The 144,179-nt window shown below is 47.7% G+C and overlaps 2 protein-coding genes across 2 annotated transcripts; one reads left to right on the forward strand and one right to left on the reverse strand.

Annotated features, from left to right (window-relative positions):
* Nucleotides 1–23,902: 23,902 nt before the first annotated feature.
* Nucleotides 23,903–96,231, reverse strand: IFT43 (intraflagellar transport 43; the record flags this gene model as incomplete). Its single annotated transcript, XM_084239633.1, has 8 exons — nucleotides 23,903–24,022; nucleotides 24,099–24,161; nucleotides 24,592–24,667; nucleotides 24,928–25,000; nucleotides 45,624–45,670; nucleotides 71,663–71,727; nucleotides 93,551–93,643; nucleotides 96,178–96,231. 8 exons carry the CDS (start codon nucleotides 96,229–96,231, stop codon nucleotides 23,903–23,905), a joined length of 591 nt encoding a protein of 196 aa, XP_084095759.1.
* Nucleotides 96,232–100,595: 4,364 nt separating this feature from the next.
* On the forward strand, nucleotides 100,596–119,179 carry TGFB3 (transforming growth factor beta 3; the record flags this gene model as incomplete). Its single annotated transcript, XM_084239956.1, has 7 exons — nucleotides 100,596–101,083; nucleotides 108,508–108,671; nucleotides 108,947–109,076; nucleotides 113,966–114,073; nucleotides 115,744–115,915; nucleotides 117,951–118,104; nucleotides 119,021–119,179. Exons 1-7 carry the CDS (start codon nucleotides 100,732–100,734, stop codon nucleotides 119,177–119,179), a joined length of 1,239 nt encoding a protein of 412 aa, XP_084096082.1. The 5' UTR covers nucleotides 100,596–100,731.
* Nucleotides 119,180–144,179: the final 25,000 nt, after the last annotated feature.

The following is a 144,179-nucleotide window of genomic DNA, read 5'->3' on the forward strand; positions in this document are numbered from 1 at the left end:
TGCAAAAGAATGAAGCTTGACCACTACCTCACACCATACACGAAAATCAACTCAAAATGGATTAAAGAACTAGACATAAGACCTGAAACCATAAAATACATAGAAGGAAATATAGGCAAAACACTACATGATATGCACATCAAAGACATCTTTACAGACACATCACCCAAAGCAGTGATAGTGAAGGCAAAGACAAACAGCTGGGACTACATCAAATTAAAGAGCTTCTGCACAGCAAAAGAGACAATAACAAAAACAAAGAGATACCCCACCGACTGGGAGAACATTTTTGCACCCAACACTAATGATAAAGGACTGATCACAAAAATCTACAAAGAGCTGATGAGACTCAACAAAAACAAAGAAAATAATCCAGTAAAAAAATGGGAGGAAGAGCTAAAAAGAAATTTCTCTGAAGAGGAAATGCAAATGGACAACAGGCATATGAAAAAATGTTCAACATCACTTGTAATCAGGGAAATGCAAATCAAAACTACCATGAGATACCATCTTACACCAGTGAGAATGGCACATATTAAAAAAACTAGCAACAACAAATGTTGGCGAGGTTGTGGAAAAAAAGGAACTCTCCTGCGTTGTTGATGGGAGTGCAAACTGGTCCAAACACTATGGAGAGCTGTGTGGAGATTTCTTGACCTACTAAACATAGAGCTTCCATAGGATCCAGCAATTCCACTCCTAGGTATTTACCCAAAGGACACAGAAACATCAATTCCAAAGAGCACCTGCACCCCTATGTTTATAGCAGCACTGTTTACAATAGCTAAGCTTTGGAAACAACCCAAATGCCCAAAATAGATGACTGGATCAAGAAGATGTGGTACATATATACCATGGAATATTACTCAGCATTCAAAAAAGATAAACACATGCAATTTGCAGCAACATGGATGGTGCTGGAAGGGATCATGCTCAGCAAAATAAGCCAGAAAGAAAAAGAAAAATACCGGATGGTCTTACTCATAGCAGGAATCTAGAAAACTTAAATAAGGGACCAGGAAAATGAATAACTATAAGTAAGTGAAAATCAAAATCAACAAACAACTATGAACCAGAGACACTCTATGGGGGTGGGGGCGGGGAGGGGAGGGATTGGGGTCAAAATAAGGGGGTTGTAATTGTATGGGGAATATAAAAATAAAATTTAAATAAATAAATTTTATTTTTTTTAAATAAATAAATTTTTAAAAAATTATTTAAAAAAAAAAGAAATTCTATTTCCTTCCTATTTTGGTATCTGTATCCCAATTCCCATTTGGAAAACCAGACCTCCCCAACTCTTGGGGTATGTGCTGCAGGGCCCCAACCCCAACCCAAGAGACAGTAATCTAGTTTCCAGCTTCCATCACTCTGAACCCAACAATTGGTTCTTAAATGGGCATGGAGGCCTGTCAGAGTCAAAGGGACAGAGAAGTCTATGTCAAGGAATCTGAAAATAGGCTCTTCCCCAGGGGATTTAAGGACCAATGGCTGGAGCTGTTGTAGCTATTTTGTGACAATAGAGGGAGCAGGAACTATAATACAGTAGTTACTTTAACAGTGAACATGCCAACATCCATTTCCGAGGCTCTCACTGGCCTGCCTCTGTGTTTTGGCGTGTGGCAGGAGGGATGGCTATGCATCCTATTCGGCCCACCCTCTGCCACAGCCTCCTGCCTGGATCACTGGGCCACTTCCTTCTACATTCACATTCTCTGAAGCCATTTCCCTCCCACGGCAGACAGGAACCCCAGATCTTCACTGCCTGTGACCAGAGCTTCTAGACAAAATCTAAGGCCTGCCTCAGAGTTGTTTGGATGCCCTAAAGTCTCAGATACTAGGATCAGGGATTTGCAGTCCTTGTTTTCTGGGAAAGCTCTGGACACACAAAAGTCCTGAGCCAGACCCTGGCTCCCTGGAGCAGCAGCATCCTGCAGTTTAAGGGCCAGCAGCACAGGCCCAAACGCAGGCCTCCTGACCCACCCTCCATGGTGCTTTCATTGTCCTTCACCCCGGATGCAAGAGAAACAGGCTGAGAAAAGATAGGGCAAAATTGGAGGTGAAATGCAGTGGGCCCTGGAAGAAATAGTTTATGGGAATTCCCACATCCCCTATCTTAGAATGTGAGAGTGCAGGGGCATTCTAACCCAGGAGGTGACCCGGACACCCCGCTATTCTCTGCAATTCCAGCCCCTCCACTCTGACTCCACTACCTTCACTATCCCCATAGGTTGGCCTTGATCTCTGCCTCTCCCTTACCTGGTTTGTAGGGTCTTCTAGAGTGGAGACCAAATCTCTCGTTGCTTCTGGTCTCTCTGAGGGTGCTCACAGCTGCACATGGGGATCAGCTGTCTCACCCCACCAAGAGATGGAGGAGATTTTCCCCAGCTGGGCCAGGACACAGGCATGTGGTTGTTGTGATCATGTTTTGGGAAAGAACATAGAAGTTATGAGACTTCTAGTATTTCTGAGGTTTGATGACACAAGTGAAAGTGTACCTGGTGATTTCCCAGTTGGACACACCTTCCTCCACAGCTGCCAATCACCAGGAAGTCACTGTGGGAACAGGGGAGCCTGTTCCCTGCTGAAAGCTTCCATTGCTTTATTCATGCCACAAATTTATATCTGACACCCATGTGCCCCTTTAAGCAACTGGTGGCACAGACTTAGCAAAATAGACAAAATTCCTGTTCTTTTTGTTTTTTTTAAAGATTTATTTACTTATTTATACAAGCACTGGGTACAGTCAGAAGTGCGGGAGGGTGAGAGAATCCACCAGAGTCAGAGCGGGGAGCAGAACAGGCAGACTGACAAAGTACACTGCCGAGGGGAGCAGCGGGCGGCAGGACAGGTCTGCGCACCTCGCCGGTGGCCAGGGATCGAACTGGTGCTGCAGAGGCTGTGGGCAGCTTCACAACCCAGCGCTCAACCTCTGTGCTCCCGGGGAGGCCCCAAAATTCCTGTTCTTATAAGGATTTTTCTAGTGGGGATTCAATTAATAAAAAATGAGCAATATCCAATAACAATAGATATCATCTTGGAATTTTTGATGGGGAATTTTTAATGGAATTTTTGATGCAGGGCCCACTGCATGACTAAGGTGATAGCAACTGACCTAGGTGGTCCATGAATATGAATTGAAAGGAGTCAGTCATGGGGGAAGCAAGGAAAGTATATTTTGGATAGAGGGATGGACTAGTGCAAAGGCCCTGGGGTGGGAATATGCTTGACATATTGGAGGAACAGAGGTCAAGCAATATCTAGCATTTATTGAACACTTATTATGTGCCAGACAATTTCTAAGCCATATACTCTTCACTTAATTTTTACAATCAACCTATGGAGTAAGGGCCTTTAACACCCCTGCTTCACCAATAGCAACAACGGCACGTGGACAACTTGCCTAAAGTCATATAACCATAAAGGCCAAGTCGATTCCCAAGTCCAGCCCGTGTGACTGCAGGGTCTGTGTTCCTGACCACCGTGCAGGGGAGTCTGGCCAGGGCAATGCTGCAGAAATTGATTTGGGAATCTTAACCATTGCTGGTATTTGAAGCGCCAGGACTAGATAAGGTGGCTCAAGCTGATGCACTAAGGAGGGAAAGAGGAGGGCTGGGGGCTAAGCCCTAGGAGCAACTTTCAGAGGTGAAGCAACCAAGGGGGTAGGAGGTACATGGGAGCCCATGTTGTCATAGCAACCAAGGAGGACGCTGTTCAGGAAGAAAGGCAAAGTGAGAAGTCCCCAGGGTCAAATGCTGCAGGGAGATCAAGTAAAGCAAACAAGAAGTCACCACTGGATTTGGTTTTAAGGTGGGAGGGGCTCCTGCTGGTGACCTGGAGAATAGACTCAAGGGGATGGGGAATCAGAAACCCCACTAGAGTGGGTTCAGAGAAGAATGTGAACACACAAGTGGGGACAGCAAGTTGAGTTGATTCGAAGGCAAAGTGAAAAGAGCACTAGACTAGGAGTCCAAAGACTCCCCCTTGCAATAGCCTGGGGTCTTGAACAACAGGTCTAAATTTTCTGAGCCTCAGTTTCCTCATCTGTACATGGAGATGATATTGAGGCCCACTTTGCAGGATGACAATGAGGAATCAAACGCGAGAGATGAGAATGCCTTGAAAACCGCAAAGCCCTGTGACTAGAGACGGTATTTTAGGGCTCTCGAATGACTTCCTTCGTGTAGGAGTTGGGATTTGCTCCCTCCCTCTTTTTCTGCTTTAACCATCTGTCTCTCCAATTCGAAATCTGTTCCTCCTGACCCCTAGCTGACCGGAGCCTTCCCTCTCCCTCTGTCCTGCCATAGCCTCCTCCTCACAATCCTGGCTTGGCTCTGGGGGCTCAGTTGCATATGCAAATGTCTCCCAAACCAGCTGGTGTCTGCCTCCCTGAAACACATGTTCCAAAGCCACTCTGTCTCACCAGGGAGGGGGGACAGAGCCTCTGCCCGCTCCACGGTCCGGAGGGGACACATGGCCGGGCAAAGGCAGACACAGCCAGCAGATGGAGAAGGGCTGCTAGGCAGGGCCAGAGAGGGCAGGAGAGGGACTAGGAGAGGGCCCAGGGATATGTGTGGGCGAGGCGAGCAGTGGGCATGGATGCAGCAAGCAGTGTCAGGTGCTCGCCCGCACTCCGCAAGGTCACCGGGATGCACGCATCCCTTCTGCCCCGGTCGATGGGGCTACCTGGTAATATTTTGATGGGGCTACCTGGTAATATTTTGATGGCGCTACCTGGTAATATTTTGAAGCCTTCAACACTGTCCTAGGTTTTGCAAAACAAACCTTGTCTCCATTAAAAAAATCACATAAATAAAATACCTCAGACCTACTAAAGGACATCAAGAAGAGATGGAGGGACATTCATCTGTTCATCCTCCTGTTGAGGAAATCTTACAGGTTGTTTTTAAATTTGCATAAGCAAAGGCCCTCAGACAGCTCTCTCCAGGCACACGCCCCTCCTCTAGGGAACCTCTATCTCTAGATTCATCCCTGTAGGCTTCTTTAGACTTTTACCCCCAATGAATGCGCCCCTAACCTAAATGCAATAGTGCTTTGTGTGTCTTAAATTGCTATCTAAATGGCACATGGCCCATCTTCTTTTGCCACTTGCTGTTTTTGGTTCCCTGTTATATTTATAGAATCCGAGCATGTTGACAATTCTCGCTCTTGCAGTGCCATCTTGCCATATGCTTCATAGCCTGATCCCCAGGTAGAGGACACTCAGTCTGTGGCCTTGACTCTCTGCTTACCTCCAGCCCCTCCACCCAGACACAGACTCCAGGGGACACTGACTGAAAATCTTAAGCTAAGACCTGGGGTGGTTTTTACTTTCCAGCTAATGGTCCTGAAAGGACCTGGGGCTGGGTGGAGAGGGGAGGCGTGGTGTGAGCACTGTAGAAATCTGGGCTTCTAGAAGGGGTCAGCGAGCAGCCTCACCCTCGTCACAATCCCTCGCAGGGCACACACCTTTCTAGAGCCCCTGCAAGCTCTGACTCCTTCAACCTCGCACAACACCACGGTGTGAATGGGGTTGAAGGGACTCCCCCAAGGTCACCAGGTACACATGTGGACCTGGGCCTGTGAACCTCAACATCACTGCCCTGGGGTGTCCCCTGTGTGCCTGTATGCCCCACTCACTGGCCGGGTGAAGACAGTCCCTTCCTGGCTGGTGCCTCTCGCCTGCTGCAAGCTCACAAGCCTGAGGCCCTGCAAGAGGAACATTTGAGAGCATTAGGTACAGACAAGGAAGCAAGGATGTGGGGTCCCTCCATCTGGATCTGCTTTCCAGCCCCCTTGTAGCTGCCTAGAGTAACGTTTCCTGAGACTAGGGGGCCGGGGGCTCCACGCCCCAGCATTGGCTGCCCTGTTGCTGTCTCACTCTCCACAGAGAAAAAGCCCAGGATCAGAGTGCACTCCACCAGCAGTTGAGCACTGCCCTGCCCTCAGAGGGTGCACGCCTCACCCCACCCCATGCCAGGGTCCTCGGGCAGGGGAGGGATTCACACTGCTCACACCAGACATTCAGATCTTGAAAAGCTCTTTCTCTCTGCCTCCTTTTTTATAGCTCTTTGTGCAGACACGTCATTGATGGGGTAGCTCAGATGCCAGCGTTTGGGTTTCTGTAAGAGTTCCCTTGTTTCAGCCACACGGGGCAATTTTCCTGAGCAATGCTTAAGAGCGGAAGGAGGACACTGATGGTGGGCATCACAGAGTAGTCAGCACCGCATTCCGAGGACCCAGGGACAGGGGTGGCACTGAGCCTTGCAGAAAGAACCGCATGCAAATTCCCTTTCCCTGCTCCACGGGAAAGCGAAGCAGCTAGGGAACCTCTTGGGTACTTTCAACACATTATGCAAGTCTGGGCAAGGCAGGGAGGGGACCCGGGACCAGGAACGCCACAGGCAAGTGTCCCCTGCAACTCGCCATCTGTGTCAGCTGGTTAGAGCTGCTGGAACAAAATCCCACAGACTGAGTGACTTAAACAACAGAAATTAATTTTCTCACATTTCTGGAGGCTGGAAGCCCACGATCAAGGTCCCCACAGGTTTGGTGTCTCCTGCGTCCCCTCCTTGGTTTGCAGATGGCACCCTCTCCCTGTGCCCTCACCTGGTGATTCCTCTGTGTAGCTGCATCCCTGGGGTCTACTCCTATGGGATTGGGGTCCACCAATATGACCTCCTTCTACTAGTCACCTCTTTAAAGCCTCCAATGCAGACTTTCTGAGTTATTGGGTTTAAGACTCCAAAATATGAATTTGGGGGATACAGCACCTTATATCAAGGTCTCTTCACCTCCAAGCCTGAGCTGCTGCACCTCCCCCTGCAGTGACCTTTAGGGCTAACCGTCCCTAGGTCCGGCTGGGCAACCAGCGCGCAGGGGGAGAACAGCAAAACCCCCTGAAGACATACCTGCTGCACCTCCCCCTGCAGTGACCTTTAGGAATGGCTTTCGCCACGGTCCCTAGGTCCGGCTGGGCGACCAGCGCGCAGGGGAGAACAGCAAAACACCCTGAAGCAGGGGAAGTACAGCGAAGTTCCCTGAAAAGACAGAAGCTTATCAAAAGATAACGACCACCAGGAACCACTACAAGAATGCTAAATAACCTTATCCCGTCTTTCTGGAACTACAAACTTTAATCCCTTATTGTCTTTCTAAACTTCCTTCTTTCTTCTATAAAGGTCATTGCTTGTTAATTAAAAAATCATATGAAATCCTTAACACAAGGCTGACTCAAATGAAACATTACTAAACCCTGTAATAATTAAAATGTATATAGGTAAAAAAAAAGTAGTTAATAAAAAATATGATTGTATAGTTTAAAAACAAAACTAATGGTCTATCTACTTAGGAATGAGGCTGAGTCCAGATGTAGATCACCGCCCTGTTGGTGATAGGCTGAGCCCATGAGCAAGCTGATTTCATTGATATTCATTGTTCCTGTGCTTTCGGAAAACATATATATACTGGTCACAAACTCAAAGAAAATTACACTCAGATTTTCACTCTTGAAGTGTGTCTGTTTGTCATTTCTTTCACCGACGCCCTGGCCACCCTGCACGCTTCTCTCAACCCTGAGGTGGCCTCATCGTCTACTGCTGTGCTGGTCCGCAGCACTGAGCTCCTCACAGCCTCCCCCTCCCCACCACGATGATGTGTGCCCTGGGCCCTGGGGGGGAGCTCTTGAGACCCCCAGTCCAGCATGTCTGCATATGGAAAGGCCAACCTCACAGAGAAAGGGGAGATGTTTTGGAAGTTGAGGGGTATGGCTCTCTGTTTGAGAGAGAGGTGTGTGGGGTTGGCAGGAGTAAAATTAGCACATTCTCCTTAAGGACCCAAATGGAATATCTGTGACTCTAGGAAACAGCAGGTGGGGAGGGGAGTCCACAGACTCATGGCTGGAGGTGGCTTCTGGCCTCTGATGGGCACTGCCTTCTTCCCCAACTCTGTGTTGTCCCAGGCTCGCTCCCCAAAGAGAGTCCTGTAGCCTTGGCCTCCCCAGCTGCTGCTCTCTCACTCCACAGTCACGCAGCCACTCAGGAGGGCCCAGTGAAGGGGAGTGGAAGCTTGGTGCACTTGCAGAGGACAGGAGGTGACCCAGCCTTCACCTCACCTCCTCACCCCCTCCCCCAGCCATGTTACCCCTCCTGATCCTGCCCGAGCAGAGAACTTCCTCCAACCATGTGCTCCCCCAGCGCCCTCCCTCCTCTGCCCACAACCCCCCAGCACACCCAGGGAGGGCGCTGGAGCTGGCTCCTGAGCTGCCTCCCTCTCTGTGCTCACCTCCTGGTATGATTATTAAACACAAATTACAAAAGACCTGACCCAAGCGATCTTTAGTTCTTCTTTCAACAAGTGCTGCCTGCAGGGCCCTGATTCCAAATTCCGTTTCAATTATCTCAGCCATTTTAGACACAAAGCGGCCTGTGTCTGTAATTGCCAGCACGAAGGAAGCAGGGAGAAGAAGGTCCAGTGGCTCAAACTTGGGAAGTCGGCCTCCCGGTCTGAACTTTCATTTGCAGCGATTAACCGGCACCCAGAGCAAAGGGCAGGCTGCCTGGGCCATGCACCAGCCCTTTACCCTACCCTGAGCCTGCAGGGAGCAAGCCCTGGGTTCCACTCTCTCCGAAATACAAGCCCCAGAGGCTCCCCTGCAAAAGAATGTACTAGCTAACCCCTGACCCTGCTTCTGCATGGTGGTGGCAACCTTGCTGGACCCCCCCCATTTCTCATCACTCCTTCTGGGGAGAAGGAGCAGCCAACCCCCTACCCCCCACTGCCCCTTCCTTGCAGGAACTTCATGACGTAGAGGGGGAAGCCAGCTGTGAACTTGTCTGTGATCCTTCTCCAGCACCTCCCAGGCCCCACATTCTTCATAACTCTGGAGAATGGAGATTGTACCTTGCTCCCCCACATGTACCCCATGAGGTGCTGAAAGTGAGGGGAGGGGTCTGCCCTCTTTCAGGCTCAACATTTACTAGCCAGATGTTCTTGGGTGAGTTACGGGACCTTGTGACCTCCAGCGGGGTCTTCATTTGTGAAACAGTCCTGGGTCCTGTCCTCCTAGGGTGGCTGTGGGGATTCAACAGAACGTCGTGTGAACCCTGTGCCTGGCATGGGTGAGTGTGACATCAGTGCTCGCTGTTGCAGTTACAGGCCAATAAATTAGGGCGTCCCAGCCACTCTGGCCAAAACCACAGGTATAAAACCTCCAGCGCTCCCCTCCCAGCTGCCACCCCTCTCCCTCCCGGAAGTCCACGATCCCAGGAAAGGCCATGGGGCCGGCCAGATGCTGAGCCGCTGCTGACTGAGGCCGCCGCTGACCGCCCGGCCCCACCCGGGGAACTGTGGGCAGCGGCTGGCCCCGGGCAGCGGGAGGGGCGATTTACAGCCGCGCTTAGCCAGGGCTGGCGAGTCATTTGTCACGCAGGGCCCGGGCACCTTGTTCTACCTGTGTTGAGTGTGTTTTATTGGTGTTGAGCAGAGTGAGGCCAGAGCAGAGTCGGGGATGGGAAACCCACTCAAGTGAAAAATGAGGAAAGCCAGATGGGATTGAGAAGAGCGGAAGGGGGAGAGGCAGCGGGGAAGGAGGTGAAGGGGTGGATTGTAAAACACAAGACAAATGTGCATGGCCGCCCTGGAGGTCCTGGGGAGGGTCTCAAGCTCTGTGCCTCCCTCACCCCTGGCAGGACCCCACTAGAGCCCTGGAGGTCCCAGCAGCTGTGATGGCAGAGAGGTCAAAAACATGGAGGGAGGGCTTCATGGGGGCCGGGAGCCCCGGAAAAGAAAGGGGGTTTTAAAAAGAAGAGCAAGCTCACCCCTGGGCCCTCTGCACCCAGTCTTGCACCTCAGCCGCTCCTTCCCATCACTTCTGAAAACCTCTGAAAAGAGGCCCAGCTCTGACCTGCTGAGAATTCCATGCTCTGCCCTCAGTGTCCCTCAGCACAGAAGCTTCAAGTCCAAAACCAGGAAAAGAGAGTGGCCAGGCAGATTTAGAGATCGCTCTGTCAGGAACAAGGAGGAAGAGGGAGGGAGAGAGAGAGAGAGAGAGAAGAGGGAGGCAGAGAGAGGGGGAGAGAAGGAGAGAGGGAAGTAGAGAGATAGACACTCGGCTTTGTGCCTGCAACAAGCCACTAAAGGTGCATTTTTAATTAAATTTATACAAAATGTGTCAGTTTTATCTCTAGGTTTCAAACCTGACTCTTTTCTATCAAAGAGAAGTATTGATCTCCATTGCCCCGGAGCTACCTGACTGAATTAAACAGAATAAATAGAAGAAGGAGGACTAAAAGGCACAGAAACAACTGCAGAGAGGCAAAATCTAATGGCTCCACAGTCATTTGCTGCAATTAAAAAACAAAACCATTTAGAGGGGCCGTTTAACACCTTGAAGTCAGAAAACTCTTGCTTCAAAAAAAAAAAAAAAAAGCTCCAAACAGCTCCCAGGCAAAACATTTTAATTGCTCTAAATCCTTCCATCTTTGACTGCGTTGGGGTCTGTACATTTTCCTGCAACACCCAGGCACACGGAGGCTTCATCCTGGCGCCCTCACCATCAACTCCCAGCTCTCTGCTCCTTTGCACTGAGAGCTGCCTCTCCTAGGCCTAGAGGCACACTGAGGCCTAATGGGCCAGCCTCTCACCACTAGGCAAGTCACCAGGTGCTCTGCCTCAGTTTCCTCATCTGTAATAGGGAGACAGTAGGTCATAGTGTTGTCTAAGGGACGACAAAGGGCTTTGTGCAACGCCTGTGACAAGGCACGTGCACAATAAATGGTGCTTGAGAAAGTCAAGGTTCGCATGCAGACAATGCTGGATTCTCGCCAAGGTAGGGGCCTTTGTGGCGCTCCTTCCCTGAGCATGACCAGCAACTTCTTTGAGGACTTTATCCTTTGTGCTTTTTTCTGTGGGGCTCTTCTGCCATGAGACTCTGAATTGTGAAGTTGGGTCCCACAACCTCCCATTTTGCTACGTGTGGCATCAGAGGTGGACCTGCCAGTCAATTAAGGGGTTGCGCAGTGACGGACAGTCCACCCCAGTGATGTCTGGCCTGTGTGCCCATCTTTCTGTCACCCGCCTCTCAGGCCCAGTGGCTTCAGGACACGTGAACTTCATGGACACCTGGAATTCTGCTCTCTGGAGAGATCTCACGCTGGGCCTCACACGCTGCTGTCCCTGTCCTGAAATTCTTAATCATCTTTTAACAGTTTTCCCATTTCACTTGCCCCCGCAAGTTGTGAGGCCTACAGACCTCTGCATATTCCTGCCCACCCACGTGTTCCCTCTGTACTTATTTTTGTCACTCCAAACCACCGGGGTACTTTGCTCATTCCTTCTCTCTCTCTCCCTGCCTCAACTGGACCAAGACCAGATGTGGAAGCTATTTCCACCCCTTCCTGGTTCTGGCGCCCCTTAGCACCTCACATCTAGGGGGTGTGATCATTTCTCCTTCTCAGGTCTCCTCTCCCAGCAAGGCTCACGTGGGCCTGGTCACTGTCCACCACTAAGCTAGGGCCAGCCCCTTGTCACACAGAGCTACACAGAATAGATCTTACACCCACAGCATCAGTACCACAGGGGACCTTATTAGGACTTCAGATTCTTGGCCACCTCCTGACAGAATCACTGCTTCTGCACTGGACCCAGTGGTCTGGGTTTGAACAGGCCTCTTGGTGGTTCTGAGGGTCTCTGAGGTCTGTGCTTCTCACAGAGTACTCGTCACCAACCACCTCTGTGTCCCCAGGCCTCCAGACCAAGCATGGCCCCTCCAGAGACTCACACCCCTGCCCTCGAGTCCCTCCAGGGAGGCGGAATGTCCAGGCCACAGAGCCGTCACTCCTCAGCCTATCAGGAGAACTGATCATTCCCGTCTCCACGTGGGCAGTGGTGGGCTGGCCAGCACTGCTTAATTAAATGGGGGAAAGATCAGGTTAATGCCAGATAAGCAGGCGGGATTAAAACAGACAGAAAGAATGGACAAGGGGGAGCTGTCAGCACCCTGGCCTGTCTAGAGTGATTATTAATAATGATAAGCAGGAGAATGGGAATAATAAAGGAATAATGAACTGGTTCTGAAAGTGACAGGAGATGGACTCTGATAGAGGGCAGAGCCCTGGGGGCTTGCCGCCCTGGCAGAGGGGGAGGCCGGAGGAGAAGGGTTTGTTTGTGGTGAGGCTGAGGCCTGGGGAAAGGACTCTCTCTTTCAGGGAGGTCAACAATCCAAGAGGCCTGTCTGACCTGGGGTCCAATTAAACCTACACCCACTCCCCTTCCTCTAGGTGACTATGGGTCCTAATGCCCAAAGGTGCATCCAAATCATCTGGGGCTCTGTTTAACATGCACACCCCAGCCCACACTGGAGAGCTTCCCCAGGTCTAGGGGTGTAGGTCAGGCATCTGCAACTTGCAAGTCTCCCAGGAGAATCTGCCACAAGGTGAAGTAGCTTTGATGAACCCTGATCTTACACCAGGGAGGGTCATCAGCCTGGAGCAGAGGGTACTCTGCTTCTTTGGGTCATTGCAAAAGTCCATCTGGCAGTAGCTGACATTTTGGGGTAGAGTGAGGGGAAGCTATGCCTTCTGTAAAAGCTCTATGAAGCAGGGCAAATGTGCATTTGCAATGAGCACAAGGCGTGACCCCAAATTGGCCTTGTTGAGCCTGGGTCTCCTGACATGGGTGCTGAGCGACTCAAGACTTGCTGTCTCCTCCCATCAGTGCTCACATGTCCACAGGAGCCAGAGGGCAGTGGCAGTGACTACAGGGCGGGGGGGTGGAATTGATTGGCCAGGTCCTGTTCCTCCACTTCAGGGAAAGTGGGTTCAGTATGGCCAGATCTTTCCAAAGAAGCAGAGGGCTGCTTGTGTTTCCTATGACACCCCTGATTTTCAAATATCGGCCACTAATGCATAGATGTCAAAGACACTGTTTCAGCCAATAGTGAGTGCAGACCAGACTGTGAGTGAGCAGTTTGCAAGGTTCTTAAATGGGGCAGGGGCGTCCCTGGTGGTGCAAGTGGCTAAGAGGCAACCTACAAAGCTACCTGCAGCCTCTGCAGCACGAGTTCAATCCCCACTCCCAGCCAGGGAGCAACCCACATGGCGCAGCAGACCTCTCCTGACTCACCCGCTGCTCCCTTCAGCAGTGTATTTCATCAGTCTGCCTGTTCTGTTCCCCACTCTGGCTCTGGTGAATCCTCTCACCCTCCACACCTCTGGCCTGTACCTCAGTTCTTATATGCATAAATAAATAAATCTTTTTAAAAAGTTAAATGGGGCAGGGGTTTCAAGAGCGGCCTGTTCAAAATGCCAGTTCTGGACTAGCCAACCTAGAGGACAGGTGTTTCTGCAGCCATTTCCTTCCCAGCGTGTGGCTGGAGTGAGTAGAGCTGCCTGCCCTTTCTAGGACTTGATGGAGCCTGGTAGAAAGGATTCTGAGGTGAGTGGTGCTGGGGTGAGAGGGTAGCTCAGTGGCAGTTGTGGAGGAGGAGGGGCCCAAAGGGAGTGGCTAGAGAGGGGTTAGGGTTACGAGGTAGCACATCTGTGGGAAAACGTCCACCATTAAAAGGAATGAGGAAGAAAGGTACCAGGAGGGAAGCACTGCCAGTGTGTTACATGGAAAAAGCAAGATGTAGGTCAGATTCGTAGAATGGGTCCCGGTGCATAAATAAAACTGAGCTCTGGGTCTCTATTAATCTGTCCACACGTGTGTAGGTGCACTGCAACATTTAGAAGACACCATGGTCACCTCTGGAAAGGGCTGTGGAATGCAGAGTGGGTGGGGGTGGGGAGCAGGGCAGAAAGAAAAGGGATATTCACAGTGCAGCTGACCCTTGGACACTTACGAGCAGATATTTTTCTAAAAAAAAGTCCTTGGGTTCTGTATTCATGGATTCCACTCACCCCCCATGTTGACTGGTTGAATTTTTGGATGCAGACCCCGAGGATACAGGGGACAGACTATAAAGGACCTGAGTATCTGCAGATTTCGGTAGGGGTGAGGCGGGGAATAGTGAGGGGTGGGACCAGGTCCTGAAATCAGTCCCCTGTGCATAAAGGAAAGACTATAGTTAGGTTTTATGGGAGTCAAAATTATATATGAATTTTTGAGTGCACAGGAGTCTGTGTGCCCCTAACCCTCAAGGTGTTCAAACATCAACTGTATTTAGTTATGTAGCTAATATGTATTGATTGTGTCGTAAGACAACATCTTAAAATAAGATGGCATCGTCTTTTAAAGAGAAAAACTTTTCTTTTTTAAAGCTCTAGCATCAAAAGTTCTTACATCCCTGCTTATCCCCAGGTCAAAGGAACGATTGCAATACAAAAAGAGAGGGCGTCACAGCTGTTAAAAATGGTCTTGGGTGCATACGTTTCCTGTGTCCTTATTCTGGGTTCCACAGAGCTGTGCTTTCATTCTAATGTCAAAAATGATCGTCAAATGCCTGAGTTTTTCTCCAGATTGGACCATCGTCTGTCCCCGTTAGTTAAACTTGCAGAATTTTCCTTCCCAACCATAACTGTGGAAAATGAAACTGAAGATAAAACTTAAAAGGTAGCTCTGGGGTCTGAGCAGCCCCCCTGTTCTGGGATCAGGGGCTGAGGTGCTTCCTGACCTAGTTCTCAGGGGTGGCCAGGTTGCCCCTGCACCATGGAGGGGGTAGGGCTTGGAGGAGGGGAAGAGGGTATTGTGCAAAAACTCCCAAAATGCCATGGGGAAAACAGAAACCCCCCCAACCCCTCTACTTGAGATAGTGAGGGGGATTGGGAGAATCTTTTGTAAGTTATGTTTAGGGAGGCATAATTTATAAACAATAATAATTCACATACAACACACACATGCAAACAGCTTACATACCTAAAAAAAGATCATCCCTTTAAAGTGGGTAGTTTGATGAGATTTACAAAAATAAATGTGTAGCCACTTCCATAGTCAAGTTACGGAACTTTCCCATCAATCCCAAAGGTTCCCTCCTGCCCCTTTATAGTCTATTCCCACCCTACACTGGTTTGGAAATTTTGTTTTCTTCTGCTCCCTAATTAAAGAATTAAATGACATCCCTCCTCATCCCCCTACCTCCCCACCCCCCTCACTTAGCTTCTACCACGAAGTTCTGTCTCGTCCATCTGCAGCCCAGGAAGCAGCTTCCTTATCCAGTCTTTGTTCTATTAAGCTCCACTCAAGGAAATGCCTTTGTCCTTAAAAATGCAAGAGCACCCCAGAGGGTTTCTGCCTTGGGTACAGTGTAGTGCTGCCCAGTGGGTTCCAGCAGAATAAGCCTGGCCCTTTGCAAAGCTGGCAGCAGCCTCCCCTCTGCTGCCACGGAATAGGCCCCCTGTAACCCAGCCACAACCCTGTGACACTGTCTAGCACAGAGAGCTTGGCTGCCTGGCCTGGACCCTGAGGCCTGGGGTGTGATTACCTATTCTTCTGTTCTCGGTGCTGAAGCCCCCAGATCCGGAGAGGCAACATGTGGCCCTCTAGAGGGCACATCCTTGTCTCCAGGCAGGCCTGGGTTGCCATGCCATTCCTTGGTTCTGCTCATACAGCTACCAACAGAGGCGCCTCATGCCCACCCAGAAAAAAAGTTGCTGTTGGCTCCTCCTGCTGAGAAGACCGCAAATTCTGCTGCCAAATGCTGTTGTGGGGACTTCAGTTGGATTAGCTTCCAAGTTGGCACTTACATGAGTGAGAGTGGGGTCTACCTCCGCCCAGCCTCCTTCTGTGCCCTCCAGGAATACCACTCCAAATCAAATCCTCACCTCAGCCAAGCTATTGGGGTCTGAGAGGCCTGTGGCTTTGGAGAAGAGGCTGCTGTCCACACCCGCTGTGGACTGCCTCTCTCAGACTCCCTTCCCAGGAGTCTTTGCCCACACGCTCCAGTGGGACCACCTCAGGCCCACTGTTTGGGTCCTCTGGGAGGCAGCCGCCAAGACAGAGCAGGGAGTGCAAGGGACTGAGGAGGGAAGAGCCTGTGAAAGGTAAAGAGGAGGCAAGCAGTAGTGAGGGTGGGGGGAGATTCCAGGTGGTGGTCAAGTCTGAGATCTGTGAAGAGAGAGGTTTAAGGATGGCACAAAAGGTAGCAAGAGGCTCAGACTTGGCACAGCCCTGAGGAAGTCCTGGCCAGCCAGGGGAGCTCTGGCACAGAGACTGCCCTGGAGGAGCCTGTGTTGCCCAAGCTGGAATCTGTGCTGCAACAGGTTCAGCCGCTGGCTGAGTGCTGCCTGGGAAGCAAGCGCCTCATTCTGCACGCTGAGGCAGATCCTGGAGGCACCTGAATGCACTTTTCACTGAGCTTCTCTCTTGAAAGGTCTCGAAAGATGGAGCTGAGTGGTGAGGCCCTGAGTCTGCCCCTCCTCCTAAGCTCAGCTCGGAGACCTGCTGGCTGTGGGGTGGAGTGTGCTCTCCTGTCCCAGAGGCCTGAGGGCCAGACGTGTTTCCAGCAGCCTCAGCCACCCGTCTTCCTCACGCCTCCGCAGCATGGCAGAGGCACCAGGGGCTGCTATAGGAATGAGAAGGAAACCTTCCTATCTTCCTTTTGACTGCTAAGCTGGACACTCCTCCTGAGCAGACACCATCAGCTCTAGGGCAGAGGTTAAACAGTTCAGTGGAGGGTCTAGAGCTAAGGGTCCAGTTATTGGCCCTGGAAATATTCCAGGACTCTGCTCAAACTCTTTTGGATCCATGCTGGACACAGGGTTGGGCTTCCTGGTCAGAGCAGGATAACCCCTCTCTGCTGGGCACATGGCCTCTGCCCGGAGCTCATGTGCTCTTAGGTGGTATAGTGGCAGGGGGTCTGGGTCCAGAAGAAGGGGGCTTGCGAGTCAGACTCAAGTTTCAGTCTCAGAAACACGAACCTGGGTAAGTGCCCCTGGTGAGCAGGCAAATTGAGGAGGCTGGGCAGGGGTCTGGAAGTCAATGCCTGCCAGGCCAGAACAGATAGTAAATGAGGACACAGAGTGGGGGCTTGCTGAACTGCCCAAAAGGAAGAGGTTGTTTCCAAGCTCAGGTTGATCACTGCTGACCCCAGAGTGGACACATCTTCCAATTCTCTAAGAGGAGCTGGAATTCTGAGTTTAGTGTGAGGCCTTTCCATTCTCAATGCTGATAATTAACTAAAGAGTGGAAGAATCTGTGTAGGTGACCTCAAACATGACCTGCTAGCCGGAGTACCCCACTGCCAGCCCAGGGCGCTGGGCAGATGCCCACTTAGGTCCTGTCAGCGCCTAATGCCCCTGACTTATGTGATCATCACCAATCAGTTTCACGTGATCAGAACTGATCTTCCCCAAGCACTTCTTTGTGTGAGACTTAGCGGGTAGCCGTTCCTTCATCACCATAATAGCCCTGTGAGAGAGGCATTTTCCCAACCTTTCTCTGTCAGCAGAAAATCTGACACAACAAGGACCCACCCGAGGTCATGCAGTTGTGACGTGGAAGAGCAGATGCAGAGTGGCTTGGTCTACACCGGACCCTCATCACTGACTCCTGAGGGACACTTGGCACCCAACTGCCCAAAAGGCACTGAGCGGGATTCTGGACCTGGATGTCGGAGGGTGTCTAAGCTCCCTGTGCACTCTTTTCAGCAGGGCTATGGCTGCCCCTGCACCTGCGCCCACCCAGTGCTGCCCCTGGCATCATACCTCCAGTCTGCAGGCAGGATGTGTGGCTGGCGGGGCCGTCTACAGCAGCCTGAGAACTGGAACACAGATTTGCAGGCCTCTCCTCCGGTCTTCTCCCAGCCCCTTCACAGCCAGGTGTTTCCTTGTGGTGAGCAGGCAGAGGAGACGCCCGCCCTCCTCCCAAGGCAGGGCTGTTTGCTGCAGCTGCAGCAGATGTCCCAGGCACGCTGGCCGGCCAGCCTACTGTGAGAGCCAAGAGCCCCTGCAGCCCGGGAATTCTGGGCTAATGCTCAGCCCTGGCATGGTCCCTCTCTCGCTGACCCCTCTGGTCCAGGTCACCACGACAGATGCTGGGAACATATGCCGGGAATTAATTCACTCGGTCACAGCCACAGAGGGGCAGCGGCTTCCTCTGCGGCTCCCACCACCCTTGCTTTCTAATTTCTACTTCGCCAAAAGAAAAACCCAATGTTTCCCCTGCCCTTGCTCCTAACACTGCCTCCACTGGGCTTTCTCGTCATCATTCTGAGCCCATTGCCAAAGGCATTTTACTCTTAGAGGACCCCCACTGCCCCCGGCCACCAGCCCAAATAGAGGGGTCCTGGGGACACGCCTTCCAGGCTTTTGGTCTCCAGGTGGGTTACATCCGGGAGCTGATGAGTACTTGCCCCCTTATCTTTTTTTTAAAGATTTATTTATTTATTTATTTATTTATACAAGCACTGGGTACATTCAGAAGCGCGGGTGAAAGAATTCACCAGAGCCAGAGCGCGATGCAGAACAGGCAGAATGACGAAATACACTGCTGAGTGGAGCAGCAGGCACGGCAGGAGAGGTCTGAGCGCCACGTGGGACCCTCGCCTGCGGCCGGGGATCGAACCGGCGCTGCAGAGGCTGTGGGCAGCTTCGCAGCCCAGTGCTCAACCACTGCCACCGGGGAGGCCCCACTTGCCCCCTTTTCTTAAGGGAAGTTTGTCTCTCTCTTTTGGGAACCTGAATGTTCCCACCCTTCAGGTGGACAGACCCCTTACATCTAACTTAAATCACTCCTGCTACAAAGATTTTTTTCTGGATAATAGTAATAGCAGCTGCCTTTTAAGAGCACTTGGGTATTATTTCTCTTCTTTGCTCTTTCCTCCGAGGAGGGGCTGGGGAACTTTGTCCGTAATGGGCCAGATTGTAAATATTTTAGGTTTTGCCAGCCATATGGCGTCTGTCACAACTAGGCTCTGCTGTCAGAGCACAAAGCCAGCCACAGACAATGTGTAAACAAAGAAGGGAGGCTGTCTTCTGCAACACTTTACAAAAACAAGTGGGGGGCTGGCTTGACCACCAGCTGCAGCTTGCTGACCCCTGCTCTAAGAGAACCGGTCCAGAGCTGCATTTCTCAGTGGACACTGAAGTTCCCTCCTCTCTGCCTTCATCTGCTCTTGGCGGTGAGTCATTTGGGTTCCTCCACACACTTGGAGAGGCGCTGCGGTTTTCATAATAAATGCTTTGAAAATATCTCTGAAACTTGCCTGTTTCTTTGGAGTCAGGATCATGCCTTGTTTGACTTTACTCCTGGAATATGCATGGGACTTAAGAGAAACAACACCCTGTCTTAGGCTGAAGAAGCTCAGGGGCTGGCAGGGAGGCCACCATGGAGCTCTGTGTTCTCCAAACAGAGATAAGCTCTATCTTAGGAGTTTAGGAGGAAGGGAGGAGGCAGGAATCTGGAGAATGTGCTTCCTGCAAACTCAACAGCCACCTCTGGAAAACTTAAGGAAAGGAGACAAAAAGTTAGCTATTGAATTCATCCTGATACCCCAAAGCACTGAAAAACAAACACACAAATAAAAGGGATGCCTTGAGAAAGCTCAACATAAACATACCCTATGACCCAGAAATTTCTTTTTTTTTTTGAAGATTTATTTATGTATACAATGGGGTACAGGCCAGAGGTGTGGGGGGGTGGGGGGGTGGTGGGTGAGAGGATTCACCAGAGACAGACTGGGGAAAAATTAATAAAAAACCAACCAAACAACAACAGCAAACAAATGCCATCATCCGATGAGTTAAACAAAATGTGGGTTGTATCCATCCATCCATATGATGGAATACCACCCAGCAATCAAAGGAACTAATGACTACTACACACTAAAATATGAATGAACTTGGAAACAAGCTAAGAGAAAGCAGCCAGAGTCAAAAAGCTCCAACATATAAGAGTCTCTTTATGTGAAATTTCTAGAAATGACACATTTACAGAGGAAGAAAGCAGATCAGTGGTTGCTTTTGGCTGGAGTAGCAGTGGGATTAACTACAAATGGACACTAGGGGAACTTTCTGGGGTCATAAAAATGTCCTAAAACAGGATTATGGTGATGGCTGCATGACTCCATAAATTTACTAAAATCACCAAATATGTGTCTGCTGCAATGGGGATTTTAAGGCATGCAAATTATATCTCAACAGAGTTGGTGTAAAACAAAACAAAAAAACTGGTACTGACCCAATCTTCTGTCCATGGCCGAGCACTCATGGAGATGGTATTTTCTAGCAAAACACAGGCATTGTTGCCATAAATTATCCCATGTGACTTTCATATGTTCACTTTTCCATCCCATCCAGTTCTCAACTCTAGTAACAGCTGTCAGCATTTATGGGGCACTGCAATTAAGAGGACAGTACTAATATTATCTTCATTTTTCAGGTGAGAAAACAGGAAGAGAAAAGGAAACAACTTGCTCAAAGATGCACAGCTACTAAGTGACCGGCTGGTACTAGAGTGCAGTTGGGACTCTGATCCTGGAATCTGTGTTCTTCCCCACTGAATTTCTGTCCCCCAGGAGAAAAGCACAGTGCTTTGGGGGCATGGAGAATGATAAGCTTCCTTATCACCCTGTAGCAAATACTTACCTTTCACACAGGTGTCTGGCATCAGCGCTCCCAGGAACCAGGTAACCACCCAGCAAGGGGGGGCCTTGATTCAGGTAAGCAGCCTGTGCCACATAACACGTGGTAGCATCAGTTTCCATCTGGAACACATTGTTACAAAACCCCATTCCGAGTGTCCTGGGGCTTAGCCAAGATGAACCAACAATTAGGGATAGAGCTGACCTCAGCTGCAGCCACAGGCCTGCCCGTGTGAATTTCTTGCTTGAGTTTTCATCAGAGATGCAAGTTTCCAGGGAGTGTTCCATGCAGGGGCCTTCCAATGCCACCCTGTCTGCCTGGCACACCCGCATGCCCTGCTTGGCAGGGAGCTGATAGCTGCTTCCTGAACGCTTGTCCTGGGCAGACAGAGCTCATTGTTCACCTCCCTTCCGTGTAGCATGAACTTGTGGCTTCCTCTAGGCTCGGGCATGTAGCGGTCGTGAGGTGTTGGAGGAAGCGTAAGGCTACCTTGCAGGCCTGAGGGAGTCTGAGTAGCTCTGTCACTGGAGGGAGCCCACCCCACACACCAGGGTCTGTCACAGCACGACAAAGTTTCCTTCCCCTGTTGCCTTCAGCCCGGAACATGGCTCCTGCTTCTCACACAAGCCAGGAACCTGCCTTCCTCTTGGCTGCTGCCCTGCCGCTCTCTTCCTGGAACTCTTCCCCAGGGACCAGCCTTACTTCTCCTTCACCTTCTTTGGGTCTTTACTCAGATGCCACCTCTCAGTGAGTCCTCCCTTAAGCACCCCTTCCATATCACCGCACCCCCCCACCCCGTTCCTGCTCTAGTTCTCCCCATGGCGCCTACCACTAGTTGACACACTTTCTATTTTGCTTATTTGCGCATCTCCCTGCCAGAATGGAAGCGCTCGAAGGAAGGGGGATCTACTGGGCTGGGTCTATGTCTGCAGCGCCTAGAATGGGGCCTGGGTACTCGGTGGTGCCTAATGACTCACGAAGGAAGGAACTCCTCTCCCCAGGCCTGGCCCATGAAGAGTAGCTCTGCAGCAGGTGTCAAAGCCACCAGATTTTGTCAGAGACCAGCTGGGCCATCTCAAGCCTGCTCAGGGTGTTGAGTGCCAGTCCAGGAGAAATTCTGAGGTACCAGTTAATGTGCCACACGGAGGAAGCGGCAGCACCAAGACCGTTCCAAGTCTCCCCAGGTAGCTGCAGAAAACCACACTGTGGGCACCTGTGGATGCTTGCTCCTTCTCTCCTGCCCCGTGGGCCATCTCCTTGGGAGGCCCTTTGAAGTCTGGAGTGGGTGACGCCGCTGGTTGGAACAATAGGGAGGTATTTCAGAAGTTGAGTAAGAACTGGGCAGATGGTTCTGGAACCATCTGCCATTCTCTAGGAACTCAGAAGAGGTGTAAAGGATGAAGTCCAGACAGGGCCTGGCTGGTGCACAGGCAGGTGAGAGGAGACTTGGCCACATGAGGCCTGAGCTGGCCTCTTGTCCAGCTTTGCTTCTGGAACTTAGTACTGCTCTTCACTAGGTCCTCAGGCCTCATCCCTACCTTCTGGGGACCAGGGCTCTCAGCCAGGTTGAGAGGCTTTATACCCAGGCCCGACAGAAGCCCTCAGCTCTCTGGTCACATTGTAGAAAGAACTGAGGCTTGGTCTGGGAGCTGGGGCAGGCAGCTCCTCTCAGGCAACTGCTGGGAGAAGTTGCCTTCTGTAAATTTTTCTAAGCTGAATGCAGGGCAGGGGTGCAGGGGTAACAGAAATAGGCATTGAAAGCACAGTAGGGTCAGACACCTTGGTTTTGAGTTCTAGTCCTGCCCCTAGGTCACTGGACCATCTTGAGCTACCTCTTAACCTCTCTCAGCCTCAGTTTCCTCATCTGTAAGACAGAGTAACGGCGGTATTAACCTCACTGGGCAGTCGGGAGGCTTAAGGTACGCCTCACACGCACAGAGCCCAGCAGCTGGCATGAGGTGGGGTGAGCACTCATACACCTGGGACTGGTTGCTGCTGTCATAAAATGAAGTGGTCAATCCTGAGCCACTTGCCAGGGCTGGCCAAAGACCACCAAGGTTATCAGCATCTCAAAGCAGTTGAACTTGCCAGTAATTAAGGCACTGGAAACCCATTATTCTTTGGGTTTCAGAATAATGCAGAATCCAGAAAATTCAGCCTGGACAGAAGCTTCTCAGTGACCATGGGGATGATTCCAAAGAGGGGCTTTCTGGGCTGAGAGTGTGACTCTGGAAAGCAGGAAAGGGAACCCCACAGTCACTCAATCCCCAAGTTTATAATTAACAGACAAGCTTTCTCTGCCTGCTCGGAGCTGGCCTGGCTCACGGGGAAGGGCACAGTAGTGACTGGAAAATAACCCCCCAGTGGGTTTTTGATGTGGAGCTCTTTGTTTTTCTGAATTTTAATGAAGGGCTTTCCAGGCAGGAGAAGAGCAGCACTCAGCACTCCTGGTGGCTGAGAGGGGCTTCAGTCAGCGGCTGGCAGCCTCAGGGGCCGGATCCAAAGTGGCATCCAGGAGAGGTGGGCAGGGAGAGGGCCCTGTCCTCGGACAAGATCCCTGTCCTCGGACAAGATGTGTTCGGGAGAACGAGAGAAAAACAAAAAGCCCAAGACGTCTGTTTAAAGGGTTGGGCTCACCTCCAGATTTTGGCCTGTTTTGGACGCAGGCAGTGATGACACTTGGGGGAGCAGTGGAGACAAGCAGCGTGGCACCCGAAAAGTCAGAGGGAATCCCAGGGAAAGGCTGGCTTTGGGGGCCCAATGCATGGGTCACAGGAAAAGGGGAGAAAGAGGGTGTTGTCCAAATAGCCAGCAAACCCTGATGTGAAGACCAGAACGCACAGCTTGCGATCTCCTCAGCTGTGGCCACCCCAAAGCACAAAGGAGACAGAGCAGGTTCGCTGCCGTCACTGCACGTCCATAGCAAGAAAGGCATCACGTCAGGCCCCCCAGGCAGCCCTTTGCAACCTCCCCAGAAACCGCGTGGGGGTGGGCTCTTACGGGTAGAGGCTCCGGGCATGTGCTGTGTGCGCCTGTGAACTGAACGACTCTCAGGAGCTGCACCATCCCTTCACCCCCAGATCTAACTGGCCCTCCTCCTCAACAGCAGGGAGACTTCCCAGCAGACTGTTGCAAAGCTGCCCTCCTGACCCATTTTCCCCAGAGGGTGTTGACAGAAATGGAAGCAACGACCAGAGAATAAAGCGATTTATTACAAGTGAGTGATCCAATGTGGTCTACTGAAAATAAATATTTTTATCACAAAATATTCCATATAAAAGTTTTAAGCTGCTTGCCAGCTTCTTTAGTTTTGGGCTTACTGCATTTTGTCTAGTCCACAGAGAGATGATTCAGGCCCAGAAAAGGGGTCTGCTGGACCCCGGGGCTCAGGTGTGCGAGGGCTGCCCCACCGGGTCCTCCTTCTCGGACTGCAGCAGGTCCCACTCGGTGAGGAGCTCCGAGGACACCTCAGTGTATAGTCGGTCCCAGTCCCAGCTGATGTCGTCCTGCAAGAGGGGTGTCACTGAGGAAGCAAAGGCAGGCCCGTCCCCTCCATCAGCGACAGCTCCCACGGCCACCTACCTCCCGGACTTCGTGCTCCGGTGCCAGGACTTTAGTGAGGAGCTTCAGGTCGATCTCTCCATCCTGTGAGTGCAAAAAAGAAGCCAGGCTGTGCATGCTGGGGTCCTCAGAAACTGCCTCTCGCAAAGTGAGGAGGACCAGGTTGCATGTGGTAGACCCCACCCAGACACGCAGAAATGCCTTACAAGAGTAAAAATGTGAGTGGGCCACGTGCCACTGAGAAACGAGGGAACCCCCTCCTTTGTATGTGCAAGACCAACCCTGGGTGGACTGGCCCAGTCAGACGTTTCTACTGAAGCCAACGGGGCGGCCGGGGAGCAGGTGGGAGCCTGGCCCTGAGCAGCACTGGAATATGTTGGGCCCAGAGGTGCTGGGATACCCCAGAAGGCTGCCCCCCTCAAAGTACAGCTGCCAGGCAGCCCCTGGACGCATGAAGATGCTGTACAGAAGGTGCCTGGAGCTGGACCCTTTCTGGGGATCCTGTTCTGCTCACCAAGGTTTGAAAGGCCGAGTACTTCATGAGGTCATTGTCCAGATCACGGTAAGTCATCACCCGGTTGACCTGGATGCTGCAGGAAAGACAGACTGTGAGGAGGAGCCACTCCAGGCCCAGTCCAGAAGTGCTGCGGGCCATGTCCCCAGAGCCTCCCTGGCAGCTGGGAAGGACCGGAGGGGGAAGGAAATGTCTAAGAAAGTGGGACGCCTTGGACAGAGCCTACCGCCAGCAGCATCTGACAGACACTAGGGGGTGGCACCACAGTAGGGTATGTGGAGTGTGTTCGTACAAAGTGGCCAGTCTCCCACTAGCTTCACCCCTACTTGACTGTACCTAGGAGGGGCTGCCACTTGCAAAACAAAGTCTTCTTCCTGTACTTCTTCCAGATCTGGAATAACAGGTATATCTACAATGACAGGAAGAGGCAAAGGTGTCAGCAGCATGAATCAGGATCTTGTCCGCTTCCCCGGTTATTACCTGTCACCTTCCACCCACAATCCATGGTGCAGAGGCTGCAGAATGGACACCCGAAGTCTCTGGTCTTGGGGGCTCACAGATTAGGCCCGAGCACCACACTAGAGATGTAAGAGTAAAAAACTTAACAATTTCTGGACCCCAGGCCTCACCCGAGACACCTGTATTTTTTCAAAGACGTCCTCAGTGATCCTGATACATGCTCCAGGTCGGGAGCCACTGGAGTGGTTCTCCAGGGCAAGATGGAAAGAAACAAAGTCCCAGACAGCACTGGGCAATGTGCTCACAGCAGGAGGGAGAGGAAAGCAGCAGCAGCGAGCAATGAGCAAGTCCGCCATGGGCAGAGACAGAGGACTGAGAACAGCAGCGCCTCCAGGGGGATGGCATCACGAGCCCCGCCCTCATGACCAAGGTCCACGCATGCATTAGCGTGTCCTTATCTCTGCTAGCATCACAGTCCCGGTCACGGCCTGCAGCCTGGACCTGATGGACACGCTACAGCTAATGCACGACCAGGCTCCCCAGCGGTCTCCCGGGGGTCACGGTCTCTACTTTCCGGGTCTGATTTAAGAAACAACACTGATTGTAAGGATGGGTGTCCTCTTGCCGCCTCACAGAGATTTTCCTCTTCTGAACTTTGCACATGAGACAGACATACAGACAGAGGAGGGGGCACGAGGCCATTTCTTTTATCAGCCTAACAAGTCAGGCAGAGAGAGAGAGAGAGAGAGAGAGAGAGAGAGAGAGAGAGAGCACCTTAATTGTAGCAACTGCTGGAGGTACTAAAAATAGTCCATTTTCTCCCGGGGAGAACCTGACACCCTAAAGAATATGTCCTTCTGCAAACGAGTATCACTGACTGGCTGAGGGGGTTCGTATGTTTTAACCAGACAAGAGTAAAAATAGAGAAAAAAGGGAGAGAGACGGGGCAGGAAAAAAAGGCTAGGTGCAATCCCCAAAGCAGCCGCAAATGTTACAAGGAGAAACATTCCAGGGAGAAAAGAATGATGATGAGACCCTTTGTTTTTGCTTCCATGGACTGGATTCCACTGTATTTTGAAGCGGCTCTGTCCAAAAACAGCTGGGAAGACCTTTGCCTCTTTTAAGCTATTTGTTAACTAGACTTTGTGGTTGCTCAGATCAAGCGAGGCCCAAGTATACCAATGTCACCCCCCGCCTGGAGTCTTGATTACTGCCTCCACTGCGGGGTTACTGACGCTGTACCTGGGAAGAGACAGAGAACATGCAAGGGAGAGGCAGAGGCTCAGAACACTAGACACACAGAGAAAGAGTAATAAAAGGGGTGGGGAGAGGGAAGGGGATATACATAAAAAGGAACAGCTGATGGGGAAAAATAGTCTATACCGTCCCCAAGATAATGATCCAGGGCCTCCCCTGGTGGCGCAGGCGGTTGAGCACAGCGCTGTGAAGCTGTCCGCAGCCTCTGCAGCCCCAGTTCGATCCCAGCCGGCCGGCCAGGGTTGCACAAGGCTCAACAGAGACCTCTCCTGTTGCGCCTGCTGCTCCCCTCAGCAGTGTGTTTCCTCAGTCTGCCTGTTCTGTTCCCCGCTCTGTCTCTGGTGAATCCTCTCACCCTCCCGCGCATCTGACCTGTACCCGGTTCTTGTTTAAATAAATAAATAAAATCTTAAAAAAAAAAAGATAATGATCCATATTTATTAAGTCCCATTTAGAAAGGAGCTGTTGGCAGCTTAGATTCTCAGTGTCTTACTAGAGAATTACAAATGGAATGGTCTAGATTGTTTCTCATGCTAACAGAAAATAAGCTTGCTTTTTATTCCGGCTCTGCGTGATTAACACAGGCGGTGGTGAGGGCTGCTGACAGCACCACCCCCGGGGCCGGGTGCGCGGAGCCCCTGGGCTGGTGAGATCACACAGGCCCCGCGCGGGCAGGACGGAAGCTGGCTGTGCCACGAGCCATCAGCAGCCTGACGGTTTTGGAGTGAGCCCGTGAGCTGCTCCTGGCTGTCCTCGGTGTGGAGTCCAGCCTGAGATGAATATTCAGAAGTTGGTAAGACACTGCCCCATGCTGGGTGGAGGGCTCGGAACCGGGTCTTCCCAAAGTCCCTTTCCCTCCACAAAGTTGGCATTTGGGTCCTGTCAACTCTGCCCAGCTTCTCCAAGCTCTGAGGAGCCGCACTTCTGTCCAATGTCCACTCCGGCTCCCCGCGGGTTCCCCTCCTCCTCGCCACCCCCCTCCTCCAGACGTGCACAAAGGAGTGCGGGCTGGCCCATCTGTGACAGATCAGAGGTCAGCGCGGGCTTGGCAAAGGGGCGGCGCAGAGTGGCACTGGCGGGGCTGGCCACACAGTGGGATTTCTGTCTAATTGGAAGTCTGGTGCCCAACAGAAGCCGGTGAGGCGCCGGAGCGGGCCAGAGCCAGCCATGACAGCCAGGCGACGGCAAGCTGGAACGTTCTGGGGCAGCGACAGCTTGCGCCATAGTAGAGGTGTCAGGCCGTCCAACTCCCGGCCCCAGTGGAACAGGTGGCCGTGGGGCAGGTTCTGGGCAAACTTCAAAGAACTTCATGATTTTACCATTTCTGATCTATTTAGTGAAACTGTGATGCTTTTTATGAGACAATGTTGGTTTACAACACACAGTTTCTGATTTACAATCACGACCAGCTGCTTGCTTGTATGTGCATAGTATGTTCTTGGAACTTTTTGTTCTCTCTCTCCTTTCCCTCCCTCCTCCCTCCCTCCCTTTACTCTCTCTCTCTCTCTCTCTCTCTCTCTCTCTCTCTCCACGAAGAAACCTGGAAAAAGAAAATGAACTTGAGAAATCGGCTCCCTCACAGAATTACCTACATGGAATGGCCAAGCCTTGCCTGCCAACAGCAACAGCTGACTTGACCTGCAAGGACAGACGGATGACTCAGTCTGATTCACGTTGTAAAGTTTAACACGCAGAGGCACAGGGACCTAATAGGGACCACAAGAGGGACGCAGCAGTCCGCTCAGTCCTGCTGAAAAGCTACCGCTGTTTTAACAATTCAATAATCGTGTTAACTTTATTCTCATGTTCTTCTATGCCTCCAACAGGAATGACATGAACAGAAACCATGAGTGAGCTTAGCAAACCACAGGACTTGTGTCCAGTGTTAAGGGCGCAGGCGCTGGAGGCAAGAGGGTTTCATGTGATGTGACTCTAGCTTCTCTGTGCCTCAGTTTCTTCATCTGCAAAGCAAGGACCATAACTACAGCCAACTCTGACGGTTGCTGCAAGTATTAAATGCAGTAATCTTTACAGAATTCTAAGCACCATGCTCAGTACATTTGACAATACGGTAGTGAGCATGCAGAGAAACGCTAAGGCTCTACTTTTGCTTTCTCATTTACTCCTGCCCAGTGGCTGCCATTTTGCAGATAAGATCTTTGAGTGAGGCTCAGCAAGTAGAGCAGCTTGCATGAGGTGAGACCTTGAGCAGCGGATAGCCGGGCTTCCAACTCCAGTCCAGATGCCACTTCAAGCTGGTCTACACCCCACCAGCCTTTCATTGCTGCTTAGCTGAGGTGCCTTCAAGGACAACCCCAATAGTAGAGGGAGATAACTGGGACTTCCTGGACTTTGTGGGAGACTCAGTGGCCTCTGTTCTTGAGTATTTCTCTAGATTCCAATAACCATAAATAAGCTAAGTCTCTCCCTTACCACATGCCCCGACTGGCTACTTCCCTACAACAAGGCCAAAAGAGCCAGGATGAAAAGATGCACTGACACCAGAGAGCCGCAGAGACTCAGTCCCGGCACCCATGTCTTATTGGCCAGCCCCACAGAGAAGGAGGTGGCACCTCAAAGAGCCCCCAGAGGTGAGACGTGTCAGTGCCCGGGGAGCGGGCGTCCTGGCCCTTCTCAGTCCCATACATGTCTCCCTCCTCCCTTATCAGCTCTCCCCTTCCTAGCTCAGCTCCTTCAACAGGCCAGCCAGGCTCTCTGCACTGCTCCGACTCTCACGTCAGTTGTCTTGTAGGCTAGTAAACCTGCCTCCCTGCCCCATGTGCTGCCTGGTTAGCCACACGGTGGAAGCAGCATTCGTCTGCTTGTGTGTTTGTTGGTTCATTTTTTTCATTCCTTCATTCATGCATGCACCCGTTTATTCATTCAAGGAACACTGGCTTGAGCACCCACCATGTGGTGCTGGTAATAATAGCTCCATGTCTGCAAGGGGCACCGGTATAGTGGGGGCGGTGGGGGGCAGGGACCACAAATAAATGTTTTCGATTATAACTGTGAAGGAAACTAGATTCTGTGGCTGAAAATAACAGGGCAACCCAATTGTCTTATTTTTAAAAAAGTATGCAATATTGGATGTGGCAATAAATTCAAATGCTACAGACAAGTGGAAAAAAAAAGTATTTCCTTTCCTTACCTAAGATCTATTTTTTTCTCCCCATCACACTGTATTCAAGGGTAGCTCTCATTACCTTGTAGCAGGCAGAGCCCAGTAAAATTTGGTCTCCCCTAGACAGTAAACTAGCAGAGGGGGAAGACCACACCCCAATCACTTCTGTGTGCCCAAGGATTGGCAAACTAATGGACAACTGAGCAGAAATAAATCAATAGATACCCCCTCAAATCGGAAAGTTACACACACATTAGAGGCATGTCAACCTTCTCCATATCGTCCCCATTACAGCTTAATGAGTCCAAAAGTTGCCTAAGTAGGAGTCACGTCACAAGCACCACCAAGAGCCATCCTCATGCTTCCTGGACATTGTAGCATCACAGCACAGGCTTTGCCTCACTAGACAGCTGCAAGGCCTGCTGGGAAGGACCGTGCTCACAGAACAATGATAGAGGAAGAGGCAGACATGCACATCCATTCCAGGAAGACCACTGGGCTCCCATCCTGAGACAGAGACGCGCTGCTCTTCAACAGTCTCTGTGAGTTCCCTCTGGCCGTTGGAGTGTCCCGCTTTATCATTTCACTTTCTGGGGAGCCCCCAGTAAAGGCCTGTTAATACACAGCAACAGCAGAAAGGACTGGCTTCAAAGAGAGAGACTGCCCAATGGGAAACCCCTCAAGAGACCCAAACACAAGTCTGCCAGCAGATCTACCGAGCAATCAATCTACCAGGTGCAACCACAGAAGAAATGAGTGTTGCGCAAATAAATAGTATAAATAAGAGAAACACATGGGAAGACTAGTAGGCTCATTCCAACTGGTTTCTAAGACAAGCGCTGAAAGACACTCATGATGGGTAATATAACATCACACACGTGCCAAACTCCCCGGCACAGTCCCAGAGGGTCCTATCCCACTCCTGTGGCCCACACGCCTCATTCAATGAAGCTGGCCCCAGGTCCCCTTCAGTGCGTGTTCTGAGAGGCTGCAGACAAATCTAGCTGTTGCTCACTTATTTTAGTACAACTAGAAAAGAAAGTGATTCCTTAGACTACACTTGGCTTTCTCAGAGTATACACTGGTCAGGCGCTTGTGAATCTAAGTACTGAAGGAAGGAGAATAAAGGAGGCCTTGCAGTATGCGTCCCACCGAGGCAAAGATATTTCAGGCAGGGAGGCCTCCACCTCTAGACTATCTTCTTTGCAGATTTTCTTGGTTAGGGACTTCTAACCAATTTTTGGTTGTGTCCAGAAGGGTTTCTAGAGAGCAACACAAAGTCTCTTCTGTACTCCAGCATTTTCTCACTTGACACCTTAGTAAATAATACAAGAGGTTGGCTACCTACCCTGCCAGGTTCTTCCAGGTGCTTCGTGTCAACATCCATCTCTCTCCATCTACTAAGTGAGTCCTGATGGGAAGGGGGCCAGGTGGGGACAGACAACCTCTTCCCCGAGATGCCATCCCCCACAGGGCAGAGCATCCAGGGGCTGTTCAGGGCTCACAGCCAACCATTCAGAGCCAAGTTCAATAACCAACCCATGTGAAAGGGATCTGGACACACTGCTTAAAGACACCCCAATAAGAGCAGTTCAGACCTAGCTCTAACACTATACCCAAAGTCACCAGACCTCAGGAGAGCTCGTAAAGAAACAACGTCCATGTTTTTAAGAGATGGCAACTTTAGACCAGAGATCATTATAATTTTTCTCTGCAGCTACAAAACTTTGTTTTACTGAATGCTGTTACCTTCTGCATCACGTATGGGGAATTTTAAACAGGCAAATGGAAGAAGGTCTGATTGAAGATGAAGTTAAGTGAAAGAAATTGGTCTCATTTAGCACATGACAGGATTCATCTGTGTTCCCAAGTCCACTGAGGTGGCATCATGGGCGTTTCATATTCATGAGCTGCTGCGACACTGTGTCCCCTCATTTACAAAGAGCCGTGTTCAGCAAATTCTGTCCCTGTGGACACTCCGCGCATTTCATGGTCTTGTCAGAGAGACATCAAACGCTCCAGTAACCAAATACCAGAAAATGGCTTTAATTAGTGGATCTCAATCGTATAAATAATTTTTTTCTAAGTGAAAAAAATGGAGAGTTTTTTAAAAGGGAGAAGAAAAGGGGAGAGCGGTAGGCAACAGGCTTCAAACACCCGAAGGAACAAGGGGAAGTGACGGTCTCAGAAGAGCTCTCGAGCGAGCCTGGGCCCAGCCCCCTCGGTCCCCTGCACAGCCCCCTCCCCTGAATCAGGGCTCGAGGGGCAAAAACACATTTGCAGTTCCCTGGCAGGTCCGCTTTGTGAAGTGTCCCTGTGACTTCGCCTGTTCGAGCTGGGTCTAGCCCCTACTCGCTCCTGGCAGTGGCAGCGACAGACAACGTACATGGAAGGAAAGGATCTGAAATCTGTGGTTCCAGCTGGAGAACTGGGTTGCCAAGGCTGCAACCCTAGCAAAATGCATGGTCGAGATGCGTGGAGAGTGTCTGCCTGGAATGCATACAAGCAGGAGTCCAAGAAGAATGAGATGGAAGAACAGGAGGATGCCCGTTCACCCGGTCCCAGATGTTGAAATGCCTCCCGCTCCTGCCAAACCAAACCTTTCCTCTAGTGCTGGGGAGAGGTCATGGGCATTCAGAAGATGGAAACAGACCCCTCTCTCAATGGACAGTGGGTTGGAGAGGATAGTTAGGACTGATTTTGGATCTTGAGATCAGCCAGGCCCCAGAAGCATGTGGTGCTGGCCATCGGTTGTGTCCAGGGAAGGGGCTTTGCTAGGTGTGACCACTCAGCTCATGGTCTACCCGGGGGTGGGAAGGCCGACCTCCTGTGGGTAATACTCTGAAGGAGCCAGGACTACAACCACCCCAGAATGACATTTTCTCCATCACCCCACTCAGGTCCACTGAGTGCTGCATGACAGTCGGTCTCAGCAGTGCACACGGCTGCCAACCAGGGCTGAGCCTTACAGGCAAGTCCAAAGCTATTCATGAGAGCCAAGCATGGCCTAGGCAGGTTTCTCTGTAGGGAAAGGTCCCATTCAGCCCTGGCAGGACCCTAGTTGTCACCTGGTGGAGTGACCTCTAAGAACGATCCTACTGCTGGGTGCCGACAGCAGCAGGAAAGGCGTACCAGAATATAGATGCTCACTGCCCCCACCAACAGCTCTCTCTGAGCTTCCAGGTGCTTCCAGCTTTTATCTGCAGAGATGTGTTAAGGACAAGAAGGGGTAAAGGACTTTAAAAGTGACGAGGCATGAAGTGGCTGGAAGGAACACCAGCTGAGAGCTCTCCACTCTCTTCAATAAGGCCCAAGATGAGCGACGCAGTGTTAACGTGACAGCGAGCGCCTTCCCAGAGCCGCCCCAAGTACGTTAGAAAGCAGGCATATCTGATTCTATTTCATCCTCCTCGTGTTGCACTCAAAAAAACAAGACAAACTACACCGCTTTTATTCTAAATCCTTCAGTTTTGTATTTTTCCTTATATATATTTATTAAAAAAATGCTACTTTGATCGGTACCACCCGTGACACCCCCACATACGGAACGCTTCTGAGCTGTTCCCTCCGCGCGAGGCCACTGCCGGTGACAGCCAGCTGGTTTTGATCACAGCCATCCCGAATCGGATTTTCATAAGATAGATGAGGAGTCTTACTGCTGCTCTCTCTCTTATCAGATGAGAAATGGGGGGAGGGGGGCGCGGGTCCTGGGGGAACAGCGCAACAATCAAGGGCTGCGTGGTTCTTTCTCTGTCCCTCCGCTGCTGCAATTTTCAAAGGCGCTTGCCTCGGGCACTTTTAAATGATGGTGTCTCAATTCTGTAATCATCTTTCAAGAGCTTTCTCTTAAAGGGTCTTTTAGGTAAACCTAGTTCGTCAACCACACTTATGGACTCGGGAATCACATTCCCAATGTGTGTCCTCCTGTGTGTGTATACAGAGAGGAGTACACACACACACACACACACACACACACACACACACACGAAAAATTCTGAGAATTTTTAGAAAGTTTGGAGAACCAGAAGCTGCAAAGGAAGGTTCATTTGGCCATATGGCGTTCATCTCCTGCTAGGCTAAAAGGGTGCCCCCGTTGCCTCTCCCCCAGATTTCTGTTATACCGAGGTTGTACTGTCTCAGATCCTTTAGAAATGAATCTCCATGTGTGATGTGTCAGAAGGAAAAGATTTCTCTAGCTGAGGGCTAAGTGATGTGCTAAATCTAGTCTCAGGTGCATCAACATACCTGTCCCTTCCCACCTCACCTAAGCGAACACTGGCTGTCAGGTCCAATCTGAGTAATGCACCATGGCCATCTCTCCGGGAGAACACAGTCCCCAGCCACCCTGGGCCGTGCCTTGCTATGGTCTGGGATACCAAGACTAGCTGGGGCAACTCTACCTGTCTTTTCACATTGCAGCAAGTATTATGCCTCTTCCTGACATACTTCCCATGCTTTGAAAAGACACCCTAGAAAACTGAGTATTTATTGCTTTCTAGTCAGGTAAACTATGCAGTGTAGGGCCTCCTGGGTGGCGCAGGGGGTTAAGTCTCAGCACTATGAAGCTGCCCGCAGCTAAGTTTGATCCCCGGCCAGGAAGGTGACCCACATGGCATAGCAGACCTCTTCAGACTTGCCTGCTGCTCCCCTCAGCAGTGTATTTCAGTCAATCTGCCTGTTCTGTTCCCCACTCTGTCCCTGGTGAATCCTCTCACCCCCCACACCTCTGGCCTGTTCCCCAGTTCTTGTATGCATAAATAAATAAATCTTAAAAGAAAACAACAACTATGCAGTCAAAGATGTCTGCAGACAGTGGTTTCCATTAACATGGGGCTGTCTGCACTGGCCCCCCTCAACTCCCCTCAATCCTCACTCAGCTGCTCTTGTCTGTGTTGAGAGGGGAGGGGCCCAGCTGCACCCTGAAAGCTTGTGGTCATATCTGGGTCTCCCAAAAATAAACAGATTAGCTTTGTCCTGTCCTGATCTTGCCTCTTGTATCCAACCGGGACAGAACTCAAGGAGTCACAGAATAAATACCCTGATTGCTAGTGATTTCAGGGAGCTTTAACTCTTATTTTTGGCAGTGCCTAATATGGAGTGATTTATTATTAATCACATTCCTCCAAACAGACTAGAGTAGGCACGAGTCTGACAGCGTGTTCTCGGCGTTGCTGGAGGAAGGTGAACACAACCTGCATGATTTACAACACGTGTGCACACAGGCGCAGACATAAGGCTCCATTTCCATGCTTCCCATTCCACCCCTTAACTGGGGACTTGCAAACAAGCTGCTCACATGAACAAAGAAGATGGAGCCCCAGAGAGGACCCTTCAACAGAACTTCAGGCAGAGATGTCAGTGATGGAAAGTCTAGTGTGACCCAGAGATCTCAGGGCACCATGAGGAGCATCAGGCACTCTGTCCCAGCTCTGCCAACACAGCAGAAGGTCTGGCCAAGACGCTGAGCTGTGATTTGCAGCTGGACAGGGGTAAAGAAGAATATGACTGAGTTGAAAAAGCCTAACAAGTAAATTCTGCTGCAAGTTAAAAACCCTGTTCTCAAAAGCTTCTCTGAGATTCTGCCTTTGGAAGGCCAAACCAGCCACCACTGTGCCTGCTGAGTACAGTAATTCCAAACATCTCTCCACCCCATCAGCTCCTAGACATCTACTTTACTGTGGCATGGGCTATTCCTCAGGGAGGGTCACAGGCCCTTAAGTCACCTCCAAATAACAAAACCAAGTAAAAACTTCTCGTTGCGTTAAAGAAACTTCTGGAAAGTTCCTTGTAATTTTTCTGGTCTTGCTCAGAATGGGGTCCAGCTCTGGTGAAACCCACACTGAGGAGAAAAGAAGTTGGACTCTGTGGCCTCGACTGCACATCAAGGAAGCACTGAATCTACATTCCTGGGGCACAGAGTTATACCAGTGGGTGCACCTGAGGCCCAGATTTGCCTCCAATTTGCTGACCAACAGTTATATGTCAACGGGGGTGCTAAGTTCCCTTATGACTGAAATGAAGTCTGTTCTATCTATTCTTATTCTGGGGGTGTCCACTAGTATAGTTCTCATGATACACATTAAAAAACAAAAGTAATAACAACATCCTGCTGATATGCCTACTGCAGTCTTTCTGGATGTTCTGGCCACATCCATGGCCTACGTATCAAGCACCTGAAGTCTTTTGTTTGGAATTGCTGTAATTATTCATTTTCTAAAATCAAATGATTATTTGATAATGAATTAATCTACATGAATTCCTCCTGTGGTCCCACTATGACCTCAATTCTGTATTTACATGGTGCCCCTGTCTCCTGCCTTCGTGTATCCATTTGTTTCCTCTACTGCACAGATATCCCTCAACTCAAGCTGGGCTTAAGTCGACAATGCATGCCATACACCTACACTACTGATCATCATAGTCTAGCCTGGCTTCTCTTAAACATGTGCAGATCACTCATGTTATACTTCCATTAGTCAACAGTTGGGCAAGACCATCAAATGCACAGCGAATTTACAATAAAGGGTTGAATGGTTCATGTAACTGATTGAATGTTGTACTGAAAATGGTGGTCTGGGCCTCCTCTTTTATAGTCAGGGCTGGGCCTTTTGTAGATGCGATGGCATTTGGACACAGAATGTGGGCAACACAGCAGACTGTACAGGGTTGGTTGCTGGTCCCTGATCACGCGGCTGACCAGGAGCTCAGCTTGCAGCCCTGCCCAGCCTCAGGAGAGATGCAGAGTCTACGTATTGCTCACCTGGGTGAAAAATCAAAATCTGAAATTTGAAGCATAGTGTCTACTGACTGTTATCACTTTTGTACCATTGTAAAGTCAAAAAATTTTAAGTCAGACTGTCATAAATGGTGTTGCAAAGAGGGGCCATGGGGGACCATGGTGTTGCAAAGAGGCAGGCTGACAGGAGAGGTACAGTGACTGCATGGCCCTGTGGGATCGGGCACTTACAGACCTCCCAAACTCCCAACGACACTCCCACTGCAAACCACACAAGCTCGGTGAAACTCTTCCTGTTCACTATGAAAAAGGTTCCCCTCTCCAGAGTTCACGACATAGGGCCAAGAAGTCACCACGTAACATCCACTCAGTGGAGTTGCCAGAAAAGACGGTGTAATGGGGAAGAGAACAGTTAAACCTGAAGACCTCACTTCACATCACTGAGTGTTAAAGACTTGGCCTAGGGCTTTTCTCCACTCAGTCCAGACATTCTTGTAGACAAGACTTCAGAGTGAGAACATCAGTAGAGCGAGCGATATGTTTTCTATAAACTTAACACAGCATCAGGGACTTCTTAGCACCACCTGCTTAGGTAGTCCCCAAGCCTCCTTCCTTTGCCTCCCTAATTCTTTAAGTTTTTCTAGAAAAATATTGATTTTTGATTAAATCACATTCCTTAAAATCATTTTGTCTTTTCAAGTTCGAGGTTTCTAGAACTAAAAGCCTAAGGTCTTTCTCACTCCATGCTTCCAGGCAAAGGAGCTCCTATAAGCCAAACATATAGGAACAGGGTAAGGGTGTGGTGGGAGCCTTTGTTGCAAAGATTAGGGGTGTTTCTGTGCTTTCATTAAATTTTGTTCTGTTTACAGGATATTGAGTTAGACACTTGAGAAACTAGTCACTCCTGTGAGAAGCGGTATTGATAATTAATGTTTGTAAGTATTTGCAACGAGCCAGATATGATGCTGCTTAGCTGGCAATACTTGAGTTAACCCTCACAGCAGTTCTAAGAGGAGTCACTGTGGCCATCACCTGTCCACAGAGGAGGAAACTGATGCCTACTAAAGTTAGGTAGCTCACAGTCACTAGCTAACTAGCGGTGGTGTGCTGGTAAATATTTAACAACCAGCTCTCCAGGGAAAACAAGTCCTTGTCGGTGGTATCTGCCAATTCTTGTGGTGCTAAGAAGTCCCAGATGCTGTATGAAGTTTACAGAAAGCATATCAGGATAACAGAACAGTTTTACTAAAAAAGAAAAAGGAATCGAGACAACAGTGTTCCAATTTATCTGTACTTAAAGATTCTTTCTGCTTTCTCTTGCTCCATGCTACAGATGTTTAGGCTCAGAGCGACTCTGCTGTTTGCAGGAGAAAGGATGAAGGATATGGTTGAAGGATCAAGGGAGGAATCAGGAGTCCTAAAGAGACTTGGAAAGCGCAGACAGAGATGAACGGGGAGAGAGGAAGACAGAGGGTCGACAGGGTGATAGCCCGCCCTAGATAGCATTTTTCTAATTCCTCTGACAGTCTAGCACCTCACATCTCATCCAGCCTCACTGCCAGGCTGTGTTCAGCCACTTTTACCTATTTTCCCTGTTGACATGGATAGAAAATTGAGCAATTACCCTTAAACTCGGAGCTCTCAGATCATCCAGATTGCTACACTTACAGAATTAAGTCCCCAATTGCCCCTGGCTAGAAGTGGCTCAACTCAGCTTGTCCTTTAGGAATTAAACACTTTTTGGTTGGCCATAAGGATTTATTATTCCTAAGGTTTTGAGCTATTTGATTCTGTCAAAACCGGCCCTCAAGACGCAGAGAGCACAGTCCTCTGGGGGATTGGGGGGTGGGAATGAGGCATGCCCCAGAGACACAGGATGAGGGAGGTCTGACTCCACCCATGGTCCTGGGTCATGCCAACATGCAATGGTTATGCACAAGTTAGATCTCATCCCTTTTTACATTTCAGACACTTTCCACTTTTTAAAGATGCATTTTGGGAATCTCAAGTTCTTTCCCATCTTGAGCATGACTCTGTGATAAGCTGAATCCTTATCACAGGATTCAACATATCTAATTGTGTTTCCAGATTACTTCAATCTGAATATTGTTCATTTTAAGGACAATGAATTTCTCTCGTCCCATTTGTGTGCCTCTCAACATTCATCTTTAACGTTTCACGTTCTACCACAGTTGTTTCTAAGAGCTGGATTTTAAAGCTGAAAGAGGTTAAAACCGGCCTGGAAAAATGTGGGGTTAGAGGGTGACAGACTTCTGCTGTTCTCCCCCACCCCACAACTTCCCCTCCTCCTTTGCTGGTAACTTTATTCTTCCTTCAAGTTAAAGTTTAAAAGTCACTTCTTCAGTGTGGCCTTCCCTAATATCCATCCAGACCAGGTCTAACTGTTCTCTCATAGCACCTCTCTCTTCCTTTAGTGGACTCGATCCTGTTGTGTGACTGTCTGCATTTCCCCAACTAGTCTGTAAGCTCTATGAGGATAAGGATTAAGAATCTCTGTACATACTCATACCCCCAGTTTCAGCCCCAAGCAGCACACATAGTAGGTATTTAACAAATGGTAGTTAAATAATAGACTTGCCCAGTCATTTACAGAGACTGGATTCAATCCTCTTCCAGACCCTTCCATGACAGACGCCCGACAGCCTCAGGGCAAATCAGAAACTAGACTCAAAGAATTGGAAAGATCAATTCTGGGACCTAAAAGTTTGGGACTCAGGTCATTTGGGGCTCTGCCTGCCTATCTTTCTCAGTTGTCTCCATAATCATGAATCCCAACATCCCTGAAACAATGTCAGCTCTAGCTCTGTCAGTAAATCAGAGAGTTGGCAATCTTTAAACTTCATTAAAGGCAGTTTATGTGGGGACACTGGGTATCCATGGCCAAAAATGGACAAGCATCAGGGTTTAGTTCTGCAGAGCCAGACTCTTTCGTGGTTACCGCCAAACCCGTATTTAGTGTCCACATGGATTCTCTCCTCAGGTCTCCTTAGGCTAACTTTGGGGTGATTTTCACATTCTTTTTTGCTGAAACCAAGCCTATCCATCCTTCAGGACCCACCACAAATTCTTCCTTCTTCCTGAAGGGCACTCAGCCCCCCAGGATGGCTTCCTTCTCTCAACCCACAGTCTTCCCAATGTAAACCACCAGTCCAGCAACGACCATTTGCTGCCTCTGCCATGCATTATAATGTTGTCCGAGCAATCGAACTCTTTAGTGATTTTCATCTTTCAAGATTTGTTTCCCCAACAAAACCCTGTATTCCTTTGGAATAGAGCTCCATAAGGTCTTGTGAAGGATTTGCAAATCACTTCCCCAAAATCAACTTGCTGATGCATTTTGTTCTGTTCATAAAGTGATTTTTTTAAATTCTATCATTTTCTGAAACATGAATTTGAAAACTTTGAGGTCATGACATCTGTTCTGTGGGTTCACCCCATGGTCCGGCCATTCAATATTGTCTCATGCTTCTGCTCTTTCACTTTCAGATTATCTGCCTGGACCCCAATAGCATTTGCACTTGCAGCCCACTGGGGCCTTGCAAACAGTCTCCACATGGTGCATTCTGGTCAACCAAAGGATCCCCAAACCACCTCTACAAGTCACTCTCTGTTACCCATTCTATACTCTAACCTGCTTTCTATCAAAAGCTCCTTTTTTCCTCTATTCTGCCTTCTTCCACCAGGAGTTTGAGGCATCAAAGTGGAGAAGGAAATACTTTCCCTAGGTATCTTCCCCAGGGAAGGAGAGACATGTACTAAGAGAAGCTAGGGAGGATGGATGCTCAGAAGCAGATCAACAGAGTCATGACACCTGAGAATTTTCTATAAAAGATCGAGGAAAAGTACAGCACCTCCTCACTAGATCAGAAGCTGCTGGAGGGAGGTCAACAATACCTTCTCATCACCTGGGGTTCTCAATACAATCTAACCTCCAAGGCTGGTGGTACCTGCTCTGGATGGCCGCTCCTCATTCTGTTCCCCAAGATTCATTGCCATTGGGATTACTCACCAATCATCATCCCCAACCCAGTACAAGGAAACTCAGTCCCCTCGAGGTGACAACGCTCCTTGCAATCACCAGCTCAGGGAACCTGGGTGTGATTTTATCATACTTCCTCGGGGATACACGAAGCTCTGCTTAATGTCATTGTCAAATAAGTACCCAAGGATGAATCAGGGCAATCATTCATGCAGCTTCCCCTCCCTCTGGTTATTCTAAGTTCAAAGAAGCAACCTTCACTAGCCAACCAAGTAATTCTCTGAGCAAAGATAATTCTAGAAACTAGTTAAATGTAACACATGATTCCTACTGTGTAATGGATTCTAAACATTCACATACAGTGAAATGGACTAAGTCGAGTGTGAAGTGTAACATATGAACTGATTTTCCATTAAAGGACTTGAACATAACTGCATGGAAAACAGATTGACAGTGGGAAGAGGCATCTCTCCTAGAAGGTAAAATCAAGTGCAGTCTCTGACAAGGGTTTCATGCTTCTGAACCTCAAGAGCCAAAATAAAGGCCAAATCACAAATTTCACATTCAAAGTTTATGAAGGGGAAAAAAATCAAGAGGCATTCTGTGAAAATAGGTATCGTTCTTCTCTCCTCCTTTTATGAGATTATAGTAAGCATCCTATTCGTCATGCTAGGCACTCTGTATTACAAACCTGGGAACTCACATTAATACAACCTACCTGTGGAAGGAAATGCCGACACAGGTGAGGGTCACACATTTGTTGCTGCCTCCTGGCCAAGAGCAAGGGCTCTGGGGTCAGTACTCAAATACTGGTTGGGCTATGCAGGGTTGTTGGTATGGAGGTAAGAGGTAACTACATCTGCCTTCTAAATGCTGGTGCCACCATTTACTAGTTGTATGACTTTGGGCAAGGTTACCTTTCAGTGCCTTAGTCTGCTCATCTTTGAAATGGGGATAATGAACCATCCAAATGCCTATTAGTATATGATAACCAAAATGTGGTATGCCATACAATGGAATACTATACATCTATAAGAGTGAAGAGGCTGATGAGATATATAACAACCTGCATGGACCTCAAAATCATTATGATGAGTGAAACCAGCCAGACTCAAAAGCATACATACACATATGATTCGATTTATGGAAAATTCTAGAAAATACAGCCCACTGTGTAGTGAGAAAAAAACAGCTCAGTAGTTGCTTGAGGACAAGAGCAGAGGAAGGATGGATGAAAAAGGGGCATGGGAAACTTTTGGGGTGATGAAAATGTTCTGCATATTGATTACAGTGGTAGTTTCAGAGGGTATGTACCTCCGTCAAATCAGACACAATTAGGTTGACTTTAAGAAATTTTCCATAGTTTGTTTTGAGAATTAAATGAGAAAACAATGCACAGCACCAGGCTTAGTAGCTGGAACATGGCAAATGTTTGCCAGTGAGCAGTGATGCAGGTGTACACTGTGGCTTGAAATTGGAATCTTCTTGGGAATCAGAAGACTAGATTTCCTCCCAGAGTCCTGGGACTTTGTATGATAATCTCAAAGCCACAATTTCTTGATGTGTCAAGTGACAGGTTTGGACAAGAACTGCCTGCAGAGCTCCTCAGAGTTGCAACAATTTGACTCTGACATGATGACATCACAGAGGCTGCCGGCACAACCTTCTAACAATATGCATTTATGATGTGTGTAAACTTGGGTATTCAGAAGATTGTGTTGTTAACATTTAACGGCTACTCCTTGTAACGTTATTTTCACACACTGAGGAAGGATTTCAGAAGTCCTGAGAAAGAGTTGGAAAGAGGTCCACAATAGGATGGAGAGAGGCCTGGAGAAGAACAGCTGCCAAGTAAACCCTCTACAGGCCACGAATTAAACAAGCACCTCAGAGTTACAGCACCAATATATACAGGCTTACTGCTCCTCACACACCCTATAGTATAGTTAGGGTCTGCATGGTTCCTGCCTCCTGAGTCCTTGGGCCTATCTTAGCGGAGAGTCACCCTCTGTCCCATTTAACCAATGGCTGAAGCAGCAGACAATTTATGAGGATAGGCAGATCAAAAGTGTGGCTAGCCACCGGGCACTGAGCCACCAGAGTTGCCAGTTTAGCAATGGGAAGACAGCCTGGTTGCATGTCTGGGAAAGCAGACTCTGGGAAAAGAAATGCAGGATCCCTCATTTAACAGGGTCACTGGGAATTATTAGTGGGTGGAGAAGTTTGGCAGCTAAAGTGAGTATAGTGAGTAGTGCTAAGGAAGACTATCTAAGAAAAATAAATGAGCCTGCCAATAAGAGATATTGGGAAAAGCCAAGAAAAATGCTGAAGAATGATGAGAGTATGCTCTTAAGTGCTTATTAACTTCATAACGCAGGCTGGACTTCTCACCGCCAATCACTACCTTAGTACCTTTTTTTTTCAAAGATTTATTTACTTATGCATACAAGAGCTGGGGTACAGGCCAGAGATGCAGGGGAGTGAGCAGACTCACCAGAGACAGAGTGGGGAACAGAACAGAGAGACTGACTGAAATACACTGCTGAGGGGAGCAGTGGGCGAGACAGGAGAGGTCTGCTGCACCATGTGGGTTTTCCCTGGCCAGCTAGGGATTGAACTTGTGCTGCAGAGGCTGCAGATTGCTTCATAGTGCAGTGCTTAACCCCTTGCGCCACCGGGGAAGCCCTACCTTAGTACCTTAAAGACTCTTTGGACTAGGGGCCTCCCCAGTGGCGCGGCGGTTGAGCGCTGGGTTGCGAAGCTGCCCGCGGCCGGTTCGATCCCCGGCTGCTCCCCGGCCACTGGAGGAGGGTCCCGCATGGCGCGCAGACCTCTCCTGCCGCCCGCTGCTCCCCTCAGCAGTGTACTTCGGTCCTTCTGCCTGCATGCCTCTATAAAAAAAAAAAAAAAAAAAAAAAAAGACTCTTTGGACTAAAGTGAGGCAGAGGTACTTTTTCACAGTTGCTGTACTCTCCAGCCCTCAATTCTGCCTTTTGGAGGGGCTACAGCAGGTTGTTAAATTTAAGTTTGCAAAATATTCATCCAGGCCATGTATTTAAACTAATGCATCAGATCCTGGGGCTTCAACCCCAGCTTGATCTGTGAGTGGCCTGGGTGCCTGCATTTTTACCATCATCCCCCAGATTATAAAACAAATGTCCTATGTGACCCTCATCCCAATCTTGTGAAATAGCTAAAATACAGGGAATCATCCAACTTTTAGAGATCTAGTTCTCTCCTTCACTTTGTTTCTGATGATCCTGATAGCCACATGCAGAGGTCAGTTAGCAGAAAGCTTTGGGACTCCACTTCTAGCCTTGAGAGAGTAAGTGGAGCTGGGCTTGCCTTCCCACTGTAAAAAGGAAACTGGAGACCACACATACAGCTGTTTTTACACAGGGGACAACTAACTGGTAGCATAGAACTGTGACTCCTAGGGGAAGGGGAAAAAGAAGGAAGCAAGCCCTGTGGGCACCCTGGCTTCCGCCTGGAGTTACCTCCTGGGCGCTGGCACACAGAGCAGGAATTTCAAATAAAGCACAGAGGTTTTGCTGAGATGAGAAGACTGTGATCAAATTTTAGAGGGCTGGGCCTCCCTGGTGGCGCAGGCAGTTGAGAGCAGCGCTATAAAGCTTCCGCAGCCTCTGCAGTGCAGGTTTGATCCCGGCAGGCCACGGAGATGCCCACATGGTGTGGCAGACCTCTTCTGTCTCGCTCGCTGCTCCCCTCAGCAGTGTATTTCAGTCAGTCTGCCTGTTCTGTTCCCCACTCTGTCTCTGGTGAATCCTCTCACCCTCCCACACATCTGGCCTGTGCCCTGGTTCTTGCATGCATGAATACATATATCTTTAAAAAAAAAAAATTTTAGAGGGCTAAGGTTGTGAGAAGCAGAGTATGAGAGAGGCAAGTGATGTCACAGAAGAGCTCCAGAAATCTTGATTGAGTGACTACTGAGCTGTACATGAAGAGGGTTAAATTCCACAAGGCTGGGCAAAGAAGCTACCAGGAAGATGTGAGCTGAACAACTACCAGACCATATACAGAATGGAAGAGGCACAACTCCACCCAAGAAGAGTGAGGTGACCTCACTGAACAGCCGACTCAGCAGAGACACCTGAGGGCTTTGGTGTTTAGGGTTAACTCTAGACTTGTCCTAACAAAAACTTTAAAAAAGCCTCAAAATGATCAAGTTGACCAACAAATACATGAACTACCTAGCAAAACAAATAGATCAGTCTTTAAAAAAAGGCATTCAACAGAGTAACATTCACAATGGACAAGCATTTAGTTAGAAAACTACTAATTATGTGAAAAAACACAAAAATATGACTTGCAACCAGAAGAAAAATGACTCAGAAAATGTAGAGGTGCTAGAATTAGTGGAAAAGCACTTTAAAACAGCTATTACAAAGACTACTACCAAGGATAAAGAAAAACATGAACAGGATAAGGAGACTAAATGGCAGTTTCTTCACTTGAAAAATACAATATCTGTACCCCAGTTCTTGTAAAAACAAAATAAATAAATCTTTAAAAAAAGAAAGAAAAACAATATCTGAAATAACAAATTCACGGGGTAGGCTTGCCTGTAGACTGGACATTGTATTAGAAAAGACAACGCAATAGACACTGTATTAAAAGCAGATGGGAGGAAAACAAAAGGAAACAGCCTCAAGGGACATGGGTGGAAATTTCCACCAATATAGCCCATATACCTTTAATTGGAGTCCCAGAAGGAGCAAGAGGAGGAAATAACATTTAAAGAAAGATGACTAAAATGCTCCACATTTGATGAAAACTAAAAATCAACAGACTCAAGAACTTCAAATAGGATAAATAAAGATGAACCACACCAAGGAATATAGTAACCAAACTGCTAAAAATTCTGATAAAAGAAAATGAATCTTAAAAGCAGCCAGACAAGGATGACTACCGACTTCCCATCATAAACAACATAAGCCAGAGGACAATGGAATAACTAAAGTGCCAAAAGGGAAAAAAATATCTGGTGAAAAGTCAAGACATTTTCTGACAAATGAGGCTGAATTTGCTGCCAGAACATACTGCTCTGTAGAACATATTAAACAAAGTTCTTCAGGCAGATGGAAACAGGCTGACACAAAAGAATAACATGGAGGAATGGTAAGTAGGTGGGTCAAAAGAAAATGGCTTTGGTGATTTAACATACATAAGCTGGTTGAATAGTGCCTGGTAAATACTGAACACCAAAGGAATATTCGAAAGGAGGTTTTCCCAAGAGGTTGTAGGAGCCCAGAGAAGGAACACCTGAGTCAGAAGAGGAGCAGAAAGGGAAGATATTTCAGAGGAAGTGATATTTCTGCTGAGATTTAAAGGATAAACAGAGTGAGTGGATAAAGAAGGGGCTGGGTGTTCCAGGCAGAGGCTATTATGCAAGGCCTCTCTGGAAGTCTATGACTTTCTTGAGGACATCTTACCTCCTCCATCATCTGATCCATCCAGGCTCTGCTGTCTGAGGCGGTGACTGCCCCCACAAAGGAAGGAAAGAAAAGCAGAGTTAGTTCCAAACAGAGAGGGAAACAATCCTAATTTTAATTGCACAGACGGTCCTAGATACAAGTGTCTCTGGAACCACTTCCCTCCATCAACTGGGTTAAATGTAATTAGGCAACTGGGCTGCCAGGTATGGTTGCACAGGGCACATATTGCACCACTCCACAGGCTCCCCCTACCCCTGAGGTGTGAAATTCCACCTCTACCTGGAAACCTTTCCTTCTTTTTGATAGAAGTCTAAGGAGAAAGCTAGGCTTAGAAAGCTGGTACTGCTTCTGCCCATGTGTATCAAAGCAGAGCCCTGGCCCAGTGCCCCGATACTAAACGTTCTAAAAACCACAGGGTGGGAGATGTGACGTGGGTATCCTTGCCAGGGTCCAGACCTTCCACCAAGAAAGCAGCAATAGCCAGGCCCTTGATTCCCATGCATGGACTCCAGCCCCAGACCACAGCAGATTCATCTGGTTTTGACCGCTGTGTAACACAGGTTGAGTGGATAATGACCACTAAGACTGCACTGCGGACAAAGGTCACCCTAGAAGGCCATGAAAATACTGGAAACATACACCTCCATTTCTTCAGAAGCTCTTCTTCCTGACCTGAAAAAAAGGAAGACAAAGCTGATGAGAACCCACTAGTCTCTTGCATTGGCATGGTACGTTGGAGTGAGAGGGGCTTCAAAAGCAGGTGTGCTTATTGGTATATTCCAGGTTCTTGATTAAATTGTCTTAAGTGTTTTGTCTGGATTCCTCTGTATAGAGACCAAGGTCCATAACCCGCATGAGAAAAAGAGACACAGTAATGCCGTCCTAAGAGTTTTATTTCAGCATAACTCCAAATTAAATTGTTGTATTTCAGTGCACAATGGAGTGAGAAGTTCAAAACTCAAATGGATCTAGGTGAAATAGTGTCTCCTTCTAACAATGAAGAGACTAGACACTCCTGTCAGGTGAATAGGGCCCTGAAGGCATCTCCATGACAGGGCAGGAAGCCTGTGTGGACACATGCAGTGAAGGCAGGGGTTCCCCAACTTAATTGTGTAGGAGAACCTTCTGGAAGCTTGTCAGATGTGCTGACTGCCAGGTCTGGCAGTGAGTTATTTCTGGATCAGCTGGCCTAGAGGAGGGAGAGCCCAGAAATGCTACCTGCAAACAAATTTCCAGGTAATTCTAATCTAAGTCACTGTGGGCACAGTGAGAGATGCCCTCACTATATATAATGACTTCTAAACAAGACTGGCAAAATGCTGACGAACATTAAAGTTAGGCGTCAGGTACACAGTGCTTACTTTTCTGTATGTCGCAAAAATTTCATAATATCTGTGTGTGTGTGTGTGTGTGAGAGAGAGAGAGAGAGCGAGCGAGAGAGAGAGAGAGAGCGAGAGCGAGAGAGAGAGAGAGAGAGAGAGAGAGAGAGAGAGAGAGAGAGAAAATACTTTTAAGTTAGAAATCATTGCCAGGATGCACAGGGCAGAGGGTGGTGGCACCATCACAATGACCAGGGGGCCAAAAGCAACCACAAAGCAATTCCTGCAAATGCACCGAATCCCCTTCTGGATGTGATCAGAAATGAAGCCTAAGTTTACAGACAACTTTCCATGAAATTTAGATTGTGTTAATTCCATTGTTGAAAGAAAGCAGGAAAGGAAGGAAGTGGGGCAGAGAGAGGCAGGAAGAAAGATTGATGGACTGATTTTTGGCAGAGGTCAGAGAGGGAAAGACAATGGCAGGTAAAGTTGGAAGAACAGGGAAGAGCAACTCTTTGGGGGCCTCCCAGGCTGCATTTTTTGACTCTCAAAGGGCCAGGCAGAGAGACTGAGCAACAAGGGGTAGAACAGAGGGGGTCCGGGCATCACCACTGCGGTGTTGCCGGGTGATGCTGGTTTCCACACTGTTCTAAGTCAAAGGAATCCGACACATTGAGCACCCGGCAGCCAGGCAAGCCACCATCTGCCTGTGGGGCATGGAGGCTCCACCCCAGACCCAGTGCTCCCCAGAAACACTGCCTCTAACTGTCCTGGTGATGCAGAACCCGATCAGCCTACCATCCAAATGACCCAGCAGCACATCACCTGCAGCAGCAGGGCTTGCACGGAAACAGGAATCAGAGAAGGAGAGTAAAGAGCTACATAGAACAGGCAACGCTTTCATTTCGCACATAAGAGACATATTTGTCTCTGATTACCCTGAAGAGTTATGACTGAATCGTTCCTTTCTTAGGCAATGTGTCCCGGCAAAAGTTGCAGTGCTCTTGTCTGAAGGAAACAGTAATGACGACGCTCATCTTTGGAGGAAGGCTCATTAATTGCCACTTACCCACCCAATACCCATAACGGGGATGAGGTTCATTCAGTGTGGGTCCCGGTGAGCCCACACGCTGCTCGCTCTCTAGGGGGAGCCCGAGGATTCTCCCAAATCTCATGGCACTCCAGGGGAAGGAGCAAGATCAAAATGGAGCCCCGAAGGAGAGAAGCAGGGCACCCTCGGGTGGTGCTCTTGCTCTCTCCTCTCTCTGCCAGGCACAGGTTCTGGGTAACCTTCCCACTACACATGGAAAGCCTCGTGGGGACCCACGCAAGGCCCGGGACGGAACACCCAGCCTTTGAGGAAGTTGGCCTCCTCCCGGTATCATCTCACTTACAGATGACTTTGGTCTGGACCACATAGCTGTTTATTTTGGTTTGGTTTTGCTGTGAATTTGTTGCCCAAATTGGGAGATTTTGTACCAAAACCCTGATTGCACTTCTTCATGGGAAGCTAGGGGAGCTGTGTCATGGATACCTCCCCCCACCCCAGCCACACACACACACACACACACACACACACACACACGATCCCCAAGCCTGGATTCCTGTCCTCCCCACATTGGGGGGTCCAGTACCAGCTCATCACTGAACCTGCACTGCTGATTTTCTTATAAGTAGAAATGAAGAGGCAAGTGAACTGTGTCCCACAGCTATTTGGCTATGAAGATCAGAGGGCAAAAAGGAGACTAAGTGTGAAGCCTATTTTAGGGGAATTAACAGGTAGTCTACTTCTCTATAGAAAATGCAAATAATCTGCACATGTATCTCAGCAATGTTTTAGGAAGCTATTCTGGGGCCTCCTTGGTGGTGCAAGGGGTTAAGATGCAACCTATGAAGCTGTCCACAGCCTCTGCAGCAAGAGTTCCATCCCCACAGGCCAGGGAGCAACCCACATGGCGCAGCAGACCTCTCCTGACTCTCCCGCTGCTCCCCTCAGCAGTGTACTTTGGTCAATCTGCCTGTCCTGTTGCCCACTCTGTTTCTGGTGAGTCCTCTCACCCCCACACCTCTGGCCTATACCCCAGCTCTTGTATGCATAAATAAATCTTAAAAAAAATAAGTTATTCTAAGTAAAACACTACATCAAACTGCCTTTACCTGCCTGAGACTCAGAATCAGCACCAAGATCCCATGTGCAGGTTGTGCCCGTGAGTGTCATGAAGTCAATTCAGAGAATCACCACTTGCCTTTCTTGTCCTTGTTTTGGGGGGTAGCGTGGGGGGAATAACGGCATAAAATAGAAAATAGTAAGGACAAGTGTTACACAAACTTGCCTTTCGGTTTTATATACAGCTACAGCCCCACACGCAGAAGGTATATTTTAACTGTGGGTGACAAGATTTTAAAAAGAAAAAGCAGCGGCCTACCACAGCCCCCTAGGGCAGATTAGCTAGAGGACTGGGGCTAAAGCTCCGCCTGTATGGGGTGCAGGCTGATGTAGAGAAATGGGGGGGGGGTCTAGGTCATCTTCTTCCTTTACTGACACATTTCCGGGGAAACCGAGGTTGCCAAGGAGTCTGTGTGACCTGGCCCAGCGCCCCGCGGGCATCTGCAGAGCTGTGCTCAGCTGTGTGCAGGCTTCTCGCCTCTTCACGCACCTCTCCTCAGAAGTGCTGCTGAGGGTCTGGGAAGATGAGGATTATAACAACGCTGGCAAGACCACTTCACATGAAGGCGCACGTTGGCACTCATCACTCACACCTTCTATCAGCGCGGGTGAGCCCCGAGGGTTTTGTGGCCCATTTCACAGACGGGATGCTGGGCACGGTGTGTGTGCTTCGCCAACTCACAGAGCCACTTAGAGACCCTGAGAGGAGTCCTCTCTGGCCTCCACCCTAGATTCTAAACACACCATCCCCAGCCCTCTCAACAGTAGACATTCTGTCCCCAGGGCACCATGACATCTGATTAGATTTACTGTGCTGGATTTACCTTCTGGATCATCCAGATTTACGGAAGGCAATGGGTGGGACAGACAGAGAATCTTTTAGACCAGTTCTTACCAGTGGGCACAACAGACTCACCCCTGGGGAGTCTGCTCAGTGTCCATGTGTGGGTCGTACCTGGGGCCTCCAGCGGTAGTAACTTCTAGAACTGGGGTCCAGTCACACAAATGAGAACCACTGCCCACCTCCACCGCCTCTCAAGAAGTAGGCTGCACTCTCCTACTGCCAAGCAGCAGACGGAAGCCACCCCAAGTTCCTCTCTGAGTTGTCTACTTTGTGCAAACAAAATAGGACCTGCAGGAGAAGCTACACACACAGAGCCTCCATTTCTAGGGCATCTGAGTTGGCTGTCCTGAAATTCAGACAGGACTCCAGGATGTTCATAAATACCAAACAGGTGCTCGCACCCTCGCAGGCCCAGAAGCGATTCAGGTCTGATTAGAGATGCCTGTTCAATATGCAAAATGTACAACATGGAGGTTGCTGAACCAGCATTTTGAAAAGTTAATTAAATGCCGGGTTTCTCCCAATGAGCTCCTCCATCACCTGCTGGCTGTGCTGGCCATTTTGCAGGATGAAGCTCTGACTCGGGACAATGAGAGTCCATGTTCTCCCTTGCCACCCACCATGGGCCATGGGGCGACAGCAGGAAGGGCTCACTGGCTTCCTGCTCGCTGGCGAGATGCACTGGGCCTGCTGGGTGATTTGGCGGGCAGGAAGCAAAGCTGCCCCTGTCCAGCCCTTTCTAAATCCCTGAAAATGCTTGCCATGAAGTTGCTTGTCAAGCTTGTGGGCGTGGCCTTCATTCAAATGCCAGTCCCTCCTCTGGCGGTTCCCTCCTGGTTTCCAGCTCCCCTTCCTGAAGACCCAGGCTGGGTTTCTCCTCCTTGGCCCAGAAAGCCCATCCCCAGGCGCCCATCCTGCCTGAGGAAGGCCGATGACTGGTAACAACAGTAAACATTCACTGAGCTTGTTGGGGGTAGGCACTGTTAATTATCGTAGTTGTATGTTACTATTACTTAAATCTAATGTAGACAGCATTGTATGTTATCTTATTTCATTGGCTGCACTTTACAGGTGATTCTGTAACCACCCAGCTCATACTGCAGCACGCTCTGGGCTGATGCCAGAGCCCAGTTCCTAGCGCTGACCCGAGCCGGGCACAAGGGCAGCTCCATAAGGCAGGGTCCGTGCACCCCAGACTCTGTTCCAAATCCAACATGCACTACTCGTGACAAGCCCGTTTCAACTTACAGTAGTGCTGTGGCTTTGTTGGGCCTGACGACTTGGTAGCTGGTATTGGCTTAATTGTCCTGTGCAACTTCTAAGCATATTTTATGCACAACAGGAAAGTTTGAGTCACAGCAGAAAAGAGGCCCCATCTAGCTAAGTCACCTTTCCTTCAGGAAAGGTGCAGAGGCAAATCCTTTTGTTGGGCATTTTGAGACGATTCAAGGGGCAGGATCTGGTCAGCTGAGGACAAATGAATCCCACTGGTGCATCCCAGGACTGCAGCCATCAGGACAACCACCCGGTCTGGTCTTCAGTGGTAAAGAAGGGTTGTGCTGTCAACCCTTCAGCACCTGCAGAGCAGGCCTGCTCTGTCCTCTGCAGCTTCAGGCAGAGGCCCAGATAGCGGCTACACAGGTTACGTGCTGAAGGGTGAAAGGCAGCCCTAATGTAGACATCACCTCGGTTAAAATGTTTCTCTCGAGTTTAATGGAATACTGCAGAGATCTAAATGGAGATAAAGCACCACGGCTCAGAGAACAGCCAGGATGCTGTCTTTATGTCGCATGACAATGTTCAGTGGTTAATTAGACACCGTTAACCTATTTTAGCAGGGGACATAACTGGGATGAATGGGGGGAAGTGTCCTTGAAGTCTCTTCATATCCTCAGCACAGATTGGACCCTAGACTCACCTCCCCACTGCAAGACACAAGAGGCTTAAAATAGACCAAAGTGCCCAGCGTCTGGAGCCCTGGCTGTCCCGGGAAGGCCCTCTGCTGGTCCAGCCCTCTCTGACCTGGTCATGGAAGTGGAGGGTCTGGACCAATGGCTCCTATTACGACTTTTTGTTCAGGAGAGAAAGGCTAAAGTCACATTAAGGGCTCACATGAGGAAAAGAAGAAACTGCAGGCAGGAGCCAAATTAATGGGCAAGCGAATGACAAGGGGAAGAACAGGGACGAGACGCCAACTAAACTGGCGCCAAAGCTACGTTACAATTTCAAACGCACCATTCCTCTCAAGGAAAAGTAGTCAAAATGCCATTTTCTTACAAGCTTTCCTAGCCTCATAATTGTTACATGGCCAATAAATCCTCACAAGTGCATCTAGACTTCACCCAGGTGGGTTTTACCCAGCCAGCGAGGGGAGGAACTGTCCTACATCACACATTGCCTTGCTAGGCACCCCCAAACCAAGGCTCTGCTTAGTTATAAGCCATAGGACCCGCCAAATGAGCCTCCACACCGGAATCCAAATTTGGCACGAGCTCAGCCACCGGGTCCATTCAGTACCAGGTGGCAGACTTGGAACTGGGATGCTTCTGCTCGAAGATGTCCCCACCCCTCTAACGCTGATTAAAAGCCAGACACTTCTCATGAACTGTGGTTTCCTTGTCCGATCAACTTCTCCTCATTTCACTCTCTCCTGAAACTGGAGTCCCTTCCATTCCTGCTTCTTACTGTCCCTCTGCACTGTGTCCTGTATGTATTTGGAGGGATGTATTTTCTCCCTTCTTTTAAAGGCAAGCAAGAACTCCCCCGCACCCAGATTTTGACACCTTGGGGTTTTAGATGATATTAGGTATATTTATCCCCTGCCAGTATAATCAACACAGCATCTAGTAGAAAGATGAAAACGGCCGGCAGGCCCTATCAAGTTATAAGTATAGAGCATCACAAGGCAATTTCTGGATGAAGTGTGCCCCCTGCTGGTCACATTCAAAATAACACCTCTGTTCCGATTCTCACTCATAAGCATTTATCAGGAGGGAAAAAAGTGTTGAAATATATTGATTATGAAGTTTCAGTAGCTAAAAGTAGTTATGGGGATACCTACCGCGTGTGTATACAATGGAACACCACTCAGCAATAAAAAAAATAAACTTTTGCCACTCGCAGCAACATGGATGGAGGTGGAAGGGATTACGCTCAGTTGACATAAGCCAGAAGGAAAAAGAAAAATATTGGATGGTTTCACTTATAGAAGGGACATAGGGAAACCATACAAGGGATCAGGAAAAAAAAGACAAAACTAGCAGGCAAACTAGAAATTGGAGACATTCAGCAGGGAGGTGTGGGCAAGGGATCAAAACAGGAAGGAATTGCCCAAAAGACTATGGTGATGGTTCAGGGGTGTCTTGGTGGTGGCAAGTGTGGGGACAACACTGGAGAGGAGAAATCAAACATCGTACAAAAGTGAATGATGATGCAAAAATAAGTAATTTTTTAAAAAGTGTTTAAAAAAATTAAAAATAAGGTGTGTCTATATGTACATTCTATCAAAAAAAATTTTAAAGGCTCAAAACTCTAGATCTTAGGTCTCTCACGTGGACATTATTTTATCCAGAAAACTTATTGAATAACTATTTATTAGGCCTATTGGTAGGTCCTGGGCTTTTGGATCTCTTGCTCAGGATTTTGCGATCTGGTAGGAGAAAAGTCAGTTACTTCCAGAAGACTCAAGAGCAGCGCTGAGACTCCCACCACCAGTCACCTGGGGTCTTCTGATGAGGCAATGGAGACCGGTGTTGTTAAAGGGACCTAACAAAAGCCTCCAAGCTAGCTGGGTACAGAGTTGGAACTAGAAATCAAGGCTCGAAATCTCCCATCTGCAGCCGGTTCTGCTGTACCCCACACAGGACAAGTCAGGTGGAAGTAAGCAAAGTATTACGGGGCCACTAAAGAGGGAGCTAGTCCTTGAGGTAGGGGGGGCAGCTGGGGAGACTTCCTAGACAGTGCCATCTGAAAGAGGAGTAGGCCTGCACCAGGCAGGAAAGCTGCAGGACTTTTCCAGCTGCAGGAATAACCCGTGTGGAGGCATGGCGCATGAAAGGGCTGGTGGACAGAAAACGCAGGGGACCTGGTGGAATTGAAATGCAGACAAGGTGGCGGCTGACAGTGAGCACGGCACCCGAGCTGGCTGGGAAAGCCACCAGACTTGAACATGATGCCCTCACACGCTGGTACCCACTCTATAAATACATACACTGATATGGCTGGGGACAGAGGGGGAATAAGAAGCAGGCAATGAATTTTCTCTGGGTTCCTTTTCCCCCCTTCAAGTTACTTAAGTTCACAATTTAAAGAGAGGTTTCAATGAAGAAGATGCAACCCACCTCCTAACACAACAGAAAAGCAGCACAGAATGGGTCCGTGGAAGGTCTATTATTCCTCTTGCTGGGTGAAGGCTGGGAGGAAAGGCCGCTGGGAAGACATGTTTCCCAAAGATGTGCCATTTTCAAGAGCCCCTGCCTGAATTTTCCAGAGCTGTGTGTTTTCTGCGTCTACTTAACACCTTTTAAGTTGATTCTTTACTTTTACTAATTTATTTTTACAGAACACTTTAAATCCTCAGTGGAAAGTGAGCATTATCAGTCATATAAAAGGTAGAAATAAAAAACAATGCAGTCCTACAATACCACAAAGTTTATTTTGTTATGGCTAGACAGTGCTGCTTGCCAAAAGTCTGAGCCTATGGCTTATTCTTTCTTTTTAAAAAGGTAGATGAGGGCCTTCCCTGGTGGCGCAGTGGTTGAGCACTGGGCTGCGAAACTGCCTGCAGCCTCTGCAGCACCGGTTCGATCCCCGGCCACCAGCGAGGGTCCCACACGGCGCGCAGACCTCTCCTGCCACCCGCTGCTCCCCTCAACAGTGTATTTCATCAGTCTGCCTATTCTGTTCCCCGCTCTGGCTCTGGTGAATTCTCTCGCCCTCCCACACTTCTGACTGTACCCAGTGCTTGTATAAATAAATAAATAAATCTTAAAAAAAAGAAAAAAAAAAGGTAGATGAGTGAGGTCAGGAAGGTGTTACAGAAACACCAGCTGCAAATGCAGACGTCCCCACTAATGTGGTCAGAGGGGCTGGAAGCTAAAGGAGAAGAGAAGATTGTTCTCAGGCTCCGGGAAATGTGGCCATAAAGACAGTGAGAAGAGAGTACATGGTGACTGAAAACAAGTGGAAATCATGTGTCTACAAGTCCGGAGCAAAACTCTTATCAGAGTTTCTGGAACCCTTTATTTTAGACTTTTTTTTTAAAGATTTATTTATTTATGCATACAAGAACTGGGGTACAGGCCAGAGGTGTGGGGGTGAGAGGACTCACCAGAGACAGAGTGGGGAATAGAACAGGCAGATCTACTGAAATACACTGCTGAGGGGAGCAGTGGGCGAGACAGGAGAGGTCTGCTGCACCATGTGGGTAGCTCCCTGGTCGGGGATCGAACTGCTGCTGCAGTGGCTGTGGGTAGCTCCATAGGTTGTGTCTTAAACCCTTGCACCACCAGGGAGGCCCCTATTTTAGACCATTTTTAATCACTGAATGAGCTGTGTTTCACTTCTCTTGGAGAGAATTTTCTTCTCTGTCATGGAGAAGCCTGTCAAGACTCCCTTCCAGTTACTTTCTCATTGTCTTCTCTGCCCCACTGGTACATCCGGTGAGGGCATGCCACCCCCCAACCCTGTGAATACACTGAGATTCACCCAAGGGGTGGGGGGCTCAAAGAGAAGATGCCATGCCATTAGAGGTGACTGGGGTGCAGGTATCAGGGGGGCACAGGGCAAATGTGACAGCCCTCTGGAGGTCTTGGGCCCGCAGCCTGAAGATTGCTGGTGGAGATAAACCAAGGATACCCTGACACCTCAAAACACAGCCTCTTGTATAAACACCCACATTCCCACCAGTGAGCAAATAGGGTGAGGGTCACATGGGTGAAGGAGGTCAAAATCACTGGCAGACCCAGCAGACTAGAACAAAACCAAGGTGAAGAGAGGGGCTCTATTTCGTGTGCATATTTATAACTACAGCTGCCCAAGCTGCTGCTTTCATACTAAAACTGCACTGGGTTACTTCTCAATAGAGAACTAAAAAGAAAAGGGAAGAAGTAAGTGTGATGTTCACATATGCATTTTATTTTTGAGAGGCTGAATCCATCAAAGGGAGAACAAGGAGATTATTTATGTCGGGGGAATTTTAACCCATGGCTGGCATCTCCAGCTGTCCCCTCCTGGCGTGGAGCTGCTCGCACTGCAAAGCAGCAAGGCCCCCTTTGCAGAGACCGTCTGGCTCAGGGGACACAACTTTCTTCCTTGAAAGTTTTTTGGTTCAATAAGATTGCCTCATATGATCAACATCTCATTTCTGCGAGGGTCCCGGAGGATAGCAGGAAAGACAATTTTATTCTAACAGCTTCGCTCCTACACAAATAGTGCAGTGCATGGCCTTTTCATGAACTTGAGATAAATGCGTGCGGCTCTCAGGCCTTGAGGATGGGCATGGTTGTAGAATGAGAGGCACGTTCTATTACACTAATTAGCTGGCTGACCTTGAGCGGTGGGGCAAGGTGACATTATGGGTTTTTCTAACTCTGAGATTCTAGAACTGAGTCAACAGCCCCAGGCCTCATTTTCTCCATCTCCACACTGAGGGGACCACACTCCGTGACTTCTCAGGGCCCTCCCGGTTCTGGGAATGACCGCTAGCCTGGCCTCTCCCAAGCCTGGCCCTCACCCCATCTGTTTTCTGTTATTACCATTCCCTGTCCTGACGACCCCCAAGCAAGTCCTTCCAGCCCTAAATTTCAATCGCTGCACAATGCTGGTGTGGAGAGCTCAAAAACATGGGGGGGAAGGGGCAAGTAAAAACAATGACATTTTCTCCCTATTCAATCACTTTTAGGGACAACAAAGTCAGCACAAATTCTTTTCTGACTTAAGATCAAGACTTTGCGTCTTGATCCTCCCTTCTCTTCTCTTAGCTGCTGTCAAATCCTGCCACTGTGGTCCCAGTCTCCTGGGGAAGTGTGACTTGGTTTATACGCCTCTCCTGAACAGCTACCCTGCTCCACCTTCCCACTTGTCTGCTGTGACTTTCTTCCTTTCCAAGCAATTGCACCTGCTGAACTCTCCAAGGCTCCAAACAGGGGTGACAGAGAAACCAGCCCTGTGTGCCCAGGGCTGGGAGGACTCAGCGCCCCAGCTCAATCCCCTGGGGCCCAGACAGCCTCGGTGTGGGTGCTGAGCTCTGCCCAGCTGTCAACCAGTGGCTCCAGCTCCGGGTCCGGGCTCTGGAATCAGTGTTCAAGTCAGAGCGTCGCCGCCACCAGCAACCTCCCTTACGTGACCTGGGCAGGTCACGTGAACTCTGCACCATCCGTGGTAAAGCCACACCCCACTTCAATGGGAAGTTGCAAGAATCAAGTTATTTCCCGTAAAGCAGAGAGCACAGTACTTTGCACAGTGCACAAAGGCTCCTGCTGCCATTGCGAGGAGCTTCACTACTTCTCTGATTCCTACCACCAGTGGCGGCGCTGCTGCTGCTGTTCTCTTTCCCTCTGTCTCCGCTCCCGAGCTGCCAATGTTGGCTTCAGATGCTCTTTCTCCGCCTCACCTCCATAACTGGACCCCAGAGACGGCTTGTGGGGCGTGCCCAGCAGAGCTGCTTCACACTTTCTCTTCTATTTTATTTTATTTTATTTTTTTTATAGAGGCATGCTTTATTTATTTGTTTGCTGGTTTGTTTGTTTGTTTTGTTTATACATGCACTGGGTACAGTCAGAAGCGCGGGAGGGTGAGAGAATTCACCAGAGCCAGAGCGGGGAGCAGAGCAGGCAGAAGGACCGAAGTACACTGCTGAGGGGAGCAGCGGGCGGCAGGAGAGGTCTGTGCGCCATGTGGGACCCTCCTCTGGTGGCCGGGGAGCAGCCGGGGATCGAACCGGCGCCGCAGAGGCCGCGCGCAGTTTCGCAACCCAGCGCTCAACCGCTGCGCCACCGGGGAGGCCCAACACACTTTCTCTTCTAGACCCATCGTCCTCCCCCCAAGTCCCTGCTGCCCTGAGCTGAACTCACCTGGCCCCCGCAGCTGACATGCCGGCAGCCTGCCCGTGAGGTGTGCCCCCAACACCCAGCCCTCTTACACCTCTTACACCACTGCTTCCCGCCACAAAACCCGCTTCACCTCCAGCTTCTCACTGCCCCATCGCAGTTTCCATCTCCTGCTTTATTTCTCTGCTTCTTGGTTCCCATCCTTCATTTCAGGCCTTCCGTTTTTTTTTTTCTGTTAGAAAAGCACCCTTTCCTGGCTTTTGAATCCCTTCTGAAGAAGCCCCTACTTCTGGGAAGCTTACAGAACTAGGTGAAACAATTTCTGTGCTACTCAGTATACCGGACACCCCTCCCCCACCTCCAGAGCACGACAGTCTCTAGAGGACAGTCCTTCATGGACCTCTGGCCTCAGCCCGATGGGGCAGTCCACAGAAAACATGATCCTCCCCAAAAGCTATCCCCACCGCTTCTTCTTGATTCAAACCCCAATTATATTTGGGGTTGGCAATGGGCCCAACTAAATATCCACTTCCCCAGCCTCGTGCCTTGAGGGTGGGCATAGGCTTCATTTCTCTCAGATGAGGAAGATGGGGTCATCCTGGAAGCACCTCCCACTCCCTCACCTCCAGAAGACAAATTCTTCACCTTCACCTCCATGCCACTCTCCCTTCTCCCAGTCTGAAAGCAGAGTAAGGGCTGGTGGTCTAGCAGTCGTCACACAACCACAGGCACAAGCACGACAAAGACCCACGTGCTAAATGGAGATGGTGGGCGAGAGTTCTGGCCCTCACGAAGCCTCCGGGAAAGGTTCTCTGCTGCGTGCAGCCGAATGCAATCTCAATAATACAGCACATTTAGTGGTGACAGAAATCATTCCCCTCAAGGGGGAACACGACTTGCAGAAAACCCAACCTCACATAATCTTAGTTAACCTTAACATACAGCAGGATTTGAAGAGGATACAAGAGGAGTGCAGGTCTCAGGACACAAAAGAGAGAGATCCACCGAGATCTGCTGCAAACTCGGGGGGAACACTGGCAGCCGCCTCTAGAGCAGGACCATCTAAAAGGGGAGTGCTGCTGGAAGAGGACATTCCACGGGGAGAGACGGATGTCGCTTCACATCTGCCCCCAGTGCAGACCACATCCACAGGCACTCAGGGGAGGCATGAGGTGTCCCTCCATCACTGGCCACACGGTCAGCCCTTTGGCAGCTCTCTATGGTGAAACAATACTGCACAGGCCTGGAGTTCAAGGCCCTGGACAGGCCTCTCTACTTCATCTGCTTGCTTCCTTCTACTTCTCAAGGCAAGCCCTGGCTCCCATCACCTTGGCCTGCTTGTTTCCAACATGCCGGCACCTCCCTGCCTCCACACTCCCGGTTCCTGTGATTGGAAGGCCTGTCCCCCCTTGATGTCTGTCAGCTGTTTCACTGACTAAAATGGACTGACCTGTTTCATTTACTAAAATGACGAGTTTGAAGCAGCCATGTAGAAAGCATTTTCCAGAAGGTCAACCATACTTTTTCAGTTAGAGAGGGCCTTTGAGACCACTTCGTTCTGACACGGAAGAGAAAGAGCCCAAGGGTGCTGAGCGAGAGGCACAAGGTTACACCTACCCTCTCCTTGAGGACCTATCTCTCAGCTCAGCGCTCGGGGGGAAGGAATCTTGGACACACCCAGGCTTATACACCTGGGATTTCCTGAGAATCAAAATGTTTGACAGCAAAGAAAAGACCTTTGAGGCCATCTAGTCCAAACCCCTCAGTGAACCCAAGGAGTCCAGAAAACTTGCCCCAAGGCCACAGAGCGAGTGACAGGCAGGAGGGGACTAGGACGCAGCCAGACCCCTGACTGTACTTAATGCACCTGGACCACCTTGATCTGGACTGAGCACCCTCTGGACCACTCCGCCCCCGGTCTTGCAAAGGAGCCTGAAACCAGAGGCGGGGCTGCTAGGGCTCCCCAGCAGTACCTGGAACTGGCTCCCGAGCTGCCTGTCTGGGAATGGATCCAGTTCTTGGAGGGCACTGCAGGGTTAGAAGGAAGATCATTTCCAATGCCTAATTGAACTTAATGACGAGCCTAATTAGGCCTTTTAATGGCAGGACTGGCATGGCCTTGGCTTGTGCCCCTAAGTACAGGCTGCAGCCTTCACACTCGCCTTTGTCTCAGGGTCAGGCAGCTGGCTGGGGTACAGCTCTGCACATAGGCCAAAAAGCAGGTTCAGAGGGTATGGGTCACACACTTGTTCGTGCGTTTCTTCCCACGGGCTGAGCATGCTGGAGATATGTCAACATAGTCCTCGGGGACATCTGCTGAGGCTCTGCCACGTGCAAAGGCCCGGGGGCCATGGGCTCTGAAGCAGCAAGGGCAAAGGACAGAGAACAGGAGGGTCAACTTCTGACTGGCTACTCACGAGCTGTGTGACCCTGTGCAAGTTATCTGACCTCTCTGAATTTCTGCCTCCTCATCTGTAAATGACGTAATAGCACCTACCTCATGGGGGTGTTTTGAGGATGAAGGAAGACACTGTGATCAGCATAGTGTCCGGCAAAAAAGTCACAATAATTGGTGTGTGTGTGTGTTTTCTCATCCACACAAGTGGGCTGCACAAGATGTGGGGTGTCCACACAGTTGTAGTGTGTCCCCAGAGGGCAAAATCTAGGTCAGAGGATGAAGCTGCAAACTTCCTAAAGACTTAAGCTGCTTGAAAAAAAATCAGAGGGGTGGCTAAAAGCAAAAAATCTAGAAATAGCATATATGCCCACCAACAGGAAAAAGTGCACCATTACCAGGGAATTATGAAATCAGCAGTTAGAAAAATAAGGTAAAAAATGCAAAGTGTGGCACACATTATAATTCCATTTATGCAAAATATGTATTTCGTAGTAGTGTAAATATAAAATTATGTTTATATGCTATATGTATACAAATTGTACAAAAATATACACTGTGTGTTGCTGGTAAAAGATGCTAACGAACTATTTCTTGAAGTTACTTCTAGAGAGCTAAAGTTACTTCTAGGCTTAGAAGAGAGAGTTTTAGGCAAATTTAGCTTTATCTGATTTGTTTGAATTTTTACATCATTAACGTGCTCTTGGTTTGCTTACACAACTAAAGACGACTTTCTAAAACATACACTTCCATTGAGTTCCCAGCAATGAGGGGGTCAAGCAGGCCCTGGGCAGCACTTGCAGAGATGCCAGAGTTTAGAGGCGGCTGAACAAAACTGGTTGGAAACCTTCCAGCTTGAAGACCTCTCTCGGCACAAGGTGGTGGTCCCCAGGGAAGGAGCCTGCCCGAGGATGTTGCTTTCTGGCTGCTGTCATTGAAAGGGGCACTTCCGTCGGCCTGCCCCTTCTTTGCTGGTGCTCAGAGGCCTTCTGACTCTACAGTCCTAGCCCTGGCTCCCAGAAACGACCAGCCCTAATCATAGGAGAAGCTGTACTTCCCTGGAACAAGAAACTATAAAGGGCCAAAAGTCTGAGCCTTTATGGGACATGCTAAGAGTCCACTCAAAAACCACTCATGGTTTTCAGTTACGCAAGATAAATTCAACGGTCACTTAACTTGTCAAAAAAAAGCTGATGGCCTGAAAGGAAGCTCTGGGGACAGTGGAGGCCAGGGTTTCAACTCACCAGCTTTGAGGAGAGCCTCCCCTAGGCCGCCTGGAAGCAGTACACCGACCTGGGCCCTTAGCCACACAGCCGGTGGACCCTGTGTGGGCCGGCTGTGTGGCCTCGCTGTCCTGTCCCTGGTGCACATGTATGGAATACGTTCCTCCCAGCCCCTGTATGCACACCTCCCCTCCTCCCTGGGCAGCAGGTACTCACCGCTGCTCCAGGGAGGGAACCGACCAGGGCTGCTTGTCAGGAAGACTGCTCCACTTTCAGAGTGGGAAGTGAAGGGTCCAAATGCTCCTCCACATGGGGCTTCCGCGAACAGACTGCTATCACCTTCAACTGGGAGGCACTTGACAGAATTGCAAGATTCCAATTATTTCATATTTAGTCATTTGCATAAGTAAATTGGTTTTGTGACACTAGACAAGACATCCAGGCCCCTAAACTGCGATGACTGTACACAGAACATTCTTGCTTGTTGGGAACCAAACATCACTGTGAATCCACATGCAAAGACATGAAGTTACTCCCAGCCCTCCAAAAACCTCAGTGAGAGAAAGGTTGGTGCACACTACATAACGCTTCCCTAGCCTCAGGGTCTAATGTACCACATGCAAAGCCTTAACGGTATTTTCCAAAGGGTCACGTTATGGTAAAATTACACGTTACTGGCAGTCTGCCTCAACCTGAGAAAATCCCATCTATGGTCTGTCCAGGGTGACTTTTACGGATGGGCAGTTTTGGAGCACTACACAGCCCGTAAAAGTCAGGCAGTTTCATTCTCTGCTGAGATTCAGAAAGGGCCTCAGGAAATATGGCAAAGGAAAATTGCAGAATAGATACTTCCATCTGTGTGAGGCAGTAAAAGAAGATGTTAACTTGTATTTTTGGGAATCAGGATGGAATACAATGCTGGAATATCTCTGTATGGAACGCAAACAACTAGTAAATGGGGGCAGCCTCCAAGAAGAAATCTGGGGGCCCAAGGGGGCAGCAGAGGGAGAGGCTCACTTGCACTTCACAACCTGTCTCTTTTACCTTTTGAATTCTGCCCTAGACATACTTCTTATTTACAATTCACTAAGAGTTCTGATATCTCAAAACAAAACAAGGTTAAACAATGACTAAAACCTAAGAATTTACCATCTCTGCTTCCTCTCTTCTCTGGCTCTCGCTCTGGCTCCCAGCCCCGCCCTTGAGAGAAATGATTCTTTTTTTTTTCAACTTAGTTACATTTGAGCTTTAAGGGCAAAGCAACCCGACTCCATGAAGACAGAATACTGTCCTTACTGCAGTGGTTCTAACAAAGTTAGGGCCTGTGCTGGGGGTTCTCCCTGCGGGACGGTGCTCCCTTGGTACAGCTGGGAAGAGCAGAGGAGTTCCTTCTCCCTGCCCAGAGGAATGACCACAGGCAGTACAGTAGCTCCCTGCTGTGCACAGTATCTCCTGTCCTGAGTAGGACGGGACAATCCTGCCATTACCATCCATTGTTCTGATTCCTCCCTGTCTATCCACTGCCAGAACAAATGAAATCTGCCAAAACAATATGAGTGTTTAAAGATAGAAAAGGATGGAGGAAACGAAGACAGAAGGATAGAACCAGCTTGACACACCCCACACATTTCTCTACTGGGGTGAGGGTACTTACTCTTCACCTGTCGCTGCAATGTACACAGTCCTGGTGCTCTTTCATACTCAAAATAGACTGAACACAGATGATTTCCAGCAATAAACAATGCAATTAAGAATTCTCTAAGCCATTAAAATAAAAACGATCTAGTTCTTCCCCTACCGTCTTTCTGTCCAGGCTCTGAACATAAGTTGAGAGCAAAGTAAAAATTACTCTTTGGGGAGCCTATGCAGAACAAACAGGTGTCGGGTGAAAATTCAAAAACATGGTGTTGTTTGGCCCTAAATCCATGTCCCCTGAAGATGCCGTGTCTCAGAGGCCACCGGAGGAAAAACATGTGCGGGTGGCAGCACTGATGACAGAAGTCGAGACAGGGTCTAAGCAGGGAGCTGTCGTGAGTCCGCCCAAGTGTCACAGAAGCACCCTGGACACAGTAATAGAAATGGGTGCAAAATTCGCCCCTGGGACCTTCCCTACTCACCATCTCACCATCTGCTATGGATCAGTCTCCTCTGATTTCATCCAATCTTGGACACTTAGCTGATGACTGACTGACAGTTCAGCCATGGTGCCCAGGGCCCCTGTCACACCACAGCCACTGTAGGTTTTTGGTGGCTAAGGGCTGCAGGTAGAATGTGAATTCCCAACGCTCCTAAACAAAACTGTGCTTATTGATGAAATCTGAAGGTCAAGATTAAGTGCTATGACTCAGGGAAACCTGAGCCCTTTTTAATTACTGGAGCTCTGTAAAGAATGTCCAAAGCTCTCTCACTGATCAAACAGATACTGGGCACCTACATGTGCAGGCACCACAGGAGCAGATGCAAAAAAGACAAATAAATATCTCTCGCCAAGTCCACTACGCGTTCATTATGAATAATGAAAACTCAGAGTCAGCTGCAGCTCTCCAACAGTTCGGGAAACAATAAAAACCAAAAAAGCCAAGAATGAAGAAAGGGCCACATGGTAAAGCATTCACAACAGGGGTGCTTGTGGCCTTGCAACTTTTCTACAAATTTGAAATTTTTCTAAATAAAGAGTGGAGCGGGGAAGGAGGCAGGATTGCAAGTATCCCTACAGTCTAGTCAGCCAACCAGTTGATGAGAGAGTTCTTCACTGAAGAATTTCTGTTAAGAAGTGAAAATTGGAAAAATCACCATTTGGTCAGTCTTGACAAAATCATGGCTCCAGGTGGCGATGGCCAGTGGACGCTGAGACCCCCGGGCGGGAGCCGGGTGGGGGAAGTGGAAGTCACCTCCTGGGCCCGCCAATCAATCACAGCCTCACTTGAGGTAGGAACCCTCTGAGACCAGGGCTCGAGATGCAACGCAGGGGGACAGACCAGCACCGGCTAACAAGGATCCCGCCAGAACAGTGAGCCTGGATCCGACTGCCACAAGGAAATGGAGGAACAAGTGACATATCGTGACTGGGGAGGAAGGAGGAGAAGGAGCCGGGTCCAGAACATGAGACACAACACAGGACAAGTTTCTTTAAAAAAAATTTAAAATTTTTAAAAGTCGGGGACAGGGAGGGGCACGTAATCGTGTAAAGCGTGGACCTGGGTTCGTCCTTTTTACAATCCAACTGTAAAAGACATCGAGACGGCGGGAGGACCTGGCTAGGAGCTGGCTACCAGATGACACTAAAGAATCATGATTAATTTTGCTAGGCATGTTCACGGGATAGGGTTAGTAAACAAAAACAGTCCTTTTCAGGTAACCAAAATTGCCTTCAGCAAGAAAGGAAGGAGAGAGGAGGGCAATGACATTCTCCATATATTGTCAGGCTCGTCTGCTCATCCTTGGCCTCATAAAAGATAAAGTGCTTTTCATATCCATGCATAATGACCTTGTCTATACCCAGGCCAGTACTGCCCCCTCTCTTTCCACACACGAACACTTCAACATTTGAATGGAAATCTGGGATGGACAGGTGCGTGTGTTCAAGGGGACAGGTAACAGCCCAGGGGCCTTGGCAGCGCTCTCTCAGCATCCACGGCACCCACATCATGGCACCTGCACCCCCAGGGCCGCGTCTGGCTCACCAGTGGGGAAGCGCTGACTAACCGGCCCTCTGTGAAGGAACTGGCTGCTGAGGGGATGGACAGCCTGTAAGAGCTGGCCTGGAAGGACAAAACATGTGTTTGCACCTGTGCCTGCAGAGCGGGGAGCCACCAAGCCCCGGGAGCTTTTGCCTTTCACACTTTTGTTGCCTAATAAGAATTAACTACTTGCTGCTAACAAGAAGGTAGAGACTCTGGGATGGCAATGACACAGAGGGAGAGGACAGAAGCCCTTTAGTATTCTTGAAACATCTATGCCATTAAAAAAAAAAAAATTAAGAAGAGGGAGAGAAAGAGGGGAGGAGGAGGGAAGGGGCAAGCGCGGGACCGGCACACGGCCGTCCCACCGCCATCTTGATGTCCTTGACGCGTGCAGATGGTGCGGAAGTGGCTGGCACCAGAACAGCCCATGAGGAGGAACGGGCGGCCAATGGAGATTTATGTGAGGAGAGTGAGATGGACAAGGTAAAATTGTCAGGAGGAGTTGTTAGAAAGTAAAATATATTGTGACAATTCCACTCCTGCCGTTCATCAATAAACTGACAGATCATTTAGTGTCAATTAGGAGTGATAGATGGACAAGTCCCCATGATCCTGGGCCAAAATTAATGGCTGGGAGGGAGAGGGTGATTGAAAATGACGGCTGACATTGAGAGCAAAGTCCTGAAAGTCCCTGAGGGGCCATTACTTGCCTCATTCCCTTGCAGATCGATGCAGGGACGAACCCAAAAACAGACACTCTGAGACAAAACTTAATCAGACTACCTTTCCTTCCTCTCTTTACCAAGTCTACTTGCCTCTTGTTCAGCTCTATTCCCCATAGCCACGTCAGTGTCCCACCTCAGGCAACTTCAGCGCCAAGGACAGCCTGTTTCCAAGACGGACTCTTCGGAAGAGCTATGTCTTTGGTGGCAGGAGAAGGCACAGGTAGCGAACCCAGGTCCCAGGCAATTCCTCAAGGCAGCCTTTTCCTGTGGCTCACTGGTGAGCATTCGGGTGGTGGCACTTGACAGCCCCAGCCAGCAAGGTGGCTGACCCCTGCTGTGTTGTCTCTATTATGGGCAGTGTTACTCAAACAAAGCAAAGGTATTCCCTGGAAACTCCTGAATCAGATATGTAAACAGCCTGCCCCCCACTGGCAACAAAGAGCCAGACCTCACAAGCCTCACTTTCCCCCTAACTCCCGTGCAGAAGGGTGCCTACCTCATCCATGGCTTACCTGACATGGCAGGTTGGGATGATGCACCAGTAAGAGGTAGCTATGGACTGAATGTATAGCCCCCTATTTATATGTTGAAGCCTTAACCCCCAATGCAATGGTGGGGGGGTCTTTGGGAGGCAAAGACCCATGACAGGATTAGTGCCCTTATAAAGAGAGAAAGAGGCACCAGATCTCTTTCCCTGCACATGTGCACATGCACACACAAAGGAAGGCCACATGAGGACACAATCATGAAGAGGCCCTCACCAAGAACCTGATCACACTGGCACCTGACCTTGGACTTCCAGTCTCCAGAATAGTGAGGGATGAATATTCGTTGTTTAAGCCACCCATCCTGAGCTGACTGAGACAGGTGTCTAGCACAATGCCATTATTATCATCCCCAAAGAATTTATGGAGAGTCAAGTACTTCCCAGTGTGAATTCTCTGCTCTAAAGAGACTGGTAAAGGTTACTGTGCCCCTGACACGAGGCCTCCACCAATCCTTGCACCTAACTGCTCTCCTTGTGATACTCTGTCTAGCAGAATTCACCAAGCTTGACCTCCATCTCTGTCCTCCATGAGGGACCCGACCTTACGGTGACTCTCCTTGGACATCACGTCGCCATTCCATCCATTTCTCACTTAACAGCAACAGCTCGAGTTTGCAGCCTCAGTGGACAAGGTCCTAGGTGCAGCCCAAGAATTAGCTCTCTTCTCCCCCAGTTGGCCCCGTTTACTGTTTCTATTTGAAATCTGTTCTACCTGCTTCCAGATACGTGCTCGCCTTTACTTGGAAAAAAGGTGCGGAGCTGGAATGGGAGCATGGAGTAGCCATCCTAAATGAAATGCTCCCAATTCCCTGCTCTTACCCAGCCTTTCCCAGCTCAATCTGTCCTCAAGGGAAATGTCCCTGCCTCTTCCTGTCCTCGGTGAAGGAGTCTCTCCTGGAAGGTCTTAACCTACCCCTTCAGGATCCGACTCCTTCGCATCTCCCAATTTCACCTGCATCACACTCACAATTTTCAACACAGACTCCCCCTTCCAAATATTGCCCCATCTCTTTTCGTTCTTTCTCAGCGTAGGAGGATGTTTCACTGTCCCCATATCCTCACTTCCCTTTTCAACCCACTGTAATCTGGCTTTAGCCCCAATGTTAATCACCACGACCATGTTCTCAAAGTCCTTTGGAACCCCCAAACAGCCAAATCCAAGGTTCTGTCCATGTTTTCTTCTATTTGTGTAGATGACTCGTGCTTTTTTTGACCACTCTTCTAGACTCCCACACTGTGGAAATTATCTACCAGCATCTCCCAAATCAGGTCTCTCCTCCTGCATTCCCTGTCTTACGGTCTCACTACCCGGCCAGTGTTGAAAGGTAGGCACCTAACAGTGACCGTCAACTTTATCAACTCTACCCTGCATCCTACGAATGGCATGTCTATTAACCTACCTCAAAAATGCCTCCAAAATGTCTCTCCATGCTCACACACTGTCCAAGTGCAGGCTCCTATCAGCCCTCATACAGAGCACTACCTTCCCAACTGATCTTCCAGTCTTCTGCTCTCCACTTCCCACACTGAGAGCAAAAGGATCAAAGAAAAGCAATTATCTGACTACACATTAGTTCAACAGTCCCTGAGTGCTTATTACATACTGGCACTGCAGCAGGTACCCAGGGGTATGTAAATAACAGTCTGTCTCTGCTCATGGAACTCATACTAAAGAGAAAACGACAATGTATATACATACACGGACATATGCATATAGGTCAGCGGTGATAAATAAAGCAGAAAATGGGAACACGGAGTGTGAGGTGCTACTCTACATGTATGACGTCAGAGAGTGGAGACCACGGTGAGGGTTCTTCATGCATTACTTCCAGCCTATGCAATAGTGAGTGATGAGTATTTGTTGTTGTTGTTGTTGTTGTTTTAAAAATTCTTTTCTATTTATTTATTTATTTATCTATTAAGATTTCTTTATTTATTTGTACAAGCACTAGGTACAGTCAAGCGCGGGAGGGTGAGAGAATTCACCAGAGCCAGAGCGGGGAACAGAACAGGCAGACTGATGAAATACACTGCTGAGGGGAGCAGCGGGTGGCAGGAGAGGTCTGCGCGCCATGTGGGACCCTCGCTGGCGGCCGGGGATCGAACCAGTGCTGCAGAGGCTGCGGGCAGCTTCGCAGCCCAGCGCTCAACCGCTGCGCCACCAGAGAGGCCCAGTATTTGTTGTTTAAGCCACTCAGCTGGGCTTTACTTTGACTGCAAGGAACATCACTGGAGGGTTCTGAGCAGACAAGCAAAATGACCTCATCTATGTCTGAAGAGGGTTATTCTGCTATGTAGAGATTAGGCTGAGGGAGACAAGGGTGGACGGGGAGGGCCGATCAGGAGGTTCTCACTTGTGCCAATGCTGTTAATGATGGGGGCTACGGCCGGGCACTGGCAGAGCAGACAACAGATGTGCTTCAGCCACAGACTTAACATGGCTTGCTGCTAGGCTGGACATGAGCTGAGATCCAGAGAGGAGTCCGGGGTGAGTCCCAAGTGGACGGTCTGAGCAGTGGGGAAGATGGAGACCTGAGGGAATCACTGGGAGGCGAAGGCTGGAGATAGGCAGAAGGGGTGAAAAGTAAAAGGATTGATCTGGACATGTCAGGGCTGAGTCACATGTTCAAATGGGAAGGTCACAGGACAACAGGTCAAAGTCAGGGGAAGAACTAGACTAGAGGTAGAAATTTTGGTGCCACCAGAGTGCAGGGGAAAGTTAAACTACCAAGACCGTTCAAGATCACTGGAGACTTAGTGTCGACAGAGGAGTGAGAAGGTTGGAAGATGAGGCGTGGGCACTCCCGGGGGTCAGAACAGGCCACAGGCTGAGGGGCGAGCAAGTTAACACATGAAACAGAGAAGTATCCCTCTCTGAGAGAAAACTGACTGGACCTGGAGAAATCATCGATATACTCACTGAGGGGTAAACAGTTGAGACATAAGAGGATTTGTCCCATTGCTATATTTGAAAATAAATTCCCGATACTACATGCCTAAAATAGCCCTAACAATTTAAAATTGGGATTCCTTTATAAGATTTTCATTTGCATCTGAGACCCAGATTTCAAAGCCCCCTTCTTGGTTAACACAAAAATGAGTGTTATGTTCTACAAAGAAAACAGTGTGGTATGTAGTGGCATATGAACAGAAAAACAGACCACTGGTGCAGAAGAGCAAGTCCCAAAGTCGGTGCACATGCAATGATGCAGAAATGGAAGGGCAAAGAGGGCATTTTATTTTTTTATTTTTTTTTTTAAAGATTTATTCATTTATTTATTTATACAAGCACTGGGTACAGTCAGAAGCGCGGGAGGGTGAGAGAATTCACCAGAGTCAGAGCAGGGAGCAGAGCAGGCAGAAGGACTGAAGTACACTGCTGAGGGGAGCAGCGGGCGGTAGGAGAGGTCTGCGCGCCATGTGGGACCCTCCTGGGGCGGCCAGGGAGCAGCCGGGGAACGAACCGGCGCCGCAGAGGCTGCGGGCAGCCTCGCAACCCAGCGCTCAACCGCTGTGCCACGGGGGAGGCCCAAAGAGGGCATTTTAAATAAGTGGCTGGGACAAGAACAATTTCAAAAAAAGAAAACTGGATCCATACCTCATACCATCATCGGAATTAATTCCACATGCATCAGAGAACTAAATTTTTAAAAAGAGAGGGTGTGGCTGTGTCCCAATAAAACTCAATCTATAAAAACAGGCAGCTGGCCTGTGGGCCACAGTTTGCTGAATCCTAATATAGAGGAAACAAAGAAGGATGACTTGAAATACTCACGTATGTATGGTTATTTCTTTTTGTAAAAAGTAGTAGAGGAAGGATAAATCAGAAACTAAGACAGGTTACCCACAGGGGATGGCTGGGAATGAGGGGTAATGAGCACGGGAGTGAGAGGTCTGAGTACAGCCTCTACACCATTTTGAGATAAGAAGTATGTGCTATCATTTGTACTTGCTTGAACCTAATTATGAGGAGACAGTCAGAGAAATCCAGAACAGGAGACATCCTATAAGCCAATTGGCCTGGATTCTTCAAAAATATCAAGGTTTTAGGGAGGTTAGGAGGGGAAAGAGTATTTAGACTAAGACAGACAAAAGAGACAGAACTACTGGACACAATGTGTGGACTCTGGTTGGATGCTGGAGCTATAAAAGAAACTCTGGGACAGCTGGGAAAATTTAAACTACATATTACATAGTATCAAATCATTATGAATCTTCATAGCTGTGATGACAATACTGTGATTATTTGGAGAATGTCCTTAATCTTGGCAGAATCATGGTGAAGTGTGTAGAGGTAAAATGTCACGACTTCTGACTTCTGCAACTTGTTTTCAAATGATTCAGAGAGGAACAAAAGCGTGCATGCGTGTGTGCAGACAGATAGAGAAAAAGAGGGGTGGGGAGAGGAAAAAAGCAAGAAAGGATAAGAACTGGAGACAATATGTAATTCTGCTAGTGCTGGATGGATATAACCACCACTGAAGGAAACTAGAGCAAAGTCTAGCCTTTGAGAGAAATTCCCTCCTGAGTAAATCTGAAGTAGTTAATTCAGCTGGAGAAAGTCACCCACTCCTGTAGGTTTTATTTGTTGGGGGGTTACCTTTCATCTGAGACAGGGCTAGGGATTAAGGACCAAAATGATCTGTCATCCAGCAGACAATTCTGTTCTGTTTGGAAAATTTCACTGAGAAGAACACAAAATGCTAAGCTATAGGTGAGCTGTGAGAACACTATATAGGGGGAGGCTGGCCCCACAGGACGCCTGACTCCATTCAGATGATGGCAACGGGCCGCTCACAGCACAGAAAGCAATCTGGGGGGCGCCGAAGGCTGCGGAGATCGAAAATACAGGCAGCGACCGTCAATGCAAACAGGGTTTCTTTGGGGGATAATAAAAATGTCCTCAAATTGATAGCAACGATGACACAACTCTGAAAATACTGAGAATGTCCAAAATGTACATTTTCAATGAGTGAGCTGTACAGAGCATGAATCACATCTCAATAAAACTGTTATAAAATATAAAAGAACACCCCAGAAAACAAAGAACCCACACCTCCACCCTCAGGAGCTGCCCGCACTCACTTGTAGGCCTTGGTGGAGTCATCTGCCCAGCCTCCTTGTCGGCGGGGTGGCTTGGGAGGGGGCACCTGCCACGAAAAAGAAGACAAAATAAATAGGGTCACTCACCACTGTCATTTCAACATGCACCTCCACCAACATTCACCTATCCGGATCTTTCGAATAAACATACAGTAACCTTTCTGATTTGCTAGGAAAGGCTGGACGTTTTCATGCCCTTCTGGTGAGTATATAAATTGGCAAGATCTGGAGGGCAATTTGGCAATGTCTACTGAAAGCTTTAGAAATGCTCATACTTTTTTAAGCCAGCAATTCTAATCCCAGGAATTTATCCCAAGGAAATAATCAGAGAGAAACGTAATGCCATTTTTGAATAATGAATAGTTGGAAACCAAAATGGACATCAACGAGGAACCAAGTAAATCACAGGCTGCGCATGTGAAAATTCTACATAGTAATGAAAAAAAGCTATGTTAAAAAATGCTTAGTGACGGGAGAAAGTTCAATCTATGTCAACTTGTAAAAAGTTCATTTTACACACTTCTGATTCTGGGAAGCTCATGAATACCTATTATCTGGTGTTAATTAGCTGTAAGTATGCTAGGAAGAGGAGACCCCAGTGACTGAAGGAATTCTGGGCAATTCTGAGTCTCCCTCTTTGGGCTGTTGTATATTTTCCAAATATTTTTTACAGTCAACTTATATTACTTGTACAAACAGAGGTGTAATAAAGATATACCAGAGAACCTTGCTTAAAAGACAATAAATATTGTCTACTATGTTAAAAATCTACTCAAGAGCCTCCCTGGTGGCGCAAGGGCTTAAGACGCAGCCTATGAAGCTGTCTGCAGTCACTGCAGCACCAGTTCGATCCCTGGCCAGGGAGCTACCCACATGGCACAGCAGACCTCTCCTGTCTCGCCCACTGCTCCCCTCAGCAGTGTATTTCAGTCGATCTGCCTGTTCTGTTCCCCACTTTGTCTCTGGTGAATCCTCTCACCCCCCACACCTCTGGCCTGCACCCCTGTTCTTGTGTGCATAAATAAATAAATATTTTTTTAAAATCTACTCAAGTTATTGGGGCAGTACGTATTCACCTGCTATGGAGACCCTCAGAAACCCAAGCTGCAGGCATTCTTGCCAGCACAGCTCAACTGAAAATTCCAAAGGAACATCAAGTAATCCACTGAACCACTCCAGTAGGGTAAAACAGCAAAGAATCTTTCCTATACTGACCCACCCAACATTCACCTAGGACTATTTCTTGAAATATCAACTTTTTCCTGAGAGCCTCATATAACTGTCATTCTCAGTCTAAGGATATACTTGGTATATCCTTACTAAGGATATAAGGTACTAAAATACTAAGGATATAATGTACTAAAACAGGGGCTGGCAAACTTTTTCTTTACTGTAAAGGGCAGGCGGTGAGTATTTTTGATTTTGCAGACCATACAGCCTCTGCTGCAGCTACTCCACTCTGCTGCTTCAGGGTAATAAACAGTCACAGGCAATAAGGAAGCAAATGGATGTAGTTGTATTCCAATAAAACTTTACAAAAACAAGCAGCAGGCCAAATTGAGCGAGGAGGATGTGGTCTGCTGACTCCTAGATGAAAATGTGTCATTGCAGCTTCCTTTACGTCCATGGCTTCAAGCTCAACATGTGATGTTTTAAGAAAACACCTTCTTGATATGCCACAATACCTTTCTATTTTTTGATATTTCTATTTTACATCAAAATACGTTTTCCTTCCTGCCTCTCTGGTAGCACCCTAGCCTGCCAGGAGGGGAAGAGGGTCAAAGAGATTTTCTGTGCAAAACGAGGCAGAGGCTATGGCTGTCCTGCTCTGCACGGGGTCTTCGTCGACCTCAGCAGCAGGCAGACAGGCGATGCGGAGGGGAGGGGGCAGGCAAGCTCTCTGTGAGGTCATACATGGGCAGTGGCTGGGAGATGTCTCGGTCCTAATAGGGAAGCTTCTCATTTAGTACTCTGAGACCAAGGATAAGACCTCGTCTTTGTAAATACTCCCACTATGAGTCCTGTTAGGGTCACACGCAATACCGTGTCTGTATGAGACAGACTCAATTAAACACTTTAACCAAGTTATAAAAGGTCTCCCCCAGAGGTCAACTTTGTTCCTTCTGTGGGGAGGTGACACTATCCTAAGCACGCTACATGAGTTAAAAAAACAAAAAAAGATGTTACTCGAGATTAATGAGATTGAGAAGAGGCCGAATTCAGAGTGCATCTGGTCTGTGGGAAATCTAGAAACTGGAGGTCAGGCTTAATCTGAAGAGAGCACACCGGTAGATGCTGAGGGCGAGGTACCCAGAGTCCTTCCAGGGACAAGCTGCATCCAGCATCCAGAGGTGAAGCTGAGGAGGGATCCCTCAGTCATGGGGATCCCCAAGTTTTACAGTTTTCTGGTTACCTATGATGGTTTTTATTGGGGCCACTTTATCCTGGGGCATCCTGAGGATAGCATGCAAAAACTTGCAATACATGTAGGCAAGTTAGACACTTATACCAACTCAGGAAGTTCTGAGGACAAGGAGAGATCAAGGAAGCTTAGTAGAAAGAGTGAGGCTTATCCTGAATTGGGAAGATAGCAGAAATGAAAAAGAAAAGCATTCCAGAAGCAACCAGACCCAAAGGGCACAGGGAAACTAGGACAGTGCACAGCACCCCAGGGCAGCAAGTGCTGTTAACTGATCATTGGGCTGGTAAGGGCCACTGGGGAAAATTGGGGGGCGGGGGGGGGGGTGGTCTGTGTTCCTTAACATCAATGCAGGCCTTCAGTGGAAGCTGATACTACCAGATCATAATGCAGTAGCTTGAAATTAGGTGCAAATGATCTGTTTGAGATATAAGTGGATGACTGGTCTTAGCAATATAACTTAAAACTCTGGCTGGCTCTTGGCAAGAAGCAGCCTCAGAATGCCTATGCCTACCTATTCTCCCTGCAGACTCTGAAGACATCTAGCCCCGTTTCAAAAAGCATCCAGTTCCCCCCCCCCCCCCCCCCCGCCCAGAGCAATCTGAAACACTGAACACCCAAGGCCATGCAGTGCTGTGGCTGCTCTGCTGCTAGAACTCTGTGCTTCACCCTCCTGAGGTGACAGGTTAGATGCAGGGGACTTGGGGGCCTGAATGCCCTCCCTAGTTCAACAGTCAGAGCTCCTGCCCCTGCCTTCAGGGTTGGGAAGTTGTAATCCTTTAGTATGGATCCTTCCATTTGGGCCAGGCTTCTCCCTCTTCAGCCCAGCCCATCAGGTATGGACATACAAGAGGAAGCAGGAATGTGCAATTTACTTTTTCTCAAAACTTTCTGAGTTCTCTGTGTAACAGCCTTGTCAGTTAAAGGAAAAAGAAAGAAATTTACTTTTGCACCATCCTTGAAAGTAGAAACAATCTATAGGCAGGCTAAAACAGTGGTGGTAATATATTTTTCATTCTCAAGCATACCAACTCCAGAATTCTCCTGGACCAAAAACTTGGAGAAGCCTTACCCATCTGAGTTAAGCACTTTGGAAGAAATCTACTTGCTCTGAGTTAAAGAGGAGGGAGGAGAAACTGGATGGGAGCAAGCGAAAAAAGCTGGAAAGCAGACCTGATCCTAGAATCCCCAAGTCCCAGTTTATTCTTTAAATTGCTCTGCTTCTGAAAGTCAGGGGCACAGCCCCAAGACAACGGCTGTGAAAACGATTTCCAATTTTGGCAGATTTACTGCCAGGTAACATTACCCAATCTTGTTTTAAAAAAAGAAAGAGTCTTAAAATGTGCACCACCAGGAGGGACAGAAATAGGAACGGGTGACGGTGGCCCTTAGGCGGTGCATCCCTGGTGTTCTCTCTTGAAAGCTGGAGTCACGTCTCTGAGTGTGGGAAATAAGCACAGCCTGCCGGGGCCGCCGCCTGATGGACAGAGGGGGCAGGACCCCGCATAGCTCCTGAAGAGAAGCAAAAATGTGTTCTGTCCAAAAATAAAACAGGGGCAGGAATAACAGCGAGTAAAGAGTTGGAAGCACGTGACTGGTGGTTGCGGTCCTCAAATACCAGCTCTCCACAGAAAGGAGCCTGTGAGAGGCAGAGAGCGGGAAATTCAGGAAACAGCCTCTTTATATGGTCTCATCCGACTGGGCCAGCATTCAATTCGCTGGAATTACCAAGTCAGAGGGAGCCTTTAGGGTCAGACTTGTTTCTGATCTTTATATGGCTCCCCCAGATTCTTGAGATGCCGAAATAGGAAAGATGCTACAGTGCCAAAAAAGGAGCCTTTTGGGCTCAGAAACTTCTCACACACTCTCAAAAGTCCTAGAGAAGCCCACAATATGAATCAGTCCCCAATCCAAATGGCAGCCTGTTTCAAGAAGCCAGTTCGAGCACATGAGTAAATTTCACATAGAATTCTGCAAAAACAAATTTAGTTAAGAAAGATCCACTGCGACCTCCACACCTACCCATCTTCCAGTTTCTAGGGGCAATACAGCTACCAAGTTCTACCTTGATTTCTGCTAAAAACACCTGCCCTTCCTTTCTCCTGCAACCTGGAAGAAGACACAAGAAAGGTGTTCCTACAGGCTTGAAGCGGCGATTAACACTTAGCATATGTGCACCCACTGCAGGGCCGGCCCGTGTCCCGCCGATCTGTCCATGCACAGTTCCTTCTCTGCCCATTCCTTCCTCCTGCTTCAACCCTGCATCTGACAACTAATTCAATACAGACCCAAGTTTTCCCCATGTGGGTTTAAGGTCATGGGAGATAATAGATCTTCCAAGTTTATAACTGAGTCCTTGTTTGTAAACATAGTTCTTTTAAGTTGAGACCAATCAAAATGAAAAACTGAATCATTAATAGATGCTAAAGCCACTAGGTGGAAGACAGAATGGTGGGGAGCTGGACATTATCTTGGTGCCAAAGAATGGCGCCATATGTTATGCACCAGTAGCAAGAGGGAGAGGTCCCTTCCAGGTGGAGATGTCCATCACCACCTAACTCTGTGATCAAGCTTAGCAACGCTGACAGTGGGACATGACACACTGCCACCCAAATACCCAGGGAACCCCCAGGGAAAATCCCTCCCCCACATTCAATCAGAACCAAGGCTTCCAATTTGACTTCCAGATTACTGGGAAATCAGCCGAGAGAATAAGTTTGATAACGCTAGTGAGAAAGGATCAGACAAATCTAGCATGTGGAAACTATAGAACAGGCTGAAAAAAAGGGTGACTCACCTACAGTCACCCTATTGGCAAGTAACAGAGCAAGACCCAAAACCATATCTGTCCGACACCAAAGCTTTGCACTGACCACATGGACATGGCCCTAGAGGCATGCCAGCTAGAATGGGCTGGAAGCACAGAGCAGCTACAGAAAAGCATCTGTCTGGGCCGAGACAAAATGCCCAAAGGCCAGAAACCAGGTCAATGACATCTAGACTGAAATGAAGGAAAAGACCAGGGAGGACGAAACCGAAAGGACCATCTTCACTTACACTCCAGGCACAGAGTAAGAGGCATCCACTGATGATCTAAACATGTTCAGTAGACGGAAGAACCAAAAGATAGGTTGGTTTGAACCTTACCTCCTTGGGGACGCAAGCTGAGGGGAGGTAGAGTCAAATCAGGATTAAATAGGGTTGCCAAAAGTAAACTCCGACAGTTGGAGCGCTGAGCCAACCGTATTAGGCCCAAATCAGTATAATCTTTCTACTTGGGAAGTAGCTGTGTCTTCACTGTGTGTCCCAAAGTTTCATCTTTATTCCAGCAGTGCTGCAGCTTTGAAGAATGAGTGACTGAATGAGGAGAAGAAGTGGGTTTGCCAGAAGGGGGAAAGTGAAGGGGGAAAGCTATAGTGTTAAAGGTGAGGGAAGGGAAGTAGGGAGAGGGAATACTGAGGAAGGGGCAGACTTGGGTCAAACTTCTAGATTTATCAGCTTCTAGCTGTGTAGCCCCAAGTTAGCCACATCTTCACTAAGCCTCCTCCTTTTCCAAGTGTGGGCAGTGAGTGAGGATCAACAGTAAAAACCGGATAAAAATCTCTGGCACAAAGCAGACACTTAAATAAACGGTGGTGATGGTGGCAATTATATTACCCATCAGAAATAATCACAGTAATAAAATGCAGACTATGAGGGAAGAAATACTTAATGCCCACACTCAAGTATGGAAAGTTCTGGGTAGGCAAACATTGTAGAGCCTTTTGTTTAGGGCTGCCTTGACAAGTTTAATCCCTGGGACCCAATTCTTCCCTACTGCAGCTTCCCTGAGGAGAGAGAAATGTGTTAAAGTAGGGTGAACCAAGAAGCCACAGCTCCAGCACTCACTGAGAAATAAATGTGATGTTCAGGAGGCCACAGTGTCTGGTGATTACAAGGGAGGTGTCACACTTCCCCAAATATTCACACACACCCTATGGGAAAAAAAAAAAATCCCATGCCCCATAGCTCAGCACAGAGTCATCCAGCTGTCCACTTCAAATGACTCATGGGATGGGGCTGCCAGCAGTTTGTCGAAGAGGTCCAAGGAGAACAGATTTTAGTTCTGAAAATCATTCTTAGAATTCATCCTGGATTTTCCTGCCTTGGATAGCATCCCCTCCATGTCAGTCACATCCTGGTGGGTCGTCCTCCATCAGCTCTTCGCTGTCCTTGTCTCTATACCTTCCAGACACTTAGAAAGCTGTGCCATTTGCCCATACTTTCTGCAGCTCAGCCAAAGTAAACATTCCCTTCAACTTTCATCATAAATCAAAACCTATGTTTTTGTCATTCTCCTAACTCCTTTCAGTTTGTAAAAATCCATCAGGCATGTGTGCAGCCAATGATGTGCACAACAGGGAGGGTGTGGGCTCCCCACGCTCCAAGGAGCAGTCCCTCCCAGCACCTGTGACTTTGTGCAAGCACGGTCTAGACTTGCTCCCTCAACCAAATCCAGAGCAGAATAACTTGGAGCAAGTTGAGAGCAGAGGAACAAGCCGTAACCTTGATGCTTTCAGAAACCTGATCCTCAAGGGTGATGATGGAAAGTGAGTGGCAGGAGTTTGAAAGAAGTACTAACCCCCTGGCTGGTGGCCCCATCATGTGAAGCCCAGAGGGGGCACAACAGCTTGTTCCCCACCCTGTTCACTGTGGTGAGACGTTGGCTCACACTTGTGGAAGCAAGAGGGAAGGTGTGGATGGTACTGACTGTTGGGAGAACAGCTGACAGTTTTTAAGTTTGTTAAACATTTGTTTTCAAAAACTACCACTTCCTCTCACCATCACGTCTTTATTAAAGGAATCTTTTCTACCTCACCAAATTTGGAAGGACACAAAACAAGATAAAGAATGGTTGCCTAAATTGGATACATTTGGGGCCTCCCCCAGGTGGCGCAGCAGTTGAGTGCTGGGTTGTGAAGCTGCCTGCAGCCTCTGCAGCACCAGTTCGATCCCTGGCCGCCGGGCGAGGGTCCCACATGGCGCGCAGACCTCTCCTGCCACCCCGCTGCTCCCCTCAGCAGTGTACTTCGTCTGTCTGCTTGCTCTGCTCCCCGCTCTGGCTCTGGTGAATTCTCTCACCCTCCCATGCTTCTGACTATACCCAGTGCTTATATAAATAAATAAATAAATGGGATACATTTGGTTTATGGCAAAGGCACTGCATTATTCTTGGTTTTCTCATTTTGGTCAAAACCTCCTCTTTTCTTCCTCTTTGAGCAGTGTTACAATATGCTACCCTCTGTCTCTTTTTCAGCCTATCAGTACAAGCCCAAGGTTGATTTCTCAGGCTCTTTCCCCACTCTTCATTAAATAAGACATGCTGAAGGCCAGCCACACTACTGCTCCCAGGTGACAAGGGCCTGGTACAAGGGCCTGATGACCTGGGTACAGCCCCTTAATCCATAAATGTTGCTACGCAGTTTAAGGCTCTTGTATAGCTGCCTGCCCATGAAATAGAACACTGCCAACCTCTCCAACTCTAGAGGCCTTTCTAGATTAGCTGGAATGCTCGGCACAGCATCTGCATGGATGGGCTTGCCCATCCTGGCAACTGAATCTCAAGTCTCTGGGCCTATTTTCATATCCAAGCTTCTGATCACTACTTCCAAGTGAACCTTTGATGTCAGAATATTTTCTGTCTCAACAGCATGCCCCGCCTGAATGGCCCTGCCAGTTATTCCAAGAGAAAATCAACACAATCTGTTTCTGCAACAACTACTCTCATTCTTTTCTTGCCAACAGTACCACTTGAAAAAAAACCACAGTGGATTCTGAAACAATCCAAAAGCAACTGGCAGGTTCTGGATCTAGTAATGGGAAAGCAGTTTTTATTCAACTAATTTTCACACAGATAACCATTATAATCTCTGGACAAAATATAAAAAAACAACTATTTGAAGGCACTGGAGGGCAAACAAAGGCAGGCATAAACTGGAGGGGATTTTACCCTTGAAAGAAAAAAAATGCACTGGGTAAAAACAAAAATCTATGTTTAAGTGAATTTTCCCTTTGAGTGCACTCTCAAGTTTGGGCAGCACTGAGTAGCTAGCATTCAAGCAGAAAAATGCAGTTTTATTAGCTTGTGGATAACTTTTGGGGCAGTCAGAGTCACTAAAAATAGAGAGGGTTAAGTTCTGGGAAGGCAGGAACTCCAAATCTGTGTATAAGCTCCCCTAAAAATCTTTTGGTCAGTCTGTGAACTGCACCCCTCCCAGAAACCCAGTGAAAAGCAGTTGTTGATGGGCTAAAAAAATCAAAAGCTGAGGAGAGAAGAGATTTCAGCACTGCTCATTATAATGGACAGGGAGATTGATGTTTGAGTTTCACTAAGTTAGAGGCACTTGGTACACACTTTATGTTTTCCAGTGAGACCATAGAAGGGTCACACCTAGGAATAAAGACCATCTCCCGGAACTAGGGGGTTTGTTCTGGGACTAAAATAGATGTGACCTAACAAAGCCTAAAACCAAGTCTTTATAGATTCAAGGCAATCTGTATATAATTAAACTGCCTACTAGTAGTAGGCTAACAAAACTAACACAAATCAGCACTTTCAGAGGAAAGTAATCCAGGGTCTCTATAATATTTGATCCACAATGTCCTTTGTATAAACAAAAACCACCAGACATGAAGAAGCATAAAAACATAACCCATACTCAAAAGAACAAACAATAAAATTGACCCTAACATGACCCAGCTATTGGAACTCACGGACAAGGGTTTTAAAGAAGGTATTATAAACATGTTCAAGAACTTAAAAGACAGTCATAGTGAGTAAACAAATAGAGGACAGAAAAATAAAAGTTAGAAGACAGACAAATATATTTAAAAGTTCAATATCTGAAATGAAATGCTCAGTCTGAAGATAGCAAATGAAAAAATATCAGTGAACGTGAACACACATAATTGAAAATATCAAATTTGAACAACACAGGACAAACCTGTGAGATAGTATCAACTATGTAACAAATTTGTAATCAGTGTCCAGGAACAAGGGGAAAAAAATTGAGCAGAAAAAATATCTGAAGAAAAATTACTTAAAATTTCCCCAAACTGATTAAAAAAAAAATAATGATGACTTACTGATTGAAGAACCTCAGCAAATCCCAAGAATCAATACATGGAAAATCACTTCTGGGAACATCATAAACTGCTAAAACTAAAGATATAAAGGAAATCTTTAAAGCAGTTGAGGGAAGAGAAGAAGTTTTATATACCAGAGGACAATTGTCAGAAACAGCAAGTGTCAGAGGACAAGGAGCTGGCAATGTTTAAAGGGCTGAAAGAAAAAATCCAGAATTCTGTACCGACAGAATATATTCTTCAAAAATGAAGGCAAAACAAAAATATTTTCAGATAAAGCAAGAAGAGAAGTTATTCCTGGCGTATCTATACTACAAGAAGGTTCTTCAGGCTAAAGAGAAATGACATTGAATGGAGACCTGGATCTACATGAAGAAATTAAGAACAAAATATAAAAAACCAGAAATGCTGGACATGTGGGTGATTGTAAAACACTAACTTTTTTTCTCTTCATCTCTCTCAATGGCAGCTGTTTAAAGTGAAATGACAAAGTGTATCACTGAGTTCATGAAATATGGAGATTTAAAGTCTATGACTTCGGGCCTCCCCGCGGGCCTCCCCGTTGGCACAGCGGTTAAGCACTGGGTTGCGAAGCTGCCCGCAGCCTCTGCAGCACCGGTTCAATCCCTGGTACCCGGGTGAGGGTCCCACATGGCGCGCAGACCTCTCCTGCCGCCCGCTGCTCCCCTCAGCAGTGTATTTCATCACTCTGCCTGTTCTGCTCTCCGCTCTGGCTCTGGTGAATCCTCTCACCCTCCCACGCTTCTGACTGTTCCCAGTGCTTGTATAAATAAATAAATAAATCTTTTTTAAAAATTTAAAAATTAAAAAAAAAATAAAGTCTATGACTTCACTAGCACCAGGCAGGCCAGGGGACACACAGAATTTTGCTGCAAGGGTCACATGTATTATATGAAGCGGTATGATGTGAGTTCTTCGTAGCCAGTGCTCAGTTAAAAGATGCATGTTTTAAGCTCTGGATCAACTGCTGAAAAAACAGTATAAAAAGTTACATCTGAAAAGTCAAAGGAGGGGATAAAATGAACTATAAGAGCAACTGACTGAACACGATGACATAATTCTCCATTACACTGAGTAAAGGCAGGGCACCAGGAGTGTTTCAGTCTATCCCCAATGACATTCAACATCAGCCAGTACTCTTTTCCTGCAAAGTATCATTATTAAAAGAATATTTTACTATCATCCTATGTCTTCTCAGTAATTACACACATGCTACATGAAAAAAAAATCTAGCCCCACTAATGATTTCAACAGGGCTCCAATGATCACCACCTTATGGTTCCTAGCAGATGAGGTTCACAGCACACGCTTTCCACCTCTTCACCTCTTGCCCTTCTCCTATGGACTTCATTTTTCTTGCAGCTGTTTCAAGCAGAACCTGCTCAATTCTTGGAAATCCCCCAAACTGAGGTGCCAGGTAATGCTGCTGCCTTACTACTCAAAGTTTCTCTAGAGCATTATTCTTCCACGTTATTATGGAATACTTCTTTTGAAACTCACACTGTTCAGCTACGTCGCCACTCTGACCCTAACAATTGCCTGAACATGCATGGATCAAAAATTGGGCACTCCTGTTCCACGACTGGTGCCATCACTCTAACCAAAGTCATCATCTACATGGGCATTCATCTGAAGTTTAGCCTCCTAAGGCCCCATCCTGTAAACACCAAAGTCCTTGCCACTTTTTCAAAAGGTTACACCTGGAACTGCTCCATCCCTGAACTAACTAGTTCCCCCTTCCCTTCCAATCTCAAAACTGCCTTCTTGGTTTCATTCCTTCCCGATCAACCCAGCTCATTTTCCAGGTCCATCACATCAAGCCTCACTCCCTTGTCTTTTAACCCCATTCCCCAAAAACTCCCCCAAACCTGGATCAAGTCAACCACCTGCCTTCACTGTGTCGATATTCAGCAGGCTGAGGTGTTAGACAAAAGAGCACAATAAGACAAATTAAGACTTTGCCAACTTATGTCTGCCTTCTCTCATGTGGGTCCTACCTGATCTCCCTGCTCCAAGTCTCAGGCCCTGAGAGTTGCTGAGGGCTCTAGAAAGGGAGGGAAGGTTAAATCCCTGCAGGCACTCCTGTGGAAGCATTTGTGGTAGCTGCCTAATGGGATCGATAATGAAAAGCGTCCAAATAGCCAAGCCTCCCGTAACTTAGCCATATTTTTTTTCTTGTAAGAATTTACTTTCCTATCTCATTCTAAATTCACAGTTTTGAATTATCTTTCTTAAAGAAGACTTCTAAGTTTTACAAGCATTGGGACCCACAAAACCAGGATCCATCCCTTACTGATGACTGACAAAGTGCTGTTTCCAAAATGCAAATCTGATCACGTCTCCCCACAGCTTAAAATCTGCAGACATGAAGGGTCTACATGCCACCCAACAGAATGAGAAGCTCTTCCCACATGCTCTTCTTAGAGACCTCAGAATACATGCTGACGCCTCCCACATCTGCTTTCATTAGTGTTCAACCCTCTTTCTTAACTTCCAGACCAAATTTTCAATTGTTCTTGGACAAGACAAGACCTCTTTGAAAACCATAATGGTAACTCAGGTCTAAGATGGCCAAGGTTGAAATAATTATCACTTCTAATTCCCTGCTGCTGAGAGTAAATTCTCAAAAATGCCATTATCTACTCAGTCTTTCTAGCTACCCGTGGGGTCAACTCCACCTCCCTGCCCTCTACCTCTAAGAGCAATCTGTCACTACATCCATCCATCTTTCCTTCAAAATGTCTTAGGGCACCAATCTATCTGCTTTGCCAGCTCTGCCAGGCTTCATTGTTTCACCAAGCAAGGCACATACGCCACTGGTGTAAGCAAGGTGACTGCAGGTGGCACATAGAGGTGCTTTTTAAAAAATAGTCAGGAACGTGGTTTAGTGTGTAATAGGGAAAACGTAACTATTACAAGCCAAAATTTCATCAGTAAACTTTCTTTTTAAAAACAAATGTGGGCACACGGGGTTGAGACACAACCTATGAAGTTGTCCACAATCTCTGCAGCATAAGTTCGATCCCCGGCCAGCCAAGGAGCTACCCACATGGCACAGCAAACCTCTCCTGACTCGCCTGCTGCTCCCCTCAGCAGTGTACTTGGGTCAATCTGCCTGTTCTGTTCCCCACCCTGTCTCTGGTGAATCCTCTCACCCCCCACACCTCTGGCCTCTACCCCAGCTCTTGTATGCATACATCAATAAATCTTTAAAAAAATAATAAAAATAAATAAAAACAAATATGCCTAAGTATAAAAGGGGAGTTGATTTAAAGAAAAACATTAATAACAATGCTACTGGTATGTGAACACCCAAAACTGTGAAAACAGCCATGTGAACACCCAAAACTGTGAAAACAGCCTAGGGGTGCCCAGAGGTTGGGAACGCTGTCTGAGTTCATGCTTCATCTTCTGGGAGGAGGGGAGGGCGGGCTTGGCTCCACCACCTCCTCAGGGATCCCGGCAGCAATCGCTCCCACTCCGGACCATTCCACCAAACTGCCAGATTCACCTTCTTAGAAAACAAAGTGAATAATGTCATTCCCTGCATTAAAATCTTTGCGGGTTCCCTATGACACACAAAATCAACCTGAATTTCTCTGTTAAAGGGCTTTGAGCTTGAAATGACACAGACCAGTGTGAGCAGCTGCCACAGTCCAGGTGAGCTAACGGTGGCTTCAGCCATTTTCCAACTCTCAACTTCTCTTTTTCTCCCCTAACAAAATCTTATTTACAGCCATAGATTCTGAGAAGTCCTTTCTCTGGGAACCTTGCCTAAACATATGTCAATTCTCATTACAACAAAAGTGCCATTACCATGAAAATTTTCACATAGCAAAAAAAGATTTCTGAACACAAGCCAGTAATCTATTTGAGTTGAACCAAATTCCAATATTATAATAAAATCTGCAAGTCCCTTCGGAATGAGCTCTGAGCAGATATGACCTGTGGCTGTTAATCACCTGTCCTTTTAATGCATAAGAAGGGGTGCTGCAATGTCTAAGCTAGGGGTTCTCATCTTTCTGGAGGGAATGCAATAGTCATAGATCACAGGCTTTAACTGAGTTTGTATCATTGATTCATTTACACATTTTTATTAAGCAGCTAGCATATAAGTAGACTCTAGGTGACTCTTGACTCTTACAGTATGAAATCAAAGACATTTTCTAAATCCTATCAGATCATAACCAAGTCAGTGCTACTTATATAACAGGCAGATTTCTCTCCTAGTATTATCAAGACCTATCATGTACATATAAATATGAGAACAATCTATCCTCGGAGGATTTTACCCTCCAAGGAAGCTAGGAATGTTTAGGACATAAATTATAAACACTGCAAAGTCCTGGACTCCTAACAGCTCCTTATAAAGAAGGGGCCAGAAGAGTCAAAAGCCGTCAATACTACACTTGAGCACATCCCACAGGTTTCGTGACCAGCAGACACACAAAGTGGGAGGGCTGCAGCTCAGATGCCTCAATGAGGACAAGGCTAGAAAAATACTGTAAGGCCACAACTCATCATCTTACCAATTATTTCAGTGTCATACAAGAGATGTTGGGCTCACACTGTTCATTTGTCAAAGGCAAGGGAGCTAGTTTTCATATATATGAAAACATCTCATGCTCGCAAAGTTGCAGGTGGCTACTAATCCATAACCTGCATGGTCAACTGCCCCCTCACCTGTATGGTCATCTGTTCCACTGACACATGCACCACACCACACTCTCTCACCTCCAAGGCTCGGCACACGTTCCACCCCCGAGTCCTTCCCTCAGCTAACTACTACTCATCCTTCAAGGCTCAGCTCAAAAATGGTATTTTTCCTAGACATTTCCAATGTCCCCAAGAGTAAAAGGGCGGGTATTCCCACAGCCTTCTGTCGTCACTCCCATCTAGCACTAGGAGGACAGACAACATATCTGGTTTATCACTGTATTGCAACTCCAAGTACAACGCCTGATACACAGAAAGTTCTCAATCAAGTTTCACAAGTGAATGAAAGGATGGCTGTTACCGTCAACTCCAAGGTCACTAAGGTCACTCTGATCACACCTGTCCTCATCATGCCCTACCCCATTACCCCCAGAACCACAGAGTGATATGTCAGCAATGAATCTCTGGAAAGATTTCCAATTTCTAGACAGAGGGTTGGGTTTTGAAAACATGGGAGCTACTGACAAATAACTGGTCAATGGCATAGGCAGAAGGGCTACTACTAGTGGAGACAAATAAATTGGGTCTTCGGTGACACAAAGAATTCTCACCAAAAGAACTCTTCATCTAAATGTTTCTTTGCCCTAAGGAACAGTTAGTTGTATGAAATACAAGTCTCTCTCTCTCGAACAAAACTGCAACTGAACACAAGTTGATAATACTTCCAAATTCTCCTGTGACACAGACAGTGACAGTAACAGTGTGCAAATGTCGGGCACTGTCCTGAGTTTTACCCTGTGCAGTAACTGCTCTGAGCAGCCCCAGGCAACAGATGAGGAAACAGGCTTAGCGTAACACAGCGGGATCGGCGGAGCATTAAAGACAAAATGGCCACCTGTTCTATTCCTCGGGTTGTGTGATTCACGGCAACACTAGCTAGCCTCACGGAGCATGGGGCTATGCTCTTTATGAGTCTTCTCATTTACCCTCCCCACAGGTAGAAGAGGGGAGCTTAAAGTCCTTTGACAGCACCCCCTTCCACCCCAGGATGTGCAGGCGGCCAACAAGAGTGATTCTCTACTTTACAGAGAGTAAGATGACGCCTGAGCTGTCAGAGGGCGTTGTCCTGGGACACTGAAAGAGCTGGAGCCAGCGCTGAAGGAGACTCTCAAGATGCTATTTCCACTTGTAACCGCACTTTATCCTGAGATGACATTCCCTCCCACACCATGGCCAGCCCCAGGGATGGGTCAGGGACACAAATCTGCCCACCCCAAGGGCAAGTTCAAAACCAAAGTATGCAAAGCATGACATAAATAGGAATGTGGAAAGTGCATTCCTCATCAACAGTTCCACATCAAATTCCCCGCATCCCTCTTGGACGACGTTATCAGAAGCATCATTCGATCCAGCCCATCGGAGGGGGCCTACGAAAAAGGCTGAAAAATGTGACCAATCAGGAAAGTTATTTTTGTGAGAAAGAAGAAAAATGTCACCAAAAAGGGTTAGCAGATAACCCTATTGGGCCGAAAATAACTGCCGGGCTGGCAGACCAGTCAGGGAACAGGCAGAGGGCGAGGGATGTAAGGCAGAGCGCCCAGGGAGCTCCAGCTGAGCGAAGCTGCTGGGCGATGAGGAAATTGGCCTAATTTGGGAACATGAGCCCAGCAGCATTTCTCAGATTCCTGCGCGAGAATCTGGCTCACTTTCAGTTCTGAGTCCTAGGAGGAACACCAAAGGGATGGGGGCGGAGGGTGGAGGAAGAGAACAGCTGTGACTCAAACACTTCTGGAGACAAGTGGACAAATACGGATGAGCAAGTGAGAGAGAACACACTTCCAGCTCCAGAAGAGTCCTAAGAGGAGAACACAAAAATCTCTTCACTCTCTCCAAAAGTCTTTACTGGAGACCTTCACACTGACCCACCTGGCAGGTAGGAGAGGCAAGGTAATGGTTAAGCACCTGGCAGGAAGTCAGAGAAACTAGAGACAGATTAGCTGCATGAGTCCAGACAAGTGACCCAACCTCTCTGCAAGTCTCAGTGTCTTCGTGTTATGGAGTGTTATCGCCGGATCTTTTCTGGAACAAGTTGTGTAAAAACAAAATCATTTGACTCAACAAAAGGTAAAAATCCAGCCAGAGAAATCCAGTTTAATTCTCAGAGCTGTTCCCCCAGAGACAGCTATACACTGCATACACGTAGGTGCTCATCACCTGAATGGTAACTGAACTGTGCATCTACTGACCCAAGTCTGACTTGTGACAGGTGGCAAAGAGTCACCCCAAACTGGAAGAGTGTGGTCATCCACTTTCTTAGTATGCAACCACTCTCAAGAGGTGCCTGTGAGCTAGATGTGGACTCGACACCTCACACGTATTACCTAAGTTCATCTTTCATCTTCCCAACGACCTAGAGAAGCAAGCACGACTCTAACCAAATCTGAGCTAGCAAAACTACATGAAGAATTCACCTTCTTTGGTCAATCAATACAGTTAGCTAAGTTCTCTAAAATTGGGCCTCCCCTGGTGGCGCAGGCGGTTGAGAGCCACGCTGTGTAGCTGTCTGCGGCTTCTGCAGCACTGGTTCGATCCCGGCTGGCCGGTGAGGGTCAAGGCGCAGCAGACCTCTCCTGTCACACCCGCTGCTCCCCTCAGCAGTGTATTACATCAGTCTGCCTGTTCTGCTCCCCACTCTGTCTCCGGTGAGTCATCTCACCCTCCCATGCATCTGGCCTGTACCCCGGTTCTTGTATAAATAAATAAATATATCTTTTAAAAAAAATAAAAGTTCTCTGAAATGTATAGAATAACCAAACAAATCCAGACACCTTTCCTGTCCTACTAGAGAGGGGGGAAGAGTTAATGACTTGGACAGCGCCACAGGTACCCTATGGGCAGAAAAACCCCAGAAAATGGCAGGAAAAGCATAAGGAAAGAGCTCACGAAGGGCTCTCTGCCAGGTATCCTGTGACCTCAGCACATACAATTTTCCACCAAACTCTATACAAATTTAAATTAGAAAACTAGAGAGGAATGTGGGTATTTTTTTTTCATTACTAAAAATAATCCTTCCCTTTCATACCCAAGCCCATTAAAAAAAAAAAACCTTTCTATAAATTCTTTTTTTTTTTTTTTAAAGTTGACCTGTCAGTGCAAACCACCTACTCAATAGCCATCCTCCTTTTCGCCCCACCAACCCCCCCATAGTAAGGGTATGGCAGTGTGCCCAGCTGAAAACTCCCTTCACACTGAAGGTCATTGTGAAACCCAGTTCCAACCTAAGAAATGTAAGGAGAAATCTACTCTGTGAGGTCTCTGGCTATTGCCTTCCTGAAACACACTTCCCAGGCATGTACCTTGAACTCTTCAACTATTCCCTCTCTTCCTGCTTCGAATGAAGATCTGCTCCCTGGGGAACAGACAGTAATCCTGGAACCAAGAGAACAAGTCATGAGCCCCAGACGGCAGAGCAGGAAAACAGGAGGGGCCAGGGAAAGCAGCTGTTGGCCAGTGACTACACCCACCCTGCCCTGTCCTCCCCAGGACTTTCTGCCGTGAGAAAAATCACTCTTGTCTAATTCGAGTACTAGGTTGAGTGTTCATTGCATGGAGGCAAGTTCAAGACAAACAGGTATGCATGGAAATCAATCCATCCTAAGAGGGCAGGAGCTTGAAAGTCAAATGGAAACAGGAGCTAAGCAGATCGGATGTGAGTAAATCTGACCTGTGTAGTAACGTAACTGAAGCAGCAGAGAGGGCGGTCCAGGCAAGCGAGCAGCAGTATCAGCTCCAGCCAGCCCAGCATTCCCACTGTGCCAGAACTTGTGATTTTAAAGAGAAGTCCCAAGTCTGGATTTTTATGTGAAGTATCCTAATTTCTAACTAACAACCAAGTTAAAAAAATTTTAACTCTCTATGAATCACACAAGACATGGCTGTAAGTTAAATTCAGCCTGAAGGTCACCAGTTTTCAAGCTCCATCAAGAAGAAAAGGCAGAATTAAAAAGAACACTTAAGTTCTAGAAAAATAAGACGGGTTAGCAATATACTTGAAGCTTATGTGTCAGACTGTGTTAGGACTTTGCATCTGTTATCTCAGTTTTTTTTCCTTTCCAGTCACCCTACAAAGTATATATATTATTGTCTTGGTGTTACCATTGAGGAAACGGAGGCTTAAAGACGTGAATCACTACATTAGTCACAGAACTAATAAGAGGCAGCGCCGGGGTGTCAGGTTCCTCCAACTCCAAGATCTGTGCTCTTATCCACTCTTGAAAAGGAATCCCCAGTGCACCCCAAAAGCAAAAATACTGCGTCAAATCACTACTAATCAGCGTTTGGATAAATGAGCAGTAGTCCTGGAAGAGACTTCCAAATCAGTTCCAAAAGAAAAGGCTTAATCCTCCTCCTTCGCTGCTCTTCAATAAAGTGTGCAAAGCACTGTCCAAATACATATGCACCGGTTTTTTGAATGAATGTTTGTGCAGTGCTTTTCAGTTTATTAATAAAGTGCTTTCAAATGCATAGTTCACTTAATCCCCACCAACCTGATGGCATCGTGACTGCCAGCTGACAAATCACAAAATGGAGGATCAGAGCAGTTAGTGGACGTGCTCAAGGTTCAGGCAATTAGCAGAGGTGAGTTTCAAGTGCTGGCTCTCTGTTGCCAAGCCGTCTGTTCTGTCTATGCCAGCAGGCTGCTTCTCTGCTCCCTTTACCAGCACTCCTAACTCCCCCAAATCTCTTTAAATTGCTCATTTCTACTTGACACTAACGTAACTCCAGCACTCCTGAGAGTCCCCAAGTACCATATTTACGTTTTCATGGAGCTTCACCCCAGAACACAATTAACAAGAGGTCAGAAATAAATATATCAAGTTATACACTCAGAATTGGAATGTAAATGGGCACATACACAAGTCTTGGGATCTAATTTTAGAAGAAACAGTCAAAAGTCCCACACAGCACAGTGAGCATCTGGCCCCGGGGGAGGCTGCCCACACTGCTTTAAACCTCAGTTGACCCAAGAAAGGAAGAATTCTGGAATTCTGACTGGACTTCACTTTCAGGGGCACCCATTGGGTGATGAACAGAATGACTTTTCATCATGTTCTCCCAAGAGTGCTAAGGCCCCGATAAAGAGAGGGAATTGTCTCTGGGGAACTCTGCTGGCATCCAGAAAGACTGACAGAGTCATCACAGTCTGTGACTCTGGAGTTACACGCTCACAGTTCTGACTCTGGGCGGGGAGGCCGGGGGGAGGGGATGATTGGGTATGGGGGCCACACAGGGCTTCCAAGCCATCAGATCATGCTGGGACCTGCTGGTTCATCACAGGCTCACTTACCTAACCATTATCACTTGCTGGAATCTCCTCGGTGATTAAGCAGATCTGTAACCAGTCATGTTGGCTGCCAATGATCACTAGAATACAAGTTCTACTACAGCAGGTATTTTGTCTCCTTAGTTCACTGAAACATGCCAAATCCCTAAAATAGTGCCTGGCATACAATAAACTTTACTAAAAACTTGTCCAAAAAATGAATAAATAATCTGGTGCTGAGACAGATCCTCTTAGACACACTGTTTAAAGTGACCAGAAGGCCCAGAGTAGATTTTCATTAACCCAGTCTTTTGTCCATTTCTCTTTTAAAGGCACCCACTAAGGTTCAAGCTCCTTGAGGTCCAGGGTTGGGCCCAATAAGTGTCCTTTCACCATCTTCCTACCTTATACTACAACCCCCGGTCCCCGTCCCTCTAATGCTCCATTCTCTGCCCACCTGGTAAGATCACTCAGATTCTGAAAACAATCCTCACACAGCCTGGGCCTCACCCCCTCAACTCATACTTGTTCTGTGGGGGCACTGAGGAAAAAGGGTACAGTAATAAGACACAGTCCTGCCTTTCAGAAGCTCACCTCTTAAGAGCAAGCCAGTCATGTCAACAACTACAATACGATGTAATAAGTGCCATCATGGAAGTGGTACAGCCAAAGTCACAAACTGACAACCCTCAGATCTAATCTAGCCCATAGGGTGATTCCCTGTTTTTATAATTAGTTGCTAACCTCTAATCATGTTGCATTCATACAAAATTTTAGACTGCCAGTGTCTCTTGGAAAACGAAAAGATCTGGACTACCAGGCCTATCTTCATCACAGCAGTAGTGGGCTTTGGCTAGGTAGTTTGTGGTTGCCCCCTTCGAGAGGACATGTGGCCTCTGGTTCCCACCTTTTCCCCCACCCACGCACTCCTTTCTGTCCTCAAACAATGAGGCCAAGAGTCAGTCACCAGGTTTTCTGTGCTGGCAAGGTTGTTACATTAGCATAAAGAATTGATTCACTCATATTTCTCTAACAGGTGAGAAAATGAAAGATACATTCAAAGGGTCATGTGGAGAATTTAAAGAAATGGTAGAGAATTTATTTCCTATGAAAGTGAAGAATATCCCTACACATGTGATATGTAAATAAAGTGTGTCTGTGTCTTGTCCACAGTATGCTTTGCTCACGCACAAGCCAGGTGCCTCAGTTTCTCAGCATAGATCCCCTCAACTGCTGTAACTTACTATGGGCCAACACACTAGATGGCTGAGGAACCAGGTTTCCTGTTGTCTGGGAACCCACTATCTAGGGGGGCAGGCTGACATGAAAAACACAATGAGCATATAATGTGCACAACACTATAATAGGCACCATGGGCTCTGGGAGGAAGGAGCCCTCAGTGGAGAAGTTAGGAAGAGCTGACAGAGGGGATTTCCTGCAGCTCACTTCTAAAATGGGCACAGTTCTTTCAAAAGGGCAGAGGAAGATTAAAAAGGGGTTCTGAGGAAACCACCAAAAATAGTTACCCTGACATTAAAAGTATTGCTCATCAGGATGACCCACCCTCCACAAAGCAGCTAGACAAACTCCCATAATTCCAGGTCTCTTATCCCGAAGTTTCCAGGAAAGTAAGGCCAGCACTGACCCCTTCCTGCCTGAAAAATTGAGAAAGTACAGGTCACCACTCAAAGCAAATGTCCAGTTGTGTAATCCAACCAGATGTCACCAGCAGGGCTCACTGGCATTTATTCAACAGGGGAAAAAAAACCCACAAACACCTGGATTTTGAAACTTCCCAATCCCTTCTTCAGCTAACTTAAGTTCTTCACTGAGACTATAAAGCAATGCACAAACACTACTGCAGAATCAAAGAGAAAAAGTTCCTCTGTCATTTGCAATGAAAAGGAAATTTCCCAATCAAGGCAGGAAGAAAGGTTGGCATGAAAGAGAAGAAACAGGGCCTCCCCTGGTGGCACAGGCAGTTGAGCACCATGCTGTGAAGCTGTCCGCAGCCTCTGCAGCGCCAGTTCGATCCCCGGCCACCGGCGAGGATCCCACATGGCGCGACAGACCTCTCCTGCCGCCCGCTGCTCCCCTCAGCAGTGTATTTCGTCTGTCTGCCTGTTCCGTTCCCAGCTCGGCTCTGGTGAATTCTCTCACCCTCCCACGCTTCTGACTGTACCCAGTGCTTGTATAAATAAATAAATACATCTTAAAAAAAAAAAAGAAAAGAAAAAGAAAGAGAAGAAACAGGGAACACGAAACCCTTGCTCACTAAGTAATCCCTATCTCTTAGGAGAACTTCTGTAGGTGTTTTAATACCTACCTCTCCAGACAGAGCTGAAAAGGAAGTCTTGCCGCTGAGATGATTCTCCGCTTGAGCTGACTGCTGTTGAGCTCGGCGACCCATCTTGGCCCCCTGTAAGGAGATGAGGGACATGGCTGACCCAAAAGTCTTTGAGCCATCATGGGGACAAGAATGCAGGGAAGCTAGTCAGGGCTGGACTTGTGATAACATGGTAAAGGATGGAACTTGAATAGCTTTAACACATTCTTAGAAAATGCTCCAAACCTTAACACGAAGGATCTGAGGTCAGTCCTATTTGGTAGGAGAATAGGAAATTCATGATCTCAAGGCTTTCTTTTAGCTGCCATAGCTCTCTTCAACCCAAAGAAACGCAGTTGGAAATTCTAGAATGAGCAGAGAGCACCTACCCACAGCTCCTGAAGACTGTGGTAAAGGATCCTGTGTTCTATGCAGGGTGTTAGGGAGGTCTAATTTCAAAACTGAAGTTTGGCATGAAAATACTTACCAAAGGGATCTGGGGGGAAAGAATTTTAAAATTCTACAGCAACTGACAGACATTGCCTTGATTTAATTTGCCTTAATTTGATTTGAACTTACAGACATGAAAGGAAAACTCTTACAAGGAATTTGAGACATCAGTCTTGGAAATTAAAACACTTCAAATTCTGAATCACCACATGAGGCACTTGCAGGTGTTTCCCTAAGTCTTTCTGGGGTAGAGGCTGTCTCTCAAATGCTTCCTAGCACATAAACAAAGCTTTATGTAGGTGGGCACGAAAGTATTTAGACTTTCATTTGTTTGCTTTTTTAAAAGAACAGCATTAACAGAAACACCTTTAGATCTCGTTTGATTTCACAATAACTGTAATGCCATTTTACAAACAAGCACACTGAGGCCTAGGAAGATGATTGCAAGGCAGACATAAATCCAAGAGCAAATCATTTTGTCTTCAAATTCTGAGTTCTTTCTACTACACCATGCTGGAAGTGCTGGTTTCAATGAGATGAGTTACATGGGCGCTGCCTGAAAACCCTAATGTAGTGTTTACATTTCAAATTCTAATCCATCATTTATTTTTCAGGGATAATGTCTTCCTGGTAATAAATGGCTCACTTTCTTCCCAAAGTGGACAATTCTACACGTCCCCTCTTTCCATCTGCCATAGTAATGGACATCTGAACATGGCACCTGCAGTGGGTGTGCTGAAACAAAAATTAACTGACCTTGTCTCTAAATGCTTATGGCTTCGCCGATAACTACTATTTTAAGATTTTAGACTTTTTGATGTCTAGAAAAACTACTTTGCTACCTGATTTTTTTATATTTTAAAGGTATAGTCTGTGTTGTCATCTCCCACTGGAATGAAGACAGGCATTTTGCTTCATTCCCTGCTCATTCTCCAGCACCTAGAACAATGCGTGATACATAGCAGGGGCTCAAGTATTTGAAAGAATGAATGAATAACTACAGCCATATCCCCAAGTACCACACAAGTTCAATTATCAGAAAGGTCTGGTGACCTAATATGCCCCGTGGTCAATCAAGCAACCTGTTTCCCCCAACACAATTTGCTCCTGTCCCTCACATCGCCTCTCTAGTAACTTGGAGACATGCCAAGCTATCAGGACACTTCAAAACAGTTATGGATCCCACAGCAGAAACTAAAGACCTGCTCTGTGGCCCTAAGTATCTGTGATCTTAACTAACTTTAAAGGTAAAAAGGTTTGAGAGGGATATAATGCAGCTAAAAACACCCAATACGACAAAAACACCAATGAAGTTGGGTCTTGAATCTAGCTAGGTATTTACTGATTGGGTCTTGAATCTAGCTAGGTATTTACTGACTATATAGCCTTGGGTATATAGCCTCTGAAGCAATACCAGCTAACATCTTTTAATAGCTGCATATGCCAGGCACCGCATTAAATGTTTCCCATGCATTATTCCGTTTCATTTTCACTGCAACTCCCTGAAGCAGAAACCAACATTTACATCCTAGTGATGGCGAAACCGAGGTCTGGGGAAATTAACTTTTTCAAAAATCCATGCAACTGCTCTATACTCCACCCCTGGGCCTGAGCACCGAGCCACTCTCCACGTTATAACTCTGAGCCTTGAGTTCCTCAGCTACAAACCTGAAGACGACCACCTCCCCATGGGGGTTAAGGACAAGAAGGGCGCCGAGGGCCTTCCTCCCTTCCTATCCCTCCTTCCCGCCTCCCTTCCTCGACAAAGCAGTGCAGCTTTACAGGAACTTCTGGCAGGAGAAGTCCCAAGGGGAAAAGTCTAGGCTGGGTCAAGTGAGCTCCTGGCCCGGCGGTCCAGCCACCCCGGCTCCGTCCATTCAAGGAAGTTCGCACTCTGAGCTCCAGGAATCTGAGGGGAGCCGAGAAACTTCCCACGGTCCCAGAAAGCGCGGGGGCAGGGCGTGTTTTCCCCTCCGCGAGGCGCCCCCGCGGCCCAGGGGCGGGGCGGAGGGGCCGGCCCCTCCCCGGCCTCACCCGGCCGCGGCCCGGGCAGCCTCGCGCCGCCGCCGGAGACAGATCCCGCCTGCGGGCCTCGGGGAAGCGGGGGCCGCGAGGTCGCCCTTCCCCGCCCCCCCAAATCCTGGCTCTTGACCCCAACCCCCCGCGTGGGTCCTCACGGAGGTGGCCGAGCTGCGGCGCCGCTCCACGCCGAGGTCCAGCACGTCCTCCATCTCCGCGGCCGCCTGACGTCACTTCCTGGAAACCAAGTGGCCCAGTTGCGTCCTTGACGACGGCTCCACTCTTCCAGCCCTGCGCTTAAAGGGCCCGCCGCATCGTTTCTGGCATCTTTGTGCCTCCCTCCAACTTCAACCAAATCTTTCCTAAACCTGCACTGGTAGACTTTCGGAAGAAACCTCCAGACATTCAGTCCCGCCAAAGCTGTTTCTGTGGGGCAGTGCTAGTCTTTAGGAACTGTCTACTTGCGGAGTTCTGTTTTAATACCAAAGTTTTTAAGTGCAAAACTACTAGTAATAGTAGTTAACTAGAGTGACCCCTCCCATTTGTGTGGCTCTTTGCAATGGACAGACATTCACAGTTATTAGCCTCTGTGAAGGGGATAACAACCTTGTATAGGAAGTAAGATAAGTTGTATTGTCTCCATTCCACAGATGAGAAAACAAGATCACAAAGGTCAGGTGGTAGTAAATGGTTTATAACAGAAAGTGCAATATACATTATCTCTGCCTACAAGAAGTTGACAGAGAGGCTGAACCAACACATCAAATACCTGAGTAGTTATAACTCTCAGAAGTATAAATATTCCCTCCAATAACCCCATAAAGTGAGCAGCAGTAATAAATAACTCTGTTGAACAATTAAGGACAACAAAGTGCAGAGAGATGGCTTGAGGAAAATCATCTTAGTTTTCAGTAAGAGAGAAGGTGCCTTTCTAACACCAATTCTAACTGGAATGTTTTTTTTTTTACCGGCACATACTGCTGGGTCACTCTCATAGAGAGAGCTGTCCCCTAAATTCCCATTCTAATGGGGCAAGCTAGGTGAGTCTTTATTGACTCTCTATGTAAGATTGCCCAAGTCAACATCAGTGGCCAAGTCCCTGGTACTGGTCATCTGAGACCCCCAAAAGATGGGCTCATGGCCCTAAATGTGAGACATGACCCAGTATCATACTAGAGGGGTAAGACCTAGATGGTCACTGCTTAAACATGAGGACTTGAAAGTGGGACTTGCACTGTAGAACTGGATGGCAAGCACTTCTTGAATACCCAATGAATTACTCAGTTCGTCCCTTCATGCTTGCTGGGTAAGGCTGTGCGTTGTGACAGCAACAACACTGCCTGGGTGTCAGAACAGCTGAAGTGTGGTCCTAGCCCTGCTGTAACTACCTGTGCAGGTAGGCAGAACCCTCTCTGGACTTGCTTGTTCCCTGGCAATTACTCTTAAAGATTAATCCTAACTTGCTAACTCTAATTCTCAGGAGAATTCCCTGTTAGATTTTAATGTAAAGCAACATTCATTGCCAAAAAAATTTAAGATGGATGAAATATTAGCTCCAGCAAGTCCCTTGTTTCCTTTTTCCTTAGCACCAAGTGAGGAAGAAGGAATTACATCCTTGTATTTTTCCATTTCCTGTGAACTCATAACCCTACCACCACCACCTGATGGTCAGTTCCCAAACCTTCACTCTCAACTTCTCCAATTTTCTGAAAGCAAAAGATGGAAAGTGCTCACCCAGGCAGAAAGAAGCCCAGAAGTAGTGGCTTCCAAACCTGCCTGAGTCCTTGACTCATCTGTGAGGTTTGTTAAAAATACATATGCCAGAGCCACAGCACCAGAAACTGAGATTTGGCCGAGATAGAGTCCAGAAGGCTCTCCCTTTCTCCCCTCCCACACTGCAAGTCAGTTTGCTTAGAGGCCTCAGGAAAGCCTTCTCTGACCACCCTATTTTAAATTGCAACAGTCTTCAACTTAGGCTCCCTCTCCCCCTTCCTTGCTTTATTTTCCACCAAGGCACTTCCCTTTTATCCACTACATCATTTACTTATTTAGGTTATGTAGTTATAAACCCTCACCTCTAACTCCAGAATGTGGGCTTCAGGAGGGCAAGGTTTTTGTCCTGGGGAAGAGAGGTTGCTTTTTTCACTGTATTAGCCGCACAGCTCAGAACAACACCTGGCTTATAGTGAATGTCACAGTTCTCAAACGATGGCACAGTAGTTAAGTATGTAGACTCCTGCCCTCGACTTCCTGGCAGCGTCCACAGCTGCCTGCCCTACCTATGACCCTGGGCAAGTTACTTGTGAGTTTTCTACACTGAGGTATCCTCATGTGTTATGTAACTGAAAATAATGCTCACCTGCGCACGCAGTGTGGCCCTTTAAATTGCTCTGTGCCTCAGTTTCCTCAACTGTTAAGCTGTCAAGGACTGTCCTGATCAACTGCTGATGCGCCTGCCAACAGCCCTTCATTTAGTGGCCTAGGAGTTAGGAGCAGGAATCAGGCCTGGCAGGAAGGGTGCAGGGAGGCTGGGTGAGGGGTTTTTGGGGTGCAGCACTGATTCCTAGCAAAGTCATCAACTCAGAAGTAAATCTGTGAGAGTGTGTGTGTGTGTGTGTGTTGGGGACTGGGGGGGAGCGGGGCAGGGGCGATTTGTCTTGCCCTTCCTAAGGTGTTTCAGGAGCAAAGACCTAGACGCTTAGACCCAGAAGAGAGAGAGAACTTCCCCGCAGCCCTGGCGCGAGGGCGGCTGAGAGCATCTGGAGGACCTTGGTGCGGACGGCGGCTGCCGCGCAGGGCCGGGCCAGGAGCGGTGCCCGTGCGCGCACGTCGGGCCGGGGCGGGGGCTGCTCCCCTTGGCGCCGGGTCTGCCTCCCTCGCCCTCCCGCGGCCCGTCCGCCCCGGCCCCGGCCCCAGCCCTCCCTGCAGAGCCTCCTCCACTGGCGGCCTCGCCTCGCCAGAGGGCACCCTCGATCTACCGGAAAGCGCCACCATTTTTCAATGCCCTGGGAGCACCTCCCAGCTTCTGCAAACCGCCCGGCTCAATCTTGTCAATGAAGACTCGGGGCCGGGACCGCCGCAGAGCTGAGCCCGGCCCCAGCCCGGCTGCCAGGCCGGGCGTGACCCGGCTCGAGGGTGGGCACGGCCGGCGCAGCCCCGCGCGGGCCCCGAACCCGGCGCGCGGCCCTCCCGCCTGGCCGGAGGCGGCCGGGGTCCGGGGGCCGGGGAGGGCGCGGGAGACCGGGGGCGGCCAGGACCGACTGACAGCTGGCGGGAGGACCAGGGAGGACCGGGCGGAGAGGGAAGGAGGGGATTCATCGGAGTAACTTTCCAGAAAAACAGTCAACGTGTAGCAGGAGTGACTCCAAGAGGGGAAAAAAAGTTCAGCTACCACGTCGAGCGAGAGGGCTCGCAAAGTATTTTGCAAATGGGCTCGGCTTTTCCTGTGCCTGTTTAAAACATTAAAATCGTGCAGCAGCAAAAGAGGCTGCGTGCAATGGGCCCTCCCTCCCCCACCCGGGCCGGAGACGTCATGGGAGGGAGGTATAAAATTTCAGCAGAGAGAAATAGAGAAAGCAGTGTGTGTGTGTGCATGTGTGTGTGTGCGCGCGCGGGGAGACGAGCCGGCGAGGGGAGAGGGGGGAGCGGGAGAGAGGGAGGCAGGGAGGGAGAGAGCGAGCGAGAGGAGCGAGAGCGAGCAAGGGAGCGACGCAGAGAGCCTAGACCCGGGGACCGAGCCCCCGAGGCGAGAGATAGGGGCCGGCGCCTGCGAAGGAAGGAGTCCCCCAGCTTCCCGGAGCAGGCGTGCAGCGAACTGGCTTCTCTTTTCTTTTCCTTTTCCTTTTTATTTTTCAAAGAGGAGCAGGGAACAGAAGCAAAGGCCGAGGGAGAAGACCCGCCGAGGTGCAGCTGACCTGGGTGTCCAAGTGGATTACTGGGGCTGTTCTCCCAGGGCCTGCCCGCCCTGTCTTACAATTGCACATAACCCCACGTCCCAGCCAATGAAGACAAGAGGCAGCGTGAACAAAGTCATTGAGAAAGCCCCCGAGGAAGTGTAAACAAAAGGGAAAGCATGAATGGTGTGCCTGAGAGACAAGTGTGCCCCGCACCGCCCCCACCTTTAGCTGGGCCAGCGGCAGCCCAGCCCTGCCTCTCCCCACCTACTCACTGGTGATCTGACTTTTTTTTCCTTTTCTTTTCCATTCTCTTTTCTGATTCTCCTTCAGGGCAAGGCCAGGATTTTGATTTTGGGACCCAGCCACGGTCCTTCTGTTCCTTCTTTAAAATACCCACTTTCTCCCCATCGCCAAGAAGCGTTTGGCAATATCAGATATCCTCTCTATTTATTTTTACCTAAGGAAAAACTCCAGCTCCCTTCCCACTCCCAGCTGCCTCGCCACCCCTCCCAGCCCTCCGCTTGCCCTCCACCTGGCCTGCCGGGACTCAGAGCCCAGCAGAACCTGTTTAGACACATGGAGAAGAAACCCAGAGCTCCGAGGCACACAGTCGGCTTCTCTGCGCTCCGGGTTGCCAGCGCTTCCTGGAAGTCCTGAAGCTCTCGCAGTGCAGTGAGTTCATGCACCTTCTTGCCAAGCCTCAGTCTTCGGGATCTAGGGAGGCCGCCTGGTTTTCCTCCCTCCTTCTGCACGTCTGCTGGGGTCTCCTCCTCGCCGGGCCTCCCAGCCCCCCAGGCCGCTCTCCCCAGCTCGCCTATGAAGATGCACTTGCAGAGGAGTCTGGTGGTCCTGGCCCTGCTGAACTTGGCCACAGTCAGCCTCTCTCTGTCCACTTGCACCACCTTGGACTTCGGCCACATCAAGAAGAAGAGGGTGGAAGCCATTAGGGGACAGATCTTGAGCAAACTCAGGCTCACCAGTCCCCCCGAACCATCGGTGATGACCCACGTCCCCTACCAGGTCCTGGCCCTTTACAACAGCACCCGAGAGCTGCTGGAGGAGATGCAGGGGGAGAGGGAGGACGGCTGCACGCAGGAAAACAGCGAGTCGGAGTACTATGCCAAAGAAATCCATAAATTCGACATGATCCAGGGGCTGGCGGAGCACAGTAAGTCCAAATTCTCGCTGGGGTGTCTGCTCTGGAGGGTCTGAACTGGAGCAGGGAGGTCCGCAGGGGGAGGCCAAGCCTGGCCACACAGCAGGGTGCCCCACTCACTGAAGCTAGGAGGTGTGATGCACAGTTGGGGCTGGGGAGGTGGGTGGGGAGGGAGCCAGGTCCATTCTGGGCAGAGCTGGGGCGCCTCTGGGAGGCCAGGAGCCCTGGGGTCCAGCGGCTCACGGGCCTCCTCACATCACACCCTGGATGCATTTTAATTGATAATTACACTGTGTTGTCCTACTAACATGTGTGTTCTCACACACGCCGTCAGATAGGTAACTGTGGCCCTCTGGGTACCATAGGGGGCAGGGCCGACTCTCCTGAGAACCCTTAGATTCCCAGAGGATAAGGTCTCCTCCCTGCTTCTCACGGCTCATCATGACATGTCTCCGCCTCAATTTTTCTGGTTCTGGGGAAGAAGGTTATACCTGTCCCAAATTAATGTGTGCCAAGCTTGCTGAAGCCCAGGTAAGAGACAGCTCCTCCCTGCCCAGGCCCTCGGTCTCCGCCATACACGCGCCCACGTGAGCCATGTGCGTGGGGGAAGGGCCCGCGCCTGTGTTCACACGCACATGTGCTGTGGGTCGCTGTGTGTGTAGCGGTATGTGCGGCGGGCAGATGCGTGTGCTCAGCACGGGCGTCCTCCCGGCCTGTGGACGCTGGGGAGGCAGGGGTGAGGCTCTGGATGTGTGGCCGATGGCCGGCGGCCCTTTTGTGTTGTCTGCGTGTCATTGCAACAGTGGGTGGGAGGTGTAGCGGTGGGTGCAGAGGGGACACGGGTGTCTGGGAGCGGGTCCTCCCAGGAGGCTGCTGTCTGTGCTGAGAAGCAGGGAGGCTTCTGGGCGAGACATCTGTGTGTGTTTGTACACGTGTGGAAGTCATGTGTGTTTACTGAACGGGGATTTAAAAAACCTCAATACAAGAGAGAGAGATTTGGCAGATGTTGAGAAGCTGACAGCCCAGGAAGGAGGAATGTGAACCACTCGTGGGCCAGGGACGTTGGAAACAGCCCTTGTTTGCTTTTCCTACCAGCAGGTGTCCTCGCCACCCTGACCACCTCAGCCCCAACTCACCTGGGAGGTGGGCAGCGCCTGCAGTGGGGGCGGGAGGGTATGATGGAGCGGGCAGGGTGAGGGGGGTCAGCAGGAGCCGGGGAGGAGGGGAATCTGCACGGGTCGAAAGGAACCTGGCTAGACAGAAGAAAGAGGAGGGGGTGGCTGATGGGTGGACCAGTTCTGGCTGAAGGTGCAAAAGGCCCCACCGGGAGCTGGCCCACACCAGGCCCAGGAGCCTGTGGTTACTGGCGAGAGCTTCCCTCTCCGGTTTCCTGTGACTGCCTGGAGCGCCCTGCCCTAGGATGTGGCTACCGTGTGGCGCAGAGGCTGGAGGATGAGGCAGAGTTGATGTCCTTGCCCCAGGTCCTTAGTTGGGGTCACTCAGGGTTGGTCAGTGGTTCCCAGAGGTACCAGCAACTCGTTGGCTGGGCTCCAACCCACTGGGTACCCACAAAGGCAGGAGACAGTGGCCACAAATGTCAGAAGAGGGTGGAAGGCTGAGGCCAGCTGGAGAGGTATGAGGAGAGTCCAGGGCCAGAGGGAGGGACCCGAACCTTAATGATCTGGGTCAGGAGGAGGAGTTCTGGGGAGGAGGGATTCTGAGTCATCAGGGCCTACTCAGTCTGGAATCCTGAGCTGAGAATGAATGAGCTGGATGGATGCGAGGGCACACAGGTGCCGGTGGACGTTGAGTTTGTGCAGACGCTCAGGCACAGGTAGTGAGCAGCCTTGGGGAAACCTGTGTAGCTGTGAGCTGCAGCTCCATGACCTCAAAACTGCAGTAGGTAGCATGGCCCTGGGTCCCGGAGGCTTGATCAGGCCTGCAGCAAACCTGGCCGAGTGAGCAGGATGCGACGTGGGATGTTGTGGAGGGGCCCGGGCTGAGTGGGACACGGGCGGGGCCGCAGAGACCCACAGGTGCAAACAGTAAACAGGCCCAGACTCTGCAGCTGTTCGAGGTGACACGGAGGCTGAGCAGACGTGGCCGGGGCCCGCCCTGCAGCTGGTCAGGTGCTGGGCCAGCCCGGGGAGCAGACACACACAGTGCTCTAATTATAAAGCAGGCCGTGGGCAGATGCAAAGGCCAACAGATGCCGAGTGGGACAGAGAGCCATCATCAGAGGCTTGGGGGAGCAAAGTGTGTCCTGAACTAGTAAGGGCCAGCAGGGGTGGGGCTGGGCCTGTGGTGGGGCTCCAGAGGGGAGCCAGAGCTTCTGCTAGGCAGGTGATGAGAGCACGTTCCCTGCCACCTTTCTGCACTTCCAGCAGAACCGATATTGGTGGGGGTGGAAGGAATGATAGCAAGGACCTGGGGTGTCTGGAGAGCAAAGTGCAAGAAGGACTGATGTCCAGTGGCACAGGAGAATAGGCGCCAAGGCGAGAGCATGGAGGACAGCACCTACCCTCTGGCTCTGCCCTATCAAATAGGTACCCTGATCTCCCTGTTTTACACGCGAGGAGTCTCAAACATGCATCAGTTAAGCAATTGATCCAAAAAGAGCAGGGACACTGATCTAGACACTCTGCCTGCGGGATGCATACCTTTTTACACTAATGTAAATTGCTTAAAATATGCCTTAATGTAATACACTTAATGTAAATTGCTTAAAATATGCCTCTTAAAGTAAATGTGTATTTTACTTGAACTTAAAGTCTGACCTTTAGCCTTTAGGCCCCAACAGGACTGGGATTTACAATATGAATGAGTCACATGTTGGAGCAAGCAGAAGACAGGAACTATTATCTTAGTAACCTCAGTGGCAGATTGCATAGGAATAACTTGACGTGTTATTTCTTAGTTCTGCTTATTTCAATGGCCCAGAGATTCATATTGCCACAGACATTCCCCCAAATTCAGTGAAAGGATTTCCTTTATCTAATGAAGAGTCTCAAGCTGGTTAAGCAACTACACCATGTGGAATTGAGCAAGTCATTTCTTTGAGCCTTGATTTCCTCATATGTAAAGTCACAGATAATCTCTAAAAGTCCCTTTCAACTAAAACAATTTTATGGTTACATCTGGGATGATTCAACAGTCTCTGGTGGGGAGTAAAAGCAAGACTGTACAACCCCAGTCTTTATAATTCTCCAGGATTTTGCCATGGGATGTGAGTAGAGGTATCTTGCCCCACATGGTAGGAAAGGACACAAGCCCTTTCAGCTCCTTCCTCACCCTTGTTATCAAGATATCATCAACTGCTTTTATCGTCTGGCTTCTAATTATCTGTGACTGGCAGGGGACTCTTGTTTTTAGCCAAGGACAGTGCTAAGGCAGTCAGCAAAGCCAGAGTTCCTTAGTAAAGAAAACCTGACAAATCAGCCTTTCTTTTCTAGCTGCTGCATTTAGATTTTGTTCATTCTGAAAATTCAGAGACATGATGTATCTAAAGAACTCATTTGTTCAAAGTGCTAATACCCCCTACACCAGGTTGGTGTCTATCCAAGTGTGACCCAGGGGCGAGGTAAATGTGCAGAATGTGGATACCCAGGCTCCACCCCAGCCTTGCAGAGTCAGAACCTCTGGGGATGGGCTCCTGGGGAATGTGTATTTTCTATAAACTTCTTATTGACTCTTGAACTCATTGACCCTTAAAACCCAATGAACTAAGGCAAACCTTCCCCAGAACGACTGCAAGCACAAGTGTCTACAGAGGGCAGGCAGCTAAAGCAAATGATCTAAAGGTAAAGTAGAAGCTCTGGAAAACTAGAGACCTAGAACTCTCCATTAAAAGCCATAGCAACAGCACCATGACAACCTGCACAGGACACTTGGCCTGAGGGTCCTGGAGAGAACAAAGTGTGTGGGAGACTCGGTGGGAGGGGACCTGGGGTGCCTATAGTCTGTTTAAAGAGGGCATCCAATGCTCAGCTCCTGCACACTTGTGCACTGAGGAATGTGCCAGAAGAGCAGAAAATCTGGATCTTTCTGTGACATTCCCCCACTTTTAACATGGGCTGAAAATATTTATGAACTTCTAATTCAAAAATTTTTAATGGATGCATTGGCCAAATAGCCTGTCTAATACATTTAAAGATTAACCTATTTGAAGCTTACACCACTAGAGCAATGGTTTATCAAACTTCCAGAACATCTGGAAGTCATGGCACCCTTCGTAGAGCACTATAAATGGTGATTCTTAATACTGACTGCACATTAGATTCAGCTGGGGAATCTTAAAAATAAATAAAGCTCTGAACCCACACACTCCGGTGCAGCCAGAACCTCTAGGGAACAGGTCTGGGAGTCATTTGTTTTTAAAGTTCTCCAGGTGATTCTCATGTACAGCTGGGGCACCGGGCCACACTGATAGATAGAGTCCCATCACTGGAACCAGCAGGAATTCTGTCTACAAGGAGAGGCACATCTGTAAGCCCAGGTGTCAGAAAACATTTTAAAAGGCGTTGATCTAAACATGATCAGCTGTGTCCAGTTTTTTCCAGGAATGCTCCACCTGAATATTTTTTGCTATTTTTTTTCTCCTGATAGCAAAATGCCATCTACCCGCCCCCCTCTCTCTCTCCCTCTCCCTCTCTCTCTCCCCACCCCCTTCCTCCTTTTCTCTGTCTTATGTGTAATGGGGAAAGTTGGTCATGATTTACTTCGTGAAGGTGGATTCCCCACTCCGGCTCTCAGGAATACAAGTGCTATTCAGAAGCATGGCTTCATCACACTGAGGACTGGCTCTTGTCCAGGCCACGTTTGGTTGGTGAAACCACCCTTCTACCTACCAGGCGCTCTCTCAGGTTCTCTGTGGCTTTGAATCTCTGCTTGAATAAATAAGATCAGCAGATCTGTGTTCAAATACCACATCTGCCACCTACTAGCTGTGTGACCTTGGGAAATCATAGACCTTTCCTGGCTCCCAATGTTCTCATTTGTAAAATGGTCAATTTTACTTATTCTCATTCCCCTCAAGGACTGTTAAAGGGTCAGATGAGTTTATAAAAGTTCTATGCAATGGAAGGTGGATTTATTACATTTTATTTATTTATTTACACTCTCATTCTACAAGTGATGGAATCATTTTTCAGTGCACTTCAGTGTCAAGAAAATGCCATTTACATTCTTTTCTCTCCTAGGAAGTTCTTTTTTAATCACGAACAACTGTGTCTGAACTTTGTTTACTAGTGTCAATTTTCTTGTGTCAACCAATTCATGTGTAACCCTGGCAGAGACCCTTCTGGATCAATTTCTTCATATAAAGAGGGTGGCACTAGATGATTCCAAATGTCCCTTCCTACTCTCTTAGGGATTTAAAGATTCCAGTGATACAAAATGACCCTTTCCACTTCCTTCTTGAAATCTTAAAAATCCCACCAAGGGGAGGCCCTCTTAGGGAAGAGATAACTGATGCATGGACTGGAAAAGCCAAGAAGGGCTGGTCCAGTGTGTGGTGAAGACCCTTTTAGCTCATTGCAACCCTCGACTCTGGCTTCCCACCGTCTCCACCCCACCCCGACTCCCCACTAGCATGAGCCATTTTCCATTCTCGTTTTCTTTTTTATAGCAACAGGCACATGACATACCATTTATTCCCTCTTTCAACAGTTACCGGAGGTACAGTTATAACTGAAGCCGTATTGATGACAGCTCTTTCAAGATCCAAATATGTCAGTACTCGAGAGGGTTGCCAGTCCAAGTGGCTTATCCACATCCAGAGGGTTACACACTTGCAAACTTAAATACTAAATTGCTGTCACTGATTCTTCCTTCTGGTTCTATCTGAAATGGTTTAGGGGCTAGTTGGCAGTATTTGTTCTTTCAGAGCCAATTATTAAGGAGGGCTTCATTAGCCAGCATTCACACATTTGTTTTCCTAACATCTGTCCCATTAATTTTCTAAGAACCAGTGTCAGGCCCACCAGATGGCAGTTTCCAGAAACACTCACTCATCCTTCCTTAAAGATCAGTAGTGCATTTGCTCGTTTCCAGGCCTCTGATCCTCCCGCCTTGTCTGGGACTCCCCAAACCACCCCTCGGGGTGATTATGAGCTCATTCCAGTCATGTCCATTATGTGTGGAATCTGGGTCTATGAGCTTGAATTTCAAGTTCTGGCTATTGTTACCATTTGTGTAGAAAGTTTTTCTCTGGGTGTTAATGTTGCTCAGCGCATTCAGGTTGTTATGTATATACGAGAAAAGACAGGATTTTTTTCTCTTTTCTGGCTCTGAGGGGCAGGAAAGAGCATTTGCTGCCTCTGCCTTCTGGGACAGAGAGGCCAGCGGGGGTGACAGAGGCTGGCACAGCCCGTGTGGTCGAGGCAAGAGACCCTTAAAGAGAAAGCAGCCACGGCTGATGAGCCAGCTCAGTCTGAAGGAGCATCTGTGGACCTGCCTGGCTGGAGATGTGGGATCTTGGCCATACCCACCCACACCGCCCCAATAAGTCCCAGGCACATGTTAGTTATGTCACTGTGCTAACACTTTCTGGGGCTCCCTACTGTTGGTGGAATAATATCCTAACCTTTCAGCCTGGCACCCGCTGCCACCCCCTGCAGACTCCAATCTACTGTGGTGACCTTGGCTCAGGACTCCCACCTGGGCACTCCAAGCCTCTCATTCACCCGTATTTCCTCCCTGCCTTTGCTTCCTGCATTCCTTCCCTAAAAATCCCTTTCTTCTTCATCCTTAAACCCTTTCCTCTGGTCAAACCTCTTGCAGATCAACTAATCACCACTTCCCTGAAGTGGCCTCTGCTCTCTCCCTCCCTTGACCTCTGCAGCAGCTTCTGGGCTTTGCAAAGCCCTCGACATGTTCCTTCTGGTCCTATATTTGGGCCCATGTGCTAATAACCTTCCCTGGATGTTAACCTCCTTGTGGCTATTCACTTATGCTTCCTGATGTTGGCACTGTCTGTGGCACATAGCCCTTGCTCAATATGTCTTTCATAAATAAATAAATGTTCACCCAAGTAAGCAAACCCACGATTGAGTTTACCAACCGAGATGATTAAACTACAAGGGGCGATTACTGATCTCTTGCGCATCTGTATTGTCTACAGTAGTAGGAAAAGCAGGCTAGAGAGCCTGCCAGAGTTGGTTGTCAAACAAGGGCGGCAGGGGGATTCCATGTGCATGTGACTGGCCAGTTGTTAGTGCCATGTCCTGGGACTCCACGATCTCCCTGCTCCTCCATCAGGCTGAGTGTGATTCCAGGGCCACCAAGGATCTTCTTTGTCTCTCCACCTTTAGGTCTGAAGCCTCCAGTCTTTAGGAGGTCACAGGTGGGGACTTTGGCCACTTGGCAATATCTGTTGGCAGCACACTGCTCGGTGGGACTCACTCACGTTGCCCCTCTCCCCGCTGCTTTGTCTCCAGATGAGCTGGCTGTCTGCCCCAAAGGAATCACCTCCAAGGTTTTCCGTTTCAATGTGTCCTCAGTGGAGAAAAATGGAACCAACCTGTTCCGAGCAGAATTCCGGGTCCTGCGGGTCCCCAACCCCACCTCCAAGCGCAATGAGCAGAGGATCGAGCTCTTCCAGGTGAACCCTGCCCCCCAGAGCCTAGACCCCACAGATGAAGCAGCTCCTTTGCCAGATCTGTGCAGAGTTCAGCAAAGGTAGCTGTGACTCCTGCCTTCACCGACCTTAGTTTCTGTATCGGTGTAAAAGGATTGAAAGATCAATAACTACGTGCTCCAAGGAGCATTCAGGAACCTTTCATTTCCCGCTGTCCCCTCCCCTGTGCTCCTGTGCAGTGCCATGTGTTGTGGATCCCGGTCCTGGCCTGGGCACTTACTCCTTTCTCTGCCCTGTAGATTCTGCGTCCTGATGAGAACATCGCCAAGCAGCGCTACATCGGTGGCAAGAACCTGCCCACGCGAGGCACTGCCGAGTGGCTGTCGTTTGATGTCACTGACACGGTGCGCGAATGGCTCTTGAGAAGAGGTTGGTTGACGGTTTGGAAGTAATCTCAGGTCCCTGGGGCCTTCATGAAAGAGTGGAAAGAGCAGAGAACTAAAGGAGTCACGGATCTGGGTTCTGGGCCCACCTTTGCCACCAACCATGTGTCCTTCATTCGTTCACTTGACTAGTATTATTCTGAGTCAGGCCCTGGGAACTGATCAGTGAAAGAGACAGGTGACATCCCAGATCTCAGGGGGACTTTTGTTGTGATGTGAGAGACATCTAATCAACAAGCAAACACTTTGACTGACAGGCCTTTCACATAGTGATAAGTGTCATGAAAAACTGAAGGGGTGATGTGATCAGAACTGGGGTGGGAGGTCAGCACTAGATGCTCAGGGAGGGTCTCTATGAAGAGGATTGTGTGAACAAGTGTGTCTACGGAGTATGAGATTTGTGTGACCAAAGGAGCCGGCCTGTGAAGGTCAGGATAAAGACCATGCAAAAGAAGGAAACCGTGGGGACCAAACCCCAGGGGGACCAGCTGGCTTCGTTCCATCTGCAGCAGACAACCCGGTGTGCCGGAACCCAGTGTGCTGGGGGGTTAAGAGACATCTGGGCTATGTGATTTAGGACCTGGCAGAGCTGGTAAGGTTTTAGGACTTACTCCAAGTGGGATGAGAGGTCCAGAAGGGGCTATAAGGAGGGCTGGCGATATGGAGTCAGGTGCTTTGGTTTACATTTTTTTGAGGACCCCTCTGGTGGCCAGGAGCTCAAGAGCAGAAGCAGGAAAACCAGGGTGGGAGGTCCCTGCAGCAGGTAGGATGAGAGTATCTTGGGACTTTGCTAGGGCAGCAGCAGTGGGTATGGATTTGTTCTCTGCTTTGGAGGTAGAGATAATAGAACAGGTTGGTTAGGTCTGGGTTGTGAAGACACCGGAGGAGTCTCGGGTGACTTCTAAGAATTTGAAGTGCTGGCAGCTCTCACTGAAATAGGGAAGACTGTTTTTCCTCTTGAAGGCTATTGAAACAAGGAGATGGCGGGGGTGGGGCAGGTTCTGTTTTGGCCAATTAATTTGGAAAGGCTTGATAGTTAGCCAAGGAACTGCCCACTGGGCATATCTAACGCCTTGCACCCCAAATATCTCACCTGCCTCTGTTTCCTCATCTGGCAAATAAAACAATGGCTCCTTCCCTGCGTGCCGTGCCGGACTGTTTTAAAGATCAAATGTACTTGAGAGAACTTTGTGGCTTTCAGCCTGTCAGACAAGAGTAAGCTTTTATTGGGTCAGATAAAGAAATGGAGGCTCAGAGAAGTTAATGATTTGACCAAGGTTGTCAGCCTGGATTAGAAGCGGAGTCTCCAGACTGATGGGCCGGGCGCCATGACGTCATGCTTGGCTGTTCTTCCCCTCCGTAGTCTGTGGTGGGGTCTGCTCTGATGCTCAGTATTTGGGGGGCACCTCTGGTGGCCCCATCTATGCCTTCCCTCCCTCTGGTGAATTTTCCTGCTGTCATCAGCTGCTGTGGAGCCACAGTCCCCTGCTGCACTGATGTTCCGAGTCCCTGGCATGGTGGGTCCTTTAGTCCTTGGTGTTTTAGGAAACTAGGGGTTAAACCTCCAGTGAGCACAAATTGCTTGGCTACATATGGTTTTATATTTAACTAGTGGACAATACGTTGTTTTTTCTTTAGAGTCGGGATTGCACATAAAACCTGGATTTCTGGCTTTTCTTGAACATTTGGAAGGCTTCCTAAAAATAATCCAGCAGAGTAGTGGCCACCTCTTCAAGGCAGGCCCCACAAGCCCCACCCCTCCCCAGTGTTTCCCTTGTAAGGCTGGCAGTCCCTAGATAGCATGGTAGACAGGCTCGTGTTGCTCACTTTTATAACCTAGCTGGGCTCCAAATTTGCAAGGCTCCAAATTTGCAAGTCTCTTCTCAGAGGGATTACCTGGTGGCTGGGGAGGCAGATCATGGGCTGGAGTCTGGCCCCAGCCACAGGGGTGTCTGGGAACTCTGTCCTATCCCTCCTACTGAGCATGAAGGCGAAAGCCTGAGAGAGTCCTAGTGGATCTGCCAACAGCAGCACTGTTGGGAATTCTGACTCACACAGCACTCCACCTAGGACCCGGCATGGCTACAGAAAGAGAGGCCAGGGAAATGAATCTCTTAGCTCCCTGTCTGATTTTGATCAGCTCCACCTGGATTTCTTTGAAGCCCTGGGCACTTGAAGGAGTTCTTATTTTCACAGCTGCAGAACTCAATGAACAGTTTGCATTGAGAATGATTTCCATCCTCCTTGAGACATCAAAAAGATAATTCCATAATAAAACCTATGGGTCCCCCACCCACCACCCTTACCGCTGCCAGTTCTGAGATTAGTTCTTCCGAACCTTCAGTTCCCATTTAGGCAGATCTGCCCACTCCTTGCACTGGGGAATCACACGCACATCTTCAAGAGTCTTTCAGAGTTCATGGCCCCAAACAAGGCAGCAAATGGACTCCAAATGGAGCCATTGGAGGTGTGGACCAATGAGGAAACTGAGTCATACATATGGTCTTGGATTCATTCAGCAAACATGGTACACCTGGTACCCAGGCTGATGTCTGGGTCCTAGAGCTGGCTGGAGGCCTGTCCAGGGTTGGGGCCCAGGTCCTCACACCCCTAAGCTTCTCTCTATGCAGAGCCAGGTCTCCCCCACAGGCTGGCAGAGAGCCTACTTAGCACTGTGACTCAGGGCAGGGATACACTGGGAAAAACCACCACTAGAAAATGCTCACCAGTGAATGTGTGGGCATCTTCCCTGGTGGTCTCTGACCCCACTCTTTGTCCCTCTGTACCTGTAGCAGGAGTGTGGCGCTTGCATAAGGCTGTCTATGTGTGAATCTCTGTTCTACCACTCTGCTGGGCACTGGGCAAGTCATTTAATTTCCCTCTGTGAACTCATCTCTATCATGGAGCATAATACATGTTCCCACTTTGTAGGATTATTCTGGAGATTAAATGAGCTCATGCACAGTAAGTCTTAAATCGGTGCTTGACAAGTAGTAACATTCCACAAATGTCTGCGCACTCTCCCTAGACAGAGCCTGAGTCCACCTGCTTGCACCTACCACCTGTGCCCTGCCCCTAACGCTCCCCAATGCCTGTCTGCTTCTTGACTTTCCAACTCATGAATCAGAATTTGCCACTGCAAGTCTCTCCTGGCCTACCTTGAACCCTTTTGGGTACTAGGAAGTATGCTGTGCAGCCTGTTTCAACTGTTCCAGCTCCTTCCAGCTGCCTTAAACCAGAAAGAAGCTCCTATGTCTCCCTCCCTCTCTATCATTTCTTGTTCTGTAGCATCCTTGTTGTAAAGGCTCCTCTCTATCCTTCCCTTCTGGTACAGAAATCTTCGAGCTTAGCAGCTATCCATATGTCCCAGTGGCTACCCTGATCGGGGCAGGAGAAATTAGGCTAGCCCTGGAGCTTATGGAAGCAGGGGCTGAGCTGGTTTTTTATCAGTAGCAGTGGGACATCCTGGCCTGCCTAATGGTAACTAGAATCTCTGGCTTGGCCTATTTGCCAGTGAGAAGGATGCCAAGCCAGCCTGGACTCCGGGTCTACTTTGATGACATCAGATTTCAAGAAGACAGACCCTCGGGGGCTCCCCAAACTGGATGCTCACATATAACTGAGGTGTCATCAGGGAGCAGTAAATCAATCAGCTCTCTGAGATGTTGACCTTGAATCCAGGGGGTCCATCTCCATGATCTCTCCTATGCCTGCCCAGGATCAACAGGGCACCCTGATTGAGTCTTCCCTGCCAGAATTGACATGCTACTAGACCCTTCTGGTCTTCCCACTTAAAACTACTAGATTCCTTTGAATTTCTCACTTCGTTCTTGATCTTCCTTTAAAAATTCACTTTCCATGACTTCTTTCACTAGTTTCCTTGCTTCCCAATTGCAGTTACTTAAACACCTGATCTCACAATTACTAGCAGTAAGTGCCCTCTTGCACCAGAATATCAGCTGCTGAGCCCTGGCACTGCCAGGCTTCCTTCTGAGTGCTCTCTCTGGGCTAATGTCATCTGAATATTATGGCTCAGCCTCCCCTGCCCAAGTATTCATTTATCCTCATGAGCCATTCACATTTCCAGCTTCCTCATTAAGGTCAACAAGGCTTCTGAAACACGAAACCTGCAAGTAACCTTTACCTCATTATGTCCTTGTTCCTAAAGGAAACTGTGGCCCAGCGTCTCCATGAATTTCATCTTGTCTCCTCTGAAATCTACCCCTCTCTCGACATCTGCAGGCATGCCCCTGGTAGACATGGCAGCATCTTTCACCTGAACTGATTGTGCTGGTCGTCTGCAGATGACCGAGCTCTGGCACTGCTTCCTGGCCTTTTAATCCCTGAGCCACATCCCTCCCTTCTTCCATCTGGCCTTTTGAGTGACTGCTTCTGCTGCAAAGCTCTTCAGTTTTCCGCTTCCCTATCTTTTCCAGCCCCTCTGCCTCTTCCTTTCATCCTTCCTTCAGCAGATTGCCTAAAATATCTCCTCTCCCAACAACAGCAGGATGCGGTCAGCTTCTCCCCTTCCTTGTTGTATCCTCATTCTTTTGCCCCCACAGGGGTAGGTGGCAATTTTTTCGTAATACCATTCTTTGAAAGTAGATGAGTGTTAAAATTCTGCTTCATGATGCCTACTAGTTGTGCCTCCAATTTGGTTGTTCGTGACGTAACAGAAATACCAAGAATGAAGTGACATGAGCAGAAGGTCCACTGTGGCGTGGACAGGACTTCCTGTCTCCTATTACCCTGCAGTAACTTAGTCCCTGGGGCTGCCTATGGCAGCTGAGGCCTTGGCCCCTCGTGCGTGGTGGAGGGCACATTTCTCCATCACACAGAGTGCTTTTCTCAACGATGCTGTGTCTCATCTTGCAGAGTCCAACTTAGGCCTGGAAATCAGCATTCATTGTCCGTGTCACACCTTTCAGCCCAATGGAGATATCCTGGAGAACATTCACGAGGTGATGGAAATCAAATTCAAAGGTAACAAAGTGGATGTGTGTGGTAGGATGGGTGGGAGGCGCTCATAAGGCAGGAGGGAACAGAAACCCCTACCCCATCCCCAGACCAGGGACCAAGCTCTGTCACAGAGATGGCTGTCATTTTGCACTTGAGTAATTCTGCTTTGCTCCCAAAGCGATAGTTGCAGCTTGCAGTTTATAGATAATCGAGAACACATTAGCACCTGGGGCAAGCGGCTAGACTGGCAGGGAAGTCACTCAGGCAGATTCAGCTCCCTGAACTCCTTCACTATAGCAGGCGTGTACTTTTTAGGAGAGTGCTTTCTGCAGAGTGCTTTCTAATTTAATTTCACAAATTAAATGAGATAACTGCAAAACCCTGTCAGGTATGCTCAACAAATAATAGCTGTCTTCCCCTTCCCTGAAAGAAATGAACTTTGGGGCCTTCTCTGGTGGCGCAGGGGTTAAAGTCTCAGCAGCACTACCAACCACTGTAGTGTGAGAGTTCAATCCCCGACCAGGGAGCTAACCCACGTGGCGCAGCAGACCTCCTGTCTGGCCCGCTGCTCCCCTCGGCAGTGTATTTCAGTAGATCTGCCTGTTCTGCTCCCCGCTCTGGTGAATGGGTGAATCCCACTCTCTGGTGAATCCTCTTACCCTCCCCACCCGCCACACCTCTGGCCCACACCCCCGTTCTTGTAAGCATAGGTAGATAAAAATAAATTTTTTAAAAAAGAAATGAACTTTGGTGCCCACAAATATGAGTGCCCCGACTACGGAGCTTTCCAGTCCTTGTCAAGCCTCCCAGATCCTCAGCTAGGAGCAATCTGGGTTTAAATGATTGCCTCAGGGCTCAGTGTGTGTGTGTGTTGTAATGGTCAAAGAGTTAAGAGCCAGTTCAGGTTTTCTAATGTTTCTAAAGTACTCAGCCTAGACGTACTGTGGATTTCTGGGACATTCTCCTTCCCCTTCATTACCCCGTTTTGGATAATTAAGACACACCTGAGGTCAGGTGGTTTTTCAAGGTCAAATCGACTGAACCAGGGCCTGAGGCTAGAGGCCTGTCTGGGAAAGGTGCAGGTTGAGCCCTGGCAACCCACTTGTCCCTTGTGAGCACTATTGTACAGCCTGCTTCTCCTACAACACAACAGAAAACCCCCAAACCTTAATCACAGAACCTCAGAACCCAGAAGACTTTCAGAGTACATACCTCCAGGCCAAGTTAGGATGAAATCTTCTCATTTCAGTAAACCTTGATGACTTTTCAGGAAAGGAGATTTGAGATCTGGCCTCCTGTTTATCTCAGTCCCAGCGCCTCTTCTGAAGTCCAAGCGCCTCCTGCCATAGTCAATTACAAGCCTCAGGTTCTGAGCCTGAGAGTCTAAGTCTCAGAATCCACACTGACAGCCCAAAGTTATGTGCTGCCTAGTGACGGGGTTGCCTCCTGGAGCTGGGAAGGCCCTGGGAAACATCTCAAGGGGGGCCTCTGCCCTTCGACTCACGTACCCAGAGGAAGGACCTGTCCAGGGCTTCCTGTGGGCTCTTCGGATACTGGTTCTTCTACACAGTCCTCCCCTGGCTGCTGTGTGGGACATTAGCATGAAGCTGAGCCTCACCCCATGCCTTCCTCCCGGGGCGGCGATGGGATGGGATGAGAAAGCAGCCTCCACCCTGGCTTCCTTCCCTCCGCAGGTGTGGACAGTGAGGATGACCATGGGCGTGGAGATCTGGGGCGACTCAAGAAGCAGAAGGACCACCACAACCCCCATCTAATCCTCATGATGATCCCCCCACACCGGCTGGACAACCCGGGCCAGGGCGGGCAGAGGAAGAAGAGGGCTCTGGACACCAATTACTGCTTCCGGTGAGCCTGGGTGCACTCAGGGACCATGAACCCCTGCAGATAACCTTGGTGGGGGGCCTCTGTGCTAGCCACAAACCGCTCCAGGAAAGAAGACTTAGAGCCTCCTACAAACCTCTTTGTTTTTCTCAGACCTCTGCTGCTTTTCTGCTGCTTAGCTCTGTGCAGGGCTGAACAGAGTAAATGAGGAGGAAAGTGTTGCCTTTTAAAATATTTTGAATCAAGAGACTTGGTTAAAGCCTCTTCATGGTTCTCTTGATTTAAAGTACTTTTCAGGTGTGCTTGTGTCGGGTTGCAGGAGTGTGTGTGTGTGTGTGTGTGGGGGGGGGGGGTTGAGGAGGGATTCATGCAGGAATCTCCAATAAAGAAGCGCTCAGTTCTGAAGAAGTGTCCAAGAATGCTAATGAATGAGGGAAAATCACCATTTGCAGGGAGAGCAGGAGAAATGAACTAATTCAGAAGTTGGGTCGCCACAGTAAAGAGATAAGACAGACCCTCTTCCTTTATTGAGGAGCAGTTTACCTTCTCTTTTATAAGGAAGGGAAATGATAAAGCAGGCATCGCAGTAACTGAACGATAAAAATTGACCACTTCTGTGGGCAAGTGTGAAGGCTGAACAGCTTTAAGTATCGGGCGTGAGGACTTCGTCTATGGACACAAGGAAAGCTCGAGAAGGGTGTCAAATTTGAGCGAAGCCTTGGAGGATGAGTAAGGTGTAGTAGGGATATGGGAGAGGGAAGCTTCTGGCGAGCATGAATGGGTTGGGCTGGCTGTAGAGCAGGATGCCTGAACGGAGCTGGGGAGAGTGAACAGGGAAATCTTTAGATCTAGAAGTCATCTCTCATGAGGAATTTCTGGATGAAGTGGGGCTACTGAGCTCGGGAAACCAAACTTGAAGGAAAGGCAGTGTCGTTGCCTCTTTCTGCAGGCTGGCGGGTGGTTTGATTTATGTGGCTCTTCATCAGTTCAGAACGAAGGTCTTGGCTGCAAGTGACAGTGGCTTACACCACAGAGGATTTTTTACTCATAAGAAGCCTGTAGCAGCAGGCTCAGGGATGGTGTGGCTGCTTAATGATGCCACTGAGGACACAGGCTTTCTCTTCTCTCCCCCAGCCTGTCATGCTCACCTTGCTGGCTTTTCATCTCTTGTCGATGGGCAGTGACTGCTCAAGTTCATGCTTAGGACAAGAAACTAGTTTCTTTTCCCTCTGTGACTTTTCTAAGGATTCACTCCCTGCATTGACCAGAGTTTTCTCTCACTCCCTGCATTCTGGGTGGCATGTCCAGCCCTATCTGCAAGGGAGGCCAGGGAAACAGGTATCTGGGGTTCTAGACTATACACAGGAGGTGGCAAGGGAGAAGAGGGGATAGGAAGAGCTACTGAATAGATAGCCAAGAGTGTCTGCCATGTTTCACCCTAGTTTTGGAAGTGGCAGGTTCTAGGTCTCAGTAGATATTGAAGAACAGGCAAGGTGCCTTGATGGCAAAGGGTGTTGCTGACTGGACTTCTGCAGGCAGCAGACTTGGTCTGTTAATTACATTTGGGGTGATCTAGGAATCACGAGTCTTATGGAAGGCTATTGCTTGTTTTGACTGAATGGCCCCTAGATTGAGTCTAGCAGCCATCTACTATAGCACACACGCTGTAGGAGCTTAGAGCTCATCCTGCTTGGGTGCGTGTTAGGAAGGTAACGACAAAACCACACAACAAAGCCGAGTGAGCCCATAACACTCAGAACTTGGTTTTGCACGGCACTTTATATCTCTGCTCTGATTCTTGATGTAAAAGGGGGCAGAGCCAGTTCTGCCTTGTTTTCACTTCTTCATGCATCACCTATTATCTGCCTGTTATGTCCTTGGGCTAGTGGTGTTCCATGCAGGAAAACACCTGCATGATTTATCCATCTCAGTGCCCTTGACTCTGGGAACCCCTTGGTTAGAGACACCTCTGATGATCACCTGGCTGGGCTCCGAGTGCCCATGTGAGGGCCGTCTGTGACATATTGAGGCTGATTTTCTCTGTGGCTTCCTGTTGTAGCAACCTGGAGGAGAACTGCTGCGTGCGCCCTCTGTACATCGACTTCCGACAGGATCTGGGCTGGAAGTGGGTCCATGAGCCTAAGGGCTACTATGCCAACTTCTGCTCGGGCCCTTGTCCATACCTCCGCAGCGCAGACACGACCCACAGCACGGTACGGAGCTGGGCTGGCTCCTACGGGCACCGGGGTTGAACAGACCAGGCTGCTTGTTAAAAAGAGTGCTCATGAGACTGCATGTTGAGTGAGCAAACCCCCTGGGGGGAGTCAGGCCCTGTGGTGAAGGTTCTCAGGCGCCCATGTCCCTGCCCAAGGCCACTCGGTCACATTCTGTCCTTGCAATTTTCCTTCCTAGTCTCAACCAGAGTTTTTACTTGCTCTGTTCAAAGCATTTGTGCCACCCTGGAAGTGGATGAGCCGCCCGGCACCGCCCTGAAGGTCAGGGATGTGCTCACGTTGCTCACAAGGCGCGTGGGGCAGAAAAGGCTTCTACCATCAGTAATGAAGTGTCACAATTCCAGCCTCATGAGTGTAGAAAAAGAATTTTGGAAGATAACGTGAAACCCAGCAGTTAAACTAATATGAAGAGACAGGGGCAGTTCCCGACTCTGACACCATCTTGTCTCTCCCTCAAAGGGAATAGAAAGTGGGAGGCAGTTTCCTTGCAGTCCACAATTACTGCCTCCTATTGGGGGCCCCACAGTGACACTTGCTAAGTGACTCGGGAATGTTGAGTGAGAACATTTTTCACTACAGCGATCAGTGACAGCTAGGAAGCCCAACCCAGGGTGTTGAGAGAATTTCATAATCAATGAGCAGCTCCCCACTAGCTGTCCTATGCGTCATCTGACATCCCTGAAACAAGTGTGGGTGCTCTGCACTCTTCCTCTGTGGATGAACAGCACGTAGGCACTCCCCAAAACTATATCCCGGCAGTTCCTCCCGATTAGCATCCGTGGCCCATCTACCCGTCTACTCAGCCCCGGGAGCAGCTTCTAGAACTAGCAGGTTCTCAGGGCGCTGGGCCTGAGGCTGGGCTCGCCAGCCTCTGCATGACGTGCTCTCCCCGCAGGTGCTGGGACTGTACAACACCCTGAATCCGGAAGCGTCTGCCTCGCCGTGCTGTGTGCCCCAGGACTTGGAGCCCCTGACCATCCTGTACTATGTTGGGAGGACCCCCAAGGTGGAACAGCTCTCTAACATGGTGGTGAAGTCCTGTAAGTGTAGCTGAGCCCCAGCCGTGACAGAGGAGAGAGAAGTGCCACTGCCTGCCTGCCTGTCCTCGGGAAACACAAAGCAACAGACCTCACCTCGAGGCCTGGAGCCCTCGACCTTCAGCTCCAGGCAAATGGCTAAGATGGAGGTTCCTTTCTGGAACACTTCTCTTTTTGCTGGCTCTGAGAAATCACTGTGGTAAAGAAAGTGTGGGTTTGGTTGGAGGAAGGCCGAATTCTTCAGAACACACAGATTTTCTGTGATGTAGACAAGAGGCGGTGGGGACAGAGGAAGAGGGACTGCAAGTCGACACGTCGTGTGGCAGTGGGACAGGCATACCCCAGGGAGGAGGAGGGGCAGACATGGCCAGCGTGGGGCCAGACTGGAAGACACTTCTGAGCTGAGGTCAGATTTGCTCATCGCTGCCTCACATCTGCTTTAGGGAATCTGGATTATGTTACACAAGACCAGCATTTTTCTTCAGACAGGTTGCTAAGACAAAGGCCCCGGATTGTATCTCATACTACTGGGGATGAAGGACAAATCTATTATTTTTGCAAATTGTCCTCTCAACATCAGTCAGCATCAAGGATCATTATGGGGGGGGGGAGGGGAAGAATCTAGGTAATGTAATTCCCAGCCACCAAGTCTATTGGGCCCAAAGGATATGCTGAACTCCCAAGCAGAGCATGAGAATTAACCCTCTCCTGTCTGCCCTCTGGCTCCTCCCTCTTGCCTCCTTCCTCAATAGCATTTCCCCTTGGACATCCGGCTAGACACCTTCCAGGTCAGGGTGCACATATCTGCATCTGGGGTCTGTGCAGCCTTGGGGCTAAAGGGCCGCCCGCCCCCCAAGACTCTGTGTTCATCTGGTATTCCTGGAAGCAGGTGCTACGAAGTGCCAGGCCGCATATGTGCACACAACGACGTGGCCCCAGACGCACAGACTGAGGTAGAAAGACATACAAATATTACTCTCAAAATCTTTGTATAAATAAATATTTTTGGGGACTCTTGGATCATTTCATCTTCTGGAAGATTGTTTCTAGAACAGTAAAAGCCTTAAGGTGTAAGACTGACTTGGTAAATATACTTAATTACCCTTTTCTTTTCTTTTTAAAGATTTATTTATTTATTTATACATGCACTGGGTATAGTCAGAATTGCGGGAGGGTGAGAGAATTCACCAGAGCTAGAGCGGGGAGCAGAACAGGCGGACTGACGAAATGCACTGCTGAGAGGAGCAGCAGGTGGCAGGGGAGGTCTGCGCGCCATGTGGGACCCTCGCCTGTGGCTGGAGATCGAACCGGCGTTGCAGAGGCTGCGGGCAGCTTTGCAACCCAGTGCTCAACCCCTGCGCCACCGGGGAGGCCCTTAATTACCCTTTTCTTAATTCCATGTTGACATCTAGGAAGCTGGAATCCAGGAAGCTGGAATCCTGGGCAGAGAATTGCAGACCTCAGATGGCTCAGTGTGAATACCCTGGAGAGTGGCACGTTTCCTGCCACCTGAGAAGATCGCAACACTGTTCTCTTCCTTATTGCAGAATATTTTATTTGTAGACATACAGGCCGTGCTCATATCTGCAGAAAGTTTATAAATTTGACTTCCATTTAACTGTGGGCAAATCACTTAGTGTGGACCTTTGCACGTGGAAGGTGGTTTGTACATTCCCTGTATATCACCAACATCATCATTTTTCTTACCCCCAATAAGAATTAGAGAAACTGTCTGTGGCATATGGCCTAAGAATATGAGACAAAGTCCGTCATCGGGTTAAGCCTAAAAGAGCTCATCAGGAGCCCCCTTTAAGACAATGATCTGGTGTCAGGGTTTGGGGATGGAAGAGGGTAAGAACAAGACAATCCCATGCTTCTTAGGTCACAGATCCCAGAGCAACAGAGAATTCTACTGTGTCCCCCTGAAGCATCCATCTGCAGTGCATGGGGAACTGTCCAGCACTGAACCTGGACACTGACCCTGTTCCTTTACTGAAATCACTTTACCACTGGTAAAGGTAAAAAAAGTTGATCCGAAGCAAAATCTTGCTGTGTGTGTGCATGCGTGTGTGCGTGTGTGCATGTGTACGTATGTATGTGCCTTGTTCCTTTTAGATTTCTCCCCTGAGTTTGGTCACAAGGAATTTTTCCTGCTTAATCCAGGCCCAGCCAATCCAGACTTTTCCCTGGGCCTTCATCCCATGTGATATCCATTTGCCTCCACTGTATTTTGGGGGGCATTCCCCTGCCCCCAAATTCTAGCTGGTGGGATTATGTTCCATCTCACCCAAGGGAACCAGTGGGTGCAGAGATGGGGTGTGAGTCTGCTCAGTGCTTTACCTATGGGCCACTGCTATCCAGTTTCATAGTCTATGCACGTGTGGCAGTCATTCTTCCATTTCAGTGGGCAGGAGAATCACCAAATGTTTATTAAAAAATGTACAATTCAGGCCACAGCTCTAGAGATATCTTTAGCACTGTGGTAGAGTCGAGGTTGCCTAAAAGGTATACTTTGAGAAAGTGCATTATATCTGACATTAGTGGTCCTCACTTGAGGCTTAAAGAAGGAAATAATCATTCTAGTGCCAAAAAAAAAAAAAAAAAAAACACACACACACACACACAAAACCTTTTTGTGTAACCTCATAGGTTATCACTAAAATACTGGCCTGTGATTCATCCTAATGAACCATGAGATATGTCTCCTGAAGTATCCCAAAGAAAACAGAACACACTGTGATTCCAAATGTTTGTTTTATGTTTGAGTTCTAATCTTATCAGCAGATACAAATATGGGCAGGGGCTGAGGTCCCACCTTCTCATTGCACAAGGCACTTATTAACACTACAGAAACCTGAACCATTGTCTGTCCATCCTCAAAATTACACTCTTGTTTTGGGGAGGGACACTGCTCTTGGAGGGACTCTATTATGTTTATAATCAAGAAAAGGCTGGTACTAGTAGAAGGATTTGAGGGTACTTGGGTGAAAGAAAGGGCAGGCTTCCAGTCTGGTCTTCTACCTGGTTAGCACACGATGAGCAAAGTAAGAAATCAGCTTGAGGATTCAATTCTGACCGGTGACCAAGGGCTATTCCAAGCACTCTAGATAGTCTAGAAGTTCTTTTACGGGGCTCATACCCTCTCACCCTTTTTCACAAGATCCATATACGTGATTCTCCCCATACCCCTTATCCCTCAACTCAGTATTTCAACAGAGGACTACGAAGGAATTCTAATTTGTCTCCTAACCAATTCACAACCAAGTTAGCAAACCACTAGCCAGAAGTTCCAGGAACATCTGGGACACATTCTCTCTTCTTTCCTGCATCCAATATAGTTCATCCTTCATAAGCAAACACATTCCTTTAATGGCTCAAACCTTTGTTTTCAGCCACTAAGAGGGCAATAAAGTCCTTTTCCTCTCTGCCTTTTTGGGTGTCATCTTTCTTTTGGGATTTCAATGCCGAGTCTATAGAACCTTGTAAAAATCCTAGATTCTGGATTCTTACCCAATAACTCAACAGGGCAGCTGGGGCAATCCTTCGGTGGGCTCTGTAACCACCTTGCAACCTTTTCTCCAGCAGAAGCCAGAGAGAGGACCTAGGAAAGATGAGGGAGTGAGCGAGCAAAGGGTCAAGGAAAAAGCAGTCAGGTGCTGAGCAGCATCATCCTGATGAGCTGTTTACACAACAACGTGCAACTATAGATTCACATGCCCTGTGGCCTGCCAATGGAGACACGTGCACTGACGACCAGCTTCCCTGGTGTGGGAGCAACTCTTGGGAGTAGCCTGAACCTACCATCTGCTGAAACAAAATGTAAGAAAACATTTCTTTAGAGCTCACATTTCTAAAATGAAGTTTAAAAAACTGCCCAGTAATGAAATAAGATGAGAAGTTGCTCCCATTTCATTCTTGTTTGCAAATACTGATTGTTGGGAATTAGTAATTGGGAAAAAAAAAAAAGAAAAGAAAAATACAATTATTTATTAATTTTAGAAATCAGTAATTCCAAAGGGTGCCTTTACCGTGGCTCATGTGGTCAACAGCACACGGACTTTCCTCCACTCTCGGGGAAACCTGTGTACCCCCTGTCCCCCAGACCTCTGAAAAAGGAAGAACAACTTTGGTAGATAATATTGTTGGGATTTTAGGCCTGTAGAAAATGAAGCTCAATCCCGGAAAAGAAGAGGAAGCAAATGCAAATAGCCAAAGAGCCTCTTTTATATCATCTATGTGTGGTAGCAGGAGAGGGACAGAGGACCTAAGCAGGTTGGGGGAGGGTAACAGGGGTGAAAGAGACACGTGTGCTCTGACAGGGTATATAATGCATCAATGAAATGTCCCCGCTGCCAGCCAAGTTCCACCAAAACCCAGTTGAAGTGTTGCCTGCTTGGACTGGCTGATGGACAGCAATCTACCGCCACTTCTGCTGGAAGGCATTGATTGGGGACTGAGGCAGCCAAAAAATACTATGGACCCTGGCAGCGCTGGTGGGTGCTTCCCCCTCAGTCACACACCCAGGAGTGGCAGGAGCAGTGAACAGGGTCTTCCTCATCGTGCTTGTGATTCATCTTTTAGTGTGAGCAGGATCTGAAAGAGAAGAGAGGCCCACTCAGTGATGGCGTGCCCTGTTGCTGGATTAGTTTGCAGCATTGAGAGTAGCAAAGTTGTGGTCCAGGTAAGTCAAGTTCACCTTTCTAAAGTGGAAGACTTCATTTTAATCACTTTGGTTGGAGATTTTTCTAAGGTTTCCCTTTCTTCTTTTGCCGTGATGTTCTCACCCCCCAGCCTCCATAAGAACAGTTTATCCTTTTGCTTCTTAAACAGAAGATGCTCAATATGTTAACGTTTCTAGAAATTCCAGGTCAGCATTATTAGCATTCAATACTGAGCCACATGGGAAAACGAAACAATCCATGTATGCTTGATTTGTCCAGATTGTTCCTCAACATTGGAGTTCTTCCCCTGCCCACGCCCCACAATGTACACCTATGTCACACACCACCTGGCTTAAGGAACATTATCGTTACCCTGACTCCCCTGTGAGACCCTCTCAATTCCTCCCATCTCTACCATCACAAATTTTGTTTGTCTTTCCCTTATTTGCTTTTTATTTTTTAAAAAAGATTTTTATTTATTTATACATACAAGAACTGGGGTGCAGGCCAGAGGTGCGGGGGGTAAGTGGATTCCCCAAAGACAGAGTGGGGAGCAGAACAGACAGACTGACTGAAGTACACTGCTGAGGAGAGCAGCAGGCGAGACAGGAGAGGTCTGCTGCGCCATGTGGGTCAGCTCCCTGGCCGGGGATTGAACTCATGCAGCAGTGGCTGGTGATAGCTTGGTAGCACTGAGACTTAACCCCTGCACCATGTATACCTATCTCCCTAAGTATTGCTTCTGTGGTTTTGAATTTTATTTTATGCTGCAAACTACAGCATATATGTATATATACAACCCCCCAACTGGAAGAACTGCTCAGGTTATATGTCGATGTGGACCTGCAGGGTCAGAAATACTTGTACCATCAACTCTCTAAATATCTTGTATTATTTTCCAAAGCAGTTATACCAGTTCACACTCCCTAAGGCAGGGGTGGAGCTTCCCCAGGGCGCCACTTCCTTTACATGCCAGCAGAAGTGGTGCTGGCTGAGTTTAAAATTTGTGTGAATCAAGTGAGTCTACAATGGTCTCCTACCATGGCTTTAATTAGCATGTCCCCAATTAAGAATGAGGCTGAGATTCTCTGAAAGTAGCCATTGCAGATATGTGTTTTTTTCCTTCTGCAAATGTCTCAACATGGCTTTTTTGCTTATTTTTCCGCTGAGTTATTGTCTACTGATGTTTTAAATATAACTATTGTTTTATGATTCACATGGCACATGTCTCACCCATTTAACAGTAGCTTTTAGTATATTCAGAGTGGTTCGTCCATCAGCACAATCCATTCTAAGTCATTTTCACTGTCAGAAAAATGAAACCCGGTAATAACCGCACATTTCCCATGAATGGAATTCTCCAGTGTGGTCCTTGGTGTCTGGCTTCTTTCACTGAGCACAGTAAGGCCATCCGTGCCGCAGCATGCATCAGCTCTATCTGGCTTTTTATGGCTGAATAATAGCCCATTTACTTATTCACTCATCAGTTCATGGGCAATTGGGTCATTTCCACCTCTTGGCTATTAATGCTGTGATAAATAACCGTGTACAAGCTTTTGTTTGGACATGTTTCCATTTCTCCTGGGTATACATATAGGAGTAGAATTTCAGGGTCATATGTAACTCAGTTTAATTGTTTGAGTAACTGCCAAACTGTTTTCCAAAGCAGTTGCACCACTGTACATTCCCACCAGCAGTGTATGAAGGTTCCAATTTCTCACATCCTTGCCAACACATTATTGTCTATCTTTTAGATTATAGCAGAATCCTGATGGGTGTGAAGTGGTATTCTGCTGTGGTTTTGATCTGCATTTCCCCAGTGGCTAATGATGTGGAGACTCTTGTCATATGCTCACTGGCATTACATATCTTCTTTGGAAAAATGTGTGTTCAGATCCTTTGACCACTTAAACAATTGAGTTGTCTCTTTTATCATTGACTTGTAAGATTTCCCTATACAAACTACCTACAAGTCACTTTCACACGTGATTTACAAATATCTTTTCCCATTCTGTGGCCCATTTCAGTTTCTTGAAATGTCCCTAAAAAGCACAAATAGAGGTCCTTTGCTTAATATTTGGATACTAATTTTTTGGTTCTAGAAGTTACAAATACCTTCACCAGTTTATGACTTGTCTCTTCATTCTCTTGATGGTGTCTTTTACTTTTTCCCAAAGACTGGTTTTGTGATTTATCAATTTATAAGAAAGTCATACTCAGAGATAAAAGTTAGACCGTACTTACTTACATACTTAACAAGCCATCTTTTCAGAAAACAATTTTTAAGACATGTTAAGACTTCCCAAAAATCCGCAACGATCACCATACAAATGGTTACTTTAAAAAAGCTTAAGAACAGTCCCCTGTGTTCCCTGTTCTTAAGCTTTAGGAAACAACACACACTGTCTTTATGGTATCTTAGAAAAGAAGTTATTAACGTGGGGCCTCCCTGGTGGCGCAAGGGATTAAGAGGCAACCTTTGAAGCTGTCCGCAGCCTCTGCAGCACAAGTTCGATCCCCGGCCAGGGAACTACCCACATGGCGCAGCAGATCTCTCCTGATTCACCCGCTGCTCCCCTCAGCAGTGTATTTCAGTCATTCCTCCTGTTCTATTCCCACTCTGTCCCTCTGGTGAATCCTCTCACCCCCACACCTTTGGCCTGTACCCCAATTCTTGTATGCATAAATAAATATATCTTAAAAAAAAAACCAAAACACCTAGACTGAAAATAGGTCCATTCTAGCTAATCAAAGGTCTGTTAAGCCTGAAGTCAGCTCATGCACAGCTCTGCCCAGCACAGCTGTAGCCACACCCCTGGGGGCTCCTGGTCCATTCAGGTGAAAAGGGCAAGTCCTCTCCTTGGCTCACTGGGCCCCTCATGGTCTCACCTTCCTCTACCTGAAACACACTCTTTGCAATCTTTTCAGTGGTGAAGGTGTTGTAGGAACAAATTCTTTCAGGTTTTATGTGCTGGAAAATGTCTATTTCGTCCTGATTCGTGAAAGACAGTTTTACTTAAATACATTTCTGACTTGGTCATTCTTTCCTTTTATCAACATGATGTCACAATGGCCTCTGGTCTCCACAGTGGTTGGGGAGTGTATGGTCTGTCACTGCATTCCTTGGGCAAGTCTCCTCATTCTAGTTGCTTTCAACATCTTCACCTTTAGTATTCTTCAGTATGGTGTGTCAGCTGTGGATTTCTTGTGTTTCAGTGCTCAATTTGTAGATCATGGTTGTCAATCCTAAAAAAACCTTCACCAATATCTTTTTAAATATGGCCCCGTCCCTCCAACTAGATATGTATTAAGCCTCTCGCTTGGTTTTCTGCCACTTTTCGTTCTGTGCTGCATTCCAGATAATTATTTTAAATGCATCTTTGAGTGCATTAAATCTCTCTTCAGCTGGGTCTAATCTGCCCATCCACTGATTTCTAAACATAAATTACCATATATTTTTTCAATTCTCAGAGTGCTATTTAGCTCTTTATCAAATCTGGTTGCAGCTTTAATTTCTTGGTTTAATTCCTTTCTTTATTTTCTCTAAACATATGAGAGCATTTATTTTTCACTGTTTGGTAATTTCCAGATGTTTGTCATTGCAGATCTACCAACTGTTATCTATTTTTGCTAATTTTTTAAGGTGCCATGTTTCCTCATTTGTTTTGTGATTTAAGCTGTGGCTTCACAGCTCTTGTGGGAATTATTTTAAATTTGAGTCAAAGGAGGATCCTCCCCGAAAAAAAATATGCATTTAATTCTATTAAGTGCCTGTACCTAGCCCCAGCTCAGGAACACCTAAAGTCAAATTTTCGGTTTGAAGTTTTTCAGGCCATCTAAGGAATGTGAATTCATACCCCAGCTTACAAGAGGAACAGCTTGTGCTTATAAACGATCAGGTGATAGTTCCCTAATCAACCTCCATCACCATGAAGATTCGCACAGGCAATCTTCCTTCAGTGCCTGAGGGGGTGGCACTAAGGTGTCAGGAGAGGATTTATTTCAGGCTGACCTTTACATGGAGAATTGTATTCTTTGGAGAGTCCCACCTTTATGTGAGGGGTCTTTTGACCTTGGGATTTGCGTGTTGTCCCTCATGCCCTGTCACAGTTCTGGGCCACAGCCACTTTGATCCCCCCTCCTGCCTGGGGATCCAGAGGAAGGGCATCAGGCCACGAAAGGAACACAGGAGAATAATGTTACTGCATTTTCCCTCTGGGCATCTGTGGTCCTGATCACAGCCTGCCTCTTTTTTATTTTATTTTATTTTTGATAGGATGTTGGAAAAAAAACAGTCATTGAAGTTAACCCATCTTCCATCTTTTTCATATTGCTCTCTTGGTTGGAAATTCTCTCATGTTTTGGCCAAATGTCCATGTTTCATACTGTCTATTTATACACTCAGTGTTGATCAAATAAACACCAACTTAATAAAACCCTTTATTAAGTTAGTTATAAAGCCAACAAGCAACATACACATAAATTATCATGTGAATTACTCTTAAAAAAATCCTTAAACACCTGTAAGATACCTTATTTGGGCTTGATAATTATCAGAGTCCAATGAATCCCATTTTCCTTTCCACCTGTTCTTCCATTAGCACCAGGTTAAAGTAACTGGCTTGTATAACTTTAACACAATGACTGAAAATATTTTTAAACACAGTAGTCAACATTTGTCAAGGTGAAACACACTTCCAGAAGCACCTAGGAATGGAGAACTACTGAGGAAACAGCAGATTGACATTCCATGTTGGGGCATAAGTTCCTTGAGCTCAATGGTGGACAAACTTTCCTCAACGACCTAACTCATTGCTTCTTTCACCCTTTTTTGGTGGTGATGGTAGGGAGGCGGCTGTCGGGCTCGTTTAGCTAATCTCCCCTACTACACACTCTTTTGGCAGTGCAGAGGCCATGCATTTGAGCTATTCACATGAACTGAGCCCCCTGCATTCTCCCATGTAAATATTTACATGGGAAAAGCTCCTTGGTAAATATTTAATTGATGAATGTGGGAAATTATCACTAGCAGCATTCCCTATGGGTAGCAAAATACTTCCAACTAACAATACAAACTATGCTTCTGCAAACAGCAAAGGTCTGGAATGATAAGCAGCAACCTGCACTCCACAAGAGAGCTGCTACCCCACCACCCCCCATCAGCTGTCTGAAGAAAGGGAGGCAAAGTTCAATGACATCATCTGCCATCTGACTCACAGCTCTTCCAATTCAGAATAGACAGAGAACTCATCATGACTTCCGCGCCAGTAAAGAAGGCCCAGACCTCAAGCAACATGAACACATAACTGAGGTTAGTTTTCTCCTGCCAGGGTGTGAAGTGAAGAAAATAAATAAAATTCAAAGCTTGATTTTAAATGAATCACCTATATGCAAAGACTTTATAAATTGTGCCTCTTAGCTTTGTCCCTAAGAACTTTCCAGCCGGTCAAGGTGGTCCTGGCAGTTCTTCTGGCAACATTCTTGTTTGATAAGGAGAGTGAACAAATCAATTTATTTATATCCTGAGTGACACTGGGAGAAAGGGACAGCTGGGGAGTGAGGACTAACCTGCTGGCCTCTTACCTTCCCGGGCATGGCTCCAGTATGCAGGAATGAACAACACAGGCGTGAGAGCATCAGATCCATTTCATGAAACCCTGCCTGGGTGACACAAAGGCGCCAGGCACAGCTGCGAGGGGTCTGTTCAGAGCAAAGGCAGCCCCAAGTAACACTGCAATGCAGCACGTGGGAGGAGGGAGAGGACTGACCGCTGCCACACCACTGAGTTCTCCTGCCCTCCCAGAAAGTGTCCCTGATTTCTAATGAGCGGTACAGACACTTGGTTTAACTTTTAGATATTAAAACCAATGTGGGCTCAAGTATACATCTGGGGGAAGACTTCTACTCACAAATGAGCATCGAATAGTTTTAATAAAATGCTATTTTAAGAATTCTACTGTCAAGAGTAAGTCATGCACACAATAGGCTTAATTCATTCAAGAAAAATGTACATAGCGCAACTCAGAAAGCCGGCTTAATGCTGACGTATCTGTAAAAACCACGTTGCCCTTATTCTAATTTATTTTCTTGTTACAATAAACCCTGAAGAGTTTCTAACTGTTGAAACTGGGTGGAAAATGCATGGGGCTCACTATACTAGTCTCTTATTTGTGTAGGTGTTTAATATTTCCTACAATAATGAGTAAAACAAAACAAATCTATGACCAAAAAAAAAAAAAAAAAAAAAAAAACAAAACCCCACACCAAACCGGTATGATGGACATGATAAAACTGCATCAAAAAATAGATACAATTCTATTTGAATGATTTTCACTCAGTCTCTCTCTCTCTCTCTCTCTCTCTCTCTTTAAGATTTATCCATTCATACATACAAGAACTGGGGTACAGGCCAGACGTGCAGGGGGTGGGGTGAGAGGATTCACCAGAGACAGAGTGGGGAACAGAACAGGCAGACTGACTGAAATACACTGCTAAGGGGAGCAGTGGGCGAGACAGGAGATGTCTGCTGCGCCATGTGGGTTAGCTCCCTGGCTGGGGATCGAACTTGTGCTGCAGATAGCTTCAGATGCTGAGATTTAACCTCTTGCGCCACCAGGGAGGCCCCAGTGTCTCTTTTTTAAAACTACATTTAGATAATGAGTATCCTAAGGAAAGAACATTTAACGTTTGCCGAGTTGTGTGTATGTGTGTATGTATTGTACTAACCTTTATTTGTAAGTCTGATCTAAATCAAAGATCGTGGGGTCTAATTCTATGATCTATCTGCTTCTACCTAGTTTTGAAACATAATCAGTTCAGCATAGCTGATATATTTGTCTATGTTTATACTACACATTATAAAATTTGGATTTATAAAATTGTTAAATCATTAAAAGGAGAATGATTTATTTCACAAAAAAGTTCTACTTTTTAAAAATATTTCTTTTTTAAATAGAGTTCAAATGAATGAAAAGTGACAGAGTAAAACAATCTAGATGCTTTAATCTGATTTCTGCTACTTATTATCCTTTCAATACTGGGATCTAATAATGATGACGACTATTTTCTGACCATAGGAAAAATAATGGCCATTGTAGAAAATCTTTGGTAAGGTTTAAGAGTGGATTTTTTATGTAGATTTGAGTTCAAAAGAGTTGATGTACAGAGGGTTTTTGCCTATTCTTAGAACAATAATTTTTAGCCTGACAAAAATTCAAAATTATTCCTTCTGGAGGAGATGCAGCATTAATTCAAAAAGGATGCCTGAAACCAGTTCCTTGCCTACACATCAAGAGAGAGTAGACTTTCAAACACATAAGGAAAGTAGATGAAGGGACTTTGGACCAATGACTTTCTGACTTTTGTTTAATTGCAATGCAGAGTCAGCAATATATTATACAAGAACACACACAAAAGTATCACAAAACAGGGCCTCTCTGGTGGCGCAGGGAGTTGAGCGCAGCACTGTGGGGCTGACCTCAGCCTCTGCAGTGTGGGTGAAATCCCGGCCGGCCAGGGAGCAACCCACATGGCTCAGCAGACCTCTCCTGTCTCGCCTGCTGCTCCCCTCATCAGTGTATTTCAGTCAATCTGCCTGTTCTGTCCCCCAGTCTGTCTCTGGTGAATCTGTTAGGGGGGAAAAGGATGTCCCAAAGCTAATTCCATATAGGCTTTGTGGACTCCACCCCCACCCCAGGTCAAAGCCAAAGACACTGGGAACTCCAAATCCCATCACCACCAAAGGGAAGGTGGCTGGGACCTGAGGGTGGGGTTAAGCAGCCAGGTGGATATAAAAGGCAGACACATGGGCTTTGGGATCCCCCATTTTGACTCTCCGCCAGCTCGCAGCGTCCGGCCAGCTCTGAGAGTGACTTTGGGTTTCCAGGTCGTCAGATTGGGTAAGACGCATTAAAGACTTTATTTTCCTATTTTCTCCCTGAGTTGTACATTTTCCTTATTTCCTTTTCCCTTGTAAATAAACCTTTTATGAGCCTTTGTGTATGTCTGTAGTAGAGTATTCATAAGTCCCTTTAAAGCGCGCGGGTGAGGACCCATAGCCAGGAACCCGTTCAGTATCGGGGATGCTCTATAACAAATCCTCTCACCCTCCTGCACATGTGGCCTGTACCCCGGTTCTTGTATGCATGAATAAATAAATCTTAAAAAAAAGTATCATAAAATAATTCTTTTATTACAGATGGACCTTAGTGTTTTTCTTTTTCTTCCATTTTGTTCCATTTCAGGGTGGGGGCTGGGAGAAAGAGGCAGGATGATGGTTATGGCCACTGGTATGTTAGTTAATGTCTAACAACTGATCCTCTGTGGTGAAGCAACCTAAGCCCTTCTGTGATGCTGGCTGATTTCTACCATAGCCGAGATCAAGTAACCAGCATGAGATGACCGAAGGCAGACGTGAGAAGAGAGAACGACCACTGACTCTCAGGAGCCAAGTTGTGATCCACTGCACTGATGTGATGACCCACCCGTAGGTCATGACCCTCAGTTTAAAAACCATTGTTCTGTAATCTAAACAATCAAGTTAGCAGGGAGTCAGAAGACACTGTTTCTAAGAAGTGTGGAATGAGCATGCATTGTCCTGGGGGTGGCAAGCTGCCTGGGCACTGCCCTGACTTGGGTATCTCTGAACGACTCTGCCTTCAGGTTTCCCAACTGACCATCTTGGGGAAATGAGCTGTTCCGTCAGTAACCTTAGGAATAGCACAATTTTCCTGAGCTTCAGTTTCCTTCTCTGTTACCTGGGAATAAACTTGTGTGCTTCACTGGACCATTGTCAGGGCCAAACATGGGCATCCACATTACAGCACGCTGAAAATTAGAAAGGGCTCTACAGAGTAGCAGTCAAAGGCAAATGATTCTGTTTAACAAAGTTATTCACAGAACAGAAAAGTATATCCTCTGTCACAGAAGCAGCTCATCAGTCACACCTGCCTTGTGTCTGCTGCTGAAATTCTGAAGTACCTAGCTGTCCCTGTGAACCCTTCTACTAGCTCCTTTCCCAAAGTCCTTTGCACGCTGTTGCTCTATCTACAATATGGCAGAATAGGGAGGTTCTGATAAACATCATCCCTACTAAAACTACAGAAAAACTAAATTTTGCTTTCAGTATAATGTACCAGTTCATCGCCAGACACAGAAACATAACACCGCTGTGTTCCTGCCAGGTTGGTGACTCCTTGTTGGGCTAGAGTGGGGAAAAGGTAAGGGACTTTGTGGCCAGAGCCGTGGCCCTACCAGTCAGTCTATGAAGCCAGGGACCAGGCACAGACCTCACCAATTTTATTTAGTGAATGGGAAGTACAGACCTATTTGTGGTGTTGGTTCTGCTGGGTTCAGTTACAGAAAATCTGGCTGATTGCAACACGGTGGCAGAGCTCTCCCCTCCCTGCTGGGAGATCTGAGAGACTGGATGCGTGTGCTACACCTCAAAAGACCCACACCCCTCGCCAAGCACAGCACACTCCATGCCAAGCCCTGCACTACTCGAGCCAAGGCCCGTAAGACCCACAACAGAGACAGGAGCAGCAAGGAGGTGGGGCCCTGAAATTTGGGCTCCATGAAGCAGTGAACAGCATTTGCTTTGCAGAGCAAGGGAAAAAGAAAGAGTGCAAATCACTCTGTCTGGGTTAACCCTCTCTCTCTGCACAAGACTGATCTCTAGTCTTTGGTCTCTCCAGCATACCCTCCCTCACTGTCACCAAGTTAAACAAAGAAGATTAACAAACAAAAGCAAAGATAGAGCATCCCAACTGGAAAAAACAAATAAGTAAAAACAGATGCCTAGGAGACAAGTTGCATCTGAGCACAAAATGGAAAAGCTGAAAGAGAAGAATAGAAGTCTGGAGACCCATGCAAAGAACAGAGAATTTTAGGGCCTAACAAAGATTTTAGAATAATGATGCTATTCATTATTGTATTATTATGTTACTCATTGATAATCACTCACTGAAATCCTGGAAGGACAAGCAAACACAGAAAGGCAGATGCAGGCACTCAGAAAAGAGACCCAAGAACAAAAAGTTTTTCACTAAAAAGAATGAGTGTGTGTATAAAATACATGCAAAACAAGATGCTGAATGAAACGAGGACAAATAGAGGAAGCATATTAAATAAATGTAAGTTGGCAGAAGAATTTCAGAAGTTGAAGATGTAAATGTGCAAATGACCCACGTTGCAGAAGAGAGAGAAGTAAGGTTTAGGATAAATGAAGAAACTATGAAAAATATCAGACTCTGTTAAAAGAAGAAACGTAAGGATAACGGGTATTCTAGAAGGTGAAGAGAGAAAGAAAGGAACAGAAAGAAGATAGTCAAAGAATAGCTGAGAACGTCCCAAAGGAAGGAAAGAATTGAACATGGAAGTCTAGGAGACGGAAAGAACACCCAAATGCAAAATGACCTCATTGTTAACTTATCAAACCACAATGATAAAAAATATTAAAGGCTGGGGGGGGGAGGGGGGAAGAATGAGACATAAAAAGGCCCTTTGATTAGGCTGTCATCAGATTTCTCAGCAGATACAGTCAAGGCTAAAAGACAAAGGAATGATATAATTCTAAAAGGTGGAAACTTCCAGCCAAGAATGCTTTATACTACAAAACTATCATTCAGATATGAGGGAGAACAGACTCGAATGAATATTCATACACCCGTGTGTTCAGAGCAGAATGATTCACAATGGCCAAAAGGTGGGAACAACTCAAGCACCCACAGATGGACGAGTGGATAAACAAAATGTGGTCAACACAAACTATGATTTGTCATTCAGCCTTAGAGGGAAGAAGTTCTGAAACACAATACAACATGGATGGTCCTTGAGGACATGATGGTAAGTGAAATCAACTAGTTGCAAAATGACAAATACTGTATGATTCCACCAGCGAGCAGTACTCAGGATAGTCAAATTCATCGAAAAAGTAGAATGGTGGTTGCCAGCAGCTGGGAGAGGGGGTAAAAAAGGAGTTAAGTGTGTAGCGGGGTATAGAATTTCAGTTTTGCTAGAAGAAACAAAGTTCTAGAAATGGACGGTGGTGATGGTGGCCCGTCAATGTGAATGTACTCAATCCATTGAACCATATACCTAAAATGGTTAAAACGGTAAATTCTGCTTGATCTGTTTTGCCATAATTAAAAAAAAAGATATTCAATAATAGTAGATACTGACCATTTATTCTGCTCTAGGGATTATAACAAGTATTTACTGCCTTCGTTGTCCTAGTTAACCCTATAGTTGTATAGAAGCTAAGAAGCGAAGGGTGGAAAGTAGGGGAAACCTATTGTTTTCGTCTGCTTCACATCCCATCTGCTGTGGTTTTAGCTCTTTTCACTGCTCCCTGTTGCCTCGATTCCAGTCAGGCAATTATGGCCAGACTACAAATGTGAGTTCCATACCCTTTGTTCACAAGAGTTGGCAAGTGATCCAGACCTGGCCAAAGTCCCCATCCCCTTGCTTGCAGCAACAGCTTTAAGAGGTGGTCATGTCATCCAAGTCAAGCCAAGCCAATCACAGCCCTAGTATAAATAAACCCTTGGGATTTATATCAGCTAACATAGAAAGAGAACCCTCTTTACTCTGTGGTAATTAAGCTGGAAAGAATAAGCTGGAGTTGCTCAAGCTACACCTCTCCATCTGACCTTACTACATGGAAAAAAACACATAAAGGAGGAAACAGGGAGATTAATAAAGCTGTGAAGAAAAAGGAAAAGATGAAGAGAAAGAACATGAGGCAGAGAGGGGTAAAGGGAGAGAAAGATCTGATCACACTTAGTTCTTGGATTCATCCTAATCCTCCAGGAATGCGAGCCCATAAATCCCCTTTTTTCTTAGGAGTCTGAGTAGGGAATTTGTTACTACAACCAAATGCATTCTGGATCCCATCAACGGAGACTGAGATGTCAGAAGCACTAGAATGAAGGTGAAAGCTGAAGTTCTGAAAATAAATAAAAATAATCAGCCCAGAGAAAGAAATCCAGACCGGCAGGTCCAAGGGCAGAGCTGATAGAATGCGCCCCTCACAAGGAGGGCCGCCCTGATCGTCACTGGCGTAAAGTGCAAGTCAGGCATTTGGTAGAACATTCATCTTGGAATGGTGTCCTCTGTTTCCTAAAGGAAGGAATATACAAGTCCGCTGAAACGATCAAGGGCTAAAAATCTATGCAAAAACTACAGAACCTGGGATATAGCAGCGCTTAAGAGATAGCTGCTATTACTATTATGATTTTTTAGGTATAATGACCACAGGAAGCGAGACCTGGAAATCTCAAATCGCCATGTGAGAGAAAAGAAGTTTGAAAGCTTCACGTAGTAACTTAAATTTCATCTCTTCAAGAGCTTTCTTTTTAAACTATTGTTTCTATTTGTTTTTAAAAAAGGAACCGAGCACAAATTAAAAGAAAAAAAATCAAACACAAAAGGGTAGAGAGTGGAAAGTGTCTCTTCTGCTCTAGACTCTCATTACTGGTGTGTGTGTGTGTCCTCAGAACACTTTATGCATGTACAAACATATATTCCCTCCCCTCCTTTTTACAAAGGGGGAGCATAAGCTACAACAGGTTATAAAAAAAAAACCTTTTACTTAAAAATATATCTCAGAAATTGTTCCCCACCAATACAAAAAATCTACTTCAGAAGAACTCTTTAGGTTAGTCTGTAGAAATACTCTTCAAACTCCAAATTCCAGGACACCTTTCAGCAGGGGTCCTCTCATGAGGTCTTCCCACAGTCTGTCACTCTAGTTCCATAGCTTTTTGTAAGGAAAATTGAAATGGGCCCCAGACCAGTCTGTCATCTTGCTATTGTGCAACCAGGAGATAACAGGAAACAGCTTCTTCCTCTTCAAACAAATGGCCACCCAAGAGGGAGTTCTGATGGAGGAGCCAAATTATGGAAGCTTCTATTTGGAGATGCTATGACAAGAAGGAGCTCCTTAGAGGGCTCTGGAAGGTAACGGGAGAACTTAAGCCTCCTGTTAGCATCATTTAACAAAACAGGGCTGCTGGTGAAGAGAAGTCTGACCTTGGTTTGAGATCATGAAGGCTCTGCCATGGACACTGATGGCTGGACAAACAGGACAGGCAAGCTGATAACGTGACCCATTTCAGAGGCCAACGCTACTGGAAACTCAGTGTCCTTGCCGAGGACTCAGATGGGACTCACTGTCACAGAGCAGAGGTCCTCCGGTTCCTTTAAAGTTGAGTTCAGGGCCTCCCCGGTGGCGCAGCGGTTGAGCACTGGGTTGCGAAGCTGCCCGCAGCCTCTGAAGCGCCAGTTCGATCCCCGGCTGCTGGGTGAGGGTCCCACATGGCGCACAGACCTCTCCTGCTGCCCGCTGCTCCCCTCAGCAGTGTATTTCGTTAGTCTGCCTGTTCTGCTCCCCACTCTGGCTCTGGTGAATTCTCTCACCCTCCAGCACCTCTGACTGTACGCAGTGCTTATATAAATAAAGAAATAAATCTTAAAAAAAAAAAACAAAATAAAGTTGAGTTCAACTATCACCATCCTTCTCCCAAAAGTTCTTCCTACGAGTTCTTGCAAGGCTCCTGATGATGTTTGTTACTTTTTCTTCTCAATGAATCCATACATCCCACTAATCATTTTTATTACTCTTCACTCCTCTGGGTGCTGTGGTTCGTTGCAAGCCCACCTCTTAGCTACTGTCCTGTATTCCCCCTTTTTCTGTTATAACAATAAAAGTGATTAGAGCAGTCTCTCAGTCTTTCACGATCTCTGCTCCATCAGCCAAGATTTTATTGTTTTACTTTCTGTAGTTTGTTTTATGAAAGCGATAAATTCCTTCACTCGCCATACATAAAATTATATTATATGTATATTTGACTATGCTTTTTTAGCTTGTGAAATCTACCCTCCTCTTTCCCACTCCCCACTCCCTCTTGGGTATGCACCCCTGCTTGAGATTTACTGTATTGGGCGTGGATTTAAGGATTCATTGTACCATTTCTTTTCCATCTAGTTCAAAATATGTTCTTTTTCACTCCCACAAAGCTGTGTACTAGGTGTTCAAATTTTATCTATTCTGGGTCAGAACAATCTAAAATTCACAGAATGGTAGTATGGCTTATAAATTATACCAGTGTCCATGTATTTGATAAAGTTGAATCTACCACGTAAAAATCATCAGTTTGTTCATCTCTTAAGCTTTCAATTTTTACTTTATTAAAAATAAAACAAGACAGGGCCTCCCTGGTGGCACAGGGGTTAAAGATAATGCTATCAAGCTATTGCCAGCCAGTGACGCACGAGTTCGATCCCTGGCCAGCCAGGGAGCAACCTACATGATGCAGCAGACCTCTCCTTCCTCGCCCACTGCTCTCCTCAGCAGTGTATTTCAGTAGATCTGCCTGTTCTGCTTCCCACTCTCTCTGATGAATCCTCTTACCACCTGTGCCTCTGGCTTATACCCCAGTTCTTGTATGCATAAATAAATAAATCTTAAAAAAAAATAAAATAAGACAAAGCTAGTGTGGGAGCCTTTAAAGACAGCCCTCTGAAAGTTCTGTTTCGCCCTATGTGGCCGCTGCTTCTTGAACATGGTCTGTGCTTATTGACTTACTTCTACCAAAGGAAATACAGCAGAAGCTTTCGGATGTCACCCCCAAGATTTAGTTATAAAAAGGCTGTGGCTTCTGCCTTAGGTTCTCTCTCACTCTTGCATGTACTACTTTTCAGGGGAGGCAGTGGTCATATTGAGAGGCATCTTCATGAATCTGCTTGGGCTGCCATAACAAAATACCACAGACTGGGTGGCTTACACAACAGAAATTTCTTTCTTCTTCTTCTTTTTTTTTTTTTTAAAGATTTTATTTATGCATACAAGAACTGGGGTATAGGCCAGAGGTGTGGGGGGTGAGAACAGAACAGGCAGATCTACTGAAATACACTGCTGAGGGGAGCAGCAGGCAAGACAGGAGAGGTCTGCTGTGCCATGTGGGCTGCTCCCTGGCCAGCTGGGGATCGAACTTGTGGCTGCCAACAGCTTGATAGCTCTGTCTTTAACCCTTATGCCACCAGGGAGACCCACAACAGGAATTTCTTTTCTCACACTTCTGGAGACCAACTATCCAAGATCAAGGTATCGGCAGGCTTGCTTCCTTCTGAGGCTCCCTCCTTGGCCTGCAGGTGGCCGCCATCTCCTGTGTGTTCAGTCTCTCCTCAGTGTACTCACATGCCTGTTGCTTGTGTGTCCAAATTTCCTCTTTCATAACAGACTGGATGAGGGCAGTCTCCTCTTAACCCAATCACCGCTTTAAAGGCTCTAACTGCAGTCACATTCTGAGGCACTAGGAGTTAGGACTTCAACATATGAAGAGGGGGTGGAGGGCAGTGCACACTTCAGCCATAACACTCTGAAGGGAGCTTTTGAATATCTTTTAGTGCGAAGGCATCTCAATTATAATTGTCTTTAAAAGTCCAATTTAGGGGCCTCCTTGGTGGTGCAAGGGGCTAAGTCTCAGCACTCTGAAGCTATTGGCAGCCACTGCAGCACAACTTCCCCAGCCAGGGAACCCACATGGCACAGCAGACCTCTCCTGTCTCACCCGCTGCTCCCCTCAGCAGTGTGTTTCAGTCAATCTGCCTGTTCTGCTCCCCACTTTGACTCTGGTGAATCCTCTCACCTTCCCTACACTTCTGGCCTACACCCCAGCTCTTGTATGCATAAATAAATCTTTAAAAAAAAGACTGATTTAGTAGCAGTGTGGAAGAAAAAAGCAGGATGAACCTATGGTAAAGAGATTTCCACAGAAAACACTGTAGTAAATGAAACAAAAATCCTGGACCTACTGTTGCGAGGCACTTAGAGGACAAGTATAATAACCCGTGACCAGTGTGCTTTGAGGGTGAGGGGGCTAGTTCAAAAGAGTCTTAGTTTTCTGGCTCACCTGTGATGAAGGTGAGGAGGAGGAGGTGGAGTGTGTCTGAGAGGATCCGAGTTCTGAACGTGTTGTGAGACAGTCAGGACATATGTCTAACAGTGACTGGGGGCTAAGTCTCAGCACTATGAAGCTATCCCAGAGAGAAGTCTGGGCTGGAGAATGGGCGCTCCACATATGTTCTGTGCAAGTGCCAGCCCCAGAGGAAGCAGAACACAGGCAATCTGGGAAGCCACACGTGACCGCCCTGGCTGGTGTGGGATCATCAAACAGTGAGATCAGCCAAAACTATGGGAGAAGACCAAAGAGACGGTTCCAGAGAAAGAAATTTCCCAAATAAACAAGAGTTTTATAAAAAGAGACTAAGAAGGAGCTGCCAAAGACGGGAAAAGGGGAAAAGACAACACTAGGAAAAAAATTTAATATTATTTTAAATTTTTAGTTTTAGCATGTGGACATGAGTTCTCTAAACTGAGTAATTAAGTAAACCATCTTTAATTATTCCTCGCAAGATTTATTATTCGGCATACTTTTTAACGATGTGTTAGGATGGTCTGGCTGAGTTGATCTTAGTCAGAATTTAATTTAGCCTCAATATTTATACCAGGTGCTCTAGTACTCAAGTACTAACGGTACTTCTCAAGGTACTGACAGTACTGCTTTTGCATTCCCCCCTCGTGTATATCTCCCATTTGACCTCTGATCCAGTTGAAATTCTTTGAATTTTTTGTTTCAAGTTTTACTTCCACTGCTGCCTTGAATTCCTGTTCTCAGTAGATAGTTAATTAAAATTAATCACTAACATTTCTCAAAATATGAAATTGTAATCATTCTTTTTGCCTTACTCGAAGATCTGAAATTCGATTTTTCCTTGTGTATCTTTATTCTCTGAATTAAGGCTAGGGATCTTGTGATTTAGTTAGTTATTCATTACATGCACTGAGCACAATTGTGCGCTGAGCACAATTAATATTATAGGAACTTCCTACTACAAGCCCAAAAGGCCCAAATGAGAATGCTACCCAGCTGAAAGGTAGACACAAGAGAGAAATTCCAGAAGCTTCAAAACTCTAGTTACAAATATGTTAGTCTGAATAACTGCTTTGACTCTAACGTTCGATTTTCAAAACAAGAAGTCACCTTCCCACATGTAAAATTGTTTTTCTTTTTTTCATTAATGAGATTTGAAAGCTGAAGTGTTACTTTAAACTGAGGTTATGAACATGGCATGTGGCAGTTTATAAATCTGTACCCTTCTGGAGTTGAATTTCGTTCCTCAAAGTGTTAAGATGATAATCAGCAGAAAAGGAAAGAGTTCCAGGTCAGGAAGATATGAGAAATACTGGGTAAACAACAAATTTATTCAATGAAAGATTCCTCAGAGCCTTTAATAAAATAGCATGCGTTATGATTATTTAAAAAACGGCAGAGAGGAAATGGCATTTCTCAAACTTATCTGACTGTGAAGACTTGTATTTTGCAGCAAACTGCAAAATCTGTAATTGAACAGATCAGGGCCCTGAGCCCAGGGAATTAGGTGGCTTGCCCAATATCGCACAAGAGTTAGCAACAAAAAGAGCCAGTTTCTCTGATTTTTAAATCGGGTCCTCTCTTCATCTTCCGACACTGATGGCAGGCTATTTACCTTCCATCCTAAACGCTTTCTAAAGAGTACAGGACAAAATTGATTACCAACGACCCACAGAAACTCTGACTTCCAAGACTTAGAGATTTCCTCCTTCTGGAGCAATGACAAGATGATCTTTCTGGGAGTCTGTCAGCTGCTTGCTCTGTGGCCATGAAATACACTGTGGGGGCGGGAGGTTGCACAGGAGGATGAGCTCCCTGGGATGTTTTAGGATGCTTAAAAGAAAAATGGATTTATGCCGAGGATCATTCCTGGAACAGATGTGAAACCAAATACTTCATATCACAATCCTGCCCCCACCCTTTCTGAAAGGGAAATGAAATAGCAGGATTAACCTGCTCTTCGTCAGATCATGCTTTGTTTCTTTCAAAAATCCCATGACCCGGGCAGATTCCATTTCCTGCTACTCCCCTTCCTACAGACAGGAGGGGAGAGGAGGCTTCCCTCCTGCTCTGCAAGCACTGGGAGGGAGAGGGGGTGGGAAGGGTGCGCCTGACAGCAACACAGCCTGATGCTGGGCAAGCGCGCCTACCGCCAGCACCCTGCTGGGTCTGCCCCCGCCCCGCCCTCAGGACGTTCTCTGATAGCGTAATGGACATCTCAGGACACTGATCCCATCCTCAGTCTGGGAGAGGGAGAAATTAGAGCTGGCTGAATTCTGGGCACTCTGGAAAGTGCACATAGAGACTGAAAAGTGATTCACTTTTTAATTTTTTTGCCCTAAGCCCAGGGTTTGGGAAAGAGATGGATGAATTTTTAAATAAAATTATATCTTAACCAAGCAATAACGAGCAAAGCAGAAAAACAGGGTGTCGTGCATATAATCATCAGTAAGCTAGCTGCACCACACTTTAAAAGTGATTAATATCGCAAGTGTCAGAACATAAATTCTTCTGTGAGAGCCAAAAAGGAACGGAGGTTTCTCCATGTCCTCACTCAGCAATGAAATGCTGTTCCCCCTAACAACCCTGGCAGCAAGACCAGACTCTCAGGGGGAGTCAGTAGCACTTGCCTACTTTTCATCAGGCTGGGCTGGAGGGTGTTCTTAGTCCGCAGAAGATCCCGGGGACCCGCAGTCACGAACATCAAGAGCACCCTGGTAAGCCAGCGACTGGGTCACTTGAGGTGTCTCTAAGAATCACCTTTCAAAGTCCAAACCACTTGTTCAGTCATATCACAAGTGGCCAACAGTACCGAGTGCAGGGAGGGGTGTCGGTGGACAGCAGAATTAAAGGGATTAACAATGGGAGCAAAGGAATTGGTGGCACAGCTAGCCCCATTCTCAGCTGCTCGGTCTTGGATTTGGAGCATGAGGTGAAGCTTAAAGCTCTGAAACTATAGTCAAGGTCCTTCTTGGTCTGTGCTGACTAGAGCAACAGAAATACCCCAGAGCCTGACACCTTTCCAAACGGGGACAAAAGCAAGTGAGGCCAGACCCTGAGACAGCTGCTGTCTCCCAGGCACACCACCTTGGAAGGATAAAAAACTAAAGGCAAAGCTGGGCCCAGCCATCATTCCACTCAAGACCTTAGAATGTACTTGGCACAAAAGAGGCAGTCAAATATTTGTGGAATTAATGAACAGGAGGTGCTAAATAAGTATTTATTCAACAATTTGGCTAAGATTGATGCAACTTGGAGACTCTGCTTTTTACAGATCAACTATTAACTTTTTAATATTTATTGATGTATATTTCATATACTAATAAAATCCGCCCACGTAAAGTTACGTAGCTAACTGGTCTTTAGTGGAGTCACAGAGTAGCCATCACCGCAATCTAATTTTTACAACGGTAAGTATAGAAAGAAACCCTGTGCCTATTAGCAGTCACTTCCCATTCCCCTGCCCCCATCCCTGCCTCAGATTTACTCAGCATTATATTTTCAAGGCTCATCCATGTTGTAGCATGCATCTGCATGGGATACTCTTTTTTATGGCTGAATAATATTCCATCATAGTATCTAATGTATATTTAGGTGGTTTGCACATTAAAAAAAAACTATTAAGTAATGCTGCTAAGCACATTAGTTTATTTGTAAAATTTTATTGATTTATCATTGGTTCATAATCCTAAATACATTTCAGGAGTAGCCTCACACCTCAAAATGTGTATGTCTTTCCACACCCCACTATCAATTTCTAGTGCTGTTAACACTATCAAATGGACCCCCTCCCCTTTTCTCCTCACCCCTTCCTCTTTCCCTCTAGTAACCACCATATTTTCACAGTCTATGAAATATTTTTGCTGTGTTTTGCTAGTCTGTTTCCTTTGATTTTATATATATATATATATATATTCCACAGGAGAGACACCATCTACTAATTATCTTTCTCTTACTTATTTCTACCTAGCACAATCACCTCAAGTTTCCCTCCTGTTGTTGCAAAAGGCAAGATATCATCTTTTTAAATAGCTGAGTACTATTCCATCCAAAATATATATACACACCACAACTGCTTTATCCAGTAACCCACTAATGGGCATTTAGGAGGTCTCCATCTCTTGGTTATTGTTAATAGTGTTGCTATGAACATATGGTTGTAAATAGCTTTTTGAATTGGTGTTTTCATATTCTTTGATTAAATTCTGAGGAGTGGCACAGCTGGATGATATACTATTTTTAGTTTTAGTTTTTTAAGGGATTTCTATACTGTTCTCCATTGAGGTTGCATCAATTTACATTACCACTAACAGAGAACAAGGGTCCTTTTCACTCCACACTCTTGCCAACAGATGTTTGTTCCAGCCTTTTCAATACAAACCATTCTCACAGGTGTAAAGTGACATATCTTATGGTCTTGA

The sequence above is a fragment of the Talpa europaea genome (genome assembly GCF_964194135.1).
Source record: "Talpa europaea genome assembly, chromosome: 8".
NCBI lineage: Eukaryota > Metazoa > Chordata > Mammalia > Eulipotyphla > Talpidae > Talpa > Talpa europaea.